Here is a 138,782-nt window from a genome sequence, read left to right on the forward strand (position 1 = left end):
TAAGTTTGACTGAGAACTGACCATCTCTGGGCTCCATAAGCTTGGCAGCATATTGGGTCCATCCCCATTGACAGGCCTCTTAGGATTGAAAAGCCTGTGATGTTTCCAAACCCAAGTGCCAATGAGCCTCCAGCCAACTCTGTTTTCCCAAGACGACCCAAGAAGAGCATTGAAATTACAGACCTTGAGTATAAAAGCAGGGATGTCATCACTATTGGGCCTCCAATCTTTACCAGAGATTGTAACTCTTCTCCTACCTACAAGGACTCATTTACATTATGAACAGAAAGTAATTGACAGACAATGGAATTGCACTACTTAAACTCACAGAGAGAAATTAATTAACAGGTTTGTCGGTCATATATTATTAGTATTAGGCTTATTATTATTATTTTATTTATGAGATGTGGGAGTGAGTCAGTGACCAATTTTATGTGTAACTTTGTAGGTCTCAAGGTTCTGAAAGAATGTAATACAGTCTGATGATGAGATTTAGAATTTTTTGCGCTATTTTACAATCAACTTTGGGCTTTTCGTGCATTATAAAATTGCAAGTTGGACAAAAGGTAAAGTGGGGGAACTTGGTGAGGTACCCAACAAAAATTTCAGGGCATCTACTCTCTTAAAAGTGAAGATAATAAAAAAAAATGTCAACGTACGCCAAAAGAATCTATAGCTGCCATATAATTGATTCCATTTAGTGCAAAGTAAATTGATCACAACACCCATGTTTGATATTCTTTATTTACAAACTGGAATCTGTCAAACATATATGGGTTCTCAAAGGAAGAGCAAAATGCAAACTCTTGCATATTAATTAATTATATCCAAACCGATATTTTTGTTTTTGGATAGAAAAAATGGCATCTACTGGGAATAAAGGAAATTAAAAAAAAAATACAGGTCAATGTGGTTGACTGAAGATTTGACTTCTCTGAACAACTCAAATGAGATTCAAATGACAAATTGACTATGGTGGGGACTATATTGCCAGTGGCTTAACTATGCCTACTATAATTTGGTTTGAAATAATCTGCACCACCTTAGTAAGCTGGACTGGAAGTCTGGGACCAGTATGTACCTGAATATGCAGTTATGGTTGAGAAGCTATGTGGGTTTTCTTAATTATTCCTTAATTGGCATGGTGACCTTGTAGAAATCCTACACAAACATTATGCCATTATGGGACCCACGTTGTAGGTCCCAAGTGGACCTTTCAATCGTGTGAGTGTGGGCCTGTGTGGGCATCTAGATAGCTAGCTAGCTCCTCTCAAATTTTCTGCAGAGTACTTCAGAGAAGATCACTTTGAAGTCTCCGAGGCATATATGAAGGTTGAAGGGTTCACCGCCAAGCCCTTATACTGTAGTTGTTGGTTGGGAAATATTATATATGCTTAACTTATTTCCCCAAAAATCAAACCCATAATTGTGTTTCCAGAAAATCAATCAAGCATGCCAGTGAGCTGATACGCAAAGTTGAATCCTTTTGACTTCTAATGCAATTTGTTAAAACATAATAATATTTTACTTAATTTACAAGTATGTCATTGTCACACTGAAAAGGTCAAAAAGAAAATAAAAAACATTCATTTGGACACAAAAGAAATTAAAACAAATTCCCATCCTCATGCCTATATATGAGTCTATATATGACACATGAGCTTATTTTGCATATAATTAAGTGTGTGTATGAGAGAGAGGGAGAGGTGGGGTTGGGGGCTACATACCTCAGTTAGAGGCAGCCTTCGGAAAAGGTCTGTGGGAAGGTGGTAAAGGCGTTGAAAAAAGCTTTGTATGAAAGTGGTAGTGGTGGTGGTGGTGGTGGTGGTGGTGGTGGTGGTGGTGGTGGTGCCGCCGCCTTCGTCTCCTCTAGCACTAGCAGCTCTCATTGTCATGTGGTCTTCATTATAGTCGAGAAGGCCTCCGTCGTCCAGCTTTGGAATCAAAGGGTCATGAGACTCATTTCCATTTATAATTCCTCCTCCTCGAGATTCAGCACCAGAGAGGCACATGTCTATCAGAGTTTGCAAAGCCAAAACCCCAAAGGGACTCACAAAAACAATCCTATAAAAAGTACAACCCACGGACCACTTCCAGAGACGGCTTGTCTAATGGGTCCGATATATATATATATATATGTATTAATTAAACAAAACCACTGCATATATATAAACATCAAGTAAAACACATAATATTAGTGTTTAGTACCCAAACCCAGCTTGCAATTAATATTAATTTACGTATCATATATATTCATACATATATATATATATATATATACCTATACTTGTCCATAAATTAAAGTTTTTAATTAAAAATATAAGATGAATATAATTAAAAACCTTGGTGTTGAATTTCAAAGCCCCAAATTAAGCTGTATGCTGTCTGTCACTTTTGGGGAGCGTACTGTTGGTCTTTGTAGCAGCTACTTCTTGGGCATGGTATTGCAAGTACTTATTATTGCAGAGAGAGAGAGAGAGAGAGAGAGAGGATGGCATGGAGGAGCTAGAGTAGTGAAGAAACGGTGCATTGAAACATGGAAAGTGGAAACCATATATATAGGATTAAAGCTAGCTGTGATATCTAGCTATAGCTAGCAACTTAATTACAATAATATTACATATCCCTAGCCCTAGCTTAGCTTCATGAATTAAGCATATGCAACGCTATGTTCACCTAAATTTTGGCTTTATCCAAGTTGTCGCATTATGTAATCACTACAAAAAAAAAAAATGTAAGTAAAGCCCACCAATAATTGGTTGCTATAAAAAAGGTCGCGTTATTCATGAATTGGTTGCTTAACTGCCACCCCTTTTATAGCAACCAATGAGTATGAGCTTTGTTCACATTTTTTGTAATGAATGACTCTAGTATTTAAATCCTTGATTGGTTCGTGTACATAGCAAACTCATCATCTCACTCAACTCATTCACTCCAAGTCTGAAATAAGCGGTGATTCTTTTCTAGCTTATTTCTTTGTCAAGGAAATAGAAAGTGCATAGGACAATTCGGCACTGGAATATAATTAGTTTGCAACGTTAACACTGACTAAGGAACTATAGAATATAAATTAATTCCTTCCATGTAGTATTATTGTTTGGGATTAGATCTCACATTATTTTTGGAATTCCCAATTCCCTTAAGTACAGTAAGATTTTGTGGGTGTGATGAGCCTGTGTAGCTGATCGATGTATGTACCAACCAAGTTTATATTAATTAGTTGAATTTAATATCTGATAATATTAATCTGAGCGCGCATAACATTAAGCTAGAATTTAATTATCAAAATGTTGAACTCAATATCATACTGAAACTATATAACTTTACAGGGTCCAGGCTGAGGTGTTATACTCAATCATCTATGCTAATGTCCGGACCACGAAACTTTGTTCATTCACTTTATTACTAATACTAGCTAGCTAGGAAGTAGGAAGCTGGTGCGCGCTTTTTAGTACATTGGCTCACCTTTTACATGGGAGTTCAAATTAATTATTTACGCACCTCATATCATGACGACCTAAAGCTTATATTAATTAGTGCCCTAAATTAAAGTTAACCTTCTAGTACGTACACTGTACACACAGTAGATTAATAATACCATTTTGGTATATTTTTTCAAGGATAGACCACAGATTTTGAACCACGACAATCAAGTTGAATGAGAAAATAAGGCAAATCAAATGGTTTTCAAACTGTAAAGGATGTCTGAACTGTTGCATATATTGCAAGGTTCGTAATTGCTAATTAAGTTGTTCATCACATGATCACATCATGCACAACATATATATATATATATATATCTTATAATGTGTCCTAAAATCAGAGGACACAATTATCTCTTACAATGAAAGGAGGCCAGAATCGAAGGGACGTCACTCGATCGATCTTAACTGATGATTATGATTTCCCCACGCACACAATTGAAGTGACTCATTATTCTTATACAAGCATGCACCATTTCAACTTTAATATTTAAAGTAATTAACTAGGACCTAGTTCTTGTCGTATTTACACAAGAAACACAATCTTACACGAGAGGTATAAATTAACATCAATTCTTAAAACATGACATAAATTTTTGTTTGTTTTATTCATTGGATTAGCTTGGTTAGTTACTTATTTACTATAGTATGCAATTGGGCATGGAATATCATTAATATAAGTACGTTGGAAAACGTTCTTTGTTTATCTTAAATGAGAACTATTCAATTCTATTACTCTACTACTAAGGTTAAATATAAAAGAAAGGTACGTACCTAGGTGGCATAGAAGGGACAATAATTAAGACACTTATACTTCCAAATAATGGGATCGACATTCCCCCGACCAAGGTTAAGAAACTTAGGTAGATCGATGAATCGTTTAATTTACCATTGAATAGTAGTCCGGCCAACAATTATGTGAGAGGTGATTAAATATTTTTATGTAAGACTGTAAATTTGGACCATATAATAGTTTTTAATATTTTAATTTATTATATTGGGCAAAATTAAATTCTAAACATATCATAATCTTAACTCATCTCACTTTATTATTTGGATTAACTACAATAATTGTTTTCTTTTTCTTTTAATATAATTTTAATAAAATATCATAAACGTTTTTCGATATTTGGAAGAGTTTTTAGTCCCTTGGGTGGCTCCAAGGGTTCACCCGCTTTACAACGTGGCTCTCCTTCACAAAGCCATGGGTTGAGGATCCGTCTTAGCTGGTGCTACACTGCTACGTAAGGACCCTTTTTCATTTCGGGGATTCAGAAGACTAAGCTGACCACAAATGGAAACAAGAATATTACTACTCTCTTTTTTTGTAAATTTATTTTATATATATTCCCTTTGCTTAATGGGTAGCATGGTGAACAAATAAAGATGATGGGTGGAACACTAAATGATAATCTATCCTTTTAAACTGAAGCTTTTAATTTAGTGCTTTAAACCTTTTTAGTCTCTTAATTAATGTTAATTAAGACAGAATCGTACGATTAGCTTTTAAAGTATTTATCTATTCATAATGTAGAGTCGCTATTGGCCCTTTCCACATGCATGTCTTCTGCTTTCTTTAATCCCTTTTTTCTTCTTTTTTTAAGTTAAGTAACCAAAAGACATGATTCATGTAAACTCAAGCTGTGACTTTAAGAAAGTAATGTACGTATTTCCCATATAAAAAAAAAAAAAAAAGAGAGAGAGAGAAAAAGTAAAGTTTTAATTTACTACACTGATTTGTTCACTAAGAAAGTAGAATTTTGTAAGTATAACGGACTGAGTGTATACAATGTATTTTTCACAATATCTCTTCACATGCTAGTTATATGACTATTTATTGTGAGAGAAACTTTAATTATATATATACCTGTTACACCTAAGACTATATCCCAATAATTGAAAGTTCACAAATTCAAGCTTAGCGTTTTTTTCTTAAACTATAAAAAAGTGAAGGGTTTTTATAACCCATTTGGCACTGCTTCTTATAAGCACTTATAATCAGTAGCGCTTATGTTCATAAGCACATACAAACTTTTATAGAAAATTTCAAGTGTTTCATACAAAAGCACTTGAAAGTGCTTCTTATGGAAGCACCTATCAGGTGTTTCTCAAAAAACCACTTTAAAGCGCTTTTATAACCCAAAAACACTTTTATTTATTTTTATCAAACGCAATCAAGTGTTTTCAAATTAGTAAAAACGTTTTTGTCAATTCTAAAAGCAGTACTAAACGGGCCCTTAATTTCCCCGCGTTTAACTTTTTTCCTTGTCATTGGCTCTCATATCTTCAATTATTTGTGGTTGCTTAACAAAATGATGGATGTCGATGCCCATGTCTCCTTTTCACCACACAGTTACCTGATATTGTTAGGTTTCAACAAAGGAGGCTTCCCATGTTTATTAATTATGTTTTGAAAGAGACAGCTCCAATATATAAAAATTTTCAAATATTGGAGCAGCTCAATCCTCATTATAAATTTATAAGTAACATATGGGGGTTAAACTTTCGGGGGGTCCAATAAGAAATCAATGGAAAAACATGTCATGCACGGTTTAATTATTGTGTCAACAACGTAGATTGGACCACGATCAAGATGCTTTTGATTGCCAACATAATCTTTATAGTCAGTGATAAAGTTTATGATAGAAAACCATGCATATGTATAAAGCGAGTGTGTTCATTGTTGTTTTCATATATTATGCTCCATGTTTCGAGCAAGGAAGAAAGTTGCTGCTCATTTTTATTGAACAGCAAAAAAACAAAGGTATGTGATAACAAAAGCTGAAGGATGAAGAGAGTGAAAATTGATATCAAGTAATAAGTGATAGTGGGGTTAATTTCCAAGCTCATTTGTAATAAATTAGCTTCCAAGTTGAAGCCAAAGCCTTTAAATATAAGCAAGGTGGAAATTGCTAGCTTTCGGCTGTAAAGTTCCATTAATAATATAGCTAGCCATAGAGATGTACCAGATGATACAACCATTTCAACTTGAACCCATAAACACAAAACTTAATATATCGATCGATCCCTGCAGCTTGCTTAATATTGCTCTTGATCTCACGTGTCATTACTTTATTGGACAGAGTTTTTCTTTTTCTTTTTGGGTTTTTATTTTTATTTTTTAGTATCCAATGTATGAATGCCATGTAAGTTGCCACATAAGGTGGTATGAATTATGGTATAAAAATGTGGTATATCTAGCACTACTGTATTACAAAAGGATCATAATTAATTTCAAGAGGTTAATTAAGTGGTACTTAAGAAAGGCAAGCTAGGCATGCGTGCTAATATCTGAGAATTAATCGGTCCGTTGGGACCAGCATGCAGCTAGCAAAGGGCGCGCACCCTTCAGTAGTACGGAGATGCCCCATCGGACCAACCAAAGCTTCAGCATATGGACTCGGGCAGTTTACCAGAATCAACTTTGTCAATCTAACTTCATAATTAAATTAAATATGTGTGTATATATAACACCTTTTAGAGCTAATGTTTGGTGGTTTGGTGGTTTCTTTCTTTAATTATTTCTTAATTTCTAGCTTTCTGTGCTCTTGATTTGCATGCGTGTAGTACTTAATTAACTTTGGTTCATGAAAAAGAACATGTTTGAGCCAATAATTTAGGAGACCACGAAATAGTAATATTATCATCTGTACTTAAAAAGGCAGAGAACACGTTGGGACAATTGGTAATCTCTGTAATAATGCATACCACTATTTGGTTGCTTCCACTGCTGATCTTATGAGGTTGGAGGAAAATGTAAATAATATCTACATTCATTAATTTATATTATCACGTTAATAGGTTAATTAGTTGAATCAAGGGACCAAGTTCAATGTGAATCTCGATCGGTATTAATTCCCATTTTCAAACTGCTTGTCTTCATCATCAAGCATGTTTGAGAAGTATGCATCTTACGATAAGCACAACATATATCACTTATGCGACTATTTTTTTCCCCCGTTTAATTTACTATGTCTTTCTCATTCAATTATTTATAAATATAAATGGTGATATTTATATAATTGTGCGGTGTTATTGTCATTTTCCAATTATTGTCCTTCACTTACCCAACCCTCAACTTACCCATGAACCCCTTAAAACTCACTGATCCCAAAATATCCCCAAACCTAGCTTATCCTGTTTTATTTGTTATTCAGCACATATTACCTTTGAGCACCGTCACGCGCTGCTCCCGGGAGAGTGAGAGAGTCGTCGTACTAATCAATATATTTTCCTATTTGTCGTGTACCATGAATCTCTGTAGTGGGGACCAACCAATCCTCCAATGACTAGCCAGTAGCCACTTACAAATTATTTATGCATTCCAATTTCCAATATGTCCCGGCCATGGAGGTCTACTCATCACTTTAATTTGATGTGCTAATTAATTAAGAAATTAACCAAAAACAAATGAATTAAAGAAAGCTTCTTTATCTCGAGCAGGGACTCAGAGTAATTAAGGGCACTTTGGTTTAATTAATTAATCTAAGACAATCTTAAGTGCTGCCTTGTAGTCACACGGCAACATCTGTCTCTGTCAAAATATGGGGTACCAAGGATATATATACATATATATGTAGTACTCAGCGATATATCCTTTGATGTTTATTCTTTTTCGATCTTTTTCACGATATATATATATATACATATATATTTATGTTTGCTAGCTTGTGTCTCAAAGAAAAACTTCGAAGGGACAAACTTTTGTGCTAATGATAATAATCTGTTTCATTAATATAGGTTCGAATGAATAAAACTACTTTACACAATGATTTGCATGGCTAATTGAAAATTAATAAGTTCCATGTGAGGAGACCTATATATAGACAGGAACCCAAAACATGTTTGTATTCAAGTTGGGCTTTGACTAGCTTGAACCCATACTAATATTTAGCAGATATATATATGTCATCTACGCCCAGTAGCCCACTAATATTGAAGACCAATATTAATCCAAGGGAAATCTTACTTATAAGCTAGCAAGAAAAAGAAGTTAAAAGTAAGAACAAGCAAATAAAGTAAATAGGAAAATCAATTGGGATTAACCTAAGCGTTGAGAGAGGATAAGATAATAAGTTAAGAATTAAGATTATGATAAGTTTATGGTTCAATTCATCCCGATGTAATAGAAAAAAAATAAACATGAGTTTTCATATTCAAAACTCAATAAGAGAAATCCGTTATTGCTAAATGCTATATTAATATCCTACAATATATATATATATATATATATCAGTACAATATTTCCAATTCATGAAAACCTAGCATATACGTATCTTCAACTCGTTCAATCTTCTCAGCCTTGACGAGATTTAGTACCGACTCAAAGGTATGTGTGGAGCAGCGCAACGTGATTGGTCCCTTACCCACGGTTGCCACATTAACTTCTTGGAAAAACTGATTAACCAATGCTTGAAACATTATGGAACACAAATACGTGATTGGAACCACATATCGTTTTTGCTTTTCTTCTTCTCCTTCTTCTTCACCCAGTACGTAAATTTCCAAAAACCCACTTGGAACGTCGACCTGATCTGCAGTTTTTTTATCACTTTCTTTCTTGCTAATTGTCCTCCGGTCTTTGCAGCCACGATGCTTCTTCATCAGCCTTAACTTTGCGATTATTGACTGAAATTTCTCTCCAATTTTCATCTCCTAAAAACCCTAAATCTTGTAACTGACAACACTTAATGAATTAGCTAGGCTTGTACATGTGTATGTAACATTTAACGCACTCTTATGTATATACTAGTCTAGTGCTCTTTAACATATTCCTCATTCAACTCAGAATACTTAATAATCTAGGTTTCATTCGGATTTCCTTTTGGTTATAGGAATAATCTGCACGTACGTCTTAATTAATCAAATCAACGCTAGCTCTTGATCACATCTTGTAGTCCAGCCGCCTTTTGGATATCTTGCCAATAAATTAAAGCCATGTGGCAATTGCAAGCCATATTCCAGGAGGACTAAGTTAATTTCCTTATATATATAATTTCTTCATCAAATCCTCACTCTATTATCTGTTTCAAAAGTCCTAGCTCGATCATACATACTAAAGTCGCTAGAGTTAAGAAAAACCCTAGCTAGCTTTTTTCCCCAAGAACAGTACGTTTAATTCATCATGGATTCACCAAAGTTGTTTTGTAGGAAAATCTGCACTTTTTCCAGCAAGTTAGGTTTAAGCCACTCCAAGAGTACTCATCGAGTTCGAAAAGGCTACATACCTGTATACGTCGGTCAAGAAGGGAAGATATATGAAGTTCCATTGAAATATTTCTCGTTTCCAATATTCCAAGAATTGATTTTGGAGTCGCAAGAAGGTGATCTCGAACTCAAGATTGAAGGACCTATCATGCTTTCATGCAGCACTCAGATGTTTGATCAATTCTTGAACCAACTTGCCCAACAACATTAGTTTATTAGATATGTTGAAATTTGTACCAAAATTTATTTAATGTTTGTGCCAGTTAGTTTTAATGTTTTTATGTATCCAAAATTTATAATGAAAATATATATTTCATTAATTCTTTATTATATTTGCATGGCTACATGAATATACAAGTTGATTACTTTTCTTGAAAATTAATTCTTTGGCGACAAATTAATTTCTTTAGATTGAAATCTAATTATATAATATATATTTTCTTTTATTTCAATGTATGGTTTAGTGAAAGAGCTGGAATTCTGAGTTGGGGACTAGTGTTGTTTGGTGCTTAGGCCGGATTGAATTAGATATGTTAATTGTGATTAGATTTATGTATATTCAAGGAAGAATTAAGATGTAGGGTGTATTCTAATTTGAAGAAATAAGATGAATTAGCATAATGGAAAACTTATATATCCTTATTAATCAAATCACACCAGCCATTTTTATGGGGATTAATTGGAAAGAATAAGTTTCATTTTATGACTAATTTATATTTTTTCCACATTCTAGCTTCATTCAAGTTAAGAGCATGTTCTTTAAATACGAAATGAATCTAGTCATTTAACATATTCAATATATTCAATTATAGACATCAAACAAAACGTTAGAGAATAAGAAGATGAGACTTAATTAAGCAGTGATCGAAGAATGTAGATGAAGATTGGGTTGGGCCGGGCTAGGAACCCACTGTAATTCAACATTGATCGATAGCAGGCCCTACTTGCCCATATCTCTCTCTTTTTCCGCAGAAAAGGAAATTCAAAGAAAATATAGAGAAGTCAGAAAAAACAAGAAAAAAAAAAAAGGGCTATTGGAAAAAACGTGGAAATAATTAAATTTTTCTTCATTTTTTTTATGGCATATACGAGTGAGTGAATATACAAGGCCTTTATGCAGCAAACCTACAAGAATAGTTCTTAATTAAAAGAAAGCAAAAACCATGCAAAAGATCCCGAAGAATTTGATTGCCTACAATCCCGGTAAAAAATGACACAAACAATAGTACTTTTCCATATACTCACATAATCAGACAACTAACAGATTGATTTTGCGTGTAAGAGGATAATAGAAAATCCCAAAATCAGTGTCCAATTAGCCATGCCTCTATATAATTTGCATTTTAGAATATACATGTTATTTTTTGAACTGCATGCAATCAATATCACACGTTTTCACAACCTATAAATAGCACTAGTCGACTGCACTTGCGAATCAGAGTACACTTACACATCTTATTCCACACCATCTTCCTCTAAACTTTGGCTTCTCATTTCATTTCCTTGACAAAAAATCTCTGCAGTCAAGCATGGGAATACTGAGCTTCTGCTGTTGCTCCATCGTTCTCGTTGCACTGGTTCTTTTGGGCATCTCTGTAGGTATAATATCCAGGACCGTAATTAATGAGCTTGTTCGGATTAAACAGCCCAACTATCAAGTCACCAATGTCTCCCTCACCCATTTCAACTTGACCAATGTCGTGTTTACCCAGTATAACATGACCACCAATAACACCTTCCTCCAATACAACCTAAGCCTCAACATTTCCATGCAAAACCCTAACAAAAGGGTCGGCTTCCACTACGATCGACTCGTAGCCGTGGCCTTTTTCAGGGCCGCGACTATGATCAGCATCCCACGTGATTCGTTCGACCTGGGGCACAAGACTAGGTTTCTGGTGGGTCCAATAGTGTTCATTGGGAACCGCTGGGCGGGCCCACTTGGGATTGATGAGGTGGCCAAGTTGAAGAATGCTAGGGTTTTCGATATCCCTGTGAGGCTCTATGTCAAATACTGGTCCAAGGGTTCTGCTAGAAGGTCTAATTATGAGCACACGGTGGCATGTACTTTGAGGGTTCCCCTCACTAATATTACTACCGGACAACCTCAAGAACGTTTTAGCATTACCAATTGCATTCCAGAGAAGAAATAGTTTGTTTCATGTTTAATTATTGGATTGCGATCACTGTTTATTATTGTCTAAGTGGTACTGTACGTTAATGCTCTTTAATTTGCTCTCTAACTCAATAGTAGCTATATATAAATAATGGTTATGGTGATCATGTGGTTAATTGGCTTTGTAGATTCAAAATATTATGTTTCTGTTTCTCAAATTAATTAATAAAGAAAGAATTTCTTTCCATATGCTTATAGTACTATGACTCTTTTATGGCGCTATTCGAACCCAATATTATTATTTCTATCCCCACCTAATTTGGTGTGTAACAAATTAAGATACTCAATGAAGCCGATGATCTCGTTAATTGATTATCATATATATGCCACCGAGTGATTCAAATTATGATTCCAGCAAGGAACTCCTTACAAATTAATGGATAGGTTTCATTTTTTGAATTATAAAGACTTCCTTTTGGGTTCAATTAATTATTAAGATTTGACAAAAAAAAAAAAAACAAAGAATTATTAAGATTTAATTAACCTTGATTAGCAAGCTAGGAACCTTACAAAATAATACTGATTCAAAGGTATATATAATCTCATTAAGGGTTCCAATCTAAAAATAGGTATATATAAGCTAAATTAACGCACGTAATTGTATACTGTATTTGTTAAGGATTAATCTCCACGTCATAGTTAAATTAACGCGTTTGACCATATCCATATGATTCTTCAATCACTGACTGTTCTAGTTTTGCATAAATAGCTACAAAAGGCCTTATGTCTCGAAGACTTCAACGTAGGGCACAAGAATGACGACCCATTAACCACATTGTTCAAGGGTCAGGGCTCGGTGGCTCTTGGGGATGTTTCCAAGTTTAAAAATATATACTACAGTTTTTTATATCGTTTTGAATATGAATGTTAAGCATTGGCCCACTCTTGGTAGACACAAGATTACTGAGGAAGGACCAACTGCAAGGAAGATTAGGTTCATGTTTAGTTTGTTGTACAGAGAATTCTACAATCACATCTTTTAATATATGGATCTAACGGGGTTAGATGTACAAGGTTGTATTATTGTTGGACTCTTGTTGTATATATTTTTTTTCATTCACAAATTAATAAAGAAAAAATAATTATTTCTGTATTCATATAATTGGTATATGATATTTTTTTTTGTTTACTTTCAAATTTAAAAGATACATTCTTCTAGCTTATTGGTTAATCAGCAAAAGGAACATGTTGCTGCATGCTACAAACCTGTTCTTAGCATGGTTAAATGTTCTTGAGGTACATCTGTGAGACATTACAGAAATGTTTGCGACCGTACAATCTAATGTCTATATAAAAAATAAAAAGAAGTAAATATCTCTCACTCTGATTAGTTTGAACTCTGTTCAGGCTTTGGGGAATTGAATTTCATTTTGCAGCCTTCAACATTGGATTGGAGATTGTTCTTCAGATGTGTTCACTGCAACATACCTCCCCTAACCAATTTCATTTCTGTATGGGATTGAGTTGTACATGGCAGACAATATATTGAACCTTTCAAGGGTTCTATCATTCAACCTTTGCCACACCTCCAGCAGGCATGCTGCTTTCTGCAACTCTCTCCATCACAAACCTGCAATGAATAATAGCAAAATCCACATTCACAGAAAAACAAGTAAAGCAAAGCATTAATCACCACGCCAACATTGACTAAAACTTTGTAGCATGTCCACAAAGTCTAGTTTATAGTCAACAAAATACCCAAATATTTCAAAGAAGTACCTTGCTAATTTGTCCCGTGATGATTGTAAGACGTATATTGAGAGTATAAAGGAAAGCATGAGACCTGTTGGATGCATGAAGATATTTAGTATCACTGTTGTCAGAAAAGCTCTACGTCTGTAGGCTGCCTCTCATCAAATTTTATGCACAGATCATTAGTGTGGATTTCTTGAGAGTCAAATGACTGTACATTCTCTAAACCATCGGTTTGAAGATAAGGTTTGCAGGTAGGAATTAGGATCATAAATGAAATAATGAATACACTATTAACATATCCAATTAGATCAAGCACAGGTTTTTACCTGATCCAAACAGTACAAAAAATCCAGCAGTTACGTCTATCTCTGATTGCTCCTCCCTGTATGCAGACAACAAAATAATGTCACAATTTACGTCGTCTAAAATCTGGACTCCTAAGATTTATTCAAATCATAGAAAAAAAAAAAACAAGTACAGAAATGGTATGTTATCTGCGTTTTGTCTTGAAATGAATAATACATAAAATTCAAATATTAAGGTTTATTGAAGTCTACAATTGCAATGCATATCCATTACAGCCACCTAATTTCTCACTCACAAAGAGTCTATTGAAGATGAAACTTAAGGCCAACTATATCAGTAACCTCCATACCAATAAAGATCATATTCTACCAAAGAAACTACCCTGGATGGTTCAGCAGGACTGTCCAACAATAGCTAGTGTTCATGGTCTACACTATCACAGGTTGAAGGATCTGCCAAATACACAGAATGCTTTACCTGATCCCTCAAATTAAAACTAATGAAGGTGTGAGTTGAGATAATCAATTCACCTAATAAGGACATGACCACAGAATTTCAAAGCATACGAATGCTATACCTAAAGAAATTCTATTGGTTTTATGAGAAGAAACCTAATAAAAAATAATTTGTGAATCCTATTTTTATGATATTGAAGCACATCCATAAGGAATCTTCAGGTATTGTGTGTGCATGTGTGTTACACAAAGTCAACAAGTTACCAGAACTCTCAAAGAATTGTTGTTTCAAATGCTCAAATTGTCTCCTCTGCTTTTCAAATGATTTTTAATACAAATGATCGAAAAATAAACCACAAGGTACTAATTTTAGAAAAACAGAAAAAAAGATACTGCCTACAAAACCAAAAACCAATAAATATACTGCTAAAAGATAAGTGAAGTAATACTAACCATGTATATCTGACCAGCACATGCTTTGGCCAGTCCTGAGGATCCCAAAATTGTTTATGAATATTTGGATGAATTTCTACATCTGCTCAGGACAGAAGAATTTAAAACTGTGATAAGAACTCCTCAAGCCAGAGCAAAATTAACACTACAAATATCCCTGCTTTTTTCTTTTCCAAAAAAGCAAGTTAGAACTATTACAATGATTTTGGGGAGTCAGTCCTTCTATTCTACTGGCCAACCAAGTGACACAGACTTAATGGTCTGATAAGGACTGACCCAAATGGTGAAGAAATTAACTGACAGAAAACAGGATGAAGTGCCTACACTACAAGACAAGCCCTTCCAAAGGGCCTGGTGAATTCACTATGAGAACCAAGATTACTGAACCAGATTAAGAAATGAGAAAAAATGGTATTACGTACAGCGGTGAGGCATATCCACAACTTTAGCAGTGACACCAAGCAAATCACTTCCTGAGTACCTCTGTATTGCATACAATTTTATCACAATAACAGACTAGTCAGATAAAAAAGACAGATACTACCTTCTTTCAAACTAGAATTATAACAGATATCCAAATTTACAGAATCAGTATTTGTATATCAATGAACCATATTGTTTAGGTAGGCTACTATCTTCCATTTCCTCAAAAGATGATGACAAAGTAAATATGATGAAACTTGAAATCCTCATAAACAAGACTTACCAAATGCACGTCAATCATTGGAACCTCCGAACTTTTCCGATTTATGACAAAAAGCCATGGAATTAAAAACTTTTCTCTCCCAACTTGAAATGACCTGCATGAGAATTATTATTCTTTCGGTAAGCATGATTTTGAGCCAAGGCTAAGGAAGTGTCGTAATCATAAATTTACAAAGACTGTAATGTATTAACTAATTCTTAAGAGAGACCCTAAAAGTTAACATGTAAATTGTCGAGGCTATTGTTGAAAATTTATGTCTGTTATCACATAAATTGGATGTCAAATGAAATTTAAAGGACAATGTGTTAGTAATTTTAACAGTATAGACTTGAGATTTTTCACTTCCAAAAGTACAAATACTCACATTTTGTAGGCATCAGCGCCTGTGTAACCCATCGGCTTTGCTATGGGAATCAACACCTATAAATTTATACACCAGAAAAATAAATAAATAAAAAAATATGCGAACCATTGCAAAACAACCAAAAAGAAAACAAAAGGAAAACCCTAATTGAGATAAATGAAAATGGAAAGCAGGTTGAGGTTACCTCACGATTCACAGCAAATATTGGGCAATGTCGACCGATCATGTCGTGCCATTCAGTTTTCATCTGAAACCATCAAATCCAACAAAACCCATTAAACATTGAACCATAATTGAATACAATATTTCAGAGAGAGAGAGAGAGTACGGACAGAGTGGTAGAGACCCATCTTGCTGATGGGGATGATGTCACCTGGCCTGTAAGCAACAGAAACAAGAGGCATAGAGCAAGACAATAGCAGCAGAAGCAAAAGCGAGAGAATCGATCTCCCTCCACCTCTTACCATCCTGTAATTTCTATCACTCCCAACTTTCGCTCGATCTTCTAAAGCTGTATATTTGTTCAAGTTAAACACTCGAGGTTGCAGGTCGATGGAGTAGAGAGTAGTCTGGCCGAAATATGAGGGAAACATCATTCGGGTTAGCGCATTAGTCCAGGCCCATAACAGTAAGAGAAGAGTTGGGCCGGGCCGGCCTGATGACCCATGTTTCTCGTGTGCTAAGCACCAGAGGAGAGGAACCATGGGCACTTGTAGTGAACTAGTTATACTTTTCTTCCTTTGTCAATGGGGAAAGTTTTGGAGGGGAGGAAAATTATATTATTTATATATTTTATTTTTCAATATTAGATCTGTAATGTCATTAAGTAAATTTCCTTTGTAAATTGTCACATAGGTCCAACATACTCGCATTAGTTAAAATGATTCTAATGATATACTTAAAATAAAATTTCTTTAAATAGAGATTTGAAAATAAATTAGTTCGAATTGTTAAATCATATTATGCGGTAAATCTTATATTTTATTGAATAGAAATATCTCTTTAAAAACCTGCTATTTATACATACATGTGGTAAGCTATCGTAAACCAGTAAATATCAAATTGGCGCTGCAAAGTATCCATATCCATTCTTATTTCTTTGTAAGAGGGTTTAAAGATTAGACTAGAATTTGACAAATTTAGCATATAAGAATATCAACCTAACCTGCCTACTTTCTCTATCAACTTTCAATTTGTTTCTTATTTTTAATACCATTTGCACTCTTATTTATCAATTTATTAACTTTCTCTATAAACTTGTCCATATAAACTCTCTTTTGACCTTTAACTCTTTTCACATCACACATGTATCAGGTATGAATAAATTCTTTAATATTTATCATACAAATAAATGATAGTAGCTCATTAAAAAAAACTTAGAAGGGACAAATGAATTAAAAAAAAGACATGGAATTATATTATATGTAGGAGAATGGTGAGTAACCCCACATTCCCTTTATTTTGAAATAGGGTTACTCTCAAGTGGCTTGGGGATATTGATAAGTCCGGGGCTTGAGCCTTGGAAGTAATTAAATAAATATCATAAGAAGATAAATATAATAAATCTAGAAATGGAGCCTTGAAGGTAAACATTTCCATTTGTAGGAGCCTCTCTTCTCCACTTCACTCCCAATGTGGGGAATCTCTAGACTCTAGCTGAGGCCCTCCCTCCCCAATCATTATCATTAGGGTCAATTAACTAGTAAATGGGGAGCTTAGTTACACCTGACCCAGTGGAATAATCCCCTTAGAAATAATTTTTTTAAAAATATATAAAGTGGAGCATTTATATATGGAAACAAAAAAAGATGGAGCATTTATGTTGTTTTTTTTTTTATATATATATGAAATCATTTAATCGGGAGCAAAATAAACCAAGGTGATGAAACCGTGAAGGGAATGGACTATGGAGTCGGGGGGGGGGGAGGAGTAGGTGGAACACGTGCCAAAAGGAAACAAGTCCCGATGTGCCATGGTCCATGCCCCAGGGTTAAAACTTGGAAAAGTAAAACGTTGACGTTTAAGCTCGAAACGGTAAATCGGAAGAGGGAAACACAAGAGAAAACGGAAGGCGAGGTGAGAACCAAAGAAAGAAACGAGAGAGAATCAGACAAGACTTCAACGACAGATGCTTTTATATGTTTTATAGTTTTCGCTGAAAAAGAAAAATTGAAAAAACCTAAACATAAAATCGACAACCCACTCATTACTAAGCACTTGGGATCTTTCATCTGAGGGAAAAAAAACCACTCCGTCTCCCGATTGCAAACCGCTGTCGTTTCATTGCAATCAACACGTCGTTTTGTTCGTCAGTCTTCCGTGCCCATCATCCCAACAATCTGATCGAGATCAAGTCCCATTTCTCATCATCAACCGTCGATTTCCAATTCGATTCGTCGCCGTCGTCATGCTTGTACGGTCAATAGGTGCCGTGGCGTGAGGTGAGGAATTCAGGCCTTTTTTGGTAATTACGTGAAATTCGTTTTATTGATGGGCGATCTTCGGGAATGGTCGCCTGAGCAAAGCAGCGTCGTGTTGGAGGAGAGGCCGTCCTCGTCATCGTCCGTGTCGTCATCGCCTTCGTCGTCAAATCAGACGGCTACTATCGCCGAGTACTGGCAGAGAGCCGAGGAAGCGACGCAGGGGGTTATAGCTCAGGTGCTGCCCACTGACGTGTCCGAGAGGCGAAGGCAAGCGGTCATTGATTACGTCCAGAGGCTCATTCTAGGTTGTCTTGGTTGCGAGGTTAGCATTTTACATATATGCGCGTATTACGTATAGATATGCATACACCTGTGAACGAATCATCATCATCTTCAAGTTGAATTTAGTGGTTTAGGATGTGTTAGGAAACTGCAACTTATAATTAAACATGTACAGGCCAAGCTTTGTGAACATTCCATTGTTTGAGAATTACAGGAGGGTGTTTTTACAAGAAAAATGACTGCTAATTGAAGCACTCCTTAGTTTAATTGGTGTAAATCAGCATAAAGTTTGGACCTTGAGTTTTGTCTATAGCTAATCCAGTTGATTGGTTAAATTTGGTTCGACTTGCTGTCTATGACTACCTAGGTCTTTTTGGTTCAATCCTCATTACTTGTCATACATGGATTCATATAGCTAACTTTCGTGTAAATAGCTGAAGTAACCATTTGGGTCGGCAAACCATTAATGCAGATAGCTATGTGATCTTTGGTTAACCATTGATGCAGACTGATTTATACTCAATTTTGTTGCAGGTGTTCCCATTTGGGTCGGTACCTCTAAAGACCTATCTGCCTGATGGAGATATTGATTTGACTACTTTTGGTGGTCTAAATGTTGAGGAGGCTCTTGCCAATGATGTTTGTTCTGTCCTTGAAAGGGAAGATCAAAATGGGGCTGCTGAGTTTGTGGTGAAGGACGTCCAATTAATTCGGGCAGAGGTTTTTAGCTTTCACCCCGTCTTTCATCAAGCATCAGTGGTTGTGTCAAACTTGTATCATATCCATTTTTGCTTCCTTTAATAGCCATGTAATTTTATTTAAGGTATATCCTGTCAATAATCCTTATGTTTTCCAAGAATGATGGGAATCGGCTGGGTGGAAACTGGAAACGTATTGACATGCATGGACCTCCTTTTCACAAATATCCAAGCCTATAAAGATTGATCACACTCTAAAAAATGACCAAAGTTTAACATAATTTCCAAAACTGTAGAGGCTTGTTACCTGGCATGAATAAATGAAGGTTTTATCATTTTTTTGTGGGTACTATTTGTGAGAAGGAGGCCCATTCATCTCAGTACTTCAACACCAGGCCCATTCCTGTCATTTTGAGAAATTTGAGGATTTGGAGTAATTTACCCTTCTATTTATATTGCTTCTTTATATTCTCAGTTTATTGCTGTTTTAGCTATGAATGGTGCTTAAAGATTTATTATGGTAGGAGGAAGCTACTAAAAAATTATCATTCTGCTCTCACTCATTTAAAGTTACGTCCTTCGGTCATCAAGTTTCTGGATTTCATGTAGATCTTCTAAATGCACCACAGCACTGATCAAATGGTGCGGACCTAGTCAAAGACTCAAATCCCTGATGCCATTGCATGGCATGGCATACAGCTATTACATATCTAGTTGAAACTTTCTAAAATGGATATCGTGAAAATAGACCAAATAACAATGTAGAGAGAGGGATTGATTGAATAGGGCAATGACTTACATAGGTAAATTTTATAATGGGACCATGGTTGTTGTCATATTATCCCATACCTTGAGCAGTGTGCTTTACTCTTCATAAGATAGGGTGGGGTTTGTAGATAGCCAGAGAATATGTTTTTTTTATTTATGTAGTAGAAGATGAAGGGGGTCAATTAGTTTACAAACAGTGAGCTATATATGTTGCTTCTGATTTGAATTTGCTTGGGCATACTCTTAGTGTTCAGTGTTGTAGGTGTTTTGATGGCATTGTCATATTGCTTCACAAAACCCATATCAGCTGTTATTTTGTCAGTACAATCTTTTACCATATTTGCATCTACTGTGTACCAATAAAGCCCCTGAAAGTACAAAATTTTGAGTAAATTTATGCTTGCATGTTCTATTTCAATTAACTTGTTATCTTGAGTCCCTTTCACTTGTAAGGCACGACTTCATTGCATACATGAATGCACACACAGAGAGACACATACACAAATACACAGGTACGTAGATGAATGAATTGGTAGATAAATATAGTCTTATCTGATATCTTATAAATCTTACTGACTTGAAACTGTATGGATTTCAACTATTGAAAAATTGACGGCTGGTATAACTTAATATTAATGCTACCCGTGTATGCCCAGTAAGTTTATGTTTTGAGTGCTAGTATGTCATGCAATTTCTTTTCCTTTAAATTGAAGTTCATTAAATGCATGTTTATGAGGTTATTTATTGTTCTTATTCTAATAAGTTAACTTTTGATTTTCCTTGGTAAAGAATATTGGGTTTCTTGTGGCAGGTTAAGGTTGTAAAGTGCCTTGTGCAAAATATTGTGGTTGATATTTCCTTCAATCAGTTAGGAGGGCTGTGTACATTATGCTTTCTTGAGCAGGTAGTCTTCCATGTAAAGCTGAATTATAAATGTAGTTCAATTCGTTACATATGAACTGAATCAGCCACCAGATTTAGTTTATATAAATGTAATTGGAAGCTCTGCCATTTCCGGTGCAATTTTGTTTTGTTGTCTTTTGTAGTAAATATATGCTTTAGAACTGATAACCTCGAAGGATGGATTGGTACACCTGTTGAGTGGTGACTCCACCCTCTTTTTCCTTTTTCAAGCCATTTTATAATTTTTGCTTTCGATCTTTTTGCTTTGGTGATCCGAGTGGTTTCTGATTTTTGCATTTGTACCCATGGTGCCTTTTTCTCCTAATCTCATACCTGGAGCTGCTTATTGTACAGGTTGATCGCCTCATTGGCAAAGATCATTTATTTAAACGCAGTATTATACTGATTAAGGCTTGGTGCTATTATGAGAGTCGAATTCTTGGTGGCCATCATGGTTTGATTTCTACATATGCTTTGGAGACTTTAGTTCTGTATATCTTCCATCTCTTCCATTCATCTTTGAATGGTCCTCTAGCGGTGAGTGCTTGAAGGATTTAGCACTACTATGCCACACATATATGGTGTAAATTTAACTCGTTTTTCAACGTTGTATAGGTCCTATATAAATTCTTGGACTACTTTAGTAAATTTGATTGGGACAACTATTGTATCAGCTTGAATGGTCCGGTTCGCATATCCTCACTTCCAGAACTCTTGGGTGAGTGGCATCTTTTTGCATTTGTGCCATGCTATATGGGTGTATGTTTTTAATTGAGATTATTTACTGTCCTTTTTGCAGCTGAGACGCCAGAAAATGGTGGGGGTGAGCTACTGCTCAGTAATGATTTTCTCAAGGGATGTGTGGAAATGTTCTCAGTTCCTTCCAAGGGATATGAGACAAATAGAACATTTCCGCAAAAGCATCTTAACATAGTTGATCCACTTAAAGAACATAACAACCTTGGCCGGAGTGTGAGTAAAGGTGAACTTCATTTCCCAATCGACCTCTTATATTTTTCTTATTTAGCATGAAAGAAATATTGAAGGTTCTTGAACTAATAATGCAAAACAGGTAGGCACCATCCTTGTATTAAATATTCAAATTAACAATTTTTTATGATGGATTAGTTGTCTAAATAACTTTTATTTTCTTGTGGAAATATTTATCTACTTGTGTACTGGCTTAAAGATTAAAATCTGGTTACATCTTAAACTGATCAGAAATGGTTCTTGAAGGCTCATGAGATTATTGCAGTTGAGAAATAATGTCATTTGTTTTCGGTGGATCACATTTTCCATTGACTAGTTGATGATAACCTGCATTCCTACATACAGGAAACTTTTACAGAATAAGGAGTGCTTTCACATTTGGTGCTAGAAAACTAGGGCGCATCCTTTCCCAGCCAGAAGGAAACATAGATGATGAGATTCGAAACTTTTTCTCAAACACGTTGGACAGGCATGGCAGTGGACAGAGGCCTGATGTCCAAGATCCTGTCCCACCGTCTGGATATGATGGGTTCGGTTCTGCATCGTTATTAGCAAGTACAGAGTCACAGGAAGATCAGAATATTTATGAATCAGAACCTGCCAATTCAAGTGGCATGATTGGGGAATGTGGGTTAAATAATGAGGGATCATGGCACGGTGGAGTTGCAAATGTTAAGATACCTGGTCTAGCTGGGAACGAACAACATAAAAGCAATATGAAGGTGGCATCCCCAACGTTTTCGGAAACTGACAGTTCTGCTAATGGAATTGCTGTTTCGGAATACCGTCTCATGGGGGATGCGAAAGACCTTGCTACCTCTCGATTTCAAGGTCTTACAATTTCAAATGATGCTCAAAAACATTCCCCATCCAGTGATGAGGTGAGTATATCTCCTTTAGGTAAAGCACAACATGCACCTCGTCTCTATTTACGTCACTCATCAAATGGAAACGGGGGCATCAGTAATGGAAATCAAGAACATCAACTTCCAGAAAGCCTTGGTTCTGCTGAGAATGGGGATGACAACCAGGATGAGAATCAGTTGGTTTGTAATCATGAGGTTTTGTCTCCTGTTGGATCCAAAAACCATTTTTCACGGTTGAGTTCTGTTGTGGGTTCCTCTGAAGACTTCTATCCTAGTTACTCTGGTTATGCGATGTCAAGTAGCACTGCTGGAAGTCCTAAACCTTTCAACTCTTTATCAGATCTCACTGGGGAATTTGATAGTCACTTATGTAGTCTACAATATGGCCGTTGGTGCTATGAGTATGTGGTAAATCCAGGGATGTATTCCATGCCGCCTCCAATGCTCTCACAGTTTCAGAGCAAGAAGTCATGGGATGTAAATCGACAGTCAGTGCAACTCAGGCAGAATGCATTTTCCCAGATGAATGCCAATGGTCTTGTCCCTAGACCAGCATTCTACCCCATGAACCCACCAATATTACCAAATGGTGCAGGCTTTAGTGTGGAAGAGATGCCAAAGCCACGAGGAACAGGAACTTACTTTCCGAATACGGTATACTCATTCTAAGCCTCTGAAATGGATTTATTTTTAGGGTCGGATTGCTGTTTATCTGGTGTTAATTTGCTGTTTCTCTTTCCAGCTAAATGTTTCAGTTAAGTGCTTTTATGCATAAAATTTTGCAGAACCATTACAGAGATAGGCCCATGACAAGGGGAAGAAGTCAAGCACCAGTGAGGTCTCCTCGTAACAATGGTTATCATGTGACACCACCTTTAGAGAATAATGTACCCGAGAGAAGCAGTCGTGAGTTGTCACAGGCACAAATGTCACCTCATAAAGGCGGGGGAAAGTCTGGGTCCTCAGATAACTTCTCTGGTTCCCCTAGAAGGAAAGCATACCCTTATGCCAATGGTTCAACGCATCCCTCTGAGCAATTTGTGGAATTTGGGTCAATTGGGCATCTACCATCGGAGGCACCCGCGAGTGGCAGGCAAACAAACTCTGGCTCATCTGTCGGTCAAAACTCAAGTGCCAGCCAAGCATCGCCAGGGATGCAGATGACAGCTGAGTTGGGTACAGAGCAAGATAGGTATGAGAATTTCATTGTTTTTATGAATTTGTATCTGCCACTAGTGAACACAATAGGACTCTGTTTAAGCTTTTGCTGTTTGGACATGTAGGATTGCTGCGCAATCATACCGTTTGAAAGATGAAGACGATTTCCCACCTTTATCGGGCTGACTGCAGCATCAGGGGCGGAATAGAAGAGGGCCATGGCCCCTGCAAACTTTTGAAAAAAAAAAAATTAATATAAAATGTAGAATACTAATGTGTTGAGCATGCTTGTCACTTGTAAATACATTTTTCTTCTCTTCTATTTTATTCTTCGATATAGTTAAATCAAATGCCACCTAACTCAAATTCACAACATCATTTGGATATCTTTATTGTTATGGGTAATATGAGCCTTGTTTTTTTATTCGGTTCATTAATTCTGAATATGTGGCAATACCCTTTTGAATCCTCAAAGTATGTTTAATGCTTTTATCAAACAATGACAATGTGTTAATTGAACATATCATCCAGAAGAGAAAATAAACAGAGATTTTCAATGTGGAACATGATGAATAATATTTTATTGAGCGACAAATTTGGAAAACTGTATCAGCACATGATGCGTAGTATTTTGTTTTTCTAAAATGAATTATTGTTTTAATCTACAATAAAATACTAATGGGTACTTACATGTTAACAAGCAAAGTCTACCAAACATTATAAATTAATCACGCATGGAACAACACTCATTTTTGATAAAGCATGGGACACAACTTATGATGTCAACAAAAATTTTATATTTTTGAAGATCAGTATGAGGCAACACCTGTATGTATACAGAGAAAGGATAAGAATAAAAAGGTTGGTCGGACTCTTTCAAAAAAGATGGATGTGAATATTTAATCAAAATGGAAAACCTGAAAATGAAAGATTGCAGCTTTGTCAACCATTCAATAGTGACTAAATCTTACATGGGCATGCCCAATGCATCTCTCACATGAGATGGGTCGCACAAACACCCATGGAAGAGTCTCTCTTCATTAGTGCCAGAGCTGAAAAGGAGTACCGTAACCATATATGCCTAGGTTTTAGTCCCACTAGGCTAGCAGCTCCACCTGAGGAAGTATACGTACACATATAATTGAACTTGATGACATATATATGCTCTCCCCTAACTCTAAAAATTAAATCAAACAACTGAAAACCAATGAGGTCAAAGCCCTGCATCTACCCTAATAAACTACTTGGAGATTTTTTTTTTTTTTTTTGTTAATAGATAATTTGTTGAGAGTATCTCGTGTCGAGAATATGAGATTTAACTTTAAAATATAAGGTATCAGACATCTCAACTCATTGCCGTTAATTTCAAATTGGATGTTCAGACTTTTATATAGTCTAACATAATATATAAAACGTTTAGAATAAAAAAAATTTATTGTTATACTTGAAATTTTTAGAATTTCCCTCATTAGAAAGTCTAAACTTACAATATATAATGCACTGGACCTCTTCACTCATATCATATCGGCATCACAACCGTTGATAACATAACATGTAAAATATCTAGAAGAAGAACATTATCCAATAACAATTGCATATTAGATATTTTATGTCGCAGGGTGAATTAAAGCCTCTCGAATTAAAGTCCTGGCATCTGAGTTCTGAACCCTTAACTGCTGAGCTAGGAGAGCTAGTTGCTCGATACTGTGCAGTGTCCATCACATTATAACCTAGACAACCTCTTTTCCCAAATACAATCACTGACTTATTGACCATAAATATTAACCAACACTGCCAGTAATAATATCAATATTACTGCATATATGTTTTGGAGTGTGGACTCCTCCAAATACCGTCAGCTCCGTTATATGGGGCCGGGGGAACCCAAACAAAAAACAATTTAGAACAAATAAAAAAACAAAAAAATTTAAAAGTCCTCCCAATTCTCTTTATAATACACACCATCCCAGTATATTCCCACCAGCAGGCAGCAGCTGCTTGATCTTTTTCTAACCATCTTTGTTGTTTGCACACAATTATTTGCAGGGTACCCCTCATATCTTTCCAAACTTGAAGGTCTCTCTCAAACTCAAACTCAAACTCAATCCCAACTTTTTCCCCCTTCTGATTCTCTTTGGCTTGATCAATCTATTTAGAGTGGCTCTTACAACCACAAATGGTACCATCAAAGCGTAGCCACAGATTCTTCAAGTTTAGGCATTCAATTAGCCAAGTTAATACATGCGTAAGTCCTACCTATGATCATTTCATTTTCTAAAGTACTTTTAGAAATTAATCCTCCTCCACAAGCTTTCCTTCTCACACAGCTAGTGTAATTAGCTAGCTAGCTTTTAATTTGTCTTCAGCACATCTATACTTCATTAGTTGACAAAAAATATTCTCTCTTCCCTACCACAACCACCTCTTTAACAGTTTCCTCCATTTAGTCTTCTCCCCAAAAAAATCTTACTTAGAAGGATATATATTTTACTCTTGTCTTGGTCTTAAATACTTGAGACAAATTAATGGTTGCTAAGAAGTACGAGATTTCAGGTGGAGTAGTGGAAATGGGTTGGATTATGCTAAGTGTTGATTACTCGAGGCTTTTCTGGTTGCTGTTTCGGGTCTTCTCCTATGAATATCATGAGGGAAAGCCTCGGATCTTCTAGCAGTTAACCTACCATTAAATTCTCACTTACAAGCTTTCATACCATATAATTAGTACTAGCTAGTGCGCTCTTGAATTATTAAGTAGTTTATAATTAACTAAGGCCATACTAAATTTCGCCGGAGAGTTTCCGGGGTTTGCTTGATTTCTCAACCATGAACAACAAGACCCGGTTAGGAAGCTGTTGCGCCGATGCAGCCAAGCCACAGCCTCCTCCAGGATACGTCGAAACAGATCCATCTGGTCGCTATGGACGTGTAAGTAGTACTTTCTCTCTTTTTAAATGAGGTCTCCAGTTCAAATTTCATTCTACGGATGTGGTTTTGAGTTCTCTGTGATACATGTACTTAATTTTTCTTCAAAATTCTTTTAGAAGTTGATGCCATAGTTGACTTAGCGGAAGATGTAAAAATGATTCAGGAATTACAAAATATGAGGTTATTACTTGTTTCTGCTACTGGTCAACGATCAAGTGTGAAATATATGGTATTAATTTGGTTTAAAATGAAATATTAAATATTGTGTTATCCAAGATTAATTCACTTGTATATTTTAATTAGCCAATTGGATGATGCACCTACCTATTCTAACCTTTGTCCTGCCTATTCATGGTGTAAAGAGACACTTCCTGTTCATAGTTTGTTAGAATTAATATAATTGGCATTGTGTGGGGAGAGGTCAAAGATATTATATATTATTATGTAAAATTATGAAGGAACTACCGTAATAGAATCAGCGTGTAATTAATGTAAGTGGATGGATAAATCCATCGTGACTAGCAATAATTAAGAGGGTACGTTTTAATTTCGCTCTAATTACTTGTAATTAAAGCAGTTCAGGGAAATGCTTGGCAAAGGGGCCATGAAGACAGTTTACAAGGCATTTGATGAGGTCCTCGGAATGGAGGTGGCTTGGAATCAAGTCAAGCTTGGTGATGTCCTCAGTTCACCAGATGAACTGCAGCGCCTATACTCCGAGGTTCACCTCCTCAAGAACCTCAATCACGACTCCATCATTCGATACTACGCCTCTTGGATCGATGTGAATCGAAGAACATTCAACTTCATCACTGAAATGTTCACCTCCGGCACCCTCCGAGAGTAAGTAGTTTAACCACACAACATATAACAACTCATTATAATTATAAGATGAGACGAGTTGTAAACTCAAACGTCCTTAATTTAAACAGTTACAGACAAAAGTATCAGCGAGTGGACATCAGAGCTGTGAAAAGATGGGCCCGACAGATCTTACATGGGCTGGTTTATTTGCACGGATACGATCCACCAGTGATTCACAGGGACCTTAAGTGCGACAACATCTTTGTGAATGGGCATCTTGGACAAGTCAAGATTGGAGATTTGGGCCTAGCAGCCATTCTTCGTGGGTCCCAACATGCCCACAGCGTCATAGGTACACCTGAATTTATGGCACCCGAGTTGTACGAGGAGGAGTACAATGAGCTTATAGACATATACGCCTTTGGCATGTGTGTGTTGGAGATGCTCACTTCAGAATATCCCTACAGCGAGTGCTCCAATCCTGCCCAAATTTACAAGAAAGTCACTTCTGTAAGTTTGGTCTTCATCAATGTGAACATGTGACATTTTATTTTGGTAATTAATAATGGAGTTTCGTGTATGATTACAAACACATCTAATGGTGGAGAATCTATATTTTAGTAGTGGAAAAGTGAATCTATATTCTAGTAGTGAAAAAGTAAACCTGTCAACATTTAAGAGTTAAAAGTATATTTGTATGACATTCAGTATTTGTTTATATGGGTAGAATTTTCCTTAACCATAATCTAATTCTTAGTTTCTATCTAATTATTACTTACAGGGGAAGCTACCAAAAGCATTCTACAGGATTGAAGATTTGGAGGCTCAAAGATTTGTGGGGAAGTGTTTGGAGAGTGTCTCAAAGAGGTTGCCAGCACATGAGCTCTTGCTTGACCCATTTCTAGCATCTGATCATGATGGAGAGCTGCTGCTGCCCAATACCCCAAGAATCCCAATTCCGAAGTTGATTCCTGGTGATGGGATGATGGTGAAGGAGGAGCTAGTACCAATGGCCTTAGGGGCTGACTCGAAAACGAAAAGAAGCACAAACATGATCATCACTGGGACAATGAATCCAGAGGATGATACAATTTTTCTCAAAGTTCGACTTTTTGAACAGGATGGTACTTCCCCAACCCTTTCTTTTCTACATGTGTGCCATGACCAAAATTAGAATAGACCTTTCAAAGTTTTGAATATAATCTATATTTCTATTGCAAATTTTTGTGAGTTAATGATGGTTTCTTAACAGGTCATGCTAGGAACATATACTTTCCCTTTGACATTGTGAGCGACACTGCGATTAATGTGGCAATAGAGATGGTGAAAGAATTGGAAATTGATGACTGGGAACCATTGGAAATAGCTGAGATAATAGAAAAGGAAATATCTTCTTTAATTCCAAGTTATAAGAAATGGGGTTCACCCAAAGATTATCATCCTCAGCACAGCTTTAGCTATGAAGAAGAAGAAGATGGTGATGTTACCCACCATCCTTTCTACTCTGTCTCCTCCTGTTCTTCCTCCCAGTGCAGCTCTCCCTGCAAGACCCAATGTCCTTGTAATGGCCAAGATTGGCTTCAAGGTATATGCAAGTTTTGGGGTGTTACAAATGCCTTAGATTTTTACTTCAATTAGTAGTCATGCATGGCTTCATTGCATTTGGTCTGATCTTTTTGTTAATGCAGGTGATCTGTTTATCAACGATGATGCAAGTTCTCAGAGTTCTCTGAACTCCTGCAACTACTCCAACATAAATTACTGCTCAGGCAATGAAGATGAACATGACTTGATTAGTCCAAGAGGAGAACCCTCCTCCTGCTTTGGAAAGACTCAAAAATCTACTAGATTTTGTCCTTCGGAAAGCAAGAGTACTACTGCAAATTATTACAAACATTGCAACTCGAAGCACCTAGATAATCGGAGAGCTTACGAGTTAAATCTTCATCACCAGCATCATTATCATCAGCAGCAGCAGCAGCAGCAGCAGCGAAAATTACCCAGGCTGCGGTCACTCATTGATGTTCGCAGCCAATTGTTGCACCGGTCACTGGTTGAGGAGATCAACAAGAGGCGTTTGTTTAAGACTGTTGGGGCTATTGAGAACATTGGATTCCAAGCACCAGGAGGAAGTGGTGGTTTTCTTGGGAGGTCCTCCAAAGATGCAGATCAATAGGGCAAGGTTTTAAGAGGCAGAGTTGCTTGAGACTTGCAATGTAGCTAGTGTGTGTTTATGTAAGTAATGCTTGTAAAAAATTTTGAGCCTTACAAGAATGATTTTAAGGTTCATTAGAATAACCAATGCAGACTATGCCTTGGGCAGTGAAGATTTTCATCACTTTCCTCAACAATTAGTGTGGTTGGGTCTTTTATGGATTTAATGGGCCATTGGCATTTGTTAACAGATGGGTCAGATAGAAAGCAGTAATTTCCCTCTAACTAAGCTTTAGTTATCAGAGTAATTTTAATCCGCTATTCTAAGCATCTCGGTGTACACCGTCATGTGTGGTATTATTAATTCACTATAACAAAATGCGGTTGCGTTTTGTGCCATTTCACCATAGGTGGTTCGGAGGTCGGTTCCGCGAACCGATTCCACCCCTAAAATTTTTTGATCTCTGTAAATTACAGAGATTAAACTCACTGAGTAACTGGCATGCCAGCATGGGTCCCGCAACACCCAACTCCACAACTCAAACCAACAAGTCCAACGTGCACGCAATCAATCAAACTAAAAGCATAAAAGTGATCATGGACTGATCAACTTCACCAATCACCAGTACTCATCGCCACTCTTATTCTACGCCGCCATGGCTAACATGCGCTCAAGGAGCCGTGCAGCGCCACCTCCGTCTCCGATCCCAACCGCCAAAGGCTCGCGCTCTGCATCCAACGAGACCTTCACGCAATTCCTCGACAACTGCCTGCAAATCCCCGACCTCGCATTGCCGCCTTCTCACCCTTGCGCCGCCGGAAGTACTCGTCATCCCGTCCCCGCCGGCATCGATTTCCGATCACTCTCCACCGCCTCAATCGCGCGGATTCTCAGCTCGGCCAGGGATTTCGGCGCGTTTTGGATCAGTGGCCATGGAATTTCGGCGGAGGAGCTGAGAACCGTGGTTCGGGAAGCGGAATCGGTTATCGGAAGCGGTTTCGTTGAGCGTAATGGGAACCGGGAGGAAATTGTATGGGTTCGTGAACATAGTAAACGAACCGAATCGGGCGGAAATGGCGACTTTTGGTAAGCCGACCCGAAACTCTTATATATCGGGTCATATGAACCCAAGTTTAATGAAGTAGTTATTTTGTTCATCTTGATATGCAGCAAAAAGATGGAGAAGGTTGCAAGTAAAGTTGAAGCAATTGCAGAAGAAGTGAGTGAAGTTTTGATTGGAAATGCAGAGGAGAAGAGAAGTGAAGGAGGGACAGAGTGGGTTGTTAAGTTATACAGATACAATAATAACAAGCAAGAAAATTGTATGGAGCAAAACCCATTAAATGTTTTACAGAATGAGATGGATGATGATCATGGTTTATGCCTCTACCTTCCACTTGAGCATTCTCTATTTCACATCCAATCAGAGCGAGGTCCATTTTCTTTTTATGCAGGTCCAGAGAGTCTAGTTGACACTATTGGGAAGCAGCTTCAGGTAATAGTTGACTGGGCTAATTGGGCTTGCTCTACTTACATGCCCAAAATTTACTTTGTTTTTCTCATTTTGCATTTGGAGCCTTGCAGGGATTTAAATGCGTTACAGGGGAAGTGGTGTTTGTACCATACAACAGGGGAAGCCAAGACTACTCTTTCTTCGTACAATCAAAAAAGAATCAGTCAAAGAAAGCTTCCATTGCTGATCAAGTCCTCATTGCAGTCATCATCTGTTTGCTGTACAGAATTCTTGTGTTTATATATACACACTACATTACAACAACATAGATACAATTGCAGCGGAAAATATTCTTTTATGCTTTTGGGTTTTGGGTGATATATATTGATTGGTTTGCAGGATTTTTCTTCTTCATTTTTATCAAAGATCTTATACGAGGATACAATGATGTACAGTGTGGGATCCATGGCGTGAAGGGTTTGGTTTGTTCACAGAGAATTAAATATTTTGTCTTGCTGCTTTCATTTAGCGAATGATGTTTTGTTACTCAAATATTGTGGATTCCCTATGAATCGCAAAAAATATTACATGGATTATGCAATAAAATTTTTTGTTTTCTACTCATCCTTGGGCTATCTTATTTATAGGTGGCAATTTTGTTGATCCCACTTGTATGGGCTAAGCTGCCGAGATGCTATTTATTGTTAAACCAACATATATGGGCTACACTCTAGAAGCCGATATCTGCAATTATGCATGTCAACTCGATCAATAAAAAGGAAAATTAAAAAGACCCATTGTCCACCTTTTAAATCCCACAATTTTTATTTAATAAATATTTCCAATTTTACCCCTAATTATAAAAAACAGAAAATCAAAAAGAAAACACAGCCCCACCCATCCCACCAATGCTATATTTGTCTCAACTTTTTCTTCTAACCATTTTGTCTCAACTTATCTAATATTCATACATGAGACTCTAAAAGAAAACGTAAAAAACACATAAAAAAGAAGATAAATCTCATACATTGGGAAACAAAAATAAAAAAGAAATAGTTGGGGAATTAAGTATTTTCCAATTAAAAAATATAATGATCCAATAAATCGATCTATAAAGCTTGTTCTTGTAAAATCGATTTCTCAAGGAACGATATCTAAGAATTCATGCATATATTAGTTCAGGATATTTTGTTTTTTTTTTAATTAGGACATATAAGATTTGGGACACTTGGCCAATAGACGATGGAGGAGTCCAATCCTGGGCCAAAAATAAATTAGGGTTGATGTTTGAAATTCCAAAATGGTTCGCATGAGGCCCATGATAATATTTATGGAAGTCAGGCCCATAGTTGACAAGATGCACACTTTAAAGGCCCACTATACAAAGAATCCCATAGTTGATCCATTGTTCATGATTGTGCATTTTGGAAACTACGAAAACAACATTACATGAGTTGGATATATTTTCTTCACCAAAGATTCTTGATTGATTGATATATTTATTGGGTTGACTAAACTAAAAAGAGTGAAGCTTCGTTTGTCATGAATCATGATAATATGTGTCACGCTACTCTTACAGTTATTAGGTTTTGTTTGGTTGAGATGTCACTACTAGCCAAAAAAAAAAAAAAAGAGATGTCACTATTGGCGACCCCATAAGACAAAACAGGTTAAAGGTTTTTGTGAGTCCAGAATTAATTAGATTGAATGTTCACATCAAAGTACCTTGTATTACGGGTAAATCAGAGAATCCAACTATAATCCCTACACTTTATTGTGGTTGAATTAATTTCAATCATTTCACGTATTAATTCACCAATCTATATCAACTAATCTGAAATTTCATCTTGACTAAAGTGCTCTACCCTTATTAAGTAAACCAATTAATTGGGGGCCCATTTTTTCTCCTATATAACAAATTATGCATGCTCTGAATCCCTCTAACAAACATGTGATCGCTGACCTATGAAGTAAAAATGAAATAGTACTGTTCCTCCTTGTATAATATAGGAAAAGTCCTAGCATTCAATGTATAAGAGGATTATGCAGCTTTTACTAATTAAACCCAAAAAGAAAATAAACATAAAGTGCACTGGAATATTTCAATATTAGGTTCAAAATTTAGTTAAGAATCAGCTTATAATTATAATAAACATTTAGTTGCTTAATAAGACTTGCTTTTGGAGTTGTTAAAAAATGAGTAATTATCAATGGTTAATGTAATGTGTAATCAAGATCATTCATGCATGGTAATTTAATTACCATGTACACCCCTTTTCCATGTCCCTAAAACTCTAAAAGCAAAGATCACCAGCCACCGACAAGTGGGAGCATATAAAACTATTTGTGATTGATCACTCCAACCAGTATTGAATGATTGGATACTGTATATACATAATACATCAAGTACTATAAGACCCCCCAAGAAAATCATGAAATAGTTCCCAAAGTACATACAATTCCCATAGGAAATCTTGAGGTTGATATCTGCATGCAGCCTCACACTCACATTCACCACATACCCATATGGATTCAACTGCTACTTTTGTGTTTGGTAGCTGACTATAATGACGTGCCCAAATCTTGAGCCCAAATGTCGTTTTCGTTTGTTTCATTGGGCGCGCGCAAGTGGTGGTGGGGATGGTAAAAATTAAGTTTTTGATTTGTAGATGGTAAAAAGTTAACAACAGTGAGATGAAATTTGGGACTACACTACAGAACAACACAACACGACACAAGAGACAACACCATCTAGAACAGACATGCGCACGCACATGAGAGCTTATAGTCAGCTAGCGTATATACTCTTTATTTCTCAAAAGATTTGCTGTCTCCTTCTACACGTGGTGCATTTGTCTTATCTTACAACATATATAAATGCATGGTAACTTGGACGACCAAATTAATTTCTTCTCTTCCTTGGGCTACGTACGTAGGTGTGCCTAAGTGATCGAGTTAACGATCCTCACATAATTAACGTACGTTAAGTAGATTTTAGAGTAAAGTGTATAGCAATGCCATGCTAGCTAGCTAGGTCTATATGTTTGTTACTCAGTTGCTTGTATTGTAGCCTTGTAGGGCCGCTCTACCAATAGGACGGTGAAGGCCCATATTAGTTAAAGAAAGAATAATGTACGTAGGGATGAATAGTGATGTCAAAATTCTTGCATATATATATATAATTATATATATATATATAATGAGCAATCCACATCTCATCATGACAAATACGGAAAAGTCTAGCTTGTTAGGTTCTCATCAAATGCTTGTAGGAAGGATCCATCAACGATCCATCTTGAATCGCAAAATTGCATGTGTCGATAAATCAACCTCATCGATTGACCCGTACGTCAATGATCCTTATGCTTTCAGGAATTAATGATCATGTGTTCATGTCCTCTTTTAATGTGTCGGCTTAACCACCCATCGATAACATTTAATGACAACCAATATTCTTCTTATTTGTTAACCTCTTTGAATGGGTTGAGTTCAAACACATTCGGATCGGATAAGCGAATTTTTGTGTGGATTTTGTTACTAGTTTGTGATTCTGCTGAGAGTTATCCATCCATTTTCGACTCAGAATTTCCTTCATAATGTTTTTTCATCTTTGGGGATTTTAGTATTTTAGGATTCTTCTTGTTAATTAGTTTTAGTCTTACGTTGTTAGGGCTCATGTCATGTTTCAAAATTTGAGTATTTGATATGAAATTACTGAGCAATTGGTAGAAAAACTCATCACATTACATTTGTTCATATATCTTAAGGTTTAACATTTTCAATATTGATTGAATATACTCACTCCAGTTGTTTGGTCTAACAATATAGAATATACTCTCAACAACATCATTTGAAATATACATATGTATCTTTTGTACGTCAAAATGTCAAATGGTTGAGCTAGAAACAGTCATTCACGCATTGTACAACATAATGTAAATGTATATGAATAGAGTATATCAGTATTTGAAAAGTGTTGAATAGAGTAGTTGTATCATGTGTATTCAATCTTACTGCACTATGTGTTCTATTTATTTTAAAAATTTATATTTGATATAAAATAAGATACATACTTATATAGTATTAGATGTCGTACAACGCGTAACATCACTACCCAATCAAGAATTTCTTGCCTATGTATGCATAACTTAGGTAATGAATTATATATAAGCTAGAAAACAAAAACAGAACAAGAAAATGTATGGGACTGGCATGCAACAAATTAGAGGACAAGGCAGTAGCTAGATAGTCATCAGTATTCAGTAGTCATGCACACGTACGTGGTGTATAGATTTGTTAATTAAACGCACGTATGCTGTGCAATAATTGAAATATAGGGTGGTAGCCCCTATGATTGTTGTGCCTTGCAATCACCAAATGAATAATAAACTAGCTGAGGCCTGAGGCCTGTCTAGCTACGACAAATATATAGCTCAGAGGCTCAGCTACGTGGTACATAACATGACAATGGCGACGACAAAGAAATTAAAACAAACCCAGAATCTACGGATATTGTTGTGCTGATTGTATACGCCATCGACCCTTTCCTCAGTTCCTGTCCTTTGACTGTCTTTCCCTTGCGGCTCGCCAACACCCCCTGCCAACATTTAATCTCAACCGTCCACTGATGACTGATCCATCGTTGAATCATTGTAAAATGATTCTCTATTCATATTCATATTATCTTATATACCCAGAGCCCATACCTTAAATATCGGCTTGTGGGGTTGGCTCAAGATTGAAAACGTAACGTGCTCATATATTATTCTACATTTTAGGCCATTCATTGAAACAACAGTTCTGGTTTTTTAATCAAGGAAATGAGTTTTATTAGATATGTATTTAACAAATTTAGTATGGCATTCTTTAGTGTCTAGAATTAAATTGGATAGAGTAATTAACTATATTTAATATATATTGAAGGAAGAATATGAATGACTTGCACGAAGAAAATAGATTAATCAAAAGGAATTGATATCTAAAATACACACCAAATTTAATCATTTAATATATTTAATCTAATTTTAAGTACGAAACAAAACTTACGTGTAATATTATAATTGACGCGGGGTACACTCCATGTACAAATAGTTTTTTGTTTCTTAGTTGCAATCTTTATACAATATTTCTTAATTGCAATAGGGTGGGAGATCGATAGTAACAGATGCATGCACTAACTTTAATTTTCTCTTGTTTTTTGTTGTTTTGAGGCGATATCAACCAAAGTAGTTACATGTTTTATCCTATTCATGATTTAAGAAATATATATATATATTGACATGTATGTACGAATGAAATTTACATAATGTTTTGTTGTTCTTTTCTGGTTATTATGTGATCCAAATAAAATACATTTGTGGTTGCAGAATTTCAAAGGTGGTGCCAGTGTGTTTTGTTGACTCTTCAACAATTTTCTATCTTACATGTCCTAGTCTTAAAATAAATAGCTAGGCTAGGTAGCTGTAGCTAAAGTTTTGGTGGGTTAATTGTTACATCGAACTTTTACCATGCCAATATACTGTTTTGGTACATCTTTGTCTCGCATTCAATTTTTAATGTTAACCCCAAAAGAAGTTATTATATATGGAGCTCTTTTAGCTCTTGAACTGAGGAGGGAACAAAGACTAGGCCTTTCGGGACTACTTGCCATTTTCTTGGTGGTCTGCAAAAACAAAGCGTTTGGGTTTCTGTAAGCTAAGGCTAACAATAGTCCAATTTAATATTGCAATGCGTGTAAGAAGGTTTTGTTTGGTGGGAGATTTGTGATAATAAGGGGTTAATAGTCATAGCAATTAGTAAAGCTTGTCGTGATTCCAATTGCAAAATTCAAAAGTCAATGGAGAATAAGCAAAGTCTTAATTAAAGTCTTGTTACAGAAATAAATTGAAACCGCAAAGTTAGGGACTTGTACAGTTGTACGAATAAATTCAATTAAGATAATGCATGCTCTGCTTTGCTTTTTCTCATGGCAAGTGTGTGAAGCTTGAAACTCATTGTCCCAGAAAGACACTACACCAGTTGTGGTGCTTTCTTTTCATGGATTGGTTAAAACTGTTACTGCCACACAAAAGAAGTCATTTAATCTTGCACAAACTGCAGGTCCCATATCATAAAAAAAACATATACACAGCAAGCTCACCAATAGTTGTGTCTTTCACCAAATCATTCAGTCAGGTCCATATATATTAACCAAACATGAAATCCTCTTTGATAGCCTGCATGATTCTCTTTTAATAAATTGCCCTGCATCCAAGGCTTGAAAGGTTACATTGCTTTTGAAATATTCGAAGTAACTTTACTTTCAACCAAAAAAAAAAAAAAAAAGAAGTAACTTTTACTTTTTGAAAAATCAAAGTTCAACAGTTCACATAGGGTCGATCTAGGCTCTATAACAAAGCTTTTGCAATGGCCAGTCCCAGCAAAATTTGAATCTCACAGTCCCTTTTTAATGTTAACAAAATGCTTTCTAGTTTTTAAATGATGTATGGCTCTTCAATCACCTCTGAAGCAACTGAACTTCTGGCTTTTCCTCTCTTTCCAGAAATGGGAGGCAGAGTCTGAAGGCTTAAGAACAAAGTGCCAGAAGGAGACCGGGGAAGAAAGACTTGAAAACATGAATGTTGTCCTCAAAGTGTATCTTCTTTTTGGAGGAAAAAAAAAAAAAAACAAACAAAATTAAGTTTGATGGGATAAGCTGTCAGTGATCTTTTGTACATGGGGATGGGGTCCTCCTTAATCAATTTTTGTGTATAGTTTCCAATATCATACCCAAATTGGTCGGGTCCATGAAAATACTCAAATTCAGATACCAAAAACTATGCCCTCTTGCTTTCTGTGGGATGAAGACACAACATAACCATGACACAAGATAACAACACTCACACACAGTCACACACCCTTTTACCATTTGGTCCTCAGAAAGATTGTCACTAACTTTAACATAACATGGACAAAACCCCATTTCCAATTTCAGTTACAGAAAGACAAGAAACTTACCTTGTCAAGATTACATGTCAATAACTACATGGTCTGAAGTCTGAACAGATAGGAACAATATCTCTATAAATTAGTTCTTGTGAACATAACTAAATTTTGCTAAAATACACATCTTTTTTTTCTAATTGCAATAAAATTCCAGCAAGAACATTTTCATAACTAGTTGATTGTCTTATAAAGATTGGAAATTGGAACTTCTGCATGCATGTTTGGACTGTACTCAACTAAAATAACATGTAGTAAGAAGATTCATTAGAAACAGACAAAGATATACAGTTCAGTTTTGGGGAAAATTTTAATTACTTGGACTGAATGTCAGTGAGATCAAGCCAGATTTGCTTGAACACCTTGATAATGAGCTCATGGTATTCATCTGAATTCAATGAAAGATAACATGCAAGAAGATCTTCCAAGTCCTTTGATGCCTTGATGTTGTTCTCCATAATCATCTCCACCATTGACTCCCTGAAATCCCTCTGAGGATCAAACGAGGACTTCACAATTGCAAAGCTATCAGAGAGGCTCTTCTTTGATGAAGTCGAAGACACATTCCTTCTTCCATGGCCCTGATTAAGCCTTCTGCTTGCAATTCTTGGAGAATTAAGCCGAAGCCTGACTCCTGGAGAAGCAGTACTCGAAGAAATTCTTCTAACAGAGCTGGTTCTTTGTTGTTCTTTGAGAGACCCATCTTCATTTCTGTCCTGAAATTTAGCAGAGCTTCTTCTCTGCCTGCTTGGCTCCTTGTTGGTCTCTTTCTTCTTCTTCACATCGCTCACCATGTCACTGAATTTGGGTGGCTTGGTTATAATTGGAGCAAGTTCAAGCTCGGAAAACGAATATAACCCATCTGGTATATCCAATTTCCTACTCAGAGACGCCTTATCCACGTCGATAACGATGTCCTTCTCATTAGCATCGACACAATTAGAGCTTGAGAGTGAAACCATACCATCAAATGTTTCAGTGGCAAGGACACGGTCGCACCTGAATTCAGGTTCATCATGAAGCACTGGTGGCTCTGGTGAGCTATCAAAACCTGAAGAAGAAAAAGACCAGTACTCCGGCGGGGAATCCAATTTGGCCCAAACGGATTCAATGGTTGCGCGGCAGCTACAACCGGCCGAAACAGAGGAAGTGACAGCAGGGTTAGGAACAGAGGACCTGGTGTTAATTCTTTTGTGGACTAATTTCTGTTTGGAAGATTTTCTTGGTGGGTCATGGAATTGGGTGGTGTTTGAGGCTTTTGGGTTTGTGGGGGAGGAGTTGTTGAATCTGTCACCTGGGATACCAAGCTCTCTTGTGAAGTAATAAGATTTTCTTGAATGAAGACATTGATGGTGGTGGGGGTGGTGATGGTGGGGTACTAATTGCTTTGGTTTTGATGTTGTGGTTGAAGCAAATGTGGGTTGTTTTTTCTTCTTTGAATGAGAGGTGGTCTTCTTTCTGGGCTTGCTCATGTCCTTGAGCTTGTAAAACCAAGAATTGGGCATCATATCTGATAAACTAAACTTGTAGTTACCCATAACCAGACACCACCTCTGTTTCTCTCTTTCTCTCTGTAATGTGTGAAAGAAAGAAAGAAAGAAATGTGTGAAAGAAAGAAGTAATAGATGGCTTTAGCACTCACTCTCTCTCTCCTTTTTGGAGTGCTTATTGAAGAGTCTGAAGACAGATAAATAAAGGGCAGGCTTTTGGAAATTTGGAGGTAAAGGGTATGGTGGGGTCCACAAAGCAAGAGGAAAAAGTTATTATAAAGGAAAGGGAATTGGGGCCAGGTTGGTAAATTGCCATCCTAATCACCAACCCAAAAACAAATTTTGTCATCGTATAATGATTACTAATTTGTTTACTTCTTTAACTGCCCTGCTGTAAGGCTGTAAATGATTCTCTAATTGAAGTCTAGGCTGTATGACTGACTGTGTGTGGTGTGTCTGTGAACTGTGTGTGTTATTTATCGTGACTGGAGGTTTTTCTCTCTCAGTTATCGTACTACGGCTTATCAGGGTCTTCCATATTTTTTCCAATTACCAACCATTCTGTCAAAGTGGCTTGCATGCAGATGCAGGGCTGGGCCCTAACCAAAGGGGACCCAATGTGATTTCCTTGGCCTCTACATTATCACATATGACAATTCACATAATCACATACTACCTCGGGCAGCTTCTATGTTAGAATGAGTACCCTTGGGAACCTTGATAAGATTTACTGCTCATTCACCTCCATAAGTAACAGACACACAATATACAATTTTGTCCTACAATGGCATCAACTCACTCAACTCATATCAAGCAGCAGTATATATATGTCCAAATTTTTTATTATTGTCAATCAAATTCAAGGGATATTTTTTGTAAAGAACAAAAAGACAGAAAGCTTATAAAGAAGCTTTTTTCCCTGTGACTCGGCATTATATATACCTCCAAGATAGAAAATTGTGAGTGACCCATCAACGTAGATTGTATATCAGTTGTCTCTGCTCGCATTATATGTACTTGTTTTCTTCCTTGGTGCTCTGTTTTTAGTTGTTGTTACTCTCCTTGGGCTTTAATGGGGGGGAAAATGGCCCATGTGTGTTCCATCATCCAAATCCAACCCAAATAGAAAGCCCAGCAGCCCAAAAGTAACAACAAAATCCTCCATGAAGTTCAAACTCTAAGAGCAGATGGACAATTTAGGCTCAGATAAGGCAGCTGTTCTCTTACTCCAGCTAAGCAATCATGAAGAGCAAATGGGTTTGATAAGAGGCTTGAGATAACAAAGTAGTAGAACTATGTCTTGTGTGATGTTGGAGGCTTAACCTTTCATTTTCCGAATGCCAAACATCAATCAAAAGGTGACCCATGATTCATGATAACGATGTTTATGTCCAAACGCGTTGTGTAGTTTTTCAGTGTTATAGTATGCCATATATAGCTGAGTCAAGAAATGTACAAAATGCAGACCTACACTACACATTAAAGCAGATAGCAGAGAGCAGAGAGCAGATCGAGGACGTTCACGCCCACCTTGCTTTTCTCGGTGGCCAATTCCTGAAGACGACCAGTCGATCGACCGCTACTGCATATATGGGACATTTTTGTAAGGCTACAGAGAGTGCTTAATGCCATGCATGGGTTTGCTTCACATTGAGGGTTTCAGTCCCATAAAATCTGGTCAAATGGTCCCCTTTCTGAGTGGGTCTGAGAGCAAAAGGACCAAACCACCAACAGCGAAGTGGGGCGGGGACCAACTGGAATTTTGTCCCTCTCAGGACATGTAGTAGTTTATGACACTTGTTTGTATGTGAGGGGAGGACAAGGAGATAACTCCAGGCTAATGGCTATATATATATATATATGTGTGTGTGTGTGTGTTAATGTATTATCCTCTAGTAGATGTGTGTGAATAGTGAAGGCCTTGCCAGGGAATGTTGGTCGAGCAAATGCAGTATGGCTAAGACAGCCTAGCCTTGGGTCCAATTTAGGTTGAGCCATCCATCGCTGTCCTCAATTCGGTGGTAAGATCACGACAAAAGCCCATTACACTTCACACTTTACCGCCCCAAATAAAGCTAAAAAATGAAGCGGCCCTTGTAGTAAAATTCGAGCTTGGACTTGGGCTGAGCACAACTCATCAGAGGAAAATTCTAAAAGTATCCATTGTTTGCTTTCTACACTCCACGTGTTCAATCATTATTGTTCGCTTTGTAAGACTTCTCATATATATTTAGAAAACAAGCAATGGGGTTCTTTTACAATTTTCCCTCATTGGATTCTCCGAATGGACCGACTCACCATTTTGGTTCTTAGATCAAAAGGAATGTCTCGCTGAACACGGAAACTTTAATGGAAATAGGCAAGAATGTGTTGGAGATTTTAATGGGGCGGTCACCTTATATCTCTTTGGTCATGTTCATCGTCTACATATTACAAACCACTTTAACCCCACTTCACATGTTACAAAAGAGCCAATTAAGCTGGCCTTCGTGGCCAAAAAAAAGAAAAAGAAAAAAACGCTGGCCTTAGTTCATTTGTCTTCTACTTTGTAAAGGAAATGCACGACCAAAAATAAGATGGTGAACAAAAGAATTTAATGTGAAATGGAAGAAAAATATAAAGAATGAATGAGATTTTCATCTATCGCACGTCGGTACGTACAAGAATTTGAAAAATTACTATGAACATACAGTTTACAAATTCAACGAAACGAAAACACCAAACTTAGCCGACCACCACGGTTGTTGTTGTGGATAAGTTGACAATGGTGGAATACCCCTCCACCGCCACACTACTATCCAAACCCGCCGCCCATCTTCTGAGCACCCTCAACAACGAAGCCGCTTTCCTTCTCGCTCTCACCGTTCCTACCCCCATTAACTCCCATATCACCCTCTCAATCCCCGGTATCGACGCCAACTCTGCCACCATCTCCGACCCTCCCTTCCTACAAATTGTCACCAACGTCGCCGCCGCGCTTTCCCTCGCCCTATCCGACCCTTCCCTCAGCGCCCCACCCAACTTCCTAATCGCCCCATACGCCGCCGTGATCGCCACCATCCCGCCGCCTCTCACCACCACTTCTAAGATAGTCGCCGCTTCTTCCGGCAACACCTCCATCACTTCTACGGTCATCTCCACCACCCCACCCTCAACCAACCTCGCAACGGTCTCCCTTTCTCCCGCCAAATTCAATATCGCCACCAATGCGTCTCTTTTCGAACTCACAGGCCCTTCATTTGCCAACTCCACCAATCCCTTGATGAGACGTGGCTTCCTCCCCAGTCTCTTTCTGTACGCCTGCACACCCGATAAGCTAAACACCGTAGCCGCCGCGTTCCCTTTTGCCTCCCACGTGGCACCCAAACGGAGCACCTCGATCACGCCGTTTAAGGCGCCGTCCGTCTCCATGATTCTTGTTTTGTTTGCTTCGAGAATGGAGAGGTTTAAAATGGTCGTCACGGCATGTACCTGCAGATTCGGGTAGTCCCGACTGACGTCCGAACCTAAGTAGCGTACGAATAGAGGAATGGCTCCAGCTTCGGCAATGCAGGCGCGGCAGTCGGAGTCCGTCTTGGCGAGAGTGCGAAGCTCGTACACGAGGGCGGTGGCAGCCTCCATTGACTGAGCCACAGACAGCAACGACAGTTTACTAACCAAAAACGACGCCGTCATACGCGTGGCTTGTAGAGCCGCCTTGTTCTTTTTGACGGCGTTGACTTTGTCTTTATTCTCCAAAGTCTCAAAAGGGATTCTCTGCTCACGGCACCACATGGCGATTAGATTTTTCAAAGCACGGTTGGGGATGAGTTCCGTGTGGGCCAGGGTCTGACCTGTCTTGGGACATGTGTTGTGTCCCGACTCGATCCACAGCTTGATTGACTCTCGATCGTACGTCTGTCCCGTCGCCACCGCCACCGGTTCCCGCATCAGCTCTAAACTAATTGGACACCGGAAGTCCACCGGATAAGACAACTCCGACGAAGATTTTCGGCGGGTTAGATCGGAGGTCGGCGTGGAAGCGCCGAAGAGAACGCACTTGGCGTAGCGAACGAGTCCGACAAGAGCGAGGAGTTGCGATTTGGATTTCTCGTCGGGTTGGTTCTGAAATTCTTCTTGCAGACTCTCGAGCTCTTCTCTGCAACTTGAAGAATCAGAAATCCCTAATGTAGACAAAATCTGAGAGAGCTTGGAATGGTCGGGAACGATTTCCTTCCTGAGGCTATCGAGCATGGAGTAGACCTCGAGGCGGAGACCGTCGTCGGTCGGATCCACGAACGCTTCGGCGGTTCGCGAGCACTGCGATCTGAGCAAGACGACGAGCTCCTGGACGTCGTCGGTGAGGCAGAGGTCCTTGATCGGAAGAATGTCGAGCAGAGTGGAGAGGTCGAGGGTGAGCTCGTGGAAGCTGTTGGCGAGGGATTCGTTCTGGAGGAGAAGCCACATCTTGCTGCCTTGGGAGGAGTCCTCAATCAGAGCTTGGATCCTCTGCAGGAGGATGTACATTTCTTGGAAGCAGAGAAGGGCGGAGGGGGAGAAGACGGTTACGGTTACGGTTACGGTGACGGAGTTTCGAGAGAGGTCTTCGAACATCAAGGTCAGAAGCTTGAACTTGCGAATCATGGAGAGCGAGGTTCGTCGGAGAAGGAACCGGATGGGTTCCAGAGATGAGATTTCTTGGCAGAGCTGGAGGAGAGACCGGAGGAGGCTCTGATCGGAGAGCTTCGGAGAGATGAAGGCTCCCGCCGACGGCCGACGTTTTCTTGGCGGGAATGCTTCTGGAGATATCGCCATCAATGAATGAATTGCCAAAACTGATCGAGAGGCTTTTGTTAATACGAGGAACAAGGAAGGGGAGGTTAAGCCTTTCAAGGTTGAGTTGGAGTGAAATTTACACAAACAAGGAGATTAGGAGAAGAAGGAAGGTGGGTTTTGGTTCGGTTTTGTATTTTATATGGGAAAATGAAAAATGTGAAGGGTCATGGTTTTTGACCGTTAAGTTTTGGGATGATATTGATGCCGTTTTACTAGCACACAACGAAACGTAGTGCGGCCAATTGGAGCCGTTGGATCAAGTCCACAGGAACCAATTACGACAGATGATCATCAACAAGTTGATGCTGGGTTCATGGTTTTGTGTTTCCAACTGCCGCCGCCGGCAGTTGTGTAGTATTGGAACGTGTCTCTCTTTTTTTTTTTTACCTATTTTGATTGGAAATTATAAAAAATAAAAATAAAAAAGAGCGAGAGAGATAGAATTGATTAATAATAAATAGATGAAGTGGAATGCACTTATCGCATTACAAGGCTTACGGTAGGTAGAGAGTTGTTAGTGGACTTGGCTTTCATCGTCATCCACATGCCATTTGCCAATCAAAACAATATTTATTCATGCATCATTTCACTGGGTCCTTTTTTTCTTTTTTGAAGATTTAAGTAAAATACATGGCAGTAGTGCTAGATATACCACATTTTTATACCATAATTTGATACCACCTTATGTGGCAACTTACATGGCATTCATACATTGGATACTAAAAAATGAAAAGAAAAACCCAAAAAGAAAAAGAAAAACTTTGTCCAATAAAGTAATGACACGTGAGATGGTATAAGAATGTGGTATAAAAAATGTGGTAAGAATAGCATTATTCAAATACATGGGGTTGGCAAAATGGACGGGGGGGCCTTTCCTTGTCTCAAACGTCACCAATTTGGTTAAGCAATAATACGTACCTCTCAACACCCATGACTTTCAATGAGGCATATGTAACAACCTAATTAACAATGCCCATTACTCCATCTCAGTTCTAACCTTAGATATAATTATATATATATATATGTCCCCAACCAATTAGAGGAAAAAACAAATATAAATTTAATATGTGTTCCAAAAATTACAGATATTGATGTAATAGCGCACCCAACTTTTAAGCTGTTGTCTTTATCAACCAAATATTGAAAAAGATTTTGAAAACCAGCCTCAGTAAAATCCTCGTAAGTTGTAATTTCTATTATCACAATTCATAAACAGGTAAAATGCATTAATTTTTGGCATTCAGCATGTGATATATATGTTTATATTATTTTATAGAGTCAAAGAAGCATATATACGCGCTAACACATATTTTGGTATATGTGACTTTCGTTCTACCTTCTCCATGAATATAATGTTTTCATCTTTTTTGAATTAGTAGTAGTATTGTGTTTCCGGCATCTTATGGTATGAAAATAATTAATACATTAATTAGATTAATTGTCTGGTTAGGGTTGGTCCCAACCACTTCATGATTGAACAGGGACACGCGTCACACGCCTGCCTCTAATTAGCTAGATGGAAATGGGGTACGTACATTCTCTTTTATGATAACCTTGAGATTAAGTTTAGTATAAACTAAATTATTACAATACCCCAAAATTGAATTATTGAATATGGGGCATATGGGCATGGGTGATAGTGCAAGCACTGGCAGTACAGCTTTGAATCCATCGACATTCGACAGCACATACATTGCCAACTTTGGTTATTTGCAAGGGCCAGCTGTGTTTGATATGTAAAGTAGCTAGGTAGGCACTACATATTCAATCAGAGCCATATATATATAGTTTCTTGGACAATATGCTCACCAAACAAACGAATATGATAAAGACTTTGTTTCAAGAAAGAATCAAAACAGAACCAAACTTGGGAATTGGAGAGAAACTGATGGATAACTGGATAAGAGAGTCTATTGATAAGTGGATATGTAGCGATCTAATCTAATCAATGACCCGATATAAGCTTGAGTTTGCTCGATCAAGAGGTTGATATATATATATATATATATATGTGACCTCTGTTGTCGATCTATCAATTAAGACATTGCCTAGACAACTGATCATCCATAATTCGCTTTTGGGGGAGCATGATTTGATGGGTATCTTTCCCTTGGATGTTTGGTTCACATGCCTTGCTAATTTAATCCATGCATTTTGTATCACATGGGTTCATTATTATCAGCCAAATTTGGTATTCTGTTTGTTACGTGGACCAAAAAAAAGAAAGAAGGATGTAACATTGTAACCTAAACGGGCCACCAAGCCACTTCCCCAAGGAGCCAAGCAATTTTCCACTAGGCTTGCAAAGCCCATTGGGCCAGGATATTAATTTATTCAACTTGCCCACTATTACTTCAAACCTGAAATCCAACTTCTTCGAATTAGTATAATGCGGTTGGTTTGGGATATTTATATATGTATTCATACTCTATAGTTAATTCAATCAAATCACAAGTTGCTGCTTGATTATTATAAAGGTTGAATGCACTTTATATTATATATATTAAGGATAGTTACACATTAGTTGGACTAAGAGTAAGATCTTTCACCAAAAGCCCAAAGATGCCAGAGTAAAGTAAGGCCTAGAACAAAGGTAGAAAAGGCAGACTGGGCCTTGATAGCCTCTGAAGATCTTAACCCATTACTAGAATCGAAGACCAGTAGCCACAAGAAGATTGTTCACTCCACGTAACCAGCCCAAAGTTGCTTAGTCTAGCCTTCAAAAACTGATTCAAGCACACCAAGCATACAAGTGGGCCAATTGCTATTCTTATTTGGACTAGGGAGGGTAACGCGTCTAATCTTTTGACAATTCTCGATCTTCCTCCGGCCCTAAAAAGAAACATGAATAGTATGTCTATATCCAAATGGAAGTACAATATTGAAGAGCGGGATGAGGATGAATATTCACTAATTCTATCTAGAGAAAAATTCTCAAACATGACACCTATTTTGGGGTCAATTTTATTTTAGGACACCAATTTGAGTTTGTATTAATTTATGACACATATTTAGAATTTGTATTAATGTGGGACAATCCGTCAACTCTGTTAAAATTTTCGTCAACTTCGTTAAAAAAAATTAAAAAAACAAAAAAGTTACTATTAAAAATAAATCAAAATATTTAAAACTAATTCTATAATTTGTGAAAACTCTCGATCCCATCTCCACCCAACCCCGGTGCTTCTCCTAGCCTCGAACTCACCTTCTCAGCTTCATCCCGTGCACACCCCCTCATCTCTTCTTTTTCTTCTTCTTCTTCCCTTCACCTCGAGCCCCTCTCTTTTTTCCTTCTCTTCTCCCTCCTTTTTTCTCCAGCAGACACCTCTTCTCCTCTCCTCCCCTTCGTCGGCCCTCTCCTCTGCTTCCCACCGAAACCCACCCCCTCACTTATTTCTCTGCCTTACTCTTTCTCCCTGCCCATTTCCACTCACCCTCTGCCACTAGCACCATCGAAACCTAGACCCCACAAATCTCACATGAAACCCAGAACCCAGAACCCAAAACCCCCGAAACCCAAAACCCACAAACCCACCTGAAACCCAGAACCTAAAACCCACTCTCATCTCTTCCCCCTTTCCTCCCCACCCCGATCCCTTTTTTTTTTTTTTTTTTTTTTTTTTGCATTTTCTGTTTTTTTGTCTTTATGTAATTTTCTATTTTTGTGGGTTTTTAGTTTTAATCTTTTTGAAATGTTAACTTTTTTTAGTTTTAAACTTTTTAATAATTTGTTTAGTAGTAAGAAATTTTTTTTATAGTTTTTTATTTATTATTTTTTGTTTTTAAAATATAAAATGACCAAATTATTCTTCATTTTAACGGAAATCTTAACAGAGTTGATTGATTGTCCCACATTAATACAAATCCTAAATATATGTCCTAAACTAGCATAAACCCAAACTGGTGCCCTAAACTAAGATTGACCCCAAAGTAGTTGTCCTGTTTGAAAATTTTTCCCTTCTATCTAATGACACACACACCGGTTTGTCCCGTCTCATCCCTTCGTTGTTGAATGGAATGGACGATAAGAGAAACTTAAATATAAAAAATTGTCTCATAAAAGTTTTTCTCATAAATGCTTAATTCAAGAGAAATCCTAGTTACATTTTTCTGTTGTGCTTTTTCTTTGTCTTTTTTGCTTTTCTTTCTATTTTGTAGTATAGGTTGTATAGCTAATCTCATAATTGAATCCATTCATTTCAATATCCAGGGGCGGATCTACAATGAGGTCACTTGACCCCATGAACTCAAAAAGGCTGGGCTTGATGAAAAATTTTGACCCCATGAATGAAGCTTGGATCTTGGTTGCAGCCATAGCTGACAGGGGCAAAATTGCAGAGCAGGGGCAAGAACTAGAACAGGGGAAAGAACCAGAGTCTATTGTCGTCGCCCGTCGCCCCTTGCTCCCTCGTTGTCGCCGTCGCCCCCTGCTCCCTCGCCGTCACCCGTCGCCCCCTGCTAGCTGCTGCCTCTGCTGGCAAGTCGCAAGCCTCGCTTCCGCCCCTGCTGGGTTAATCTTGCCCCCATACCAGTATATTTCTAGATTCGCCACTGTCTATATCACCTTTTAAAAATTATTTTTGTAAAATATTATTGAACCAAATAAAAATTTATTTGATAATCTTATTATTGACTAACTTTCTGCAGTCTTATTTTCCACTTTCGGTTGTGTTTCAAAAAGATGGAAATAATTCAGAGCGGCTCCCATCATCAATTGCCGCCAATGCCATGCAATCCAAGCCGAAAATGACACACTTGTTTTGAATTAACAAACGGGATTGTATTTCATGGCCAAAAAAAAAAAAAAACAAACGGGATTGTATCCAAGGATATACTTTTAACAATTTTGACCACTAAAAAGTATTAGGGAGTTTTTAATTGAAGATAGCTTGAACTCATTTGAGGGTAAATTCTGACAATATAATTAAAATGTCAAGAGTGTCTGGTGAGCAATCAAAAGAGGGAACCAATCTCACGTATTCATCCGCAAAAACTGATCGAAAACTGAGTTTTGGAGTGATGTAATGATGTAATGATTTCTTCATTGGATAATTATACATATATATATGCACAATAATGTCAATTAAATCTATTGTGTCATTGTAGGCAATTAATTAATTATTAATGGTGTTGAAATTGTTCATATCTCTTGGTTCACCTCAATGACAATGAACCATTGTCAGCGTCACATGACTCAAAATATATATATATATATATTGTTAATATTTATCCATGGTTCTTGTAACCCTAGCATGGTGAGTATGATATATTAATTAAACGTGGCCAGTTTCTTGCTATTAATTATATGATATTAACAATATAACAAAGACTTTAATTTCAATTTGTCAATGAAAATAAAGACTTGAAATTTTAACACCACAATTTAGCTAATCACTGTATCACACATTTAATTGGCTATATGGACGTATAACCCCCTAGACAAAGACGTATTTGGCTGATAGCATCTATGAGGAGTTATACATATAGACCAAATAAATAATCTCACATTACATAAATGGCCGTCCACATAATATTAAATCAGTTATTTTGTTAAAGTACAATCACACTCGATAGAAAATTTTACGTACATATATAAGATAAAATATAGGGAATATAAGATCTTATATTATTTTTTGATGTCGATATTTAATTAATACGATGTAAATTTGAGATTTAAGAATAAAAAATATTGTGGTAAAGGATGAAATTTTAAATGTATTTAAATTGAGCATATTAATTAATGCATGGTAGGAGGACGGGGGGTTGGATCACGTGAACATCCAACAACATTCTTCAATAATATTTATAAATGAATGAATTATTGGGCATTATCCGAGATTTTTGTTTGTGAAGTAGATCGTTTTGTGATGCATGAGGCTGATAAGTGACTCATGAGGATCCTCCCTAGCTAGTTCCGATCGAGTACCTTCAAGTTTGAACTTTCAAGTATGAGAAATTGAGACGGAGACTGACTTCACATTAATTTTTGGGATATATGCAAATTGCATAATAATGCATCAACCACATGGTCCATGATATGACTTTTGTCTTGTAATGACTGCAAAATTAAGGCACTCCTCCACATGCCACATGCTTTTCTTTCAATTCAATTCACTTTAATATGGACAAGAAGCTTGCAAATGCATGTACATATATATAAAGAGGCTTATTAGGTGCGAACGGGCGCCGAGAGCTTGGATTTGGTTTATCGATTTTTATGTTACATTTTAATTTTAAAATGTTGATAACGCATTTACAAAGATTATTCTATATTCAAAAAAAGTATGATGTGAATTTATCGTTTTATACTTTCTGTTTTAAAAAAATTATACCAAACTGTCGATGAAATTATCAATAGTTTGATAACATGTTCGGACAGCCGCAGCTAACCCACTTTGTGTATATATATGGAACCACCCATATATATTTGCATTTCAATACATATATCACCAATTAATAATATATGTTTCCTGATCAGGCAAGAGAATAGGGATGAGGCGTTGAGATCGATCATTTTTATTGCAAGGAAAATGTTTATTTTTACATCCATTTTTATTGACGGAGTTTTTTTATTATTTTTATTGTAAAGTTTAATGTATGAATGTTATGTAATTAAATTGAAAAATAATAATTAAAAAAATAAGCTGGGGCAAATACTATTTTCTATAGATGCCATGTAATTAAGTTCAATATCATTTTTACACATGTGATAATTGGAATTTATGCATGGAATAAAGACATAAGAAACATGCAATGGATTTTTCGTGGTTGGATCACTTTATGATAAAGGTAAAAGCAGTGCCACTAATTTGAGTGGCTGGGATAAGAACACATTTATCTTGTGGTTGATTGCGCCATGGTGTGTGGCACATTGTGGGCAAGCTTTGTAGGCTGCCCTAATCAGTGTGGGTCCAGACCTAATTAAGATTGGAGTGGGTGCAGTTAGATGTAAGCTACCAGCATTCACACCACAGCGAGTCAGCGACTCACCCAACCCAGCTCCCTAAGTCCCTGATGCATGTGGCTGGTCCACTTAATTGTACCCAGGTCACCGGCCTGCATGGCTTTGATTATCATTCATATATGGACCAATGTTTCTTTTGATCAAATGGAAGATGGGTTTTAAGCAATTACTGGTGGTGCCTATCATGCATTTTTGTAATAATTCACTAATTACATATCATATTGATTAATAAAAAAGAATATAGCTCTCTCTCTCTCTCTCTCTCTCTCTCTCTCTCTCTCTCTCTATATTTGCGATATGAATGAATCTCAAAAAAAAAAAAAGCAAAAGGAATAAAAGTTCTCCCACCTCTTTCGAAATAAAGGATATGACAATCTGACGTTAATTAGGATTTAGGAATCAAGGTAAGGCCACAAGCTTGTAATTAAATACTTTATGCCTACATGTTTTATATGTTTGTGGGACGAATTAAGAAAGCGACGACTAATTTAGCCAACAAACTATTGAAATGATCGATATGACATATGCATTATGCATCCTATGCGTAAATTAATTAATGTATAATACTGCATGTATAACTGATTGTTTAATTAATTAGTACGCGTTTAGTGTTTAGTGTTTACACACATTGCTCATGAAAGTCATAAACTTGTAAAGAAGGAATTTTGATTGTTGACGAGGAAACCCTCACGCCTTCTTCGCAGCATCTATTGTTGAAAATGGATAACCGATGAGCTAATTGTGATTTGTGAAAATTCTCTTCCTTAATTTTTTTATTTCCTTCTTTTCTCTCTTCTCTCTCTAACTTTCTCACCATCCAAACACTCTGGTTCTACATCAAAACCATGAATATTGTCAGATATATATTACATCGATTTTGTTTGCTTCTTTTAACATGTGCAAAGCACACAATGAAATAGAATTGTGGCCAAACTACAAGGAATAAAACAAAATTATAAGAATGAAAAGTATAATTTAATTAACAATTATTGATGGTTCTTACGTCCTTGTAAAGACAGAACATTTTGTGTTGAAAACTCGAGAAAATTGGAAGTAAAAGATAATTTAAGGAGGATGTGAAAACAAATTAAACACCAGTGACTGATCTATTTCTTTTTGTTGGTCAACACATCTATTTGAACTATTTGTAAAATGAAATTTCCAGGTTTGCCCGAAAAAAGAAGATGGACACTTTACGTAAACCTGGGCGGAACATTCTCTTGGATTGTCCGCCATTGGATAAGGTCGAGATACCGTACACCATACTGTACGCGATCCAAACCCCCCCGCGTAAAGTAGTTGAATAAGACAACATGGCCCAATTGTTGTAAAAGAAACTTCAACACGTGGGTGGCCACAATTGGATTTCACGTCTGAAACAGAGCAGTACAAACAACGTGTCATCGCCTGGGTAGACTCGAGCACCAACTGCTTTAAATTGTTCGAAAGGTCCAACAATTTCAGTTTCACATGCAAAACACACTTTTTAATTTGTTTCTTTTTCTCTCTCTCTCTCAAATCTCTCTGTTTCTGTGTCTTTGGTCCTTTGGATTCAACAAACTCACCGAACCTATTGGCACTCAAAACTCGAACAAATTCAGTTGCAACTTTTGTCCGAACCGGCCGGGGATTCGGTAATGCGAGTTGTTGATATTATTTTGAGCAATTTTTCTTAGGTTTTTGGGATCATTCGATGCCGGAGATCGAGGTCGTCGCCGACGCCGTCGACGGCTCCGGTGAGGGCATCTTGTTCGGAAAATACGAGCTCGGGAAGTTCCTCGGGCGCGGCGCCTTCGCCAAAGTGTACCACGCGCGCGACGTCCACACCGGGAAGAGCGTGGCGATTAAAGCCGTGAACAAGCAGAAGGTGCTGAAAGGTGGCTTTACGGCGAACGTTAAGAGAGAAATCTCTATCATGCGCCGGTTGCATCATCCGCACATCGTGAAGCTCTACGAGGTCTTGGCCACCAAGACCAAGATCTACTTCATCATGGAGTTCGCAAAAGGTGGCGAGCTCTTCGGCAAGGTCTCCAAGGGCCGCTTCAGCGAGAATCTCAGCCGTCGGTACTTTCAGCAGTTGATCTCCGCCGTCGGATACTGCCATTCACGCGGCGTCTACCACCGCGATTTGAAGCCCGAGAATCTATTGCTCGACGAGAATTGGAATCTTAAAGTTTCGGATTTCGGACTCAGCGCCGTGACGGAGCAGATCCCATCCGACGGCCTCCTCCACACGCTGTGCGGGACCCCCGCCTACGTGGCCCCCGAGATTCTCGCGAAGCGTGGATACGACGGCGCCAAGGTCGACATTTGGTCCTGCGGCATCGTGCTCTTCGTTCTCAACGCCGGTTATTTACCGTTCAACGACCCGAATCTCATGGTGTTGTACCGGAAAATTTACAAGGGGGAGTTTCGGTTCCCGAGATGGACTTCCCCCGATCTGAAACGGTTGATTTCGCGCCTTCTGGACATGAACACCGAGACGCGGATCACCGTCGATCAGATCCTCGAGGACCCGTGGTTTAAAAAAGGGTATAAGGAGACTAAGTTACAGTTCGAGGACTTCGATTTGAAAGAATTCGGGGACCGCGACAACGACACGTCGTTGAATGCTTTCGATTTGATTTCGTTCTCCCCCGGGTTTGATATATCCGGTTTGTTCAATGAGCCCGAAATCTCGGACTGCGGGGAGCGGTTCATTTCGGCCGAGACGCCGGAGAGGATCATTGAGAAGGTGGAGGAGGTGGCGAAGGCGGAGAACGTAACGGTAATGGAGAAGAAGAGTTGGGGGGCCAAATTGGCGGGGCAGGATGGTAATTTCGTGGTGGTGATAGGTATTTACCGGTTAACGGATAAGTTGGTAGTTGTCGAGTTGAATAAGAGGGAAAGAGAAGCTGAAAGTAGTCAGCATATTTGGAAAGATAAACTGAGGCCGCAGCTCGGATGTCTGGTATACCAACCGGAAGAGCCGGTCTCCGGTGACTGAATGCATCCAGTCCAGAACAAAAAAAATCATGGACTCTGGTCTCTGGCTAACGTATCAACGACCGGGTTTCCTGTAATTGTTTTTTCTTTTATACCCGGAATTTTTAAACGATAAAAGAAACAAAAGAAACTTCTCATATTCTGTGTAAATATTTTTTTTCTTATTTATTTTTCATTAATTCAGCAATTAAAAACTTGAATTGCTTGGGATCTGGGGCCTTGTGGTACAAATGACAAACCCAAAAAGGAATCTATGGTAATTTAATTTAGAAGATACAGAAGGACAGTGAAACATTATGATTATGGGTCAGACTCTACAATATTTAATCTATTTTTTAGTAAATAGAAGATATAATGTTTGTTTTTCTTGATAAATTCATTCACTGATTCCCAAAAGACTGAACCCACCTCTTGACATAAGATATGTTTGATTCACCTAAACTCACTTGTGACTGAACAATGTCTTTCTTCCCCAGATGAATTTGCAGTTGTACTTGCAGCAATAACCAAATTGTATTATTGTACGTACTATTGTTCCAGCTTGCATATATTAAAGTCAAATTGTATTATTGTACGTACTATCTGGCCTCTCACGGATTAGAGATCTTATCCCATCTTCCATATATAACCACGACTCACGAGAGTCTCATGGAAAGGAGTAGATTGGCAGTGATCGAAGTCATATTCTAAGTTTCTAACATGTTGTCCCCATTAAATCATCGATGTGGGATTGTGAATGATATGGTTGGTAATTCATGGTAGGTATAGCTAGCTTGCACCACTTATTACTCATAAACACATATTGCAACTAGTTTCCTTTCTTTTACAGGTCAATATGGGAAGCTTCGTATTCCTATTCTTATTAATACATGTCCCAAGCACATCCGAGGCACGTAATGAATTACCACCTAGCTATCTGATCACGACTGGACTCACTAATATAATTGCTCGATTCTCATCTCCATTAAAATGTATTATTATTGTGGTATATATTACTAATAATTGTATCCATTTATAAATTTTTGGCTGTAAGTCATTGGGTAAGAACAGCATTCATCTGCCCAACTACAAAAGACAATTAGACAAAGTGATATATAAAATGTGAACTTTTTTTGGTCACGTCCAAACCCAGATGGAGATGGTGGCAATAGCAATTAAGATGGGGACAGAGAAGGGATCCACTATCAAAAAAAAAAAAAAAAAAGAGGGTCCATTATTCAATCATGCAATTTTTCTTTATCAATAAATATATAAGCAAAAGGGTCCACCATGCAATTATGCATATGCATGATTGCATATAATTAAATTATTGTATTCGTCAGTAGTATTATCGTATATCACAAAAAACAATTATGTATTGACATGTAGTTTGTTCATATAGTAGACGTAAATACAATGATACAATTAAAACACATTTTATAAGACTAGTGTCATTAGCACTTTATTTTAGATTTACACGTACGATAGTGCATGTGTGAGTGCAGAAAAGTTGTAAATATTCGTCTTGATATGCAAGAGACTGAAAGATGAGTGCTAATAGTAATACAAAGTTTGTCACTAAAAGAAATAATAGGTACATTTATTTTTTTGTGTGCAGGTAGGTACATTAACAAAAATATAAGATTTTTTTTTTTTGCTTTGGACATTTAAAAAATAGATATATTACTATTCATAAAAAAATAAAAAACAATAGATGTATTATTTTCACATGGTAGGTATATATCGTATATTAATAAAATGGATAAAAAAAAATGTGGAAGGAAGAAACCAAGCATATAATATCAAGTATTCCTACTTTCCCTTACCATTCATTTTGAGATTCAAAATTCAAAAAATTTCCAATAAATAGTTAAAGGACATTTGAGAATACATTACATATCCTTTTTAGAACAACTTGACTCATCAAGCAAAAGAAGGAATCTTATTAGCTTGATAGTAGTTCAAAAACTAAATGCAAAAACAAATATGCCGGGTTAGAACTAAAAAGGAAAATATGACAAGGGAATAAGGGATACAAAAGATACCAAAAAAGAAAAAGAAAAAGAAAAAGAAAAAAAAACCAAATACCAAATACCAAATACCAACTGAAACAACTTTTAATAGTATGGCAAACAGGCAAACATGCAAACCAATTAACCAACTACCAAAAAGGACAAAAGAAAAAGAAAAAGTGTATGTTTTCATGTTTGGATGGGATGAAGACAAAATACATATAAGCCCTTCATATATATTTCCAACCCTAGGAATAGTGCATGAGGCCTCTCTTATGGACAAAGTCTCGTAAACTGGATATATATGAGAATGCGACTAGGTCCTAATCTATTATCTATAAAAGTGTTTAGTTAAAGTCAATTTTTATGATGTGGCCAAAAAAAAAAGTCATTTTTTATGATGGGTAATGCACTTACTTAATTAATAGTCTACCTTTGTAAATTGATCATCATCTTCATCATTGTCTTGCTTAGCTAACAATTGTTTATCCCTTTGTACCTTTATAAGGGAAGGAGGATGCCCCACGCCATGATTCGCAACTTCGATTCTTTCTTCTTTTACGTATTTGAGTCATAACCTTCCTCAACTCCTAAGATAATATATAATAATGAGATAGAGAAGGAGAAAAGTAAGCAACATTAATGAACATTAATTAGTGCACGCAACATATATATATATATATATATATTATATGCTAAGTTTTAATCAGAGCTCTTTTATTGAGAGATTCCATATTTAATGATAAATAATGGATTTTTTGTGGGATTCACCACATATTGTATTTTCATGTTTCCAACCGTCTCTCCTTTTATCTCTATTTAAAGATCATTTATGTAAATATTAGACAAATCGAAAGTTATTAAGATATTTAATTTTGATCAAATAAATAAATAAATACAATATTTCGAGAAACATTAAAAATGATGAACATTTAATCAAATACTTAATCTTTTCATAAAAACTTAAAAAATAAATGATGTTCATCATCTAACTAATTCATAGTGCATCGTAGTTTTTGTTTTTATTTTTATTTTTATTCTGTTATAAACTTATAATCACAATGCATTTTGATTAAACCGTTCACATTCCACTAGACTGCCTGCTCGATATTCTTGTCAACACGTTAATTAGCCACATGATGGTTAGCTGTATTAGGAGTTATCCTTTAATATGGACCTCGCACTTGCCAGCCCAGTTACAATCCTGACCCATCAAGAGCAAACCAGTGTGGTTGCTTCTAGAATTGCAGGCTGTAACCCAATTCATTTGCAATCCAGAAAGACAGGACCAACACCCTTCCTAGTTCCCACAAAATAAAATAGAAAATAAGATAAACCAAAAGACTTTCTTAATTTGAACTCACTCAATAAAAAATCCAAAAAATCGTAGTAATAGGTTTATTTTTATTTTTTTAAATGTATAGGCCCATTGGCCCAATATAATTATCATGGGCCGTGAAAGCAAAATACATGGGTTGGCCTGAGGGTTGGTCTATCTATAGATGATTTTGTGATAGGTTGAGCTTAATTTCATTCATGTATAGTTGACCTCATTCAGGAAATACTTCAAGTTCAACATGACAATGACACTGGAAGTTTCTAAAGCAAAGGTTGGACCATTTCTACCAAACTTCTCTTTGTTCTTCTAAGTTCTATTATAAGTGTATGGTGGCATAGTCAATAAATAGATAAGAAAAGACATAGTGATATTATATTTGTCTGGACAAGGCTTGACCAAATTCATTTCACCATCATGTTGTTAGTTTCAAACCATGGCTAACCTTTCAAGACTGTATATGGTTTTGCCGGCTTAGGCAGCTTCTATAATAACAAAATTGTACCCAAAAAGAAAAAGAAAATATGTGTTTTTCTTTTCTGATCCCTATTTTTATTTATTTTTTTGGTTTATTCTATTTTATTTGATTCTCCATTTGGATGCTATGTGAGCAATTATCTGCAATATTGTGCCTGACCCAAAATTGTTATATTGGGTCATGAATAGGATCCCTCATTCCCTCTATAGTTTATCAAATGGCATTGAATATGAATTTTGCTATGCGCAACCGGTTTTTGCCCCCCCATCTTTCAGACAGGTTTCATATTCAATGATTTTAATAAACAGATTGCAGATATTTTTGATATTTAAATGCTTAACAATTTTAGGTAAGTGCAAGGAGTAAAATTTCGGTTTCGAGAAAATTTTCGATGTAAATTTCGACGGAAATTTTCGTGGAAATTTCGATTAAAATTTCGATTTCGACAAAATTAGATAAAAACGATAGAAATTGCTATCAAAATACGGAAATTTTGAATGAAACTTGACCATATGCTTGTTTAACATATTATCTACTATATTAATAAAAAACATTGAAGAAACCAAATTATATAATAGATTTTATATAATATAAGATGAATATAATACGCGCTGGTAGTAAATACTGTTAAAAAATAGATCATTAATTAATAATTATATAAATAACACCTCAAATTTATTTATATTTACAATCAAAAAATGGGTCACTGAGATTCAAACCTGTTATACACTTATACTATTACCAAATAGCACCCCAAGCTTCAATATTATACAATTTATACAAAGGCATGTTTGTTAGGCATTGTGAATGGAATTTGCCGAGAGATAGTCAAAAATCAAAATGGAGTTGTATGCTTTACGAAAAGCCTAATTTTTTGCTATTTGTAATGTACAAGATCCCATAACTTTTATGTAATACGGAAGTCTATACATATAATATATTTTTTTTTTTTTGAAATTAAACATATATAATACTTGAATTAATATACACATAATGAGTATTAGGATTATATTGAATAATTTTTTAAAATTTAAATTCTGTCTCCTATTAAAAAATGGAAAGCCACAAGAATTACCTATTATACACATTAATGAAAAAAAACAAAACAAAATAATAGAGTGCAAGTCTTGCACGTATTTGTCAGTCAATGAAACTTGGTTAGATAGCCACAGTATCAGATATGTCCCCATAAAATGTTAAATTTGACAATATATTTAATTGATTTTATAAGTTTATGAAGTGTTTATCCACTTGCCCACTTACCTAGGAGGCTAGGAGAGGTCCTCCAGAGACCACCGGAGACCACTGTATTTATTGCAATTAAGAAACCATTGAGCTCAGGGTTATACAGCTTATACTGATGGGGCTCAAAGTAAAATTCCTTAATCCCAAATAATTTAGTCTCTTAACTTTTATTGATAAGCTGCCGAGCCCAACCAAAAAATAAGGATAATTTAATCCAAGACAATTGAGCCATCAGCGGAGCAGACAGAGTTACAAAGTTACAAACCTTGCGGGGGGCTGTCGCGACGGAGAAGACAGAGTGAAGAGAGAGAGAGTCACGCCGGAGGAGGCAAGGGGCTGTCGCAGGCGGAGAAGACAGAGTGAAGAGAGAGAGAGTCACGCCAGAGAAGGAGGCAAGGGCCGGGCTGTCGCAGGCGGAGAAGACAGAGATTTGAGTGTGGATGCAAATGAGGCGCTGGGAGTGCTTGACTAGATACAGCGAAATTTCGTCAAATTTCGACGAAATTTTACAGAAATGCACTTGTAGGGGGTCGAAATTTTCGGCCAAAATATTAGCGAAATTTTGCCGAAATATTATAAAAAATTAAGAGTTATGTGATAAAATTTCGGGATCCCAAAAAAACGAAAATTTCGACGAAATTCCACCGAAATTTTCGAAATTTTACTCCTTGGGTATGTGCAAATGAAAGAAGCGATAGTTGAACTTTAATAGTAAAAATTAGTATAAATTTGATATTGAAGTTACGACTTACGAGTGAGAAGTAACAATAATTAAAAAAATCAACACGGTTGCAAGATTGGATTTTTTTTAGTTTCTCCTTTTGGTTCGAACTAAATGAAATACAATTTACAATGTAAAATTGGACAATAATTATGAAGGACCTTCACCTTAACAATTGCTGCCACTCTCTCTCTTTATATCTCTTTCTATCATAATCTTCAATTATGACTTGACGCTTACTTGCTTAATCTGTTATTAAACCTCAAATCAATTATTAGAAGCCCATAATATTTTCCTTTCACAAAAATTTTGCTCAAAAACTCCAAATACCATATGGTTGGCATTTTAGTCAAACCTTCCTTGGAGCACTAGATCCTTCTTCACTTAGAATATTTTGTATTCATTTAGCAAATTTTGACTTTAACATATGAAGAGATCTAAATATTTATTTTAAAACTAATTGATAATAAGATGAGTAGTCCAACAACCTTATAAGTCACTAAATAAGATTATACTTTTTTAATGTAAGACAATACTCCACATTCTTACACGTAATGCGAAAGAGTGGTCACATCCTAACCATACTTGCTTTAAAGTTTAAATGCACCAAAAGATGAGTAATATCCCATAAATAAATACCAAATCAAAAACCCATTTTCTAGTTTTAATTATTCTTATTTTTTTCCCAGTTAATTATTCTTATTTTCTTTCCCAGTTAATTATGCTTATTTACTTCAACTATTTCTCAACCCTGTTAAACTCTTTCATTTGGTTAAAGTTAAAGATAAGGATTAGGCATTTACAATAAATAATAATATATTCCTATATTTAAAAAAAAAAAAAAAAAACATTTAACACATTACAATCCTCCATTCGCTTACCGCAGAGTCCTTTTACCTAACCGACCATTCGAAACCGGGTTGACCACACCGAAACAAACCGGCCCAACCGGGCGGTCCAGTCATTGCTTATATAATTTGTTTTCCTTGCATTCTCTCAATTTCTTCTCCATCTCTCTTCTATCTTTTCTCCTTGAGAGTTTGTTCGCTGTTAACAACGAAAACGATAAAACGAGCTTCACGGCCGGTGTGACCCGAATCCAAATCCGAACCATTGGAAGCGGCGGCTCCGATTAGGCTTCGAAATTTGAGCCTTCATTCCCTTGTTGTATCATCGCCATGGACTCCGAATCTGTAAGTCTCCCAACCGCTCAACCCATTTGATTGACGTGCAGCTCCGAATCCTGTAAAACCCTAAATTGATTGATTTATCGAGCTTTTTTTGGTGCTCCTCCGGTTATTGAACCATTAATGGGTGATTATCTCGTTTCCCTGTTTTTCATTTCTTAAAAGGATTCGGGATTTTAGTGCTGCTAGGGTTCTTGGAATATTGAGAAATTGGTGTCTTGCTATTCGATTTCAGCGGGAAATTAGGGTTAGGTTTTGTGATTGGGAACATTGCTTGGCAACGACTTTCGGGGGTTTCTTTGTGATTTTTAGGGTTTGAATTGTTGGAATTCGAGACGGGGACGATAGGCGTGGGTTAGAGGATAATGTGTATACTTTGTGTGATTCAGAAGTGGTCTCGCCGGGTCGCTACAATGCTTCCTTGGTTAGTTATTCCATTAATAGGACTATGGGCTCTCTCTCAGCTTCTACCGCCAGCTTTCCGATTTGAGATAACTTCACCCAGGCTCGCTTGTGTTTTTGTGCTCTTGGTTACTCTCTTCTGGTATGAGATTTTGATGCCTCAGCTTTCAGCTTGGCGGGTTCGGCGGAATGCAAGGCTTAGAGAAAGGAAGAGGTTTGAGGCAATAGAGTTGCAAAAGCTGAGGAAAACAGCAACGAGGCGGTGCCGGAACTGCTTGACTCCTTATAGGGATCAGAATCCTGGTGGTGGCCGGTTTATGTGTTCGTATTGTGGGCATATATCAAAGAGACCGGTGTTGGACTTACCTGTGCTCCCTGGGATGGGACTTTCAAATTCAGGGCTTATCAGGGATTTGGTCGGAAAGGGTGGAAAGATATTGAATGGAAAGGTGTGGTCTGAAAATGGGTGGATGTGTGGTCAAGAATGGCTGGAGAATGGCAATTGGGTCAGTGGTTCAATTGCAGGGAAGTCTAGCTATTGGAAGAAGGATGGGAGCAGTGTTTTTGGAGGGGACGAGAATTGTTTAGCTGAGAAGTCTTATTCGGGTTGTGATATTTTTGCCTACAAGCTACTGATGTCTTTTTTCTTGAGTATTAGATGGCTTTGGAGAAAAATTTTTAGGATTAGTACATCTAGGGAAGATGCTGCATCTGATGCAGAGCATAAAGGGTTGTTGGCCAAGAGGGGCGAGAATGGGGTAAACTTTCATGAGAGTAGAGGAGAAAAAGCACGCAGAAAAGCTGAAGAGAAGAGACAAGCTAGGTTAGAGAGGGAGCTTTTAGAGGAGGAAGAGAAAAAGCAGAGGGAGGAAGTTGCAAGGTTGGTGGAGGAACGCAGGAGACTTAGGGATGAGAAAAAGGAATCCGAAAGAGATCGTGGGAAAGCATCTCCACCTGTGAGGGAGAAAGATAATAAGAAGGAAGCAGAAAAGAAACGACAGGCAAGAAAAAAAGAGAAAGATAAGGGTTCTAGCAAGAGCAATTCTGATGCAGAAGAACTGGAAAAGAGAGCAGGTAAGGAAAGTGAGCGGAAGCGGGACTTTGACAAGAAGAGTGAGATTGATCGTCGGGAACATCAGAAATCAGGGGCAGATTATTTTAAGGGCCAAAGCACAGAGATGGGACATGGTGTCAAGAATGCATCTGCAAACAATTTCATGCGGGGAAATGCTGGATCTAGGTACCTGGACCGCATGAGGGGTACAATCTTTTCTTCTTCAAAGGCATTTAGCGGAGGTAGTTTCTTTGGAAAAGTTGCTAATACTACAGTGACAAAAGAAACTAAACCTAATGTCTCTATAGATCATGTCCATAGTTCCGCCCATAGGAGAGATTTATGTCCACCTGAGCGCGTAGCTGTGAGACCTTCTATGAATGGAGATGATAAGAGTATCAACCGCCCTGTAAGTTATCTTGCCACATACCTCATTTTTTACATACCTTTTTGTGTCACTGATTAAACATGTTAGTCAGTTGCCTGCCTAAGTTCAAAGGTATGGCAAACAAATTTTAAATTTTAATTTTCATGGAAACTATAGATATTTATGATCCTCTTGAGTTTGTCCATTATGCCATGCATCTATAAGGTTGGCCTTGACTTTGTGAGCATTTACCAATGTGATTGCATGAAGATCAACAGTTCTATTGATTGAATTCCTACCAGCTGTGCTGTTAGGATTTTTGAGTGAAGAAGCTATAAAGTGAAACATTGGTTTCAAGTGTTTTTTGCCTCATTCATGATAATGTTATTAGGCATATCACAACATTTAGGTGAAGAAAATAAGTGTTACAATGTTGAGCCATTCAATGCAGGTCCACTCAGAACCACAGCCAGGGACAGCACCAAAAAAATCATGGCAGCAATTATTTACTCGTTCATCATCTGTGCCTTCATCCTCAAGTGTAAATGTAATAAGTAGACCAAATTCAAAGTTTCAAACAGAAGTTCAAAGTCCTCAGTTATCCGGTCAATCATCTTCAATACAGTCATTTGACAATCCGATCAATTTTGGGCTGCCTTCACCATTCACTCTACCTACCTATCCACAAGGATCCACTAGCAGCAGTTTAGGTTTTTCACCTACAATTGAACCCATATTCCCTCGCATTGGAGAAGGACATCATGAATTTATACCTGAAGAGCCAGAGCTTTTTGAAGACCCATGTTATGTCCCTGATCCAGTATCTTTACTCGGGCCCGTTTCCGAGTCACTTGATAATTTTCAATTGGACATGGGGACTGGCTTTATGACTGATATGGGATTGGAGAGGCCTCGCACATTAAAGAATGTATCTTCTTCTGATGCCAACAAGCCGTCGCCAATTGAGTCACCGATGTCACGAGAAAAGCATAATAATTCTAATCGCTTCCCAAGATCCCCAAAGGCCCAGGATATGCATACTTTACCCCAAGATGACGCAAATGCAAATGATATGGGAATGTGGCAAATGTGGAACAGTTGCCCTCTTGGTCAGGAAGGTCTAGGTTTAGCAGGTGGCCCAGCAAGCTGGCTTCTACCTCCCGAACTGAACAGATCAAACAAGGATGACCTTATGCACCCTTCATCTCAGAGACCAATGGTGTCACTGTTTACAACAGAAGAACAGGTTGTGTCTGGTTCTCATTCTCCTCAAAATCAGAGCATTTTTCTTGGTAGTGGCCAGAATGGTGGGACATTTAGCCCTGTTACTGGTTCGAGTGATCATGATCCTTGGTTGCAAAAAGCATTTTTTCCGCCATTGTCAACTGCTGAAAACCATTTTCCTCTCAAACCTCAGGAGGAAACTACTACGAATGAAATGATTTATGGGAGTCCCAGCAGTTCTACTACAAACTATCCATTTGAGCTGTCTCCAGCAAATTGTTGGTCCAAGTAAGTGCATTACACCTCATCCTCCTTATATTTAACCGCTGGTATGAAAAGTTGCTTGTGTGTGTATGTCATTCTTGAAACTCTTATAGATTAATTATGGTGAATTAGTTTTGCCTTGTAAAATGGTGAGGTGTAAAGGTTAGGAATGTTTGTTCTTGCATGAAACAAAGAATGACGACTAGAAACAGATAATGAATCAGGAAGGGCAAGTGAAAATGCCTACACTCTTTTTTTCCTCTCCATGCAGCATAATCCAGTATTAGACGACATGAATGGACCTCAGAGTCCAAACATGCTGAAGAAAGTTATGTAAATGCTACTACTTTATTTTCTGTGGTGACCTTCAAATTGTAGAATTATTACTACTATGTAATGGACAAATGATTTGGCCAACTCATATTGGAGCGTAAACTTTTCCAAAGTGGCTGATTTGATTGTGTCTTGCAATTATGTCTTCAGCATACTGCCTTCTCCCTAAGAAAGTAGTGCCTTGTTGCTCTAGTTATCACTCAACACGCTTTGTTTATTGTTGTAGTTTAAACACAAAACGTTGGAACTGATATGAACAGTACATAGATAGATGTTTTAGTTGATGGTGGTTTTGGAAGTAATTTCTTCTTTAAATGGTTTGTGTGCTTGTTGTCGGGATCTCCTGGTAATCATACTTCATGCATTTTCCAAACCTTCTATTTCTTTCTTGTAAATATGTGAAAGATAATTTTGACATTTTACCTGGTCATGGGATGGAAGGGGGTAAGGGGTTTTCATGGGTGCCTTCGGCCCAAAGCGTAAACTCAATTGAAGTCATGCCTGGATACCCCAGAAATATCAGCCAGTATTAGTGGTTTTTGAATGGTTTGACTACTAATGGATTTGTCCAGCTTTTAACCTAGTCATGGGATGGGACATTCTGTGATTGGTTCAGATTTCTTTGTGCTGATTTGTGCTGTATAAAATTAATTGTTTTAAAATGCTTTCTAGTTCAACTTGGATAATAGTGATCTAATTCTTGTTTTGCTTGCTATCTTTCTTTTGTTGGCAGAAAGGAATGGGATGAATGTGCTGCGCAGGGAACAGGGGAAGGTGTTGGAAAGCCATCTGTTGTGAGGCCCCATATCAGGGGTCCTTACACCCCAGATGTACAGTCGCTATGGTCATTTGTTTGAAATCAGAAAATGAGAAAAGAGTATGAGGGACTTAAAAACACACCTCCTGTAACTCTAATAGAGGCAAATAGCCTCTTGTGGAGGAGAGTTTAGAATACTGGATGCATTGTATCTTCCTACTCTTCTTTATAAGGGAGATTGATGTTTACTTACATTAGCTTGGATAGGAATACACGTGACATGCATGCTTTTATGCTCTCAGGTAACAGCTAGGTGTCACTATTCTGATTCATTTAGTTTCTTTTTCTTCTTGGGGAAAGGGACGGTTACTTCTATGGGGAATCCTACATTTGCAGAATGGTGCTTTGCATGCCCTCTCTTTGTTGTTGAATCTTGAATGGGGGTATCTTGTAACATACTAACAGAAGGACTCAAGAAGTGCCTTCATTCCTATATATAGTTCTTTTCTACCTTTTCCAGGTACGGCCTTTGACATTGAGTTGTTGGAGTGCCCCTATTTCCCTGTTGAATAAGCAGTTTAAAGAATCAAACAGCCAAACTTATTAATCCAGAGTATCTTTTTTTCTCTTCCCCAAGAATTGTAAAATTGTAAATATTATCCATCCATGGCCATGATGCAGTTTTTGATAGTCTTGGTTCATTTAGGTGCCTTTTTGTTGACTGTACCTGGTCACAAGTAAAGAAGCATACAGCAGGGCTTTCTGTTCTTCATATGTTTTAGTTAAGTTTGGTCCAAACTTTTGCTAGTTAAAAGCTCAACTCTGTGATACGTTGTGCTCAGCACTCAGCAGGTACAAAGTTGCTGCTTACAAAGTTACAAGTCTGAAATAGTCTCTTAAGCCTAAACGCAAAAAGTTTAATCCTACTAATTCGGAGAAATAGTTTGATGCTTTTATTTTTCTGACGGTGAATATCTCTGACTAGTTCCGGTCCAAAGACTTTACATCTCAACAGAAATAGAAAAGTACTTCGGTATTGTTTGTACAACTGTGTAGAACAAAAAAAAAAATGAGAAGAAAAAGAAGTCCGACCTACCGGATTCGAACCAGTGACCTAAGGATACCAGCTAGGCATTAACCAACTACAGTCCTCCGCTCTACCAACTGAGCTAAGGTCGGGGTGTTGTTAGTGCCTCTATTGTTTCATACTTAAGATAGAGACAAGTATTTATCTAGAGACACAGTCAAGGTAATGGGCCTTGACCCGGGCCTGCAAGAATAATAATAAGGCGGCATTTGACATTTATTTATTAGATTCTTACCGTTGCCAGTTGGCCAGAATACATTCTCTGTACGCGTTAAACCTTGACCTTCAAAGCAGGAAGGTGTTGTTACATTCTCAGTCAATCCAAGAACACCAGACCAAACCTCATATCCAGTTACTACTAAGCGAGATACCACAATCACATATCTCTGTCTCACTCAGTGTTTCAAGAATGTGTCCGCTAAGATTGATACTGATATTCTTGTCGACCGCGCTGGCTGGTTTCTTCGTCTTGAGAAACCTCGCATCCAAACCGGACCACCAAACCTTGTTCCCAGATTCTAGTGAGGAAGAACCGCTCAATTCTCTTCAAGAATCAGGACCCCCCTCCTTCTCATCCAAGGTACAAATAATATATATTTTCTCATTTGGTTGCCAAGAAAACAAGATTGTACGTGAAATCCGAATGTGATGCGTTTCTAAACATAAATTCTTTGCTGTTTCTTGAAGCTTGTATCCGCTGTGGGATCGGGATTCTGGACCTGCATTGATATGGCAAGTGGACGCTACCTTTGGAGGACTCTGGTCTCTTCTTCTTCTTCCACCCATTCTCACTCTCACTGATGTCTCTCTTCCAAAGTTTAATTGGTTTATTTTTATTTTTATTTTTTTCTGTAGTCTGGTTGTGCTGATTTGCCTGTTATAATTATAGTGGGAATTCACCCAAACCCAGATGATTGATACTCAATTGATTTATAAAAATACGCTTGATTCTATTCACTATGAAAATTTGAGTCTTTACTTTGGATTTCAACCATATGATTAAGTTTCCAAAATTTGACATTTATCTCCAAATGCACAAATGCTCTAAAGAGATTTATATGTTTGTTTATGGCCTTGAACATTGTAGTAAATGGCTCAAGGGACGAATCTTACAGAAATGCACTCACCAAGATGTATGCTCTGCTTATGCTATAATGCTAGATATGTAAAACATACCACTAGAACAGAAATACGTTTGACATATCATTTGGTGCAAGATGAATAGAAAAACAACTAAAAGATAGTAAAAACAAGTATTTCATATACAAGCATCCTCAAGCATTACACACTAAGTTAAGACAAGTTCAAATTCTTGCATTTGGTGTACTCTGTAGTTGTCTCAATGACTAATGCTTCTCAAGAATTAGACAAACAAGGTACCTATCATCACAAACTACAATCAAATCTATTACAATTTTCCGTTCTTTTATGAACCCTGGGGTGCCGAGACCACTTGCATTGGGAGTGCCAAAGAAAGCCGTTGCTCTTGTTGCTCCTGTTGCTCTTGCTGCCCTAGTTGTGGTGGCTCTTGCTGCCCTAGATGCTGTTGCTGTTGCTGTACTAGTTGTGGTGGCCCTTGCTGTTGCTGCTCCCCTTGCCAAGTCCAAACAATGTCCTTGAGAGCTGGTCTTATATCCTTTTTCATGACCTTCTGATACTCTAATGTATCACCACTAGTCTTCTTCACTTCCACCAAATGAAAAAACGGGGTGATCTCAAAGATCTCAGTGTCAATGCCTAAAACCCCCTTCCTGCCTTGCGTGGACCCTTCCATTTTCAACAACCCTCCATCCTTCTTCTTTATCTTCAGTCTCAGGCGCTTGGCAATGACTTCCAGCTGAGAGATTATGGTTGAGGCAGTTTTGTTCGATGTAAACCGCACTTCTTTCTTTTGTTCAGTCTCCTCAAACAATCCAGACAAGTCAAAGCCTGCAGAGTAGGAGATGATATCAAAAGCATTCAAGTTAGATGGCCTTGCTAATTCTTGCTTTGACTCCACGACAGAATTGCTATCTTCATTAGATCCGAAAATTGCATCAGCATCCAGAGGGGCTGGCTCTATCACAGGTACTTCAGCAATTACAGGTTTTTGGACCAGCCCCTTTCGGAACCAAGAATTTTGCATTATTTTGGTTATAGATATCCGAGTATTTGGATTTGGGTCCAAGATCTTTGACAGCAACCTGCGTACTTCCGGAGCAATCCAGTTAGGGAATTTGAAGTCACCCTTACCAATCTTCCTATACATCTCCATCAGATTTGAATCATGAAATGGGAGAAATCCAGCCAATAGAACATATAATATCACCCCACATGACCAAATGTCAGCTTTGGCACCATCATAACCTTTCCTGTTTATTACTTCTGGAGCAACGTATGCAGGGGTCCCACAGGTTGTATGAAGCAACCCATCTTGGCGCTTAGATCCACCAAGGGCACTCAGTCCAAAATCTGAAACCTTTAGATCTCCATTCTCATCCAAAAGTAGGTTTTCCGGTTTCAGATCTCGATGGCTTACTCCTCTACTATGGCAGTAATCAACAGCACTGATCAGCTGTTGAAAATATTTCCTAGCAACATCCTCCTTTAGCTTTCCTTTGGAAACCTTGTTGAAGAGCTCACCACCTTTAACATACTCCATGACAAAGTAAATCTTCGTTTTGCTGGCCATCACCTCATAAAGCTCCACCACATTTGGATGTCTAATCAGTCGCATGACAGAAATTTCTCGCTTAATCTGATCAATCATCCCAACCTTCAAGACCCTCTCTTTATCGATTATCTTAATGGCCACACTCATGCCAGTTTTAAGGTTTCTAGCATGGTGGACCTTGGCAAAGGTTCCTTGGCCTAGTAATCTCCCCATTTCATACCGTTGCATCAACACACTCCCTTTGTTTTCCATTTCTGGCTGCTATTCTTGTACACAGCAGTAGCTACTTCTACCTGATAGCTTAGTATATGGATATAGGAACAATACTCAATAACACAAAAGCTCAACCATCCTCACACACATCATGTTTTGACAAGGTATATCCCCTTAAATTTCTCGCTACAGTGGCCATTTGAGCATAGAATCTGAATTGGCTGTGAGTTTGTTCAGTCTCACCAATGATAAACCGGGGCAGCTCAAACAGAGCTACAACCTCATCAATCAGTACCGGAGAGTTCTCAACTTTCAAGCACATCTTTCAGCATTCCCTGGTTTTCTTCTTTGACAACCCAGAGAAACTGAAGAAGTGAAGTAGCTGAAACTTAGGCGGACAAGAAACAGAGTAGCAATCGGTTAACCTTTTCAACTTGCCAACAGATATATCAGATTATCACCTGAAAAACAAAGAAAAAGGGAAATAAATGATGTTGAGCCCTCGCATGTTAAAACACATCCACAATAATTTCTGAAAAGAATGCACTATAAATAGTTATAATGCTCGTCAAACTTTAACAATTCACATCACAATATTTGTCAATTTCTATATATCTCTCTCTTGGAAAGCTATGAACTTCAGCAAGAATTTCTACATCTTAAAATAAAATGAGAATTTTGTTAATTTCAATATCTAGTTGAAGAAATAATTTCAACATTTCACATGGTATTGAACCCATATTTATAATATATATTATAACAATCATAAGTATAATAATAAACAGAAAACAACACTAATGATCTGTTTTGATGAGAAACAGGGTTAATACAAGAAGGAAACTGGAAACCACCTGCATTTAAGAGAAAAAGGGCAAGAACCCATTTCTCAACTTCAATTTTCCAGGGAATCCAAGCAAGAAAAGGAAAAAAAAAAAAAAACTGAAGCTAAAATAAACATAATTTTATATTTTACAGGACCAACAAGAACAAACAAGAATCGAAGATCGAATAAAAGATTTGAACTTTACCTTGGTTCTGTAGAAGAGATTCCCACAGTTGAAAGTAGAGAGGGATGAAGAAGAAAGTGAACAAAATGAGAGAGATAGAAAAATGGGTGTGGTTTAGTCGGCTTTATATTAAAAAAGGTAAAGGCCAAAAAACCCTATGTCCCTATGGCCCCAGTGAGCTATGCACCTCTTCTTCTTTATACAATTATACCCACCCAGTCACCCTCCAACGGGCCAACGGGCCAACGCCAACCAATAATTTCCATATCTTTTACTTCTTTTTTAGTCTCTTTGAATACTGAGATTACAGGAATGCCACCCACTCACTGTTAGGAGATACAAAACAGGTCAAGCTATTTGGGGCCACTTCTTTCTTTGTAACATATTATTATTGAAGATTTAGACCCAAAAAAAGAAATTATTATTGAAGATTTTGGCCATTTCCAATATTTTGTGTCAGTGGAATAAGAGATATTATATTGGTCATTGCCAAGCAAAGAAAAGAAGTCCTTATATTGGTCACATATATGATGTTTCCAAAATAGGTATGGACTAAATTGAGTCCATTTTTCTCACTACAGAAAAGTGGTGGATCCGTCTAAATTAGTTGGATTCCATTATAAATGATAAAATAATTTTTGTTAATTGGAGAGCCTTAACCCTAACTTAGGGTCCCCAAGCCCAGATTGTGAACTTTATTACTGTGCCTGCCACTACGTTTGTAAACATATTATATTTTCTTGATTGGATGGTAATGTTGGTATTGCTCACAGCCCACCTAAACGACTTTAACTATTTTCACATGGAGGAGATGATGATTGATGACCACTGTTATCTTCATTCAGTTCACATACATAGTAACCACCATAATTTGCTTACCTAAAGGTTCAAAATATCAGACCCAAAAAAAAAGGTTAAAATAAAAAATTCAGGATAAAATGGTAAATATTGTAAACTTAAATATTATGAATTTAAACGATAGAAAATGTAAAATATCTGAATTTATTGATACAAATAATTAAAAGCATTTTTATGTGTTGGGGGACAGTGGATCGTGATAGTTTTTTAAATTTTTTTTATTCATTAATAATTGTTAATGAAACTTGAATTCAGGATTTATTTCGATTAAAAAAGATGATGTGTCATCAATGGAATAAATAATATACGTAACAAAATATTTAAAACATGTTTATGTGTGAAAAGAATTTAATTTTAAATAGAAGAGAATTCAAATATGGGTACATTTTGTCTAATTGGGTTGGCAGTTGGCAGTTGGCAATAGGCGGTATTGTGAAGCTTCATACCTCAACATCTTCAAGTTGCGGTGTGAGCCCACAACCAATGAGGAGACGCCAGCACGAAAGTGAACATTTGGTGTTGGGTACTGGTCTCACCTTCCTGGATCATCTGACTCATCTCTCAATGGCAGTCAGCCACACAGCCCATTCCAAATTTCCATTCCATTTGAGGCATCAACTGACTGGGATGCTTACCTACCATACACGTGTCACCATCTAGCAATTGTCTGACGCCACGCAACAACCACACGTATCCTCATGTTGTTTTGGCCTTTCTTGAGTTTGCCTAGGATTCCTCCTAGAGGATTGGATTCTAGAGACCTCTTGTCCATTCAGCTACTCGATCCATACAATTAAAATTTGTTTATTTGATAGTAATTAACTAATTACATGATTAAAATTTTTGTATATGGTTAATTTTTTGTCAAAATGAAAATTTTTAATTATAATTATATAGGAAAAATATCGAAAAAAAGTATAAAAAAAAAAAGTAATTAGGATAAAAATCGCACAACATAATTATCATTCTAATTCTGACCGACATAAAATAATGTTATAAGGGAGGATGTTTAATTTAGTCCTTGACTCCTTGTCTTGCATACCATGTTCAAAACATATGGAATCTAAATTGCATTCTTTATGTCTCATATAATGTTGATTTAATTTAATAATTATGTAAAGATCGAGAAGCCACCTAATCCCAATTGTATACATGATTTATGTAGCAATCGTAACTATAAGAAATTAATCGAAGTCTATTAATATGAAGCAATAAAGCATAGCCAAGCAAAGGTACCGACTACGAAGGGAAGCTTCATGTAACCCACAAAATATCCTACTAATTTCTTTCTATCTGTTTTTCAACTTTTTTGTTCAAAGTAAAAGATCGAAGAGAGGCTAAAATATGTACTTGGCTTATCAGTCTCACTTGAACCTTCCAGTCTCACAATTACTTGGACTTGTGGATCGAGTAGTCTTTTAAAGAAATGCATGTTTTTCCATTATGGAGGTTTGAACGTGTAGGGCTCAACTGAATTTGCTACATATATGGATTTGTGAACTCATTACTCATAGTACCACGTACACAAAAATCCAACAGAGTTGGACAAAGAGCATGGCTGGATAATGGATATATATGCAACTTATCAAATTGAATTTTTCACCACTTCTATAACTACAAGTCTACAACTAGCAGAGAGGAAAATCACCACTTTTAGTGGAACCAGGACCACCCAAGAAAGTGTACATTATCTGTCTGAATGTCGTGGGATGAAGGATCTCCAATAAAAATGTTAATTATGTTATACTACAAGTAATCATAGAGTAAATTCCAAAGTATCATGGTAATTATTTATATTAAATAGAACCTCTGGGAAAATCAAGGTCAAGAGAGGTAAAAAGTAGCATTCTATACATTTCAAAACCTGATAAATTCAAGATTATGTTTTCTTATAATCAATCAGTAGTACAAATACAAGGATCTTTCAGCTTAACTAATTAAGACTTTGATCTTAGCCTTCCTAGAGCTAATTTTGTTGTCATAATAATTCTGATGGCAATTGTATAAAGTTATAAACGTATTGCATAATAGAATTGGAGCATTCAACTCAAAACCAATTGGTAATGGGTGGAGAGGCCCAACACTTATAAGCACATATATTAAGCTCTAGTTTTTCAATGTGGGACATTGCTCTACATTACTCTCAACACGCCCCCGCATGTGTGGCGAGATTTTGAACCTTACACGTGAACAAATTGTATTGGGTGATGTGGGAGCACGTGTGGCCGTTGGGCCTTACACGCGGATAACATGGCTCTGATACCATGATAGAATTAGAGCATCCAACCTAAAATCAATTGGCAATGGGTGGAGAGGCCCAAGACTTATAAGCACATATGCTAAGCTCTAGTTTTTTGATGTGAGACATTGCTCCACATTACTCTCAACACTGCATTTCCTCGTTTGAATGTTATGCGCTGCCTAGTGCATGTTTCCATCTCAAGATGCAGGGGGCTCTAACTTGTGAGCTAAATAACCTGCCGGTAAAGAAAATGGCTAGCCTTACTAAATAGGAAAAAAAAATAAAATGACATAAAATGGTATCACCTATATAATGTGACCTAATGCATAAAAAATAAGGAACTAGTTGAGGGAAACTTCACAATAGTTTCGGATAAAATGTAGTTTTATACAGCCCCTATTGTTTATTAGCACTATAGCAGATGGTCCTTTATAGATAAATAGTACAACTTACACGAACGCCCTAAAACTTGGAAGAGTTAAAATAAATTTCTACAAAAATTGGCCAAACAAATAAGTAAGTTTCTGAAAAGCAGTTAGATAGCCAACACGATACTCTGCACGACAATAGTTATGAAACCTATCGCTAGATATTATATTCTAATTATGATATAGTAATATCTACTTCATCTCTCAACAACTGTACACCATGAATCGGTTTTTGGACCTTATAAAGAAATCTCTTACTTTCTTAGTTGAGATAGATTCATGGGGTTGACTGTGGTATCCAAAAACTCGCGTATTAAAAAGTAAAATAATAGCAAAGGGTGCGCCCATGGACCGGGCCCAAACTCACAAGCATTTTTTTAAGAAAGCTTATCATATTCATAGGCTGACAATACCCTACATCTTGAAACTTGAAACCCATGAATAATCTGTCTCTCTATATATATATATTCTTGTATATATATGGAAATTAATTTTTAAGTAAGAACATTCTCTTTGTACCTAAAATTTAATAATAAAAATCGTTTATATTTTTGAATCATTCAAAGATCACCTTTATAAAAAATCAACCAAATCGAAAACTGTTTAGTCAATTTATTATAGTAAACATTATTTTAATTTTATCTGACGAACTATATTTGTTTACATAGTTCAGATGACTATACAATTACCGATTTGGCTGATTTTTTACAATAATGACTCTTTAGAAAAAACCTCAAAATGAACTGTCTTGATCATCGAACTGTATTGCCAAATATTACACAAAAAGGATGTTCTTAATTTTTTTTACTTGAATGAGCCTGTATATATGTAACCCAATTATATACATGATTTATGTAGCAATCATAACTATAAGAAATTAATTGAAGTCTATTAATATGAAGCAACAAAGCATAGCCTAGCAAAGGTACTGACTATGAAGGGAAGCTTCATGTAACCCACAAAATATCCTGGTAACAACTTTTTATTTTATTTTTTATTGGAACACTTGATTGGACTTGCGGATCGAGTAGTCTATTTAACAAATGCATGCGTTTCCATTGGAACACGTATGGTTCAGCTTAATTTGCTGAATGTTCATAGTACCACACAAAAATCCATTCCTCCTAAGAAAGTTGTTTGCGTAATCCAACAGAGTTGGACGAAGTGCATGGCTGCACATGCAACACATCAAATTCAATTTTTCACCTCTGCATTAACTACAACTGTATTCACCCAATCAAGTTTTGTCTGTTTGAATCTTTAAATATAGATATGTTTTAGCATCAATTTGACTCCACAGAAGACAGCGGCTAATTATCCAAAACCCAGAATATAGTCTGCAATTGTTCAATTTGGACGAAGATAGGAGACTGAAAATGGTTAAAGATTTTGACTACGCTTTTAGACGTTTCAGGATCAAACAATTTCAAGCAAGCATTTGAATTTATTGTACATATTTTACAAGCGATCAATCACGTATTCAGTCACGAATAAATTATAGCACAGGCACCCCTGGGAGTGTGAAAATACATAAAACTGAACGTGGTAGCCTGGTAGGTGCACCATTTCAGTATATCTTTGTTGCCAAGACTAAGAGTCAGAAACCATGGTGACATTTGTCAAGGACGCTGCTTCCTCTGTACTAGTTGTGTTCGTATTGCAGGCATGAAGTGCAGTGCATACGTCTGTTGTTTCAAGGAACTGCTCTGCATTGACAAGGAGTAGTGGTCCATACTCGAAAACCATTCTCTTGCACTGCCAAAAAATTTGAGGATATTAGAGAACCAAATGAAGTTAATGAAACACTGAAATTCTTGAATATCATCTTCCCAGACCTACTGCCTTCACCTTAACCAGCCAATATATAGCATCCTTATGGCTATTAATGTCCAAGTGTCCAACAAATGAGAATAATAGAAGTGATTAATCTGTTAGTGCATCCAACAATAAAATTCTCACATATGGATACCAATTTTCAGCTTGATTGATCAGCCAATCATGAAAATCTCCATCTAAGTTCTAATTCAACATTGTGGGGCGGGATACCTTTTCAGTAAGATTAACTTTCTGGAGTAAAATGCACTATCCATGAATACAAAAGAATCTATAGATTTTGACTTTCTTAATTGTTCATACCTTTTTGACATAGTTCTCCACCGAATTGCATGCCTTCAAAAGCAACTCAATAATCTCCAGCTGACAGAAAAAAAGAAAGAAATAATTAATCATCTATGTATCAGCAAGTCACACATCTATGTCATGGGATGAAGGATCTCCAATAAAAATATTATACTACAAGTTTTCATAGAGTAAATTCCAAAGTATCATGGTAATTATTTATATTTAAAAAAAACTGTGGGCAAATCAAGGTCAAGAAAGGTAAACATTAGCATTTATACATTTCAAAACCTGATAAATTCAAGATTATGTTTTCTTATAATTAGTCAGTAGTGCAAATACAAACCTGTGTATCAGGATCTTTCAACTTAACTAATACTTCTGAAACGGCACGGTGACATAATCCACAACTATCCTCACGGAGTTGTGAAGAAAACATTGCAATTTGCTGACAGAGGTTGACCTTCTGGCAGAAAAGTTCAGGTTGTACAGAGGAAAGCTCTACGAAGAAGAGGGGAGCATAATAGTCCACCAAAGTGTCGCACTGTCACACAAGAAAAAAAGAACACATTCAGAACTGTTTTTTTGGAGGGGAGGGGGTTGGAAGAAGCAAATAGAATTAAACATCACCAATGTTTTAGGATTAGATACAATGTTTCATAGCTTATCAGAACTCTACAAAGCTTCCTGTAATAACATGCCAACTGTCTATACTGTGCAAAATACTGTAAATAATCTCTTATAATAGTACTTATCTACACCATATATTGATCAATCCCTTGGTAATTAAATAACACCGTATCCAAATGGTGCTGATGAAGGTCATTCAATTTCAACTTCAAAAATCAATCTCATTCATAATGAATTGACCGGCATGAAATTTGACCCTTATGGACACTTGGCCAACAACTAATAGAAACAATTTTGGAAATGGCTGCAACCAGCCAGAATCTTTTAGTTTATGCTTCTACAAAATTATCAATGTATCATTGCTACTAGAAAAGGTAACTACCTGCTGCTTGAAAGAGTGCAATTGAGAGCAGGAATGATGTAGGATTTCAATGATCTCAGTCTGGGTCTTGTTTTCACTAATGTAATCAAGTGCCTGGGAAGCAAACTCCTCACACAATGTGCACACATTATCATTTCCAGTAATGTCTTTCAAACTTTTAGTTTCCACCTCGTGCACATGGTGGTCTGTCTTCGTAACTGAATCAGAAAGGTCAATTAAGTAATATGTTCATTGCATGAGAAAGCAATTGCTTCTCCATAAAGATTGAAGTGTGCATAGGACCCTAGACTCTCACTGCAGAAATGTTGGCATATCATTTTTGAAAGTACAAATATTTAGACTAAATGAGCAACAACTATAGATTTTTACCTGATAATTTAAGGTTTGTCACTTGTCTAGCATCACAAGCCCAACTAGCTCCCAACACGAAAAGAAATAAGAGCCCAACTCTCACAGCCATGGTGCCTGAAGTTGCAACCATTGAAAAATGTCAAATAGCCACTATGCAAATTGTAGAACATGAAACAATAACAAACCATAATTGGTCATAGTTGTAGCTTCTCAATATAAAGAAAATGAAGAACGTGGTGGTGAGATAATCTTAAAGTAGAAAATAGAGAGCTTAAGGTGCAAACAAGACTCAAAAACAGATGAAGGGGCAAATCATAATTTAGTGATTCCATTCTAAGACAAGAACTTTTTATTACATTCTAAATGCATTCCATGGCTTATAAAGTTGGGAGATTTCATTTTGCTAGATATCAACTACTTTTGACGTAGTCAATTGAGCATAATGAAAGTTTTAAGGCGACCTCTTGGTCCCAATAAGGGCTCAGCCAACGTTCAACCATACTTGTTGGCAGAACACCTGCCCTAAGTTTTACCCGAGCTTGATACACCACTAAACCAAGTTGCTAGTGCCTGCCTATTTCAAGGTTAGCTTGTCCAAATCTACTGGATGTTTAAAGTTTGCCTCTTTTAGTCAATATTGAATCAGCATTAATCTAATTCCCAAACGCAGATTGAGAATCGTGTGCCTGCATGAAAGAGCTTAAATTTGTGCAGTGTCTATCAATACCACTCCTAGAGCACATTGAAATACTCTTTGAATTCCCTCCTCATGTTTTTAATGACTTACCCAATTGAAATTATAGTACTAGTAAAGCAATAACAGCTATAACATCAATAACCAAACAAACAAAACCTTAATTAGAAACCCAAAGTAATAAGCAACCAGTCATATTAAACTACTACCCATATGCCGAAAACATTGAAAGACAAACATACTTAAAAAGTTCGATTAAATATTTCCGTTTGGTGTTTGGCAGCAGAGAAAACGTGGGAAAGGAAATCACCGAATAAGTTCGAGGTAAGATTTGAAGTTGTAAGATCATACGAACAAGTTCGAGGTAAGATTTGAAGTTGTAAGATCATACGATTTTCGATGTTGGCAAAACAAAAGGAACGTAATTGAAATCCCGAACAATCGGAAAGACGGGAAACAGATTGTGAGAGAGAGATACCTTTTCTTTTCTTTTCAGTGTTGGGTTGGCGATGCGTTGAATTGTCGTTGGTTGATCATTGATGATTGGATTACTTCTTGTTTTTATAGAGCTGCCATTGGGTTCTCGCTTCTCTGTGCTAAGCAACATCCCACATTCATGTTCCCTCGTCTCTCATATCGCCACGTGTCACATTGGAAATTATCATATTTTTGCATATCCAATTAGGAGGATTGGGTAAATAATTTAGAATATTTTAGAATTTAGACCAATACTAATACGGCACGTGAGTGGATGTGGAGTCATCTTGAAAATGCAGGAAAAGAAATAATCAAGAAATCCATCGGATATTATTCCAAAGAAACATCATTGTTCAGTCATTTCTAAACGAAACATCTAAAAATTGTTATCAAATTGCCATTTTGATAAATAAATACTCGATTGCTCGCCAACAACAAAATTCCTCACTTTCTAAGGCATAATGCTCTTTTTGGTTCTCTACTGCAGCATAATGCCATTAATCAATGGTAGTTGGCATGTTTTGATATATTTAAATTGTAATTTGGTCATATAATAGATGCATATCTAGTTTCTATTGCTTTAAGTTTTGGTCAAATTTGCACAGCTATCATTGATGGGATCCCAACTGGCTATTTTACTTGGGCCGGCACTCAACATTACAAATCCCACAGTCTGGCTTCTGATTGCTTCAAAATGATGCCAAGCAATATTTGTTTATTGGGCCATGTTTTGGTCATCATCCATCACAAGCACAATTGACTTCACTTCAGCTCTTGAAGTAACCACATTGAGCACTACATGAAGTTATGAACAATTACTACAACCTTGAGCCAGACTTGTTCATGTCATGCATCAGCATGGAATACAATGGTAACTGAAACTTCAGGATACCCAATAAGCTTTTAACTTTTGTATTGCTGACTACCTATCCTCTTTTGTATGCACCTTTTGGGAATAAAATTAAACATCACGCTAGGGAAGTTAAGCATTAGGTAGGTGTACATCACAAACATTTTCACAACCAACACAGAAAGGCTTATATAGAAAACAGATACACAAGTCTGGGAAACAATCCCAACCTAAGTTAAACAAATTCTAAAGCAAGAACAATCAGAGACTGAGGGTAGGGAAGCAAACATAAATACACACAACTAAAAGTCAGTGCTTGATTGAGATCAGCTGATTGACTGGCCGAATTACCTCAAGTTCAGAGTTGGCTTCTTCTTTTTCCTGCTTTGCTTTGTCAAAAGTAGCGAGAATCGAGCAAAACCAGACTTCTTTCTCTTAGCAGAAAAATTTTTGAGACTGCTAGAAGAGGGTTGATCACCATTTTGTTTACTGAGCATTTGACCCAGCGACACCTTTTGTTTTACAGGAATTTTTCCGGCCACCCCCATTTCATCCTCTTCTGGCAAAAGCAGCTTCCTGCTTAGAATTTGTCCTATTGATAAGGTCGGCTTCAAAACAGGTATCGGTCCATCACTAACCAGGTTCAGACCATTTACATCACGCAATTGCAATTCTCTACCATGATTAGACGGGTAAGGATTTTTGAACTTGGTAGAGTTTTGTACAGATCGCCTTTTTTGACCATTCCGCGATCTCCATTTGCGAAGAGCTTCTTCAACAGCTAGTTTCCCCCTATTTGCAGCCTCCACTCTGTTCAAAGCTTCTTCCAACACCTTTTTACTGGTTTTGACTTCTTCAGTTGCTTCCTCTACCTTTTTCAAGATTTCCACTTTTGATACATTTGCTTCATCAACATGAAGCATGGCATCTACTACTCTCTTCTTAGAAAGTTCCTCTGCATCTCGGACTTTGCGAGTTAAGGATGAGTATTCCTCGATTGAAAGAGTTACTCCTTCAGGTTTCTCCAATGAATCTCCAGATAAACTCTCGTATTTTGATAGAGCCTTAATCTCTGCTAGAGCAACAGCTTCTGCCGCTCTAGCTGCCTCTTTCATTTTTCTGGCAGCAACCAACCTGATTTCAGCTGTTTTTATCTTAGTTCTTGTCTGTTCAATCTCCGATGTTGCTCTCGAGACCTCTAATTTTGCAGCTTCTGCCATTCTTTTGAACTGCTCTGTCTCGGAACTCAATCTTTGAAGCTCCTTTGAAATATCAAAAGAATTGTCATGACCACCTTTAGTATCAGCATCCTTTGCCAGTTGAAGCCTTAGTTTTGTTTGGTTTAACTCTTCTTCAAGAGATAATATTTTCAATGAATTTGAATTTAACCTCACACGGGTTTTCTCAAGTGTGTTTCTTTCCTTCTCTAATTTCTTGTTCAATGATTCAACAGAAGCTCGAATATCAGCAAGATCACTAGTAGTCCTGGTGAGGTTCAACTTAGCCTGTTTCAATTCCTTTAAGATTAAACCAGGAGCTGAAGAAGGGCAAGGGCTCACACCTTCCATTGAATTGCAATGACCCCCCTCATTCCCATGGTCTTCCTTATCTGCTTCTTTTACCTCGGGAATCATGTTCTCTTTACCTCCATTTGTCTCAAGTGTCGCATTCACTTCAGATACTTCTTTCAGTAGCTTTTTTTTCAATTCGTCAATGACCTTTTTGGTTTGTTCCAGTTCTATTAGGACATCCAGAGTTTCCCTTTCTTTCAGAATGAGATCTTTCTCCAACTGCAAAGCCTGCTCCTCTAGTTTTCCACCATCAACCTCTTTCATGTCATGCTGCTAATAGGAGAAACATGTCACCACACAATAAGGTTATAAAGCACATAAAGCATGCCTAGTATTTAGCATTTGGTAAGCAAACTAAACTGTAGAAAGCTAGCTTAGGTTATCAAAGACTGAAATCGTTCTCTCGCTACTCCTCCTCCCCCCAAATTGGGGCAATCCCCTATGCGAAGTCGCATTCAACACCGTCAAACTAATGACCTATATCTAAATTTGGAATGGAAGACAGCTTCCAACTTTCATGAGAAATAACAGTAATGCCGGGCCAAAAAGCACAAAAGAAACATTTTGGGGAAATATGGAGAATCAGGGGTTAGGGAGTGATGGTCCAGTAATTCTATGAAATGGGTACCCCCTCCAAGATGATTTTAACACCAAAAGAACCCAGACTTACTACTTATGAAAAATGACAGTGCACCTACATACGAACATATGACAGGACGGATCAGGAAACACTACATTATGTAACAAACCAAAAACCTTGAATCCCCAACACAGCAACACAATAATGAATCACTATTCACAACTGTCAAACATTTCACAATCGACTATGTCTTTGAGATCCAAGTAAAAATATAATAGAGACAACCTTCATGAGCCATAAAGCCATAATTCCAACAATGGTAGGAACAGACAGCTAATGGCTAATAGCCAATGTAGTGTGTGGCATACTATCCCATAGAAATTGACAGTCATAAGTTCCTTTAGAAGTTTCAAGTTTCAACTACGTTTAGAAGCAATCAGATCATTTGGGTTTGCTCTAATGCAAGTGTGAGAATGCACTTCATAGTTCCATTACAAAGAGCAATGTGAACCAACAACCAACTTTAAATGAACATAAACATACATTTAAACTCAAACTTGGTCATGACCCCAAAAAAACCATTTTTATTGACTTTTTTCTCGAAATAAAAACGCCAGCTTTATCTGTTTGGAGAGAAAGAAAGTGAGCGAGAGCATACCTGAGGCTGGGAAGGCTTAGTATGAGAGGGTTTCCAGTAACCGATTCCACCGAATCGACTCACTGCCTCCTTCACCGACTCAAAAGGCGCTGACGTATCGATTTCTGACCTCAAACCCCTCTCCTCCTTCACATCCAAACACGACTCCGACACTCCGCTGTTATGGGTCTCCATATCCGGACCCGACAAAATGAAAACAAAGATTGAAAATTTTCAAAAACCCAAGACCTTGTGGTGGATGACAATTGATATTTGATAAGGTTCGCGAGTAGTAATGATGTTTGGTTTTTGAGGAGAGCTTGGAGTGCTTGGAGTCTGTTTCAGACAGCAGAGTAGCAGACAATGAGACAACCCGAGTAGCATAAAAAGAGAGTGAGGTTGCCACGCCGTACAGAGAGAGACAAAACAAAACATAGGGCAAAAAAAAGAAAAAGCCGAAGAAAATGAACGTTTGGTTTTTCGGGCGTTCCTGAAATACCCTTCACTATGATGGAATTTTACGGATATTTCAGCGCTAGAGGAGGGGAAATAGTTGGAGTTTTATGACCTTATGGGAAAGGCGGGGGGAGAGAAGAGTTAAATGCTGTGTATACGGCATTGATTTTTGAAATTTGATGTGGTGGGGGCATACGCGCGAGAGTTTCAACGGCAACAAACAAAAGCATTGTTTTACTACCTAACGGGCTTCTGTTCCTCTGCCTTGAGTTCTGGGTAATCATAAAAGCGCGTAAAAAGCACTTCTCCTCTAGGCTTTGGGCCGTTGGGCTATTACTGTTCCTGCGAATCTATCACATACTCAAGTACTTCTAACGTTCTGGACTACCAGAAAAAAGCACTTTGCTTTTCTAGCAGGAAGCAATTTTTTAAAACCAACTAGAGACCCACACCCTAATAAGCTGATATTGTTAAGTTTGATGAAAGCACCTCAGTCCAGTACCTTGTCGGTCCAATTATTTAGGTTTGTACTGCATTTACTAAGCAATCACATTACTGAGTTAATGCCCATTAACTTGGATAGGCCCATTAATTTGTTGTTAATGCATGCATTCAATAGAGCCCGATAAGACTCAATTGGGCCTAAACCTAAATTCGTGTGTTCCATCTCCAAATCTAATTAGAGGCAAAGATAATGGTCGGTAACATCGGTCCTTCACGGTCCAATGTGGCGTTTTAGCTTGACAGGGTTGTCGTTTTGACAGTTTTGAGTGGGCTGCACACTACGTTATATTTGAGGCCCACTTAATCATTTTTCTTTCATCCCCTCAATAATAAATGAAAAAGACAATTAGATTTTAGACACACTTAAAAATCAAGAAAATGAAATAAAAAGACATGTGCGAGCAATAGACTAATAGAAGCATTGCCTTCACCAACTTCTCATCTTAGTAAAACATAGGCGTGTAACAGTTATGAGCCACAGAAGCCATTCAAATGTGCGATCTTGCACCTGAATATACTAAAATTAATGTCACTTTAATTATGCTCAACAAACTTGTGTTACCCTCAAAATTTTGACACTACCAAAACCAAAAGTTCTCTGATTAACAAAAACATTTTTTTTTTTTTGTGTTTAATTAAAATAGATGAAAGTGTTTCATCAAAACGACTTCCAAACTCTTCAATCTTGTTTGAGAATCGATAGGGTCAATTCGAATTAGTTAGAAGAAAGGAACCAAAAAAATAAATCCATGTTCATTAATAATGAAATCAAACCAACAAGAATTAGTATAAGAGTTACGCAATTCTGACTTTAGAACCGACCTTTAAGTCGACTTTGAACAATTCCTCTAAGAGTAGACGTAATTTAATGTGGCATGATACTTATTCGAAAAAAATATTAAGGTGTAAACGTGGGTTGGACGAAGGGTATGCATCATGCATGAATCTTCTATACATGATAATATTCCATCTACATAAAAGAGCCATTTTACTACGCAAAGGTCATTTTGACTCATTGCAATGCAATGCCTAGCTCATACGCATTCTTCTACTTGCAGCGCCTCACGTTCTGATATATATCATTCTCTATAATTATCGAATTCAAGTATAAGAAAATTTCATCCAATATTGGCAATTTTGTTGTTATACTTATCTTTTAATTTTACTATTAATTATGTTATTGAATAATAATTAATGCTACTAGCTAGCTGAATTATAAACCTCCCTTCGCCTTGCCGAGGACCACAAATCATTAATATTAATGTTATTTTGGGTTATTAACTTTTCTAACTACAGTATGACTTGACGAGTTAAACTACTCAAATAGTCATACAATTAATTATGTACCTGCTTAATTATTTCTGCAGACATATATATAAATATATAATGACTTTGAGCACAGGCTTAATCAGGAAGTATCAAGGACACAACTAATTAATATTTCTTCCTACTGATTTGTTGGTTTCAGACCCATCGATAAGGACCATGGCCATAGAAGCCCATATATAATCTATATATCTCTTGTAACAGTTTTGAGTGCTTGATCCCACGCCATTAATCAGTTTTTCCATAAATGGCGTGATTAAATCTGTGGAAGCTAAGCTGCATGTAATTAAGCAACAATGTACAAAGTTAATTAAAACCAAACGTTAAGAACTTGCCCAAATGGTTAGCTTTTAAAAGTCAACAATGGAGTTGTACGATTAATTAACATATCTTGTTTGTTTGACTTCAGCGTGCTGTGGACTTCTATATTAATCCGAAAGCAAAGCCAAGCCAAACTAATTGCCTCTTCTACTTAACCTTCTCTCCCACTTGAAGCTAGCCCTTATAAGTTACTCATCGATCAACAACCAAACAAAAGAAGCAAACCCATCAATCCAAGATGTTCAGTAGCAACAGCTCTGAGCTTTCCCAAAAGTCCCTCCCAATCAAAGAAGATGACAAGTTCTTCTCTAAGCTTGTGTCGAAGGAAAGCTCCATGTCCAACCCATCTTTCAAGGTCTACTATGGAGGACTAACTGGTAGTGTCCCATTCATGTGGGAGTCTCAGCCTGGTACTCCCAAAAACACATTGAGTGAGGACACACTTCCTCCTCTCACTCCTCCTCCTTCCTACTATTCCAATTTGCACAAGAAACCCACCAAGAAGAATTCAAGATCCAATCTTTTACACACCCTCTTCCCAAAAATAAGTCTGAAGAAAACCCATGTGCCATCTTCACCGTCTTCACCATCATCTTCATTGTTTTCATCACCATCAGACTCGTCAATGCCTGTGCCAGTGAAGTACTCGACGAAATGTCAAGCAAGGAGCAGGTTTTCGAGCCCGAGCTCATCGTTTAACTCCAGGGGAGATGATGAAGAGGAGGGTGTTGGGTCACCTACTTCAACATTGTGCTTTGGCTTTGGAAGGGTGACCAGTGCTGGAGGCAATCGAGGCTGCCACCGGTTCGAATGAGTTAGAAAGGCATGGCCTTTCTTTCAATATTTGACCATGGATCGTTCTGGCCAAAGGTGCCTCTTAGGGATGCTCTGTATCTTGGTTATGTTTTTGTTTAATGTGTAGAATTGTATTATGGTAGTTCACCTCTTCTGCCTAAACTTCTTAAACATATGGTAGTATTAAAGTTAGTGATTTATCGGAAAAGTGCCTATGAGTTGGCTTCTTAGGTGCATCTAAACCATGTAATCAGTCATTAATCCTCCTTTTCCTTCTCTTTCTTCCTCTAATATATGCAAGTTCAGAGAACATCAATTAAGTAAAATGTGGAAGATATTATCAATATTAATTCAAGCATGTACGAATTCAATGTGCAGCTGCAGCTCTTTTATAATATGAAGCATAGACATTGATTAATTTTAAGGTACTGCCATGCTACCAGCCTACCATATAGGTCAGGTACAAATGTACAATATTGTTATTAATACCATTATGCTTGTTGTTGAGAGGAGAGTGGAACTGTGGAAGGCAGAGAATCCATGTTTGGGGTTAATGATTGATTAACAGGGTAACTCTTAGAAATGTAGGTACACCTCAAACAGGGCAAGTTAAAACTAGAACAGGATTACATACGACAATGTATGCAATGTGAATCTAAAACTCTGTTTGTTGAGGTGTTGTTACATCCACCAGATAACACTTTGTTTGATTTGGCTATTAAGAATCGCATTTGGTAGTTGCCTAGTTGGTTGTTGGAAACATTGTGTTTGATATGTTTTTCTCTCCTTGTGGCTGCCAAATATTTAATGCAAAAAGGAAAGATGGGTACAGGTTCCTATTAAAGGGATGGTCATTTTACCCGTGGGTTTGGGTACCGCGGTACTTACTCTGTTAGGGTAGTGTGGGTATGGGTAATTAGTTAATGGGACGGGTATGGGTATACATGTAATATTCGTATAAAAAATGGGCGGGTATGGATAATACTCGTGGTTTACCTAAACTCTCTATTTTAAAATTTAATTTTTTTTATCATTTAATTCAAGTATAATGAACCTGAAATTTAAATTTAAATTACAATTAAACTAATGAATGAATAAAAATAGGAAAATGGAAAAAACATATAGATCAATTAACTGAAAAATGTAAATTAATTTATCAAATTTTTTTTTGGTCGAAAACTAATGAATCAATTGAATTGTTGCAATATTTGATATAATTGCAATTAGGGAGCAGAGCCTAGCCAAAAAAAGTAGTAGGGAGCGGAGAGAGGAGAGAGGAGAGATGAGAGAGAGAGAGAGATACATTATATAATTGTAATTGTTCATAATAACATGTAAGTATGTAACTATGTACTGTAAGAGTGGCAAAAAAAAAAAAACCTATGTATTGTAAGAGCTGATCTTTATAAAAAAAAAAAAAAAAACAGGACTGATGGGTTTTTGGGTTGGGTTTGGGTAACCCGTTACTTTGGTAGGGCGGATAAGGGTAATACCCATTATACTATGGGGTGGGTTACGTGGGTATGAATTTGATAAATATTTCACCGAAATGAGTTTGATTTTGTGGGTATTTGCCCGATGGGTCAAATGTTCATCCCTAGTTCCTATCCTTAGATTCAATATTGGCAAATCCTTTGGCTCTGCATTGTCCTCCCTCAGATGTTAATTGAAAGCTTCCAAGCGTATACAATTTCAATTTGTTGGATTCATATCTAAACGTAGTAATCAGTTTCTTTCTCCCCCTGCTTTGATTGATACACAATTTTTGTCTGCTTCATATATGGTCCCTCTGGCCACTCAATCTTGCTACCCCATGATTGAGATGTGTAGATGAGCACAAGGACCATTTCAGGTACTTAGTGTACCATATATTACATATATAGTGGCAGCCTGGCAGGACAGTCCTAATGTCCTACAAATAAGGCCTTAAACGGTTAAACCACATATGGTCATTTAATATGATATGTAGTATGTACCAAGAATATCAATATAGCAGAATGGAAGGTATTATATTAAACCACCAACAAGACATATACACTAGTAGTAGTCTAGTGCTAGTTGACGATGAATTTTTATTTGTTATCTAATATATATGTCGGCAGCTCTAGTAGCGACTTTAATTAAGCGTGTCAGCAGGTGCTCCATGTGCTCGCGGGCCATTCATTGCATGGTATATTGTAGACACATATGACTCCAAACTGTATCCCGACATCACATGCATGCCCCAAACTCGATCGAATCGCTGACTTCATTTTAAAGGTGAGAGTACTTGGGCTTGAGTGCTTGACATCTTTACCATGACTTTGTTTCGGAACAGCAACATTGGGTTTGGGGCAGAGATTTGGACGGTTTTAATCATTGAATTATATACAATTCAGATTACACCCCACAACAAGTAAGGACTCATGATTTTAGGAAATAATAATGATTATGAAATATGAGAAAATCTGTCAAGAAATTAGCTATTTGATTGTAAAGTTTAGAATCAGAAATTTTTATATAACCGATATACTCCATATGATATAACTAATTCATGTGTTATAATATGTTAATAATTATAAAGTTTTAAAGAATTAAAAGATCAAGAATATTGTTGAAAGTAATTATTTTTAATACACGTCATAAGTGGACATGTCTTGAGTAAGATGGATATTTTCCTTTGTCATAGACTCATATGTACCTCTTCAAGTTCATTCTTTAATTTGGCGCGTTTTTGAGTTTTATGAGAAATGTGACGCCGTATTGTAAATTAAGAAAGTACATAAAGTAAGAAATGATCATGTGGTATTAGGGGTGGGCTCAAACTAGTACTTCATACCTGCTGACTCAAATTCTTGTAAGAATGAATGAAGATTGCTTTATGTTGAGGGTAATATGTAGTTATAGATCTGATGCAGTATGTAGTTATAGATCTGATGCAGTTTGTTAATATGTAGTTATAGATCTGGTGCTATGTATTAACTATTAAGAATAATTGGGAGTTGTTTAAGTCCCACACAACCAAACAAAACAAATTTCACACAACCACAAAAGCAAGGCGCAAGGGCAAAGCCCAAGTCAATATAAAAGCAAGGCCCTCAAAGGAACAAGTAGGAGACAAACAAAGGCCCAACACACTAGATCGATGATAGTGATACATCACTTCTACCTTTTGTCTTATCTATTTTGATTATTCAAAGAAAAAAAATATATATATAGGAACAGAAAAATTAACGTTAATAATCTGATACTTATTATTTATATCAATTGTTTAAATAAGAATCACTTACAGCAGAAATTGATCCCTACAATTCAAATAAATAAATTATTATTCAACCACTTAGTCGATCACTTCTACTAGACTTATACCTACACACCGTAGTCCTTATTCAAGATAAATCAAATAAATTTAACAAATAAAATACCATAACACAAGAACAGCATGCACTACTAAGCAGTAGGCAATCCCAAATTCTCAGTTGACCAATCTACAGTTGGTACGGATTTGGCCTTGGGAGTCCGTGAGAGGCCCAAGGTTTCCCATCTTGACCATGGCTTTGGCAAAGTCTGTTCTGAAACTTTCCGGGTTGCTGACATAAGCATTGACCTGAGAGTCGGTCGCGCCACCGCTAAAGAGCTGTTGGTCCGAGTGCAACACACCGTTTTGGTTCACCAAGTTGTTGAAGTAGGCATTGCCAAATGAGGTTGGACTTGTGACATCAAGTGGGGAGAGATTTTTGTCACCCCCACTGCTTGGACAAATTGATTTCAGCGATGTTGCCAATGAAGGGTTTATGTTGGACTCGTTATACAGCCGTGTCCTGAAAAATCTGCACAGGGCTTGGCCAATGCTATGGGCTAGCTCCTAATCAATTAAACAAGAAAAACAAAAACAATTAATTGTTGTATGTCTGAAGTCCGAACCAATTAATCAAAATGAAACAAATGTTTAATTACGTACCGGCCTGAGAGTGTCACCATTTCTTCCATGGTGAAACCTTTGGCTATGAAAGCAGAGTCGAGCTGACTGAGATTTAAAAACGGACTTGGAAGGTCATGGGTGGCACTCCGTGGCAGTAATGTTTGCAGTGGTCGAGTCTCTGCGGCCCAATGGCACCTCCCAGCTAGGGCCACCCAACTGATCAAATGGAATATTAATTAATTAGGCAGATTAATATGCATATATGTATGGCATAATTAAATTGATCCATGCATTAACTAATTAATTGGTGGCTTACGGCGACGACGGAGTCTCTAGCAGCAAGAGCAAGGATGTCAGCACAAGAGACCAGAGTGGAGCAGACACTCTCCAATACAGATTTGATATCATCGATTATGTCAAACCCTAGCTTCTCAAAGAATTTGCATTGGGGTCTGCTGTCTTCTCTCCTTTCAAATTCGCTGTCTCATCCAACAACACCGAACCATCACATCCCTGCATGCAGTACGTTGAGCGTTCCAATGTTAAAATGTTAAATAATATATATGAAAATTTTATAATATTTAAAAATAATTAATTAAGGAGATCATAAAATTAATGGTACGTCGGGAATTACATTGACAAAGCAGTCGTGGAAATGAATTAAGCCCCTGCGCGTGGCTCACCGGCGATAGCAGCGTTCACCATCAAACCCGTGTCAGCGACATAAGGACACGTGTTCTCATAGAAATTAGATGACAAATCGGCTGAAGTAGCCATGCAAACATGAACAAGCACAAATAACAAAACCCAACTCATTTTGAAGTTTGTGAAAGCCATGAGTGCCTGCACTATAGTGATGATCGATTAGGTTCTCATGATCCAATGCATTCATAGTAGCCCAGCAGCGAGTTCACGCGGAAAAGTTACCGATCGATGGGTGTTTAATTGTTCAGAGCGATTACTAATTATCATGGCTTGCTTAATTTGATATTTATTCATGTAATTGAAACTATTTTGTGTTTCTTCTAAGGCACAACACAAGAGCTGTGAATTTTGGACGTATAATATTTAAGAGTGGAGGTGGATTATTAATTATTAACCTAGCTAGCTATGAATTTATAAATTAGTAACTTATAATTTCATGACTTGTCGGATAAGTATAAATATTCACGTGTTTATCTAAAATTTTCATATTTCATGGACGATAATATATATATTAATAATAAATAAATAAAATAAAATCTTCATTTATAGGATTTTAATTTTAATCTTCATTTATGATTTTATTTTTTTATTTATTATTAATATATTATCGTCCATGAAATATGAAAATTTTCAGACCAAAAAAAAAAAAACCGAGTAAATTCCTTACCAAAAGAAAAAAAACGAGTAAATTAATAAAGTAAGTCAAAAGGATATAGCTAAGCAATGGCGTTTTGGGACATAGTATCAAGCTACCAACTCTATGACCTCACTCGGTCTTTTTATTTTTTGTGCTAAGCTCACTCGGTTTTTTTAAAACTCACTCGGTTATATATGATTAATTCTATATATACCATATATGCATGTATGCATGGTTATGATTAATGATTGTTTATCCACTTCCACATATATAAAATGGGACATCTCACTCGCCATCGGTTATATATGATTCTAATTATATATACCATATATTTGCATGTATGCATGGTTATAATTAATGATTGTTTATCGATCGTTTTCCAATATATGCATCTTTTTTTGAACAACGCGGATTGTAAAAAACTACTTTTCTATTTGTTCCTTAATATTTTTTTGAATTCGTTGGAACTTATTTGTGTTTTTTTAGAAAAAAAAAAACTAATGCCTTAATTAATTGGCACCTAATTTGCTAACTTACATATGCAGATCAAAAGCTAGAACAACTTTTTAATTAATTATGTTCAACTTAATGGTATGGTACTTGCATCCATATGATATGGTAAATGGTAAAAGAGTTAAGAATAGGCCTATTCTATATGTAATGAAAACAGTAGTGCTACATATACCACATTTTTATACCATAATTTCATACCATCTTATGTGGCAGCTTACATGGCATTCATATATTGGATACTAAAAAATAAAAATAAAAACCCAAAAAGAAAAAGAAAAACATTGTCCAATAAAGTAATGACACGTCAGATGGTATAAATATGTGGTATAAGAATGTGGTAAGTATATCATTATTCTAATGAAAATGAAACATTACTAGTTTTTCTCGTCTAATATACAACAAACTAGCTACAAAACCACTATTAGCATTGGGTGTCATTTTGAAAGTGACAAACAACATCCACATTTACCAGAAAAAGGGAAAGTATAAAAGAGTAGCCAGTAGGTAATTATAGATCAATTAATCTTCATAAAACTATAAGGTTTCTGTTACAAATACAAAGCTAATAATGCACATATGTAGAACATTAGATGGTGATTCAGTGAGCACCGAAAAAAAAAATGGTGATTGTGGTACATTTTTTTGCAAATGAAAATTTCATACAACCACAAAAGCAAGGCGTAAGCCCAAGCCAATACACAAGCAAGGCCCGCAAAGGACCAAACAGAAGACAGACAAAGGCCCAAAATACAATCACCACCGTAGTACAAAAGAATGTATAAAATTTGGACATGGATCCTCTTGCTTTATGTTGCTTTGTTTAGTTCTTGAAGCTTGTGTACAGGTTTTGCCCTTGTAGTCTTTGTGTTTGTTTCTATAAAATTATTTCTTTACCAAACAAAAGAATATATAACAATCAATTAATTAATCTACTGTACTGTAATTTGCACCACAATAGTTAATTAATAGCTCAATAGCTAGCGTCTGAAACTTATTTTGTAGTTTTGTTACTTTTGTACCACTTGGGGCTGTTTATCTTAATAAATTGCATTTCACTTAATTTTCTCTTTTGAAAAACAACAAGACGCCTAAACTCCTTTTCATTTTAACTTCACTGATATAATTATAAAGCACTGATTCACCAAACCCATATAAGAATGAGCTACACTAGAGGAGAGGAGGGAGCCCTCGGTGGTGGGGCCAGCGGCGGGGTGGTTGGGTGGGAGGGAGGTCAGGGTGGTGGAGTGGGATTTTAGTTTTTTTTTTTTTTTTTTAACAGTTGGGTGTAAAATTGGAAGAATTTGGAAAAAAAAAAAGAAGTTGTGGGGTTTTAAAAGTAAAAAATGGGGTATTTTTAGAATTTCGAAAGGCTTTTTGCTGTAAATTGTCTTCTGTTTGTGTCTGGGCTGTGCCTCTCTTGGGCCTGCTGTTGTGGTGTGTCTTGTTAGGTTTTTCTGCGTTGTATGCGAATGACCAAAAGATGTACGGAGGGGTATGTCTACTATTTCTAGTTGTTCAACCCATCTTAAAGCTCATTGAGCCAATGACTCAAGATTTACCTAATTGCGCAGAATATAGCCCTCTGATTAGTGATTAGCGATCGGCAATTATACAAATGACAAGACCAAGAAGAAGGCTTTTATTAATAGATCAATTCATCTACACAATATTGATGACAACATATATGAACCATATAGCCCCTTGGAAGCTACTTCCAAAGTCCAAACTCAGTTGACCTTTATACAATTGGTCCTGATCTCACCATCGGTGCCTGTGAGAGGGCTAAGGTTTCCCATCTTGATCATGGCATTGGCAAAGTCTGTTTGGAAACTTGACGGATTGCTGACATAAGCATTGACCTGAGAGTCGGTGGAGCCACCGCTGAAGAGCTGTTGGTCCGAGTGCAACAGACCCTTTTGGCTCACCAAGTTGCTGAAGTAGGCATTGTCAAAGGAGGTCGGACTTGTGACATCAAGTGGGGAGAGATTGTTGTCACCCCCACTGCTTGGACAACTTGACTGTAGTGATGTTGCAAATGAAGAATTTATGTTGGCCTCGTTGTAGAGTCGTGTCCGAAAAGTTGTGCATCTGGCTTGGCCAATTGTGTGAGATCCTAACCAAGAAAAAACAGAGTAATTAGCATTTGTGAGGTTGATTAAGCTAAATGGGACTGAATTAATGCATGAAATTTAAGGAGACCTGAGAGAGCGACTAGTTCCTCGGCAGTGAAGCCTTTGTTTGAGAAAGCAGAGATGAGAGCACTGAGATTCAAAGTGGGAGCGGGAAGGTTGGAATTGGCAGCACTTAGACTTGCAGTGGTTGAGTCTCTTCTGCCCAATGGCACTGTCCAGCTTTCTCCACCCAGCTGCTTAAACAATTCATTCAAATTTACATTAATTATGGCATAATTAAATTGAATTTTATGGACAAAATTATAAGTGGGTTTGATTTTGGTGGCAAGCTTACAGCAACAACAGAGTCTCTGGCTGCAACGGTTAAGATGTCAGCACAAGAAACCACTTTGGGGCAGAGAGTCTCCAATTGAGATTTAATGGTGTCGATTACATCGAATCCCCTCAAAGAATTCACATTAGGGCCTGCTGTTTTCTCTCCTGTGAAATTGGCTGTGTCGTCCAACAGTACCGAAGCATCACATCCCTGCATGTTTCACATACACATATAAATGTTATTCAAACTTGTCACCTTTTCAAACCTGTCATGCATCGGATGCATTAGTGTTATACGCCACCTTAATTCACATAATTAAGATGAGAGAAAATATAGTTAAGGAAGTGACTTGCATTAACAAAGCAATCGTGGAAATGAAGACGGAGCAAGGAAGCTCCCATGCGAGCCTCATTCGACACTGCGGAGTCCACCGCCGATTTGATGGTAGACAGGGCATTAGGACACGATGTTCCATAGAAATTAGAGGACAATTGGGCAGAAGCTATGCCAACATTAAGAAGCAAAAATAATGAAAAGGTGATTTTAAAGCTTTTGGGACTCCATGAACTAGCATGGTTGGAACCCATGGCAATTGGGTTTATGAGAACTGAGATTATAAGAAGCAAAAGAAGAATAGAAGAGTACTATCGATTAGTGCTTGGTTCAGACAGTGTATCATACCCCTTGTATATATAACCAGGGTACAATTGGACTGCTGCGTTTTGCTAATGCTTCCAGTCAGAATACGTAGATATAAAATCTAATGCTTCCAGTCAACTTCATTAGAAATATGTATAAGAATATTATATGTGTAGGGAGTGGAAAAAAAGAAGGGAATGATTAGGATTCATTGAATCATTGTACTGTTGATCTTGCAATAGTTTAGTCCAAGTTTCAATGTTTCATGGCATGGTCATATTAGCTTTCATGGACCTAATCAATGCAATTTAAGTTGGTCATTTTCACTTTATAATTCCTGTTATAATATTCATCATGGCTTAGGGGAAAACAGAGGATCCTAAACTTAATTATACAGTTATACTAAACAATATGTGCAACATGTATACTAACAGTTTTTGTTATAGTAAAAAGGATCGATAATTGAATTAATCATGCTGTTGATTAAGCAAAATTAAAAACGTGTCGGTGCACAAAAACAAATTAATGTAATGGTATTGTGAACAGGAGAAAGACAGAGGATCAATTTTTGCGCTTGGCTTTTGGCTAAATTTTATCCTTTTAACTTTTGCTTTTTTTTTTCTTTTTTTTTTTTTTGGGCCACTAGCTTTTGATTTTTCTTAAAGGTATATTATATGACTCAGACTTCAGAAGTATCCCAAACTCAAGCATTTGCAGATATGATGCAGCAGCACCACACTCGCTTTGTCAATAAGGCCAGGGACATAAAGATCCCCAGTTGCAATGATGTGATAAAAAAATCCCCAGTTGCAATGTGCATTATTCAGACCCCAAAAAAAAAAAAATAAATAATAATAATAATAATAATAATAATAAATCTCTAGTTTCTGGTTAATTAGGACTTTAGCTAGATAACTAGCTAGCTAGCTACAACATTTGAATCTGGTTATCGATCAGATCATAACAAGGGTAATATTATTCCCACTCTTCAAATAGTTTTTTTTTTTTTTTTTTTTGAACTCTTCTGTTAACTTAATTATGTTTATCACTTATAATTACCGGACTTTTTTTCAAGTACAAAATATGGGTATGAATTAGATTCAAGTTTAGGTCAACCCAAACATATATATTGAGAATCCTGATTCTTGCATGAGATAATATAGAAGACGACAGATGTTCATATGTGGTGGTGATAAGATTTTTTGTGGTTGTAATAGTGATGATGAGGATATTAATTAGGTGTGAATAGAATCACCCTAGAAGATTTTTGGTTTGGTACATGCATGCTAATCTTTAAAGGAAAAAAGAACCAAACCAAAGAATTTCAAGGACTTGTCGAATATTTTCCCAAAAAGAAAAAAGAAAGAAACTTGTTGAATATAATTTTTGTTTCGAGAAAACTAGAACTTGAAGAAACTTGTTGAATATATAATTTTTGTTTCTAGAAAACTAGAACTTTATGTTGCCAAGAATTCCTTGGTGATATATCACCGCACGCAACTGTGTTTTGATCGATTTGAATAACCGATTTTAATTTGGTTATTTTTTTAACAGTAATGTTATACTTACCACATTTTTATACCACAATTTCATACCATCTTACATGACATTCATACATTAGACATTAAAAATTAAAAGATAAAACTTAAAAAGGAAAAAAGAAATATCATTCCAGTAAAATAATGATGCATCAAGTGAAATACAAATGTGGAAGAAAAAATGTGGGACAACTAGTATTATTATTTTTTTAATAGGGGAGGTGAAATTTGAATATTTTAACCTGGCCTGCTGCCAAAAATTAAACTCATTAATTCCTTTTAAGAGTACGTGTATAACTTGTTTTTCTTAAAGGACTCGACAAGCAATATAAAGTAGAAGGCAGATATACCATTATCAAAAGCCTCATCCATAGTGAAAGCTATGGTGTTATTTTAATCACCTCTTATTAGACTCGCTGATGGTCAAGTCAAACAGAAATATATTGAAGCCAGTTCATCATGAGCTCTAACACCATGCATGATTGCATGTTTGATTTTTCAAGGTATTGTTTTGCTTTGTTTTTCCTTTTCTTTCTTTTTCTAGAAAGCTGAGTGTGTTGCTTATATTAGCTTGTAATTTAAATTTAGTGCGAGTATTTTGACATTTGCTTCCTTTTGATACCAAATAAAGTGAGTAGATCGATAATGACGAACACGAGCATCTTGTCCATGCAAATTTCTGTACCACATTAATTTAGACGACCCCACACGCTTATTTTCTGAATAGAACTATAGAAGAACGTTTTGAACCCCTTATTTGCATTCCATATATTTAAGCCGGCCCACTAGGCACCCACTCGATTTTGACAAATAGAAAAGTTACGACATGCATATCTCAGTGATGATTGTATTGCATGCATGCAGGGCCGGTCCTGACTTTTGAAAGAACTAAGGGTGAAATTTAAATTAAGCCTCTAATAAAATGTTTTGCAAAATAATTTACAATTGACAAGAAATTAATTAAGAAATTTTCGATCACATTAAAAAATTAATTAGAAAATTTTTGGTTGAACGTCAAGAAATAATTGAAAAAAAAAATAATTTATAGGAATATAAGAAAAAAATTAAAAGGAAAAAACACACACTTAAACATTAATTACTTTCTTACTTCAATGATACATTTCTAATTTCTTTAAGATTGAAAGAGCTTGTGGAGAACAAAAAAAAAAAAAACCAGTTTTCCACAAGACTATATGGAGACGCAAAGATCCGTCTTTACCAATTCAAAGCAAACATGCTCTTTGAATCCAACTTTTCAAAAATAAGACATGTACTTTTGATGAAAAAAGAAAAAGAAAAGAAGAGGTGTAAACCCAAGGGCAAAAAGGACCCACTGCCATGCAGATGAGAATGTTGGCTTGTTTCTCTTGTGATTCATGTGAGAAGCCAAAGAAAAAATGAAGCAAGTTGGCCAAACAAAAATTAAGGAAATAAAAAGGTGGCTTTCAACTAATAATCAAGGAAAAATAGGTTGCAGAACCCAAACTTTATATCTTAGAAGGGCCTAGTTTTTTTTTTTTGTACAAAAGGGGCCTAAGCTCAAAGAAAGAAACTAAATAACTACAGCTCTGACACAATAAGTAGAAGGACCTAATTGCAACGAATACATTATAAATAAACCTAACAACTTTTTTTATTTTAAATATATATATTAATATATACATAATATAAAAATTTGTGAGTCCCCCTTAAAAGTGGGCCCAGGTGGTCGCACTCGGTGCCCCACTTCAGGGCCGGCACTGCATGCATGGTAGTGAAGATTGAAGATCATACGCGTGTTTAGCTTAGCATGAAACCATAAAGCTTACCTAATCCCGAGTTGTTAATTAACTATAATATATAATACTAGGGTTTGGTAAAGATCTCTCTCAGAATTACATACAAAGTCAAATTAACACACATTAATATTTGGTTTGAATTTGCCATGTAAAACCTGCATAATATATTTTTGTCTTATTATATATTTTTGCCTTATTATATATTTTTGCTCGCTGACTTTGCATGTTTTCATGAGTCTTACTAGGCGCTCTTTGTCGGCTCACTTTGGATTAATTAGTTTTTTGAAAGCTACCAGAGGGTGCGTGGTCTATTGACAAAACTAAATTCAAATGTAGCAATCATGCTTAAGAAATCGTTAACAATTTATCAAAAGTCAGCGATCAATCATTAATATTGTAATTACCATATTTAGTTTAGTAGCGCTCAATTTTTCTTTTGTGAGAAGAAATTTTAAATTCAAGTATTATAGATGACCGTTGATAATAAAAAAAATAAAAATCAATATGTGATCGAACAAGAAGAATTCAGAATAATTATCCAAAGCAAGCCTCTTAACTAAGCTTAATTAACGATTGGGGACTTAGGGAATTGCCATGCATGGTGACAGAATGTACTAATATAGCATACTAAAAGAAATCGATATTGGTGCATGCACTTTAATTTCGAAGGTTGGGAATTCTTTACATAGTTACATTTGTCACTTGGCTAGCTCTTGGAGGATTAGATTATGGAATAGAGAGACAAAACATCATTATTGTTGTTGTATATAATATGAAATTATGAAGCTGTTCAACAGGATTTGGAGTGTGAAACAGTGAAAGACTTACTTTTATTGGAAAAAAATTAAAAAACGTCTTCTTCCTTTGACTTCAGACGTGCGGGCCGCGAGTGTAGTAGTTTGTGTGACTTGATTTCCTATTTGGGCTGTAAGGTTTCTTACCCAAAGAAAAGACGGGTGTGATTCTTGCATGTTTAGGGCTTCGGCTGCACCAAATGACCCAGATCTTTACAGCCGACTTAGGAAGAGTGAGCTTTAATAATAACAAAATATAATCATAAAATAGAGTCGGATTTCCATATGAGAAAGAGTGTCGAATGCTAAACTTACGTACATTCATACTTAATTAGTTAATTTGGATTGAATACTTCAATTGTTAGAGAGGGGGAAGATATGAATTTTTCAATTCCTAATTAGAGCAGTGAGAGATGAAATTTGTTTGTATGTAATCATTTTATTAAGTCACTTATTATAATATGAGTGGACAACAAATTTATATTTTTATGATAAAATATTAATATATATACACATGTTAGTATGGGTGGTGTACGTAGTAACACTCTCACTAACATATATCACATACATCTGGCCAGAGTTATTCAATCCACTAACTTAATTGTATCAGTGGTATTAATGTCATTCCACAGGGAAATTAAGCCGCCACTTAAAACCCTAATCCCCAACTCAGAAGGACAAACCAACACAAGCTCAATGCCTACATCTTACCACAACTATGCAAGACATGCATGCAGGAAGACAAAAAAATGTCCAGTATTGTAATTGAATATATAATTTATTGGTCTATCTTTATTCTTTCCACTCATTGGATTAATGCAACACGATTCATCAAGCAGCCAACCATTTCATTAATTCCCACTTGCAGCTATACACTACCTACACATGTGGGAATCAATTTTCTACTTGCCAACTTGTTCATTAGACTCCTTATTCTGAAGGGATCTTTCTGTTTTGTTATGTCTAAAAATATTCTATATATTCAGAATCTATATGCCGCTGCTGGAATTCTATAGTGTAAGTGTTTACAATAATTTCACTCTGGTACGTACCCACCCAATTTGTCAGCACAAGAAACCACTTTGGGGCAGAGAGTCTCCAATTGAGATTTAATGGTGTCGATTACATCGAGTCCCCTCAAAGAATTCGCATTAGGGCCTGCTGTTTTCTCTCCTGTGAAATTGGCTGTGTCGTCCAACAGTACCGAAGCATCACATCCCTGCATGTTTCACATACACATATAAATGTTATTCAAACTTGTCACCTTTTCAACCTGTCATGCATGGGATGCATTAGTATTATACACCACCTTAATTCATATAATTAAGATGACAGAAAATATAGTTAAGGAAGTGACTTGCATTAACAAAGCAATCGTGGAAATGAAGACGGAGCAAGGAAGCTCCCATGCGAGCCTCATTCGACACCGCGAGTCCACCGCCGATTTAATGGTGGACAGGGCTTTAGGACACGAGGTTCCATAGAGATTAGAGGACAATTGGGCAGAAGCTAGGCAACATTAAGAAGCAAAAATAATGAAAATGTGATTTTATAGCTTTTGGGACTCCATGAACTAGCATGGTTGGAACCCATGGGTATTAGGTTTATGAGAACTGAGATTATAAGAAGCAAAAGAAGAATAGAAGACCATCGTTTAGTAGTGCTTGGTTCAGACAGTGTATCATACCCCTTGTATATATAACCAGGGTACAATTGGACTGTTGCGTTTTGCTAATGCTTCCAGTCAGCGTACGTAGATATAAAATCTAATGCTTCCAGTCAACTTCATTAGAAATATAAGAATATTATTATATGTGTAGGGAGTGGAAAAAAAGAAGGGAATGATTAGGATTCATTGAATCATTTTACTGTTGATCTTGCAATAGTTTAGTCCAAGTTTCAATGTTTCATGGCTTGGTGATATTAGCTTTCATGGACCTAATCAATGCAATTTAAGTTGGTCATTTTCACTTTATAATTCCTGTTATAATATTCATCATGGCTTAGGGGAAAACAGAGGATCCTAAAATTAATTATACTAAACAATATGTGCAACATGTATACTAACAGTTTTTGTTATAGTAAAAAGGATCGATAATTGAATTAATCATGCTGTTGATTAAGCAAAATTAAAATCGTGCCAGTGCACAAAAACAAATTAATCTAATGGTATTGTGAACAGGAGAAAAGCAGAGGATCAATTTTTGCGCTTGGCTTTTGGCTAAATTTGATCCTTTTCGCTTTTGCTTTTTCTTTTCGAAAAGGTATATAAGTATATTATATGACTCAGACTTCAGATGTATCCCAAAGTCAAGCATTTGCAGATATGATGCAGCAGCATCACACTCGCTTTGTCAATAAGGCCAGGGACATTTGGGCCACGTACAGAAGTTATTTGCAATGATGTGATATAAAGATCCCCAGTTGCAAATTTGCAATGTGCATTATTAATTCATGCCCAAATAAATAAAGCAAGACTTATAGTGTAGTTCATTTTGTGAGTCTTTCTTAGATTAAAATTGGTAGTAATTTAGAATTTTTAATTAAGTTATTTTATTTTTCTTCTCAACGGCTTTATGTCAGATTTTAACTCTAAGATTTTGGACTCCGCCCAAAATTCCAGAATTAAAACCTAACATGCAGCCTATACACCTTAGGAGGGAAAATACCCTTCAATCGGGGAAAAACTTTATTATAAATTAAAATAAATTTTTTTATAAATTAAAATAATTTTATTATAAATTAAAATAATTTTATTATAAATTATTATGAATTAAAAGGATTTCTTATAAATTTTGAAATACTCACGGTCTAAAAACTGTTTTTCTAAAAACCTAAGCCTAATTATCTCATAAATAAATAAATAAATCCCTAGTTTCTGGTTAATTAGGACTTTAGATAACTAGCTAGCTACAAGATTTGAATCTGGTTATCGATCAGATCATAACAAGGGTAATATTATTCCCACTCTTCAAATAGTTTTTTTTTTTTTTTTTTCTGAACTCTTATGTTAACTTAATTATGTTTATTACTTATAATTACCGGACTTTTTTTTCAAGTACAAAATATGGGTATGAATTAGATTCAAGTTTAGGTCAATCCGAACATATATATTGAGAATCCTGATTCTTGCATGAGATAATATAGAAGACGACAGATGTTCATATGTGGTGGTGATGAGATTTTTTGTGGTTGTAATAGTGATGATGAGAATATTATTTAGGTGTGAATAGAATCACCTGGAAAAGTTTTGGTTTGGTACATGCATGCTAATCTTTAAAGGAAAAAAGAACCAAACCAAAGAATTTCAAGGACTTGTAAAATATTTTCCAAAAAGAAAAAAGAAAAAAAAAAGAAACTTGTTGAATATAATTTTTGTTTCTAGAAAACTAGAACTTTCTGTTACCAAGAATTCCTTGGTGATATATCACCGCATGCAACTGTGTTTTGATTTGAATAACCGATTTTAATTAATTTAGTTATTTTTTTAATAGGGGAGGTGGAATTTGAATATTTTAACCTCCTGTTACCAAAAATTAAACTCATTAACTCATTAACCTCTTGTCCATGCAAATTTCTGCACCACATTAATTTAGATGACCCACACGCTTACTTTTTAAAGCAAATTTTACTTTGCACCCCTGAAGTTTGCTCAAATTGTTAAATTACTCCTTTAGGTTTCAATATATTTTGATAATTTGAAACTCAAGGTTTGAAATCAAGATAATGTGACTCCTCAGTAAGTCTGACTGTTAAGTCAGACATTAAATGCTTAAGTGGCACATGTGGGAGTGGGACCCACAATGTCTGCAACCATCATAAGGGCAATTTCGAAACTTTTCTATGTTTGCTCTCTAACCTCATCCTTCAGTAAAATTTTTAAAATAAAAAAATTTCTTACTAATAAGCATTTAACGTATGACTTAATAGTCAGACTTATTGAGAAAGCATATTGTTTTTTATTTTAAATCTTGAGTTTTAAATTGTCAAAATTAAAATATGAGGGAGCAACTTGAAAATTTGAGCAAACCTCAAAGGTGCAAAGTAAAATTTGCTCTATTTTTTAAATAGAACTGTAGAAGTTTTGAACCCCTTATTTGCATTCCATTTAAGCCGGCCCACTAGGCACCCACTCGATTTTGACTAATAGAAAAGTTACAACATGCTTATCTCAGTGATGATTGCATGTGTTGCATGCATGCATGGTAATGAACATTGAAGATCATACGTCTTTAGCTTAGCATGAAACTATAAAGCTTACCTAATCCCGAGTTGTTAATTAACTATAATATATAATATTAGGGTTTGGTAAAGATCTCTCTCAGAATTGCATTGAAAGTCTAAGCAGCTAGCCTACAAACACATGCACATTAATATTTGGTTTGAATTTGCCATGTAAAACCTGCGTAATATATTTTTGTCTTATTATTTTTGCTCGCTGACTTGCATGCATGTTTTCATAAGTCTTACTAGGCGCTCTTTGTCGGCTCACTCTGGATTAATTAGGTTTTTGATTGTGATCAAACCGAAAGCTACCTGACGCGCGGTGCTTGGTCTATTGACAAAACTAAATTGAAATGTAGCAATCATGCTTAAGAAATGGTTAACAATTTATAAAAAGTCAGCAATCAATAATTAATATTGTAATGATCGACTATATTTAGTTTAGTGGCGCTCAATTTTTCTTTTGTGAGAATAATTTTAAATTCAAGTATTATAGATGACCGTTGATAATAAAAAAAGAAAAATCAATATGTAAGAAGCTAGAATTAAGAATAATTATCCAAAGCAAGCCTCTTAGCTAAGCTTAATTAATAATCGGGGACTTAGGGAATTGCCATGCATGGTGACAGAATGTACTAATATAGCAATTAAACTAAAAGAAATCGATGTTGGTGCACTTTAATTTCTAAGGTTGGGAATTCTTTACATAGTTACATTTGTCACTTGGCTAGCTTTTGGAGGGTTAGATTATGGATAGAGAGACAAAACATCATTATTGTTGTTGTATATAATATGAAGCTATTCAACAGGATTTGGAGTGTGAAACAGTGAAAGGCTTACTTTTATAGTTTTATTGGAAAAAAATTCAAAAACGTCTTCTTCCTTTGACTTCAGACGTGCGAATGGAATATGATTTAATTTGGGCGGAGTGGCTATGAGTCCAAATCAACGCGGTAGTATATATAACACGAATAGGGTTGAATATGTATATATGTTTGAAATTCTTACTTTGATTTGGTTAATATTATAAAGTTAGTATTTCTGTGAGTTTGTTTTCATTTATTTGGTAAGCAACGAATTGCACTCCTTCCCTTGTAAGTAAACTTGTGCACCCACACCAAGTCACCAACCAATATTAGTATATTACTGAATATGGACTTTCCTCACAAATCACAATCCTAAAATAAAAAACCGCGGAGGAGTATAGGATGTGACTTTGCAAGGCCGGCCAGTTGTAGAATTAGCTGTTTTATTCACATTAAACAATATCTATATTCATATTTGTTAGTTTTAATTAATTGAAATTTGGTTAAAGAAAATGTTGAGAAATTAAATAAATTATGAAATTAAGAATTTGTTCAAGATTCATGTAACAGATCGAAGAAGACGAGGTCGGATTCATAGTGGGGTTCACTGCTTTTTTTGCTTTGTTTCTATAAGAGAGTATTGGTTAACATGGCTTGGGCTTGCAAACAACGGAAAAGAAGAAAAGGAAAGTGTGGGCCGCGAGTATAGTAGTTTGTCTGACTTGAATTCCTATTTGGGCCGTAAGGTTTCTTATCCAAAGGAAAGACGGGTGTGATTCTTGCATGTTTAGGGCTTCGGCTGCACCAAATGGCCCAGATCTTTAAAACCGACTTAGGAAGAATGAGCTTTAATAATAACAAAATATAATCATCAAAAAGAGTCGGATTTCCATATGAGAAAGAGTGTCAAATGCTAAACTTATGTACATTCATACTTAATTAGTTATTTTGGATTAAATACTTCAATTGTTAGAGAGGGGGAAGATATGAATTTTTCAATTCCTAATTACAACAGTGAGAGATGAAATTTGTTTTCATGTAACCATTTTATTAAATCACGTATTATAATATGAGTGGACAATAAATTTATATTTTTATCATATAGTATTAATATATACACACATGTTAGTATATGTGGTGTACGTAGTAACATTGTCACTAACATATATATCACATACATCCGGCCAGAGTTATTCAATCCACTAACTTAATTGTATGAGTGGTATTAATGTCATTCCACAGGGAAATTAAGCCACCACTTAAAACCCTAATCCCCAACTCAGAAGGACAAACAAACACAAGCTCAATGCCTACATCTTACCACAACTATGCAAGACATATGCAGGAAGACAAAAAAATGTCCAGTATTGTAATTGAATATATAATTTATTGGTCTATCTTTATTCTTTCCACTCATTGGATTAATGCAACACGATCCATCAAGCAGCCAACCATTTCATTAATTCCCACTTGCAGCTATACACTACCTACACGTACATGTGGGAATCAATTTTCTACTTGCCAACTTGTTCATTAGATTCCTTATTCTGAAGGGATGTTTCTGTTTTGTTATGTCTAAAAACATTCTATATATTCAGAATCTATATGCTGCTGCTTGAATTCTATAGTGTAAGTTTTTACAATAATTTCACTCTGGTACGTACCCACCCAATTTGTTCATCCCATAGGCCTTTAAGTAATTAACAAAGGCTACATTAATATATTAGTGTACCCCAAATAAGGAATAAGTAATTAAGAGTTAAACTATACATATTGCTAAAGATTATAAGGTTTGCACGCGTGTGTATATATGTATATCTTTTAAGTTTTCATAGTTGCAAACAGTTCTATACTTTCATCGATCGCTAGTGCTCTCTGGTTGGAAATATTGTGATCATCAGCATTAATTTGATCAGCAGCCGATGTACGTAGCTAGCTTTCATTCAGAGTAGAAGATTTTAACAGTTGATATTGGATATATAATTTGGTTATACTACACCCCAGAGGGAAATAGCTAGCTAGGACAAATTAAAGAAAGAAAATAAAAAAGGGGTAGAAGGCGTGCAACAAATTAAAGATATAATATATGGTCAATTAATGTTGCTCACGTACAGCTTTGGCTCCATCTCTGAATAGCTTGCAACACTGCTTGTTTCACCACCTGAGCATCTATGCTATCCGCCTGTCCTTGGCTGTTCTACAAAATCAAAGAAAAATCAAAGAAATTAGGCATTATATATAAATAAACCAATTATATATGTACTTATATGTCAACCCATGTATGATTGCTAGCTAGCTAGCACGGCAAGCTAGCATTGAGTGATCAGTAGTACTTACAACCCATGAAAATACCAATTTGGATCGAAAAAATTAGGATAGAGTTATAAATAGGCAAGTTATGGCAACCATTCATTATATATTGTGTCAGTACTCGCAATAAGGAATCCAAATTAAAAGGTGTGGTACGTGAAGACCATGTTTGTACAACTCACATGTGATGTTTAAGTGTACGTACGTACAACAATATTTGCAAAGTACTAGCTAATTTCTTACTTCTCCTCCTCCAACTGCTTCAAGTTGGAAAGTGTCTGAACAGGAAACCCTAGCATCAAGAACATCAAGGCCCAGCTCCTCAAAGGCTTCAAGAATAGAGACCAGCAAGCCCGGGCTGTTCTTTTCCGACAACACACTAATAAGGAAACCCTTTTCTAGGGTTTCCACTGTAACCTGCTGGAATCAAATTAATGAAAGAATGAATGAATATATGAATTTTATGGTATTATCGATCACATGGTATCCCAACGAGAAAATATATAAAACAATTTCGATCGATCATGATGATCAGCTAATACATATATATTCGATTACCGCAGGTAATGAATTTGTGCTCTGGGAATTAGTTCCAACGTCTTGGTTCAGTGAGTCCACTTTTTGCTTCAACTCCTGGATATATTTGGATGCATCCACAATAATTGAAGCCTTGTTTAGCTGCCAGATTAAGTCACACAAATTAACAGCAACAAAACTATTATGAATATTTAGTTATATAAGAGATGGAATATGAGATCGACTCCGGTAGGATGATCAACAGTTAGGAGTTCACTTTTCAAATTACTACACATAAGAATTTAGATCGATATATATATATAGCAATTAATTAAGCTAGCATAGCAAAAGTAAGTGTTTGTTTATATATTATGGGGACTTAAATATTACAGCAGTGGAATTGGTGGTAGCCCGAAGTTGATGCAATTTCTCATAGAGAGCTGCTTTCTTTCGCTCCCTTGAAGTACTCATGCCTACTTCTTCTGTTCTTCGATCACCCTCGTCGTTCTTGCTCTTGCTCTAATTTTCTATATTTTTCCTTCCTTGTTGTCCCTCTGGTTCTCCTTTTTTCTAATGGTGGCTAGCTTTAAGGCCGGCGTTTTAAATAGGGAATGTTGCATGACTGCCTCGATCCACTCCCCTACCAAAAAAATTATACCTTTCTCTAGTACATTTACGCAATTGACCTTGCTTATTCAATTATTAATTTATATCATACATATTACTATTTAGTAATGTTATTCTATAAGGGGGTTGGTGGGGTACGTTTTAGGTATTAACGTATTTTGTCTCCTTCCTTCACGTTAGAAGCGTTTTTCTTAAATAGATATTGAATCTAATCATTTAATATATTCAATTTAGTGGCAAAAAAAATAAAATATTCAATCCAATTTTGTGCACTGCATGTACGGGACTTAAGTGTCTACTACGGTTATAATTACTCATTTAGTCTCTCTATCAAATAATTTAAACTCTTAGGATGAATATTCAACCGACAATACACGTATCATTTTCAATATCGTGCTTAGTTTTTAGTTGGTTAATGCATGTTGCAAAACATGATGCGTGTGAAAACCAACAGATTAGGTGCTTAAAGTTGTAATCTATGGATTGTGGTATACATCATATATTAAATATTTGAGTGATATTCAATTTAATCGAGTGGGGGTGTTTTAGTTAAAATAAATGAAAAAAAAGCAGTGGAAGTGAGAGAGCTAGGGACAAAAGGATGACGGCGATGGAGAGCTAGGTAGCTGCTGTGTGAGTGAGAGAGAGAGAGAGAGAGAGAGAGAGAGAGAGAGTACTGAGTACGTGCGTGAGAAGAGATGGAAGAGTACTCCCGTGAGGAAGAGTTTGGAGGGATTGACAGCTAAACATCTTTAACGCTTCCTTCAATTCCCTTCTTTCGATGCCTCCCCCTCTCTTCCATCACATTCTCTCCCTTGGTCACGTGCAGATTCTCTTCCTGCTCTTAGTACTTCCACCAAAATTTTTGTTCGTGAGTGTCATATACCTAAACGCGGTGTTACTAATTTGTATTTTATAATAGGCCGAATTGCATAAATGTTATTCAGACTTTGAGACTTGTGCGCAAACGTCATCCAATTTTTCAATTGTGACAAATTACCATCCAATCGTTCAAAACTGTGCAAATTTGCCATCTGTCATCAATTTCATCCATTTACCTGTTAAAATTAGGAATATTTTCATCAATTCATCTCAAAAAATATTTCATAAATATATAAAATATAATATAATTTTTTTTTTCGCAAAAACAGATTCCTTTTGTCTCCCTTGGCCAATGGTTAGGTGGGTGGCAAAAAGAGAAAAGGAGAGAGGGGAAGAGGGAAGGAGAGGGCTAGGAAAGAGGGAGAAGGAGAAAGAGGAGAGGAGGACGGTAATGGGTGGGTGGGTGGCGCGGGGGTGAGCTGGGTGAGGGGCGGGGGGTGGGTCGAGGCTGGGTTGGGGGGAGAGAGTTAAGGAAGGGGGCTGATGCTGGGTAAGGAAGAAGATAGAGGGGCGAGGAGGAGGCTGCTGTTGAGTGGGGGTAGGGGTGCGACGAGGGAGTGGGGGGTAGAGGGGTGCGATGGGGCTGCGTGGGCGGGGTTGGGTGGTTAGGGCTGGGTGGCTGGGGCTGGGTGCAGTGGAGGGCGGGCCGGGGAAAGGGCTGGGTTGGGCAGGAGAGGGATGAGGGGTGCCAGGGTAGGGGGATTCAGGTAGAGCAGGCAGGTGGGGGGAGGGGGCAGGTGGTGCTGGGTGGAGAAGAAGAAGGTTTTTTTTTTATTATTCAAAGTTTATAAAATATTAATTTTGGGTTTTTTTTTTGTATTTTTTAATTTTATTTTTAATTATATTTAAATAAAAAATTTATTTAAAATTCAGATTTAACAGAATATTCTAATTTAATAGAAAATATAATAACATATGGCAAATTTGCAAAATTTTGAAAGATTTAATGGCAAATTGTCGCAATTGAAAAATTGAATGACATTTGCGTACAACCTTCATAGTTTGGATGATATTTATGCAATAAAGCCTTTATAATATAATAAGTGATGAAGGAGTTTATATTTTTAAGGTATAATATTGATAAATTTAGACTTGTTTATAGCATAAATAGATTAGTAACACTACATGTGTGTGATGTGATCTGATGGTGACACCAAATTCACCAATAAATTACTCTAACCCTACGCGGGTTTAACTGTTTAACCAATTAAGCTTAATTGTTAATCTATCAAAAACAAAAACCCTCTTTGCCACGTGCCATGCACTCTCTCTCTCACTCTACCTCTACGCGGGTTTAACTGTTTAACCAATTAAGCTTAATTGTTAATCTATCAAAAACAAAAACCCTCTTTGCCACGTGCCATGCACTCTCTCTCTCTCTCTCTCTCTCTCTCTCTCTCTCTCTCTCTCTTTCTTTCTCTCTCCAGATGGTCGACTCGACTCATTCCATCACTCCACCACTACCTACTTAATATTATTAATTAGACCAAGAGATTCAATGATTCAATTCATTTTACCACTGCTAATTTCGACTACATTAATTCTAAGTACTTTCTAAACTCTAAGCATATTAATTACTGCGATCGATCAAAACAGTACTGCATGGAAAATTAATACTGGGATATGAAAACTACAATCCATGCACACCACCTGTACCAATTAGATTGTGTTTAATTTATAGAGCCATTTGATAGATATTAATATTTCAATTTATTGGTTGAACATTGTGTGATGTATTTTGCACACAAATAAATGATCAATTGTACCAAAAACCCAGTTATATATTCACATGTGTGCCTCGCTTTTTAATCATCGCAACAAAAATATCTACCAAAAACCTGCATATCCTGCTCCGACCTTGTCTCTTTCCCCACTTTCAATTTTTATGTTACTAGCTTTAGGGTTTTAATTAGCTAGGAGAGTCTAGCTATGTAGGAGATTTACCATGCTCTTAATCATATATTCAGTAGTATTAATTAATGCACCATATATATATATATATGAAAAAATTTATAAACAGGACACATACTTTGATAGTTGTTTCATTTCAGGACATTAATTTTGATTTATGTTAATGAATGACACATACTTTCATTTTCTGTCAATTAAGAACCATGTTTTGTAAAAGAAAACAAAATTACTATTCTAAAATGAAACAATCATCAAAGATGTGTCATGTTTATAAATTTTTCTTATATATATATATACACCATTAATCTCATATATAATTTGTAATTATTTTTTTTCCCGAGGTTTAATATATTTACTAATATTGATCAAACAATATAAATAATTCCATGAGATGGCCCCATCGATTGCATGATGCGAATTGAAAGAGGTAGCTAGCTTTGTTAGAAGAATAATATATGGGGGTATATATATATGCAGCACATGCATGCTCTTCTCCCTTGGATTATGTGATGATTAAGTGTTATGCTTTGCAGTGAAGTTGATGCATGCAATTTGTTGTTTTGTACAAAGAAATTCCAATCTCATATATGCTACAAGCTAGTACTGGATAAAGTGACTGATGATATATAATTGGCCTTGGGAAATTCCACAGCACTAGCTAGCTCTTCAATCTCTTGTCAATTGAGAGCGACTTAAACCTTATCATGAGTTTGGCAATCCATGTTGCCAAAAAATTCGTATTCAGCCACTAATTAATGGGTGCATCCAGAGAACCTAATTAAAATCATGTTCGACTCTGGCGATCCATGCATGTTAATTACAAACCACATGTTTAGAGGAGGATCCTTTTAATTACAATCAATTTGATTGTTAATTCTATACCACATGTTTAGAGGATCTCTAGTTTTAATCAATAGGATGATCGACTAGCGCTATATCCATATACATGCACCTGGAAATCTTTGTACAGTACAAATATATAAAGAGAGATATATGGTACGTATATGCAGATTGTGTACGTGATGCCATAGATATATATATATATATATATATATATATGCCATAGAGAGAGAGAGAGAGAGAGAGAGAGAGAGAGAGAGAGAGAGAGAGAGAGAGATATATGGCTGCTGATCTGTACACGTTTTTGGGATATTCAGAATAATTATTTACATGATTAATCGTGAGAAGAGTACATTTTAAGAAGCATGATTGAACGTCCTATCAGACAACTGATATATTAATACAAATACCCAAATAGTGCTAAATTTGGAAACGTGTCTCGTGACAAACCCTATTTTTTTTCTGCACATACTTTTTCTTGCAATTGAGAGATTCCATTCCCTTGGAAAACAAGCCATATATGAACTCTCTACACTAATACTTCATGCCTATTTTCATTAAATGGTAGAAATCAGAATTTCATGGAGATGGCGCATCATATTATATAAATTTCAAACTAAAAAACAGATAGCATGCAACGAGTTAGAAATTAACAAAAACACATCAAATTTAATGCGATTAATTTTTTTTTGTAATTTTAATTAGTAAGAGTGGCGCTATTTCCACCCTTATTCATCAAACTCCCACCCAACTTACCTCCCCACCTCTACCAAATCTTAAAAGATATTAACTAATTTACTTATGCCAACCCATCATTTTTCACACAACCAATCACAAGGCCTAGTCAAAAGTTTAATTTGCATTCAACTATTCAAGTATATGTAAAAAGGCAAATTTCCATCTTCAGTAGTAACTAGCTAGCTAGCAATAACTATTAATTCAGCCACTGGTGAATATTTTCTCTTTTTCTTTTTCCTAATTTACTATGATCTGCATGCAATGCAGTATGCCTTCTAACTGGTAGCTACCAGCTAGCTTAGCCTGAAACTCACACGTACACTACCATGAATGCAATAAACTTATAATTAATTTTTGAGTATTCAATACGTTTAATTTCAGTTACGGACCAGCTAGGTCATCTATATATATATATATATATATATATATATATATATATATACCAAATCAATTATCATAAGCCAAGCATAGATTTGGTCTGACACTGTTTGTGACACTGTGGAACTAATATTAATTAATTATTAATTTCCTCCAAATTCACGTTAATTAATTGTATGCATGATAAGTAATGTTTGAGGCACTGGGGGCCAGGCAGACATGCCATATACATATACTTCTGTTGTGATGTGAGACTTGGTGGCATTAAGTTCACGGGTTATATAGGTTCTCTTAGGAAACAGAACAAGTTCATATTAAAATATGTAGATAAAGGAAATTCTGAAAGGAAGAATTTCATATATATAGAAGGGACAAACATGCTTTGCAATTAAAATATGCTCCATGAATTCGATGTAGCAATAAGCCAATAACTCATGGAGCATATTTTACAAAGAAATTTTTGTCCCTTTTCCTCACATGTGGGATATACCCAGCTGCAACATCCACACCACATATGAGAACAACAAACATAAAACGTACATCCCATTTCAAATAAGGACTTTAATTTATAAGAGAAATTAATTATTTTTGATGACTTGGGAGTTGGGGCTGTACGTACGTAGATAGCTAAGATATATGTTTGATCTCAATCCCCCACAAAATAGGAGCCATGCCAATTGCCAAGAGAGAGACCAATGTCTCTTCGAGTTAAAGGAAAGGTGACAGCAACTCTTCGAGACATGACACCGCATACATGCAGTGTGTGATTGATAATCAAATTAACACTTGCTAGCTAGCCAGCTCGTTAGGTGATCCATGATGAGACAATAAGCCACGTACCAACTCTGATGAGAACCCCAAATAATGCGTCACTACAGATGGGCATCTATATAGTATATGAGTAGATACTTGGTTATTTAGTAATTTTCCCTTTTAGCTATTTTATTTAATTTATGTATTAAAGCTGCTACGCTGGCACTGATCCCTTAGCTGCCAGCCTAGCCCTTTCTTCTTTGTTCTAGATCTCAGATAGAATATATATATATTCATGTACTGATGTTGAAAAGGAGAGAAATATATTGTCAGTTTTCTTTAGTTTTCTATTCCTTTTATTAGGGACTCACCAAACTCCCAACATTTTGGCAGCAATTGGAATTTAGAACCCCTTCTTTTTGGTCGTCCTAGCTATCATCTTATAAATATACGTTTTCCTTTTAAACCATGTATGTGTATATATGCATGCATGAATGAATTAAAAATGATTATCTGGACCTTTTGTTAATTCTTATCAACATTTAACGATGGTTAACTTGACCCTTACATTTGAGATTAATAATAAGGTGTTAATTGGGTTTTCTAGCTATCCCCATCGATTTCTATCATTTGAGGACCCGAGTGTCAACTTTCCTGTGTTTTTTGTTGTTCATTTGGGTTTCGTTTTTGGTGCTATAATTTAATGGCCAAATTGTCCCAAAACAAAAAAAGGATGGGCAAAAAAAAAATTTATAATTGGATGCACCCACTTTTGGTACAGAGTACAACACTTAATCAGGCACTATATTCCCGGACCATCTTACGTGTCTCGTAGCAAAGTGGCTTGATTTTGAATGTTTGTAGACCCCTATTGACCAATTAAGCAAAGCAATTATACAATTGAGAGAGAGAGAGAGAGAGAGAGAGAGAGAGAGAGAGAGAGAGAGAGAGAGAGAGAGACCAATGTGCCCATAACAGCGCCCAGGCGCTGCATGAGTTTCTTGGCTTCAAACGTAAGCTTCTTGATTGAATGATTGTCAATCTTGGATTATTGGGCCCCCTGCCCTATTTTCTTTGTCCAGGTAGGTTGTATTTGTCAAACGTAAGTTGAGCTTTTTTTTTTTTTTTTCATTTTATTTATTTATTTATTTTTAATTCTGGGAATGGAGGCTAGGCTTGAATTCCTATTGTGAATGTTGGGGTATATCAAATATGATTGACAAAACTGAAATTTAAGCATCACCCAAATGTCAAATACAGGACGGGCCAGATTCGCCAATATTGGACCTTAGGTATGACATGATTCGATAATTTGAATTCCTGATCTTAGCTGGTTGCAATGGGTTTCATGTCTGAGCCCTTTTAAACGTTCTATTAGCATCTGGCCCATATGACTGTGGGCCTGTGGCCCTTAATAAAGGTGGCTTTCCTGAAAGTCTGACATTCACATTGTAAAGGGAAGGAGGCATAATAATTTACTCACTAATCTGAACAATAGTATAACATTATCATTATATTCAAAGCAATACTGAACATAGTTGAATTAAAACTAGTGAGCAAAATTAATGGCCAAACAAAAAAAAAACTAGTTAGCAAAATTGTTCTTTGTGTTAAGCTTGTTGAGTTTGTGATGTAAGTTGTGCCAGAAGGGTCATTCACAAGTATGAACTAGACTGAGGACATGTGCGCATCCGAGTTCTTTTGAAATTTTGTTTCTGTATATTCAAAGGTTTCAGCTGTTGTATTGTTATGTATGAACAAAAACAACCAAAATTGTGTTCTCCTTTATAAAATTGAATTCAAAAAGAAAAAGAAAAAAAGAAAATTTGTATCATGGCCTTGAGTTCTGAGGCTCTGACTAACAAAGAAAACCTTGTACCAAATGCATGTCAATTGTTATGGCCATTAGGCAGTGCATGTTTTCTTCTTTTCTTTATCAAGTAGTAGCCAAGCCCTCCAAAAACAAGAAGAATAATCAACCCATCAACCACTCCAATCAGGATCAACACCCATTTTTTCAAATTGGACTTCCCATGACCCCTATGAGTTCCCTTTGGAATTTTAACCATGTAACTCATCCCACTTCCCCTTTCAACCTGTTTCACACCAATCACTATTCCATAAAGAAAGCATTCTTGTACTTCAATGCCTTCTTTTTCAGAGGTATATAATGCAGATGCACACTTACAGTCCTCCAAGCACAAATTAGCACATGCTTCTTTGCTTACATTAACTACTTTAGGAGCATCCCTTAGCACACTATTCACACCCTCTAATCCAAGCATCTCTGCCTTGCCTCTCCCACAAAACCCACCTGAAATTCCTTGAGTGCTGCAGTCAGAAGTACCAGTAGTAGTGGTCTCATTTTCTTTTATCAAAAGTTGAATGCAAGAACAAGCACTGGAAAAGGTGCAAATACCATAAGGTTTACAAGCCAGTGGAAGATCACAAGTGGTGTTGAGTGCTTGAAAAGAAGCATCAAATTTGTTCATGCTGGGTGAGAAAAAGTAGAGCCTCAAATTCCCTGTTTTGTTCCCCAATGCCAAAAACCGCAGGGGCTGAAATATTGTTTCACCAGATGGACTAATCTGCGCAATTTTCTTTTGTTTATCACTGAACAATTCCAACCCTTTGGGACCCAATTCAATAAAAGCTATGTTTCTGTTCTTGGAAGGCTTAAATTCCCAATACGAATAGTTCCACTTACCAGAGTTCAAGTAGAGAGCAATCCTGCTGCGCTCAATTTCCAGTGAATAGTATGAACTGGAATTGAATGGAAAAGAAGTCAACCGAGAGGCCACACTGAGTCTCTGACCCCAAAGCATTACATCAGTAGGAAAATTAAAACTCTGCCATTTGATATTGCCCAACACATCAACTAGAACCAGATTGCCTGTCCTCAAAATCTGTAATCTCTGCAACAATGTGTCCAAAAATATTCAATTTTGATCACATATATAAACAAAAATAACATTTTTTTTATCTGGGTATTCTTCATTTTTGCTATTTAGCTTAGTTTTACCTCCACACCTTGTCCAGAAGTCCCGGTTCGCCATCCCACTCTGTCATTTGGACCCTTCAACCTCAAATCTCCACCTTGGGTGAGTTCAAGCACGCATATATCTGTAGTGTAAAACCGCAAGTAATGGCCTGAATTCCACACCTTCACATCTCCAAGAAAGACTTGCAAGGAGCACGAGTACTTCCCATTCACAGCTTCAACACTCAATGCAACTTTAAAATTGGGTTCTATTCTATTGGTTTCCATCAGAAAAGCTCTCCCAATAAATCCCACAGTGTATTCAACAGGCACTGCCAATGTCAGCTGGTACCCAACATGAATATCTGATTTTGAATAGCCATAACTGGACAAAAGAATGAGAAAAATGAAGAAATGGAGGGTATAGAGCTGCATGAGTGAGAATTGTTTGGTGTGCTTGGCAGGTGGGTTTGCCAAACAAGCATTAAGGTTTTCTGACAAGAATTGATGAAAAGGTAGGCATGAAGTGTGGAACTTTGCGAAAAGCGTAGAAGCTTTCATTTGCTTTGTAAATGTATACAGAATGTGAGGAATGTAGTGGGGGTGGGGTTACTCATGAGTCATGGCACGCTGGAAATTGGAATGGGTTGTGAATATTCTTGTTGAGGCCTTCAAAAGTGAAGGACCAAATGGTTGTTCTGTACAGCCTGCCCCACGTGAGGTTGCTTTGGTAAAGTGCAAGGCTGCACTTACCAAAAATTTTCTTAAATTTTCGTATACAAACTTGGCAGGTTATTGATGAATAGAATACGAATCAGTCATACTTTTGAGTGTTTAAAATTTAAAATTTGATATCTCACAAAAAGAAAAAATTTAAATTTGATAGTAATTAATATTTCCCTCCATAATATTGAAAATGCTTTAAATTCACTCTCTCAAATTAAAAAAGAAAAAATTGTGATAATTGCATATGACACGAACTGCAGCTTTACAGTTAGTTTAGTTAATGAAAGAAAATAAAAAATAACGTTAAGATTAGAATAAGTTAATGATTCAATTCCTTCAATTTCATAAAGCAACTATTGTATACAATTTTATTTTGTCACTATTAACTAGTGACCACTTTGAATGTATACAATTGTGGTATGCAAAAAAATTTCTCTACAATTTTAGAGGCCAGCTAGTGATTTTGATGTGGGGCCCGGCCCATCTAACATGGGTTGGGTGCTAATCGAGTGCCTTTCTGTGTAGTGGGCAGCAAGCAGGGCACACACTTTTTTCATTTTGAGTGGCATCATGAAAACCGTGTAGCGTGCCGCCACGTGTACAAGCAAGTTGAGATCCACGTGTCAACGCTTTTTAGTGCTGACATTGCTCTGGCGCTTGAATGACGTGTGGGGCTGCCGAGGTGGACAAAATTTTCCCGCTACATAGTTGGGGCACTTGTTGGGCTGAGACCATTTTCCGGACACGCCTGATTTGTGGCCCAATGGGCTCAACGAACTGGACCTGTTTGGGCTTCTTTGACTTGGAGCAAACCCGCAGCAAAACTGAAGAATCATATGAATCGGCAGTACGGCTAGAGCTGAAGCTGAGCAACCGCCAAAGGGCAAAGGAGCATTGAATTTGAATCCACACGGTGTCGATCAAGTTTCGTAGCTTTAAAGCTCTAATGGGTTGTCGAATATGAATATCGGAATATGTATCTCTTGCAGTACCGTACGACCCTTCTTTCCTCGGCGCTTCTCCGTCGTTCATTCTCGGAGCTGTTCCTTCCCCGCCAAGTTTATCCACTGCGAATTCAAAAGATGAATTCCAGCAACGATGGGCTCACTACCAGTTCCAAACCGCCTGCTTCACCCGCCACCCCCAGTGGCATTTCCGTAATTCCTAGTGACGACGACTCCGTGAGTTTTTCTTTTTTACTTTATGTCTATTTTTATTTATCTGTTTTTTCTTTGAAAAAAATGAAGGAAAGAAAGATGTTTGATACTATAAGAAGCAAGAACAAAAGGGTACTAGTGTTTTTCAAATTTCATGTGGTGGGTTTTTTAAATTCATAATCTTGAACAAGGTTAATAATACTTAGTTTGATATGATCATCATCCTAAAATGAAGTTGTGTTTCTTATTCTGTAAACTAATTTAACAGGTTTTAAGCTGTGGGCATTGTTGTAATATTTCGGATAACAGAAACGAAAACTGTCAGAAGATATGGGTTGGAAGCATTCCAATATTATGTCACCATTTTACTCCAATTGTATCTGGTAGTAGATCAAAGCAACTTGTTCCTAGGTCTCCATCAGGTCCTGCTGATCATAAGAGGCAATGTTCCTCACTCAGTGCTGATGCTCATTTCAATAAAAGGAAAACTAAAATTGATTTGACATCAACGGTAAATGTGGAGGATGCTGGCAGCAGTTCAAGTTCTAAGAATACTGGGGCATCTCAACTTGAGAGCTTGAATTTTCAAAGCCGGATGGAGAAATGTCAGATGGAGAAGCTATCTTTGCCTACCCATTTTGGGAAGAAACTCAAGCATGGTTGGGCAGAAAAGTCTTATTCTGCCCCAAGAAATTTCAAATCTGCGGCTGCTGCTAAGAATTCAGATTGGTCTAAGGGTTTGGATTATAATGAACCGTTTGATATATGCTTGTCTGGGAGCAGAAGTTTTGCACATGAAGCCTCTTTGCATGCAAGAGAGATAGAATTCGAGAATGAAGCAGAGGGCACTGCAGAATTCACAACTCCAACAGTATTGAGGCCAGGGATGGTTTTATTGAAAAATTATGTCACCCTCAGTGAACAGGTTTGTGTTCTTTCATACATGTAGTCTAGTAGATCATCAAGTTTTTGCAGACATGATGTGCATTTGCAATTCTTTGTTAATTTTATTATGTTATACCAATTTTTTTTACCTGAAACTCGTTAATTAGTAATACCTTGGTAACATCTAAATTTGTAGGTTGAAATAGTAAAACAATGTCGGGAGCTTGGTAAGGGCCCTGGGGGGTTTTATCAGCCAGGGTTCCAAGGTGGAGCAAAACTTCATCTGCAGATGATGTGCCTTGGCCTGAATTGGGATCCTGAGACAAAGAAATATGATGGACAATCACAAGATGGTACTCGGCCTCCTGGCATTCCTCCTGAATTTAGTTTGTTGGTCAAAAGAGCAATACAAGAGGCACATGCCCAGATTAGAGAGGAACTCAGAGTTAGCAGACCAGAAGAAGTACTCCCTTCAATGTCTCCCAACATATGCATTGCGAACTTTTATACAACCAGTGGGAGGCTAGGTCTTCACCAGGTATTTACTGAAATACACTTCCTAGACAACCATATTTATTTGTATATTACGGGGTCTAAAAATTGATGAAAATGAGCATTTTCATACATTTGGTTTACACTCATCAAAATTGTAACATAGAAGTAGTCAAGTAGGCCCATTTTTTGTAGCTGTTGTGATAGAGAGTACTTACTCCTATTTATATGTATGTTAGGTTTGCTTCAATGCAGTTTATTTCAGTTAATTGTATTCATATGTCCGTGTTGCTTTCCAAGACTCCAAATTGTTCTTAAAAGAAATAATTATATTGAGAATTTTTTGGTGCTGAAACGAAGTTGGGATTTTCAGGATCGTGATGAAAGTAGAAAGTCTCTGCAACAAGGATTACCTGTCGTCTCCATTTCTATAGGCGATTCAGCAGATTTCCTCTATGGGGATCAGAGAGATATTGAAAAGGCAGAGAGTGTTGTTTTGGAATCCGGAGATGTGTTGATATTTGGCGGTCGATCTAGACATATCTTTCATGGTGTGTCATCCATCATACCAGACACAGCTCCATATGATTTGCTGGAAGAAACTAAGCTTCGTCCTGGCCGTCTTAATCTTACATTCAGACAGTATTAGAATTAGAGCCACCCTTCATTTGTAGCCACAGGTCTGGCATCTTTTCTACTTCTATACATTGTTTAATTTTCATTATCTTAACATCACAATCCAGTGGTTGGAGTAATATGAATATAATATTTCTAGCAGTTGATGGCCTCCGCAGGCTCTCTATAAAATAAACGTTTTACAAGCCACATTTATACTGAAATACTAATACCAGTTGTCGACTTTTAGATTTACGCTGTGCCTGCAACTTGAATATAATTCATTTCACTCATGTCAAATTATTGCTGCTATAGTTTTATTTGAATTTGTTTGGTGTCAAGAGCTTCTTTGAGAGTTAAGCTATGATTGTAACTTGTTTCATTTTCATTCATTGGTATCTAATTATAGGCTCCAATTATTCTTTTGTCTAAAATGTTGATGGTCTGCTTCCTAACTTCTTATGAGGCATGTTATTATATAGTTCCCCATTTGTATATTATGCTTAATGTGTTGTCCCTAGAAGGTTCTTTTGGCGGTGCACCTGTTTGATTGGTTCAGTTGTAAGCTTCATATTCCAATCAAACATGATGTGGTTAAGTTCCAATTAGCTTAATAGCAGCTTAAGTAATGAGTTCAGTGATACTTGGATGCATTGTCCTGTTGGATAATATGATTATCTCTTTGCTTTTTATATTCTTGAACATGTCAGAAACCTGAATAATCCATGGGACTTGCAAAATAAAAAAATGAATTTGATCTGTAAGGAATCTAGTTGGAGTTGTCAAGATAAGATACGTGCCTAAAAACAATATGGAATTTGATCTGACGTAGGTCCCTTGTTCTCCTATGTCGATTTACTTGAGCATCAATTATGCTATTGCAATAATCCAGTACGTTCAATCTGCTGACTAGATCATTTATTGTCATTGGCTTGCATTTCTGATTTGGCATGAATGGATTGGGCTTATCATATAACATTGATATGTATTTTTCCTTGATGTTATCTTATAGATAGTTTAGTATGTTATGTTGTCAAACTGTGAGTTGTTATTTGAAGTGAGATGAAAACGTTCGTCTTGTTCTTTTCTATTAATTGTTTTTCGGGAAAGGTTGTCTTCTAAATGGGATGTCTATGAAGGTCTTTTGCTTTGCCGAGACTTGCTATAAAATAACCAGGCCCCGATGATATAGATGTGGAAATCCTACGCAGAAAACACGCAATGGTGGCATCTGATTAACTCGGATGTCGAAATCCAATTTTTGTTGCAACAATGACTTTTGTGTTGCACAGTTTCGTTTTGTACTTGGGGTCATTCTGTTTATGATTATCTAATTGAAGGTTTATATAGTTTAAGCGCATTATTGCCCTGCTCACACTGCACCATGGCCACAACTTCAAAGTTGCTTTATTAATCTATTGAATTGTTTATAGTTGTGGAGGCAGTTCATGGCTAATATCTATTCCAGCAAAAGTTGAAGTTTTTGTTGCACCCGTAAGGCCAAATTTGCATACTCCCCCCACCTTGTTAGTGATTCTCCAAGATATGCATTGCGTAATATCCTCAGCTCGCATTGGGCCCAAATTTTCGACCAAGTTCATTTTGGTTGATTTAGTATTAATCCTGGTCAGGCTTCAATTATTGGCTAAGTAACCTTTTGGAACAACCATAATGTAAATGGTGGAGTCTCGCATGTCCGGGTCGAGCTCAACAAACCCATCATATAGTGGACGAAATAGGATCCTTGATTGATTTTTTGTTGTTGGTTATTTTGTACTTTTATCCAAAACACTGTGGTTTTGAAGTTTAAAGACTAAGCGTTTTGAGTTTAGAATTTAATATTTATGATTTATATTAAGTAAAAGTCTAAAATAACGTAGTACGTATTAAACACAAAGACAAGATTAAGATCAAAATACAGACTAAAGAACCCACATATGGTTTTCATAAGGGGTGACTTGAGGGGTGCCAATGTGTCATTGAAACAAAAGGACTATAATGGGTGTTTACAACAATATACATAAGATTCGTTGGCTTAAGGCCTAAAAATTCGAAGCAAATGCAAGTTTGCAACCTACACCACTACACCAGAGTCCTTGGAAGTGGAACACGTATATCTGAATATGACTGTCACGCTCGCTTGTTTTATTGTTTATTAATTACAAAATGTCTCTCTCAATTGGTTTATAGTATTACGTAAATGGTGATGCCTAGCTTTCCTTTACCCTACCATTTTACCAATTTACGGAAATGGTGCTTATTGCACGCATGCGTTTCCTTAACTGCTCTTTAATGTGTTTAGCTTCACATCTGCCTTCACTACTTCGCATGCTTTTCGTGCAAGTGCGTCTCAAATGCGTTTCCAGGGCTTGTGAGTTGCGCTGTCCTTTGACATCCTAGTTCATTTGTCTCCTTAGTTCATGCTCATTTTTTGAGGTATTCTCATATTTTGGTTTAGCATTAAAGATTTACATCAAGACTCCAATTTAGAACCCAATTTTTTACCCGTCCCTTCTAATATGACTTGAGTTAAAATTTATAGGAAGTTAATTATAAATTTAACCTCTAACAAAGAGAAAACTGAGTCATTGACTGAATTTGAGTTTAAATATTATAATTTGAAAAGCCATCAACCCATATTAACTTAAGGAAGATACATAAACGAACAAATACATGTGCCAATTGGAATAATTGAAATATGCTTTTAGAAGAAATTTATCTTGATTGTGAATTTTAGTTTTGGCTTTAAAAAACTCAACATAGAGACTAATGGATTGAGAAATATGTCAGAGAGAAAATTGACAGTCGGTGGACCTTGAAAAGCCAAACATGATGTGAATATGCGCACCTCGTCACCCGATTAGTACCATTTTCATTCCTTTTTGGTCAAATCATGCCCCGTGCTTAATTTGACAAAAAACTCGATGTAAACATACATAAGTATGATAAGTATGAAGATGGTGAGTTATTGGATTGTAAGATTTCAATTAAATAAAACATACGTTTTATAAACCAATAACTCTCACCATTCTCATGCTTATATATACTTACTTTACGCAAAATTATAAAAAAATTTCTCACTAGATCATTACTCATGTAAAAGTAAAAGTAAAAGTGTAAAACTAATAATAATAATCATCATAATAGTAATGATAATAAATCATACCCATATAGTATGAATTATGTAGTTATCCAAAGTTCATGCGAGGATTATGAATCTAATACATGCGAATTAAACCAAAAAAGAAAATAATTTGTTATAATCATCTTACATGTTATATCGACAAACTTTTAATTGATTGACAATTTGATATTTGTATATAGTTGATAGGACATTCATTACTCTGAATAAAAAAGGAAAGCAAATTCCAAATTTTGGAAAAAAATTATTGGTATACATCTTCCATTTTAAAAAAGGAAAATGAATCATAATTGGAATGTGTTACATTACAGCGGGCAGATTCATCCCACCATTCACAAATACGAATACAAATGCAGACAAGGCTGGTTTCGTGCTGAAATGGAAATTTGTTATTTTTCAATTTTCTTTTTTACCACCTTAATTACGTCCGTGTGCGTAGGTGTAATTTTTAACGTGCTCATGTAACCAAAATATCTATATAAACCCTCTCCGTCTTCGCCTCTAATAGCTCCACCTCCACTACTCTCTCTCTTTCTCTTCTCTCTCATCATCAAAAACTAAAACAAACAAAAACTCCTGCATTTTCGGGATATTCAGAAACCGAGAGAGAGAGAGGAGCAGCGAAGAGAAAACAAAAAATGCAGGGATTTATTGGGAGAAGGGTAATATCGGGAAGAGAAAAATCTCTGCGATATTGGCATCATCGCTGCTTCTCTGAGGTAGCCCAAAGAGAATCCCTTCTTCCTGACAATGGCGTCGCAATTCCCAAAATGCCCCCCTTCGATTACACCCCTCCGCCCTACACCGGTCCCACCGGCGACGAGATCCTGGCCCAGCGCAAAGAGTACCTGAGCCCCTCCATGTTCTACTTCTACAATAAACCCGTGAGCACCCGATCATTAATTTCCGTTATTTTTCATTGAAATTAATAAGATTGATTGCGTCATAATTAAGAATATTGTGATTGTGTTTGGCAGCTGAACATCGTAGACGGGAAGAGGCAGTACTTGTTCGACGAGAATGGGCGGAGGTATTTGGACGGTTTCGGAGGGATTGCTACGGTGAGCTGCGGGCACTGCCACCCCGATGTGGTGGCGGCCATAGTGAACCAAATGAAGCGCATACAACACTCCACCATCCTCTACCTCAACCACCAAATCGCCGATTTCGCCAAGGCCCTCGCTTCCAAGTTGCCCGCCAATCTCAAGGTCCCTAATTACTTCATTTCTCGATCCTCTTCATCGGACGGTCCACAATTTTTGTGATTAATTAATAGCAAGTTTGTCACTGTAAAGAGACGTACTGATGTTAAGTTTTGTTGTTATGGCCCCAAGGGTCACAATCACACCCATGAGTCCATCATTGTATGTGAATTGATGATAAATTGCATAAAATTGAAGGTGGTGTTTTTTACGAATTCGGGGACGGAAGCGAACGAGTTGGCGATGCTGATCGCTCGGTTGTACACGGGGTGCCATGACATAATCTCGTTGAGGAACGCATACCATGGCAACGCTGCTGGGACTATGGGGGCCACTGCCATGGCCAACTGGAAATTTAATGTCATCCAGGTATATTCTTAATTCTTTTTTTTTTTTTTACTTTAAACTACTTATTTCATAATTTTCATGAACTAAAAGGGAATAATTTCTTTTAATTACCGTATTTATAAATAGAGATTATTGGACCGGCATTACTCATGAGTCGTGAACTCATGATTATTATTACCATACATATTTTTATATGTTACTAACTTACTATACGTCCACTTCTTGCAAAGCACGTGAGGTTATCAAAATGGTAATGGCGAACAGGCTAATAATATCACAGATTCACAGATTCACAGATTCACAGTATGTTGTCATTCACGATTTGGTGGAGGTAGCCCCACAATAAGATATCAACACCACCGAACCATGTCAGCCCAATTGGACATTCACATTAAATGAACCAAATACCCCCCTATGATGCTGAAATTGAACCACCACTATATTAATATTGCTAAACGATAAACATGTCCAAATCAATGCTTATAATAATACATTTCAATGTTTTGCTTTTGGATGAGGCATGCCGGCATGGGTCCTTTTGGAGTCGATTTCTCTACTTTTTAAGTGAGGAAAGACTGAACTTCCTCTTCTATGTGGAAAAGTAAGATGACTATATTAATTCATGCACCAATAAACACATGGCCATAAGCAAATCATTTTTCACATTTCTTACATTTGATGAGTTTTCAAGGAATAAACTTCATTTCAAGACTTATACTCCATAATTATTATATTTGTTATTTAATAATAATTTGTCCTACACTATTATTTATTTAATTTTACATAAAGTTAATAAGACTCTATTATTGGGTTTTATGATGACACCAAAATAAATTATTAAAATGCCTAAAGAGAAAGTTAGGCTGTGAAACCAAAGTTCAATAGTTTGTTAGACTGTTTCAGCCTTAATAAAGAATTGGGACACTAGTTTAAGTGAGAGAAGGAGACACACAAGGTTGTTATGCATTCTTAAAATCTTTTGCTTCTCCAACAAAGACATGAGATGCTTTTTTAATTAAGACTTCAAGTTAAATACCTATAGATACTTCTTCTGGCTCATCTTTTATAAAATCCTTAATTATATGAAGTTCTGATTATGAACCGTTAAATGAGAATCTTAAGACATAGTAGAGAGAATTGTATATAGAGCTAATTGTCTAATACATGCTAAGAAGCATAAATATATTTTTACAAAAATTATAAGTGGTTCATGCAAAAGCACTTGGAAGTGTTTCCGGAAGAAAATACTTGACAGGTGCTTTTCAAAAAAACCCTTAAAAGCGCTTTTATATCCCAAAAGTACATTCATTTATTTTTTTCAAACGCTATCAAAAATACTTCTACTAATTTAAAAGCGCTTTTAACAATTCTAAAAGTAGTGCCAAACCGGCCCTTATAATCACCTTATCAGAATATGAATTATTAGAGGGCTTACTGTATCTTGTTTTTGGATTTTTTTGGAGGGTGTAGTAGCTATGTAAAACCAAATTGCTTTAAGGTTATGCACAGTTGGCTAACACTCAATTATATTGATTGGATCAACAGAGTGGAGTTCATCATGCCATAAATCCAGACCCATACAGAGGGGTTTTTGGTTCTGATGGAGAGAAGTATGCCAAAGATGTCCAAGATCTCATTGACTTTGGAACTTCTGGCCATGTTGCTGGTTTCATATGTGAAGCCATACAGGTACGTCATCTGCCTCATAATCAAACTATTACCAACCATTTCATCACTTAATAGTTGATACTATATGTAACAGTGAGTTGCCATCTTTCTCACATATGTAACAGGGAGTAGGCGGAATTGTAGAATTGGCCCCAGGTTACTTGCCAGCCGTTTATGACAGTGTAAAGAAAGCTGGAGGCCTTTTCATTGCTGATGAGGTCCAGTCTGGTTTTGCTCGCACTGGGTGCCACTTCTGGGGCTTTGAGGGCCATGGTGTTGTGCCTGACATAGTGACAATGGCTAAGGTTAACTAAAGACCAACCTTCACTTCATTCTTTTCTTTATTTATGCATCAACCATCCATTAAGTTCCAATCCAAGCAATGTCTGACTTGTTTCTTCTCTGGCATCTACAGGGTATTGGAAATGGCATTCCCCTTGGGGCTGTGGTAACCACTCCTGAGGTTGCAGAGGTCCTGACTCGCCGTAATTACTTCAACACCTTTGGTGGGAATCCGGTATGTACAGCTGCAGGACTTGCTGTTCTAAAAGTGATTGAGAAAGAAAAACTTCAGGAGAATGCGTTTGTTGTGGGATCATATCTAAAAGAAAGACTCAATGCCCTTAAGGATAAATATGAACGTAAACTCTCTTACTCTTACTCCATTTTTAGTTTGTGCATTAAGCAGTCTCTTGTCTCAGTATGCATTATAAACTTCTGGTGATGGTTGCTTATGTAGTTATTGGGGACGTGAGGGGAAAAGGGTTAATGCTTGGAGTTGAACTTGTCACTGATCGTGAGCTGAAAACACCTGCCAAGGCTGAAACTGTACATGTAATGGACAAGATGAAAGGTTTGTGTTGATCTCTTAGCCCCCATCTATGCTTTAGTGTTACATGATCTAATAACTCATATTGTCTTTGTTTTTCCTTTACTATTAGATTTGGGTGTATTGATCGGAAAAGGTGGCTTCTATGGAAATGTTTTCAGAATCACACCTCCCCTGTGCTTCACTAAGGAAGATGCAGGTACAGCTTTTTGTCTCTCATCTTAACAATCAAAGCATGCTAGTGAGTGACTAGTCAGTCCAAAAATTTCTCGTACCAATTGTGTTGTGTCTTTTGGTTGCAGATTTTCTGGTGGACGCAATGGATTACACAATGTCCAAAATTTGAAGCCTCCAATCTAATTGTAGATAGAGGTCTCTAATTACAAAATGTCTAAGTCAATCTAAGCACCACTGTACTGTTATTTTGTGAAAATTATCAATATATGTAGGTTTGTGCTTCAATAATTCGCTATGATCCTGAAAAACAAAGAGTCAACAACTCGTTGTCTCTCACTCGGCTGATGCCCTGGATTTTGCTTGGTTTTCTGATAATAATCCTTTTACCCTGATGGGTCTCTCTCTCCATATAAAGTATATGCATATGTTATCATTTTAATCTACGTACATTTCGTTCTTGCTACTTGAAATTTGAAAAGGGAACTTCCACAAACAATTAGACAAAACTATGCCAAGGCTGGCCCTCGCACGATATACCTGTTATATGTGAATGTGACATAATAAGAGAGCTTCACACAACAAGCTTGAGAATACTATAAAGACTGTTAGTAAAGGTTGTGAAGAGTGAAGACGGAGAATTTAAAGATTGGTGAGATTCTTGTCGGGTTAGCCAAGGTAAACCATTGAAATTAACATGAAACCTTTTTTTATTCCAAGTACACCATATATAATCCCTTAAGTCATCCCCATTGGGACAAAATGAACCTTCACTACCAGGAACTTCTCTAGCATTGTTCAATTAATGGAGTACTTATCAACAATGGCAAAGACCAACATGGCATGCACTTCATTAAGTATTCCTTCCTCTCTGGCTTCCTCAAGCAGAAAAGACATCTTCAAAATGCACCTTTGCAATATTGCTAGTATACCATGGTCTTATTCAGATTATAGCATCATTCGTATCCATGCCACATCAACACAACGAAAACTAAAGAACAGCCGTTTCATGGGAATTTCCCCATTTCAACTTTCGAGTTCGATTATCCCAAATTTGCTTCCATCATCTTTGTTTGACCCAGACACCAGTAAGCCTATGAACAGAGTGGAGAAGACCATGAATATGGTGGCGAACTCTGGGGAGAGTACTAGTGATCAAGGGGATGAGATAAAGAGAACCAATTGGGTGGAGAGGCCGGCTAGTGGAAATCAGAAGTAACTGGAGGGATATTATGCAACAAAAAGAGGTTGTGAATAAAAACAACATTTGTGACGAGAGTGAATGTGGTGGAGAGGAGGGTGGTTGTGCAGAGGATTATAATTCAGAAAAAGATGACTGAGAAATAAGATGCAGATCATATGATGGTGAATTTTTCTCAAGATTTTTGGTTAGAGTGTCATGGTCTGATACCAAGCGATTTTCTCAGCTAGCCTTCTTGTGCAACATGGCTTATGTGATACCACAGATAAAAGGTATGTTTTTGTTAAGCATATAGTAAATAACATGATTTACAATCAAAATTTGTAGCCACACAAAAGTTTGGTATGTCAAGCATGAGAATAAGATGTAAATTCATACTACTAATTAATGTGCAGGCCAAGGATTTGGAAAGATACTATGCCCTACAATTTGTAACATCTTCATTAGAAAAGAAAGTAGAGGCAGCTGTTTCCATGGCAACATCAACAATGACAGTAGTGGTTGCAGCAGCAGGGAAAAGGGATAAGAAAGAGACGAGAAAGGACCTTCAGTCACACCAGTACTCCTCACCTTGTGAATGGTTTATTTGTGATGACTCCACTACGTATACTCGTTGTTTTGTGATTCAGGTAATTTTGTTTATATCCCTTTATCCCACCAGAATATGCATCTGAAAAGTCGTTAATTTCTCTACTTTTACTTGGCAATAACTCTCCAATGGCAATGACATTAGATTATGTAGCAGAGTTCACATGGCATAATGATCTTTCTGATTTACAAACAAAGAGAAGTTGTCCAAGTGTAGTATGCAACAGATTGGTAAATGCATGACATGCAAATTGTTCTTGACTTGCAGGGCCTGGACTCCCTTGCATCATGGCAGGCATACCTCTTATTCGAACCCACCAAATTTGAGGTAAGCAACTAAGCATATATACATGTTAAATGCAGAACCCCCCAATGTCTAGAAAGGAAATAAAATGAGAAACCATTGACAAGCTTAGGTAATATCCTTGTACAGGAGACAGATGTACTTGTTCACAGGGGAGTCTATGAAGCAGCAAAGGGAATGTACGAGCAACTCATGCCAGAAATAATGGACCACTTGAAAAGGAATGGAGAGCAGGCGAAGCTTCAATTTACTGGCCATTGTCTAGGAGGAAACCTTTCTCTTTTAGTCCACTTGATGCTACTGACTAGGAAGCTTGTCAACCCTCTACTCTTCTCCCAGTTGTCACATTTGGCTCAGCATTTGTGTTCTGCGGAGGCCACAAAATACTGGACCAACTGGGGTTGGATGAGAGTGATCACATCCATTCAGTGATGATGCATAGAGATGTTGTACCTAGAGCCATTTCCTGCAACTACCCTAACCATGTGGCTACAGTCCTCAAGCGCTTAAATGGTTCATTTCTGTCACACCCTTGTCTTCTAAGAAAAATGTAAGTATCACCGACTTCACTATGATAATTCATAAAACCTCCTGAGATTTATGGGGTTAATTATGTGGCTTGGAACTCATCTAATTTCTGTGTTTATGCAGAAGATATTGTACTCTCCTATGGGTGAACTATTCATTCTCCAACCTGATGAGAAGTCATCACCTCCACACCCTCTACTCCCTCTAGGAAGTGCCCTCTATGCTTTGGACAAGACCCAATGTGGGTTCTCTTCAGGTGTCTTTAGGGCTTTCTTGAATTCTCCACATCCGCTAGAAACCATAAGTGACCCTACAGCTTATGGTTCAGAAGGTACAATCCAAAGCGACCATGACTCAAGCAACTATCTAAAGGCTATGAATGGGGTCCTAAGGCAACACACAAGGATGGTTGTGAGGAAAGTGAGGAGACAGAGGAATCTCTTGTGGCCGCTGCTCACTTAACCATCTCCACACTCATGGAACCATGAAGATGAAAGTGATCTGTAGAGCAACAAGATGGTAAACCAAAGAAATGATACTGAGGATGTTCATAAAATTTTTTCAACTCTCTGCCTTCTCTCTCTGCTAGCACAAAGGTGTAAACACAACTCCCTCGCTTCTTGATATGTGGAATTCGGCTTAATCTTTGCAACTTGATACTGGCATACTGCTATACATCTGTGTTAAAATATACTACATTTTTCCTCATTCTTAAGGAAACAATTTCAACAATTAAAGTGTAATCCATAATGCTATTTTGATCTTTACATCTGTGTTTTGAAAATTGCGTGAGAGCTATAATACATTGTTAGATTGTTGTTTTAACTGTTTAAAATATAGACAGTCCAAAATTACATAACCAGAAAAAAGTTTAACAATAAGCTTAATTGCAGAACACAAACTAAATTTTATTGCAGTTTAATCCACAAATTATCTGACGTATATCAGATTAGTCGGTTAACATTATTTTAGAAAATTATAAATTCTTAAATGATGTTGACACCTAATCTGATTCATCCCTTTCATTGTACCAGCTGACATTATTCATGCTTGCCTGCTTGGCCCTCTATCCTTCATTTCTCTTTCAATAATTCCATAAAATTAATTTAATCTGCCCCAATATAAATTAAATTAATTTATAAACTAGTATATATACAGGAGGTTGAAAAGGCCAAAAAGTAGTGGCAACAAGCAGCTATTCTCTTTGTGCAGCATTATTAGGTTCACATATATACTCAGGCCTCAGGGTGGCTTTCTCATTATGTCACACTTGCATATAACAGAGAGCCACCCAAATATGAGTGCATGATATACGAACCCAGGGTGGCTCGGATGAGCATCTATATATTCTGGCCAAAAAAAAAGAGCATTCATATTATATATTGATATAGTTTCTATCTACAAACATACATCTAAAACCATGACTTTTAATGAAGGGTTTATTTCATATTTAGTACCTAAACTTTGACTCTTATCTTAATGTGGTACCTAAACTTTTATTTGTCCCAATTGAATACCTAAACTTTTATTTTGTGTCTAATAGGTACCAAAATGAATTTTTGTTAAAATTGTCAATAAAAATAGGGGCAATATAGTCAAAGTATATTTTAATTATTTTCTTTATATGTTTAAAATTATTAAAAAAACACACACAACAAACAAAAAAAATTAAAAATTAAAATTAAAATATAAATATAAATTTTTTGAAATGACTATATTGCCCCTAACTTTTGTTGATAATTTTAACAGAAATTCATTTTGGTACCTATTAGACACAAAATAAAAGTTTAGGTACTCAATTGGGACAAATAAAAGTTTAGGTATCACATTAAGACAATGGTCAAAGTTCAGATACTAAATATGAAAAAAAACCTTTAATGAAAGTAATAATGGAATCAAGCCAATAGTTTCATGACTGATAGTTTAAGAGATCAAAATAGATTGGTTTGTTATTTGTTAATCATGTTCAATGTGAAAATTATTATTACAATTAGCACATAAGACTCTGTGATAATTATTATATAAATTTTTGTATATATTGAATTAGCACATAAGACAATGGTTTGTATTAATTATTATATAAATTTTTGTATATATTGAATTGATAGTAAATCAGCACATAAGACTCTGTGATAGTGAGAAACAAAAATGACAGATCAATCTTTTAAAATACAAGTGTTCCTACAAGGCAACTTAAAAACCAACAACATCAAACAAGACATATTGTAACTTTAAATTTTCTGTAAAATGTTATTCATTATAATGTTGACATCATTCTACTGTGTTTTAAAACACAGTAGAATGATGTCAAATGTCCTGAATCGCATACTATTGTCTCAATATTCATACAACAAATGTATTCACATGTGATGATGTGAATTGGGCCTCTTAATTGTCTCATATTAGCCCTTAAAAATATATAAAACATTATTAGACTTCATCACTTTTCCTCAAATGATAACATAGTGTCTAGCTATATACAAACATACATGCATATCTGCTGGGTAACTTTGGGATAGTTTCAATTATAGATTACAATGTTCTTGAAAAATGCGATTGTACTAAAAGCATGACTTTTTTTGGGTTGAATACAATTATACAAGCATGACTTTTTATCAAGGTATTCTTATCTAACTGATTCACCCCAATAGTTGCCGGTCAATAATTTCATGACTGATGCACCATGCATGACATGAATGGATTGATTTGGTAAATTGTATATGATTAAAGGTCTGTGCTACCCCCGTGGCCAAAAAAAACAAAAAAAAAAGGTCTGTGCATGCTACCCAGTTTTTTAATCTGATTAATTGAAAGTGAGTTTTGTGCATACAATTTCTGTCTTGGTATTTAGTGATCATATATAGAGAATTAATGACTCCGTGACCAGAATCATGTCCCTTTGTTTTAGTCATCTGATTGAAGATGCCCACTATATTGTACTCATCACGTATATGACTGCTTTGGTTTAACTTTCAATTTTTGTGCAATTGAAGACGGGATGTGCAATAGAGTTGATCCTTCCGATGTAATTAAAATAGGCTTATTATTTGATTTACTCCCGAACATATTTTGAATTTACACTTTAGCCTCTGATTTTTTTTTATCTCAACTCTCAAGTTACCTACATTATATTTTGTGTCACTCTTCATCCGCACTTAATTCAGTTCAGTCAATATCTTGAAGTGCTTATGTGACATTTACGTGTAAAGAAAAATTAATTAAATATTATCTTAATATTTTTAAAAATTAAAATAAAATTCAAAATTTAATAAAAAATTACAAAATAGAAAGAAAGAAAAAAAGACTCACCCCACCCTCCCTGCCCTCTCACGGTCTCACCACCATCTGCACCGGCCAGCCTCACCACCATTGCCGGCCCGCGGCTCCCCCTTCCCCCCCTCCCCTCCCATCAAGATGGCATTAAGATGGTGAAACTTGTCTCCACGTTTGTTAGAGATTTTGAGTATCAGTCTAAGCTTTATCTTACTATTACAAGTCATAGTTCATCCACCAGTCTTTTGCACAATTCCTACTACGGCCATTAACTATCATTTCTCATGATTTCACTATTTGTTTATTTCCTAATTAATTATGTTCTGGGCCTTCTGGCATATGCTATATCATTCTACTTTTTTCATAGTGTTGATCTCTTGAGGGACAAACTTTGAACACTATTACACTCGACAGATGAGATCGAGCGATTAACTCTCATAGTTGTTTAAAATTTGTCTATGATTATTTAAATTTTGTACCTCACTTATATAAATAATATCAATAAAACTTAAGATGATTATAAAAAATTCAACCTTCAATTACATAAGTTACATTAGAGGTTAAATTGAATTTTAATTTAAATAGGTTGAGATTGCACTGCTAAACACACAGGAACCAAGTTTATTTTTTGGCCGGGACATGAGAACTAAGTTAAACTAAGTAATATAAGTAAATCAAAACAAATATCTAAGTGATTATAAGTTCATTTGAACAGACAAAACAGTTGTAGTTTAATAAATTTCTACAATTAATGGAGATTTTAGCACCTAAATATTGAAAATTGTTATTAATTTCATGTGATTTTAGCAATCACATGAAAAAGTAAAAATGCATCACATTTGGATTTATGAATTACCATACATTGATATAAATCTGGCCATAGCATACAGCTTAGCCCAAGAACCAACTGATATTAATCGAATCTAATTAAAAGAAACTCAAGGCACCACCAAAATGTGTAAAATGAGATAAACTGACCACCACTTAGAGACTTAGAGTAAAGTCAATAAGTTAAGCTCGAATTTTGTAGTTAAGAGAAGTAGCTAGCGATCGTGTCGAGCGAGCATGTACCTGCTGCTGCTGCCTGCAGAAGAAACCCTTGTACTAGTTTGCCGGAGAACCAACCCAGAAAACTGGATCGTAGATGTTACAAGAGAAACTAAGTTCATTAGCAACACTGCAAATTCCCGATATATGTGTATGCTCTTCCTAAGAACTACACTCATCGCCATCCACATCGCATCCTTAAATCTACCCATTTTCGCTTCCTTGCTTGCTTCTTTGATGCTCAGAACTTAGATTTGAGCTTTCATATATGTTACATCACCATTGATTATGCTATGTGTATTATTACAGAAGGTCCAAATAATATATTTGTAACATGTCAAATTACTGTGGTACCCTTTGTTTCTTTACCTGAGATCGAAACATTATTTTGTTCCAGTGAACAATATAACCAACATTTTCGGTAGTTAAAGTGATCATCTTTCTATGAATGAAATAGTTTGGATTTCATATGTATATACTCGATGATGATTGATGATTGATGATTGATGATAAAATATAATCCCTCAGCTCCTTCTCTTCGTGGTTGCATGATCAGGCATGCCTTCAAAGTTCAATCTTTTCTCTCTTTCCCTATTTCTAGTAAAACTAAGGCCAGTATAGTAATTGTATGGGTCCAGGTCAGAGAAAGAAACATTCCAATAAAGATGAGGACACTATGGACTCATCCTTCGGTACGTGTAGCATATATATATTGACCGTACCTCCAATTTCCAAAACCCTCCTTGAAAAATGTCGACACTCAAATCTGTCAATTATATAGATTGGTTTATCAAATTTACTATAGAGGTAGTCCTCCCCTATCACATAGACAGATAGACTCCTCCAACTTGATTAATTACTAGTAAAATGCTTAGCACATCAATTTAACAAAGGAGTTCATAGATATACACTATTTACCACATTCCGTACAATTAGTAGTTGGATTTTGAATTATACAAAGATCGTAACAGAAATAGGTTTTTACTTTTCCACAAACTATTTTATTTATCTCTTTTGTTAGACGAGATAACTTGTATATTACGTTTGGGATGAATAGGGAAGCTGTATAGTTCATGCCAAACGATTATTAACTGAAATTGGACCATGAAGCCCTGCTATTGGCCCATAAAAGGCTGCGCTGGCACCCTGCCTCTTGACAAAGCTAAAGTGGGATATACTGCTCCAAGAATAAATGCTTGAATATTAATACACCACCAATGAAAGAAAGGCTAGCTGAAAATTAATTTACATTGACAAAACAACAGTAAATCAGTAATACAATATCCCTCTAGCACTGCCACACTATTTATCGTCTACAGTCAAAAGTGAACTTTCTCTTTAACCCTTAGCAAAGGGGGAAATGGAATCATCGCTGCCCACATGACCACAAAGCAAAGAGATCAATAAGTAAATGTAGCAGCTCTTATTTACCCTCCGCAGCCATCCTTTTGCGTATCTCATGAGCTGTATTGAATATGCCAAGAGTGGGCTTGTCGCACACAAAGCACTTCTTGTTCTTTGAATGATGCTGTGAATGGAAAACAGATAGGGTTAGAGAACGCTTGAAAGAAACACAACATGGAAGCAGAAAGACTATTTTTTAATTCATAAATCCAAAACATTGATTGAATGTCACAAAGTTACTGCAACCACAAGAGTGAGGATAATAGATTACGAAAGAGGAGTCACCTTTAGTGCACAGTGCTCGCAGAAGTAGTGGTTGCACTTAGTTACAACAGGATCAACAAAAGGTTGCCTGCAGATGAAACATGCAAAGGGCAATCCGCCATCATCATCATCCTCGTCATCTTCCTCAGCCTGGTCTGCATCATCTTCACCCATAGCTAAATTTCTCTTCCTTGTTTTCTCTGCTTCATCCCACTCCCTTTCCATCTGCCACCCAGACTTGTAGTCCCCACGATCATGCATAAACTTGCAGGAATCTCCATACCCACAATAACCAGTCTCTTTGTAATCCTTACAGATGTCTGGCTGATAATCAAATCTTGTGGAAGCTCTGATGTGAGCGGAAGCCCTGAGAGGCCCATGGGAACCTCCTGCTTTCTCACTGGCCACTGTTAGCTCTCTTCGGAACCCAGCCTTGTAATCAGTATATCCATGGATTCCTTTATACAACTTTTCATTGCCAGTGCCTTTGCTCTTCCCCTTCAGAGCCTCCTCTGCCTGCTTAAGAACTCTCTCACGAACTGCTCGGGCATCCCTAGAGAAATCAGTCTCAGTCTCCAAAGTCGCTGTTGCTCTGCTATCATGTTCAACTTGGATTTCTTTTGAAGACTTGAACTCAAAGATTACTCCATCATCAGATGTAGAATTCTTAGAGGGTCCACTAGAAAAATACAGCTTTCCATCAGACTTTGCAGCTTTTCTTTGACTTGGTAACAATGCGCTCCCAGATTTTGATTCATCCTCCTCCTCATCCTCATCAACCCTTCGCTTTCTAATGTTCTGCTTCTTTACTGGCTTCCGAAAGAAGTTGCACACTGGAAATGCAAAAGAGCAATGTTTAGTGTTTGCAATGGAAATAGATAAACAAAATTCAAACAAGTACTAAAATACCTTCTCCAGATTCTGGATTTCCACCCGAATCCGTCATAAATCAAGTATAACAAATTAGGGTTTCCAAGGGGGTGGTTCAATCACCGCTACGTGGGCTTATTGGAGCTGAGTGGCCGAATATGGGTTTTGATGGGTAATTCTTCCTATTTTATGGCTGCTGCTGACAAACAAAATTCACTTAATAATTTAGCCAAAAAACTCAAACAAATAGAGAAGTCGTTGATGCATGAATATATACATGAATCTCAGAAAAAAAAAAAAAAAAAAAAAGTTAAACTCTAACGCAATTGTAAATCAACCAACACTAAGAAACAAGTGCAACTCCAGCACAAATTGTAATGTCTTATTCACCTGATATTGTTTGTATCAAATCGTTTGTCACTCTTTTGCTTGTGATGAAACTTACTGAATCACGACAATAGATTTATTTCAGGGGTGGAAATTTCAGAGGGCTAACTTCCTTTAATTAAGCAAGGAAAACGGTTTAATTATCCGCTAACTTTGTTTACAAGGGGCCATAATCTTTGTCATACTTAAGTGACTGCATCTTCGATTACTGAATTTTCAACCTATGAACCCTATCTATAATGCCACTGAATAAAATGCAAATACAAACGATAACTGTTCTGTGATACTTAGCCACCAGGGAATCAATGCTTTATTACGTTATTTTTATCCCAGGATTGCTCAATGTATTCCTCAAACAGTTTACTTCATTAGCAACAAAAATAAGAAAACAAATCCTTAAATTTCCAAAGCAACCTAGAGCCCTAAACCAATTCCCCCAATGATCGAAACACTAAAAAACCCAATTCCCAAATTCTACAACGCTCAAATCCAAGTAACTTAACAATAAAATTACAAAATAAACAAAAATATAGAGAGAGGAAGCTTACTTTGTTGCTGTGGAAGAATGGCTGGAGGCGTCTTCTCTTTTGGGTGAGTGTTTCTGCGTTGCCGCGTTTTAAGAATGTAAGATTAACTCCAGGCGAAAACAAAATGGGAGAGAGAAAAGGGGCTGGGCTGGAAAAAAATAATGGGCTCAGCTAGTTGGGTGCTAGCTATTGGGCTTTAAATAAGGGATGGGCTATATATGCTCGAGTTAGTTTTAGATAAGCCCAATAAATTTCTGAAATAGCCACAAAATAAAAATATAAAACAAATTTATTTAAAAATTAATAAAGAACGGAATGAGAATGGGTCTAGGATATTTCGAAGTGGTGGTAGTTGGTGGAAAATCCAAGGTTGGTTTGTAAGTAACTTGTGGAGCACTCTGAATGGGATCCCATCATTTGCTGTAAAGCACAACTCCCTTCATGAGAGGGACATGTTATAGACACCGTGATGGGCCTCCAAGTGCATTGCAATTTTAACTTTTTAAGGCACCGACCAATCACAGACATTCTTACTACACAATGTGGGTCCTTTCCGAACATTATGATTTGGTCCTTAACCAGAACAGTGCCAACTCAAGCTAAACATGAAATGGGCCTCTGAAATGTCGGCCCAGCCCATTTTAAACGTATTGGCTCAGATTTTGATTCGGATGCATGCACCATATGCATCTGGCACAGACAGAGATGCACAAAACAGGTACAAAGCGTGATGTGGAGGCCGTAATCTGCAAAAGATTGTTTATGGGATATGATAATCGCTCGATATGGAAATCACGCTGGTCCTTCGCCTTAAACGGCTCCAAAATCCGTGAATGTGGTACGTCATAAGTGAATAACGTCACCAGTGACCTATGCCATTCACTATCAAACATAAATATAGACTATAGTAAATTAGTAATAGTACACTGCTGCAGTCATGCTCCCCCTAATAACCTATTTTTCACTTTTTTCATTTTAGAAGGTTTGACCATGTAAAATCTGAAGACTAATGGTCATTTGTCTAAATTATTTGAAAAATATCAAGTATAAATATACATATGAAAATGTTTTCTTAACAATTTAGATTACCAAATTATTAATTTGGGCCATTCATCAAGTAAGTATTTATAAAATGTATGATTTAATTAGCCCCAATAATACTTGTTATTAAATAATGGGAGAATGCTAAA

At 36.6% G+C, this 138,782-nt stretch overlaps 22 protein-coding genes, 1 non-coding gene and 2 pseudogenes across 32 annotated transcripts in view; 11 read left to right on the top strand and 14 right to left on the bottom strand.

Moving 5' to 3' along the window:
- Positions 1-2,012, bottom strand: part of LOC147281320 (MATE efflux family protein) — a 3,168-nt gene extending 1,156 nt beyond the window's left edge. The window contains exons 1-2 of the mRNA XM_086249279.1: positions 1,728-2,012; positions 1-257 (exon numbers count right to left, since the gene is read on the bottom strand). The exon at positions 1-257 is cut by the window's left edge and continues 1,156 nt beyond it. Of these exons, the coding sequence (XP_086105405.1) occupies positions 1-257; positions 1,728-2,012 (542 nt within the window). The remainder of the gene's footprint in view (positions 258-1,727) is intronic.
- Positions 2,013-8,714: 6,702 nt separating this feature from the next.
- On the bottom strand, positions 8,715-9,134 carry LOC147281321 (auxin-responsive protein SAUR19-like). The gene has a single exon (XM_086246543.1). The coding sequence runs from the start codon at positions 9,132-9,134 to the stop codon at positions 8,715-8,717; it is 420 nt and encodes a 139-aa protein (XP_086102669.1).
- A 2,084-nt stretch (positions 9,135-11,218) lies between these two features.
- LOC147281322 (NDR1/HIN1-like protein 10) lies at positions 11,219-11,842 on the top strand. Its single transcript, XM_086246544.1, has one exon. It carries the CDS (start codon positions 11,219-11,221, stop codon positions 11,840-11,842), a length of 624 nt encoding a protein of 207 aa, XP_086102670.1.
- A 1,095-nt stretch (positions 11,843-12,937) lies between these two features.
- On the bottom strand, positions 12,938-16,414 carry NPU (ATP-dependent helicase/deoxyribonuclease subunit B). Its single transcript, XM_086247871.1, has 9 exons — positions 16,177-16,414; positions 16,029-16,091; positions 15,845-15,900; positions 15,481-15,574; positions 15,197-15,257; positions 14,775-14,856; positions 13,887-13,942; positions 13,585-13,648; positions 12,938-13,435 (listed from the first exon to the last, which is right to left on the bottom strand). Exons 1-9 carry the CDS (start codon positions 16,309-16,311, stop codon positions 13,372-13,374), a joined length of 675 nt encoding a protein of 224 aa, XP_086103997.1. The 5' UTR covers positions 16,312-16,414; the 3' UTR covers positions 12,938-13,371.
- A 1,523-nt stretch (positions 16,415-17,937) lies between these two features.
- On the top strand, positions 17,938-24,356 carry LOC147281324 (PAP/OAS1 substrate-binding domain superfamily). The gene is made up of 9 exons (XM_086249323.1): positions 17,938-18,589; positions 19,084-19,269; positions 20,827-20,919; positions 21,273-21,455; positions 21,534-21,636; positions 21,718-21,900; positions 22,254-23,428; positions 23,560-23,966; positions 24,058-24,356. The coding sequence occupies exons 1-9, from the start codon at positions 18,335-18,337 to the stop codon at positions 24,116-24,118; spliced, it is 2,646 nt and encodes an 881-aa protein (XP_086105449.1). The 5' UTR covers positions 17,938-18,334; the 3' UTR covers positions 24,119-24,356.
- A 1,650-nt stretch (positions 24,357-26,006) lies between these two features.
- On the top strand, positions 26,007-29,996 carry LOC147281325 (putative serine/threonine-protein kinase WNK5). Its single transcript, XM_086249325.1, has 6 exons — positions 26,007-26,857; positions 27,435-27,700; positions 27,790-28,171; positions 28,443-28,785; positions 28,914-29,246; positions 29,350-29,996. The coding sequence occupies exons 1-6, from the start codon at positions 26,756-26,758 to the stop codon at positions 29,835-29,837; spliced, it is 1,914 nt and encodes a 637-aa protein (XP_086105451.1). The 5' UTR covers positions 26,007-26,755; the 3' UTR covers positions 29,838-29,996.
- Positions 29,997-30,309: 313 nt separating this feature from the next.
- LOC147281326 (2-oxoglutarate (2OG) and Fe(II)-dependent oxygenase superfamily protein) lies at positions 30,310-31,855 on the top strand. 4 transcript variants are annotated; one of them, XM_086249018.1, is made up of 4 exons: positions 30,310-30,902; positions 30,987-31,311; positions 31,401-31,549; positions 31,669-31,855. In XM_086249018.1, exons 1-4 carry the CDS (start codon positions 30,472-30,474, stop codon positions 31,715-31,717), a joined length of 954 nt encoding a protein of 317 aa, XP_086105144.1. In that variant the 5' UTR covers positions 30,310-30,471; the 3' UTR covers positions 31,718-31,855. The 4 variants fall into 4 exon arrangements, with proteins under 4 accessions (XP_086105144.1, XP_086105143.1, XP_086105142.1 ...); XM_086249017.1 differs by having other exon boundaries at positions 31,401-31,806; XM_086249016.1 differs by having other exon boundaries at positions 30,987-31,549; positions 31,669-31,785.
- A 6,439-nt stretch (positions 31,856-38,294) lies between these two features.
- LOC147281327 (transcription repressor OFP4-like) lies at positions 38,295-39,880 on the bottom strand. The gene has a single exon (XM_086247567.1). It carries the CDS (start codon positions 39,786-39,788, stop codon positions 38,565-38,567), a length of 1,224 nt encoding a protein of 407 aa, XP_086103693.1. The 5' UTR covers positions 39,789-39,880; the 3' UTR covers positions 38,295-38,564.
- A 2,477-nt stretch (positions 39,881-42,357) lies between these two features.
- On the bottom strand, positions 42,358-44,757 carry SAUR21 (ARM repeat superfamily protein). The gene has a single exon (XM_086249336.1). The coding sequence runs from the start codon at positions 44,532-44,534 to the stop codon at positions 42,465-42,467; it is 2,070 nt and encodes a 689-aa protein (XP_086105462.1). The 5' UTR covers positions 44,535-44,757; the 3' UTR covers positions 42,358-42,464.
- Positions 44,758-52,995: 8,238 nt separating this feature from the next.
- LOC147281329 (serine/threonine protein kinase 1) lies at positions 52,996-54,704 on the top strand. Its single transcript, XM_086246116.1, has one exon. It carries the CDS (start codon positions 53,213-53,215, stop codon positions 54,503-54,505), a length of 1,293 nt encoding a protein of 430 aa, XP_086102242.1. The 5' UTR covers positions 52,996-53,212; the 3' UTR covers positions 54,506-54,704.
- A 6,594-nt stretch (positions 54,705-61,298) lies between these two features.
- LOC147281330 (uncharacterized) lies at positions 61,299-66,382 on the top strand. The gene is made up of 4 exons (XM_086248496.1): positions 61,299-61,468; positions 61,628-63,327; positions 63,737-64,797; positions 65,840-66,382. Exons 2-4 carry the CDS (start codon positions 61,828-61,830, stop codon positions 65,961-65,963), a joined length of 2,685 nt encoding a protein of 894 aa, XP_086104622.1. The 5' UTR covers positions 61,299-61,468; positions 61,628-61,827; the 3' UTR covers positions 65,964-66,382.
- Positions 66,383-66,949: 567 nt separating this feature from the next.
- On the bottom strand, positions 66,950-67,042 carry TRNAY-GUA (transfer RNA tyrosine (anticodon GUA)). The gene is made up of 2 exons: positions 67,006-67,042; positions 66,950-66,985 (listed from the first exon to the last, which is right to left on the bottom strand). It is a non-coding gene; the product is annotated as a tRNA-Tyr (tRNA).
- Positions 67,043-67,219: 177 nt separating this feature from the next.
- LOC147281332 (uncharacterized) lies at positions 67,220-68,099 on the top strand. The gene is made up of 2 exons (XM_086246545.1): positions 67,220-67,530; positions 67,638-68,099. The coding sequence occupies exons 1-2, from the start codon at positions 67,360-67,362 to the stop codon at positions 67,749-67,751; spliced, it is 285 nt and encodes a 94-aa protein (XP_086102671.1). The 5' UTR covers positions 67,220-67,359; the 3' UTR covers positions 67,752-68,099.
- A 92-nt stretch (positions 68,100-68,191) lies between these two features.
- Positions 68,192-70,978, bottom strand: LOC147281333 (CBL-interacting protein kinase 2-like). 2 transcript variants are annotated; one of them, XM_086249375.1, is made up of 3 exons: positions 70,845-70,879; positions 70,404-70,474; positions 68,192-70,277 (listed from the first exon to the last, which is right to left on the bottom strand). In XM_086249375.1, exon 3 carries the CDS (start codon positions 69,853-69,855, stop codon positions 68,377-68,379), a length of 1,479 nt encoding a protein of 492 aa, XP_086105501.1. In that variant the 5' UTR covers positions 69,856-70,277; positions 70,404-70,474; positions 70,845-70,879; the 3' UTR covers positions 68,192-68,376. The 2 variants fall into 2 exon arrangements, with proteins under 2 accessions (XP_086105501.1, XP_086105500.1); XM_086249374.1 differs by lacking the exon at positions 70,404-70,474 and having other exon boundaries at positions 70,845-70,978.
- A 4,781-nt stretch (positions 70,979-75,759) lies between these two features.
- Positions 75,760-78,987, bottom strand: LOC147281334 (uncharacterized). Its single transcript, XM_086247183.1, has 6 exons — positions 78,837-78,987; positions 77,851-77,946; positions 77,482-77,678; positions 76,816-77,013; positions 76,488-76,547; positions 75,760-76,106 (listed from the first exon to the last, which is right to left on the bottom strand). The coding sequence occupies exons 1-6, from the start codon at positions 78,913-78,915 to the stop codon at positions 75,942-75,944; spliced, it is 795 nt and encodes a 264-aa protein (XP_086103309.1). The 5' UTR covers positions 78,916-78,987; the 3' UTR covers positions 75,760-75,941.
- Positions 78,988-80,043: 1,056 nt separating this feature from the next.
- LOC147281335 (WEB family protein At2g38370-like) lies at positions 80,044-82,958 on the bottom strand. Of its 2 annotated transcripts, none has more exons than XM_086248454.1 (2): positions 82,663-82,958; positions 80,044-81,694 (listed from the first exon to the last, which is right to left on the bottom strand). In XM_086248454.1, exons 1-2 carry the CDS (start codon positions 82,834-82,836, stop codon positions 80,201-80,203), a joined length of 1,668 nt encoding a protein of 555 aa, XP_086104580.1. In that variant the 5' UTR covers positions 82,837-82,958; the 3' UTR covers positions 80,044-80,200. The 2 variants fall into 2 exon arrangements, with proteins under 2 accessions (XP_086104580.1, XP_086104579.1); XM_086248453.1 differs by having other exon boundaries at positions 80,044-81,697.
- Positions 82,959-85,405: 2,447 nt separating this feature from the next.
- On the top strand, positions 85,406-86,418 carry LOC147281336 (uncharacterized). Its single transcript, XM_086248830.1, has one exon. The coding sequence runs from the start codon at positions 85,487-85,489 to the stop codon at positions 86,060-86,062; it is 576 nt and encodes a 191-aa protein (XP_086104956.1). The 5' UTR covers positions 85,406-85,486; the 3' UTR covers positions 86,063-86,418.
- Positions 86,419-89,497: 3,079 nt separating this feature from the next.
- LOC147281337 (cationic peroxidase 1-like) lies at positions 89,498-90,781 on the bottom strand (annotated as a pseudogene).
- Positions 90,782-93,415: 2,634 nt separating this feature from the next.
- LOC147281338 (cationic peroxidase 1-like) lies at positions 93,416-95,083 on the bottom strand. The gene is made up of 4 exons (XM_086247442.1): positions 94,601-95,083; positions 94,266-94,457; positions 93,999-94,164; positions 93,416-93,912 (listed from the first exon to the last, which is right to left on the bottom strand). The coding sequence occupies exons 1-4, from the start codon at positions 94,832-94,834 to the stop codon at positions 93,527-93,529; spliced, it is 978 nt and encodes a 325-aa protein (XP_086103568.1). The 5' UTR covers positions 94,835-95,083; the 3' UTR covers positions 93,416-93,526.
- Positions 95,084-106,037: 10,954 nt separating this feature from the next.
- LOC147281339 (transcription factor bHLH61-like) lies at positions 106,038-107,384 on the bottom strand. 3 transcript variants are annotated; one of them, XM_086247444.1, is made up of 4 exons: positions 107,243-107,384; positions 106,895-107,014; positions 106,580-106,753; positions 106,038-106,223 (listed from the first exon to the last, which is right to left on the bottom strand). In XM_086247444.1, exons 1-4 carry the CDS (start codon positions 107,321-107,323, stop codon positions 106,131-106,133), a joined length of 468 nt encoding a protein of 155 aa, XP_086103570.1. In that variant the 5' UTR covers positions 107,324-107,384; the 3' UTR covers positions 106,038-106,130. The 3 variants fall into 3 exon arrangements, with proteins under 3 accessions (XP_086103570.1, XP_086103569.1, XP_086103571.1); XM_086247443.1 differs by having other exon boundaries at positions 106,580-106,756; XM_086247445.1 differs by lacking the exon at positions 106,038-106,223 and having other exon boundaries at positions 106,568-106,753.
- A 7,430-nt stretch (positions 107,385-114,814) lies between these two features.
- LOC147281340 (D-mannose binding lectin protein with Apple-like carbohydrate-binding domain-containing protein) lies at positions 114,815-116,396 on the bottom strand. The gene is made up of 2 exons (XM_086249159.1): positions 116,004-116,396; positions 114,815-115,896 (listed from the first exon to the last, which is right to left on the bottom strand). Exons 1-2 carry the CDS (start codon positions 116,394-116,396, stop codon positions 114,871-114,873), a joined length of 1,419 nt encoding a protein of 472 aa, XP_086105285.1. The 3' UTR covers positions 114,815-114,870.
- A 1,156-nt stretch (positions 116,397-117,552) lies between these two features.
- On the top strand, positions 117,553-120,041 carry LOC147281341 (DNA N(6)-methyladenine demethylase ALKBH1D-like). Of its 2 annotated transcripts, XM_086248734.1 has the most exons (5): positions 117,553-117,868; positions 118,113-118,769; positions 118,926-119,267; positions 119,595-119,901; positions 120,000-120,031. In XM_086248734.1, exons 1-4 carry the CDS (start codon positions 117,662-117,664, stop codon positions 119,868-119,870), a joined length of 1,482 nt encoding a protein of 493 aa, XP_086104860.1. In that variant the 5' UTR covers positions 117,553-117,661; the 3' UTR covers positions 119,871-119,901; positions 120,000-120,031. The 2 variants fall into 2 exon arrangements, with proteins under 2 accessions (XP_086104860.1, XP_086104859.1); XM_086248733.1 differs by having other exon boundaries at positions 119,595-120,041.
- Positions 120,042-123,509: 3,468 nt separating this feature from the next.
- On the top strand, positions 123,510-127,490 carry AGT3 (alanine:glyoxylate aminotransferase 3). Its single transcript, XM_086246989.1, has 9 exons — positions 123,510-123,862; positions 123,956-124,186; positions 124,379-124,549; positions 126,074-126,217; positions 126,322-126,501; positions 126,612-126,837; positions 126,936-127,049; positions 127,138-127,224; positions 127,328-127,490. Exons 1-9 carry the CDS (start codon positions 123,617-123,619, stop codon positions 127,369-127,371), a joined length of 1,443 nt encoding a protein of 480 aa, XP_086103115.1. The 5' UTR covers positions 123,510-123,616; the 3' UTR covers positions 127,372-127,490.
- A 547-nt stretch (positions 127,491-128,037) lies between these two features.
- LOC147281343 (phospholipase A1 PLIP1, chloroplastic-like) lies at positions 128,038-130,327 on the top strand (annotated as a pseudogene).
- A 4,966-nt stretch (positions 130,328-135,293) lies between these two features.
- LOC147281344 (Zinc finger (CCCH-type/C3HC4-type RING finger) family protein) lies at positions 135,294-137,710 on the bottom strand. Of its 2 annotated transcripts, none has more exons than XM_086247971.1 (4): positions 137,614-137,710; positions 136,718-136,877; positions 135,830-136,641; positions 135,294-135,668 (listed from the first exon to the last, which is right to left on the bottom strand). In XM_086247971.1, exons 2-4 carry the CDS (start codon positions 136,752-136,754, stop codon positions 135,564-135,566), a joined length of 954 nt encoding a protein of 317 aa, XP_086104097.1. In that variant the 5' UTR covers positions 136,755-136,877; positions 137,614-137,710; the 3' UTR covers positions 135,294-135,563. The 2 variants fall into 2 exon arrangements, with proteins under 2 accessions (XP_086104097.1, XP_086104096.1); XM_086247970.1 differs by having other exon boundaries at positions 136,718-136,874; positions 137,614-137,695.
- Between the last annotated feature and the right edge of the window lie 1,072 nt (positions 137,711-138,782).

This window comes from Dryas octopetala, chromosome 6, assembly GCF_963921425.1.
Source record: "Dryas octopetala chromosome 6, drDryOcto1.1, whole genome shotgun sequence".
NCBI classification, from domain to species: Eukaryota; Viridiplantae; Streptophyta; class Magnoliopsida; order Rosales; family Rosaceae; genus Dryas; species Dryas octopetala.

Coding starts and splice junctions, on each gene's coding strand:
- LOC147281324 (XM_086249323.1), top strand. CDS start 18,335: ATGGGCGATCTTCGGGAATGGTCGCCTGAGCAAAGCAGCGTCGTGTTG. Junction 21,637..21,717: donor CTCACTTCCAGAACTCTTGG/GTGAGTGGCATC, acceptor TCCTTTTTGCAG/CTGAGACGCCAGAAAATGGT. Junction 23,967..24,057: donor TTGGGTACAGAGCAAGATAG/GTATGAGAATTT, acceptor TTGGACATGTAG/GATTGCTGCGCAATCATACC.
- LOC147281338 (XM_086247442.1), bottom strand. CDS start 94,834: ATGGGTTCCAACCATGCTAGTTCATGGAGTCCCAAAAGCTTTAAAATC. Junction 94,458..94,600: donor TCCACGATTGCTTTGTTAAT/GCAAGTCACTTC, acceptor TGAAACATGCAG/GGATGTGATGCTTCGGTACT. Junction 93,913..93,998: donor GGAACTAGTCGCTCTCTCAG/GTCTCCTTAAAT, acceptor TTTCTTGGTTAG/GATCTCACACAATTGGCCAA.
- LOC147281334 (XM_086247183.1), bottom strand. CDS start 78,915: ATGATCTTACAACTTCAAATCTTACCTCGAACTTGTTCGTATGATCTT. Junction 77,014..77,481: donor TGCACTCTTTCAAGCAGCAG/GTAGTTACCTTT, acceptor CTTGTGTGACAG/TGCGACACTTTGGTGGACTA. Junction 76,107..76,487: donor TGGAGAACTATGTCAAAAAG/GTATGAACAATT, acceptor ATTTTTTGGCAG/TGCAAGAGAATGGTTTTCGA.
- LOC147281344 (XM_086247971.1), bottom strand. CDS start 136,754: ATGACGGATTCGGGTGGAAATCCAGAATCTGGAGAAG. Junction 136,642..136,717: donor AAATCCAGAATCTGGAGAAG/GTATTTTAGTAC, acceptor TTGCATTTCCAG/TGTGCAACTTCTTTCGGAAG. Junction 135,669..135,829: donor GCGAGCACTGTGCACTAAAG/GTGACTCCTCTT, acceptor TTCCATTCACAG/CATCATTCAAAGAACAAGAA.
- LOC147281326 (XM_086249015.1), top strand. CDS start 30,472: ATGGCTAACATGCGCTCAAGGAGCCGTGCAGCGCCACCTCCGTCTCCG. Junction 30,903..30,986: donor GGCGGAAATGGCGACTTTTG/GTAAGCCGACCC, acceptor CTTGATATGCAG/CAAAAAGATGGAGAAGGTTG.
- NPU (XM_086247871.1), bottom strand. CDS start 16,311: ATGGTAAGAGGTGGAGGGAGATCGATTCTCTCGCTTTTGCTTCTGCTG. Junction 15,575..15,844: donor GGCGCTGATGCCTACAAAAT/GTGAGTATTTGT, acceptor ATTCTCATGCAG/GTCATTTCAAGTTGGGAGAG. Junction 14,857..15,196: donor TGTGGATATGCCTCACCGCT/GTACGTAATACC, acceptor TGTCCTGAGCAG/ATGTAGAAATTCATCCAAAT.
- LOC147281341 (XM_086248733.1), top strand. CDS start 117,662: ATGTATCTCTTGCAGTACCGTACGACCCTTCTTTCCTCGGCGCTTCTC. Junction 117,869..118,112: donor TTCCTAGTGACGACGACTCC/GTGAGTTTTTCT, acceptor CTAATTTAACAG/GTTTTAAGCTGTGGGCATTG. Junction 118,770..118,925: donor ATGTCACCCTCAGTGAACAG/GTTTGTGTTCTT, acceptor CTAAATTTGTAG/GTTGAAATAGTAAAACAATG.
- SAUR21 (XM_086249336.1), bottom strand. CDS start 44,534: ATGGCGATATCTCCAGAAGCATTCCCGCCAAGAAAACGTCGGCCGTCG.
- AGT3 (XM_086246989.1), top strand. CDS start 123,617: ATGCAGGGATTTATTGGGAGAAGGGTAATATCGGGAAGAGAAAAATCT. Junction 126,218..126,321: donor TCATATGTGAAGCCATACAG/GTACGTCATCTG, acceptor CATATGTAACAG/GGAGTAGGCGGAATTGTAGA. Junction 126,838..126,935: donor CCTTAAGGATAAATATGAAC/GTAAACTCTCTT, acceptor TTGCTTATGTAG/TTATTGGGGACGTGAGGGGA.
- LOC147281339 (XM_086247443.1), bottom strand. CDS start 107,323: ATGAGTACTTCAAGGGAGCGAAAGAAAGCAGCTCTCTATGAGAAATTG. Junction 107,015..107,242: donor CTACCACCAATTCCACTGCT/GTAATATTTAAG, acceptor TTAATCTGGCAG/CTAAACAAGGCTTCAATTAT. Junction 106,224..106,579: donor AAGCAGTTGGAGGAGGAGAA/GTAAGAAATTAG, acceptor TTGATTTTGTAG/AACAGCCAAGGACAGGCGGA.
- LOC147281321 (XM_086246543.1), bottom strand. CDS start 9,134: ATGAAAATTGGAGAGAAATTTCAGTCAATAATCGCAAAGTTAAGGCTG.
- LOC147281333 (XM_086249374.1), bottom strand. CDS start 69,855: ATGGAAAACAAAGGGAGTGTGTTGATGCAACGGTATGAAATGGGGAGA.
- LOC147281329 (XM_086246116.1), top strand. CDS start 53,213: ATGCCGGAGATCGAGGTCGTCGCCGACGCCGTCGACGGCTCCGGTGAG.
- LOC147281335 (XM_086248453.1), bottom strand. CDS start 82,836: ATGGAGACCCATAACAGCGGAGTGTCGGAGTCGTGTTTGGATGTGAAG. Junction 81,698..82,662: donor CTAAGCCTTCCCAGCCTCAG/GTATGCTCTCGC, acceptor TTCTCCTATTAG/CAGCATGACATGAAAGAGGT.
- LOC147281336 (XM_086248830.1), top strand. CDS start 85,487: ATGTTCAGTAGCAACAGCTCTGAGCTTTCCCAAAAGTCCCTCCCAATC.
- LOC147281332 (XM_086246545.1), top strand. CDS start 67,360: ATGTGTCCGCTAAGATTGATACTGATATTCTTGTCGACCGCGCTGGCT. Junction 67,531..67,637: donor CCCCCTCCTTCTCATCCAAG/GTACAAATAATA, acceptor TGTTTCTTGAAG/CTTGTATCCGCTGTGGGATC.
- LOC147281340 (XM_086249159.1), bottom strand. CDS start 116,396: ATGCAGCTCTATACCCTCCATTTCTTCATTTTTCTCATTCTTTTGTCC. Junction 115,897..116,003: donor CTTCTGGACAAGGTGTGGAG/GTAAAACTAAGC, acceptor ACATTGTTGCAG/AGATTACAGATTTTGAGGAC.
- LOC147281330 (XM_086248496.1), top strand. CDS start 61,828: ATGTGTATACTTTGTGTGATTCAGAAGTGGTCTCGCCGGGTCGCTACA. Junction 63,328..63,736: donor ATAAGAGTATCAACCGCCCT/GTAAGTTATCTT, acceptor CATTCAATGCAG/GTCCACTCAGAACCACAGCC. Junction 64,798..65,839: donor CCAGCAAATTGTTGGTCCAA/GTAAGTGCATTA, acceptor TTTTGTTGGCAG/AAAGGAATGGGATGAATGTG.
- LOC147281325 (XM_086249325.1), top strand. CDS start 26,756: ATGAACAACAAGACCCGGTTAGGAAGCTGTTGCGCCGATGCAGCCAAG. Junction 27,701..27,789: donor ACCTCCGGCACCCTCCGAGA/GTAAGTAGTTTA, acceptor TAATTTAAACAG/TTACAGACAAAAGTATCAGC. Junction 28,786..28,913: donor TCGACTTTTTGAACAGGATG/GTACTTCCCCAA, acceptor GTTTCTTAACAG/GTCATGCTAGGAACATATAC.
- LOC147281322 (XM_086246544.1), top strand. CDS start 11,219: ATGGGAATACTGAGCTTCTGCTGTTGCTCCATCGTTCTCGTTGCACTG.
- LOC147281327 (XM_086247567.1), bottom strand. CDS start 39,788: ATGGGTAACTACAAGTTTAGTTTATCAGATATGATGCCCAATTCTTGG.